This window comes from Xiphophorus hellerii, chromosome 18, assembly GCF_003331165.1.
Source record: "Xiphophorus hellerii strain 12219 chromosome 18, Xiphophorus_hellerii-4.1, whole genome shotgun sequence".
Taxonomy (NCBI): domain Eukaryota; kingdom Metazoa; phylum Chordata; class Actinopteri; order Cyprinodontiformes; family Poeciliidae; genus Xiphophorus; species Xiphophorus hellerii.
In genome coordinates this window covers 9924968-10069146 of record NC_045689.1, presented here as the reverse complement: position 1 = coordinate 10069146, position 144179 = coordinate 9924968, and the positions used below count along the sequence as shown (strand labels likewise).

At 39.1% G+C, this 144179-nt stretch overlaps 3 protein-coding genes across 3 annotated transcripts; all 3 read left to right on the top strand.

The window, feature by feature from the left end:
• The first annotated feature begins 49674 nt into the window (after positions 1-49674).
• Positions 49675-51545, top strand: foxl2a (forkhead box L2a). The gene has a single exon (XM_032590332.1). It carries the CDS (start codon positions 49841-49843, stop codon positions 50750-50752), a length of 912 nt encoding a protein of 303 aa, XP_032446223.1. The 5' UTR covers positions 49675-49840; the 3' UTR covers positions 50753-51545.
• A 10869-nt stretch (positions 51546-62414) lies between these two features.
• pik3cb (phosphatidylinositol-4,5-bisphosphate 3-kinase, catalytic subunit beta) lies at positions 62415-118464 on the top strand. The gene is made up of 24 exons (XM_032545146.1): positions 62415-62674; positions 75812-75891; positions 90430-90625; positions 92690-92918; positions 94554-94783; positions 97878-98057; positions 99132-99299; positions 101305-101394; positions 102498-102752; positions 102853-102949; positions 103051-103181; positions 104044-104094; positions 104987-105175; positions 106563-106684; positions 106919-107062; positions 107985-108084; positions 108505-108701; positions 108798-108907; positions 109391-109469; positions 111325-111492; positions 111573-111696; positions 111783-111928; positions 113887-114019; positions 115928-118464. The coding sequence occupies exons 3-24, from the start codon at positions 90467-90469 to the stop codon at positions 116063-116065; spliced, it is 3240 nt and encodes a 1079-aa protein (XP_032401037.1). The 5' UTR covers positions 62415-62674; positions 75812-75891; positions 90430-90466; the 3' UTR covers positions 116066-118464.
• A 3866-nt stretch (positions 118465-122330) lies between these two features.
• Positions 122331-139923, top strand: LOC116737600 (period circadian protein homolog 2-like). The gene is made up of 22 exons (XM_032590846.1): positions 122331-122487; positions 126614-127149; positions 127405-127497; positions 127719-127873; positions 127952-128073; positions 129145-129346; positions 129719-129770; positions 130077-130219; positions 131004-131082; positions 131195-131301; positions 132310-132463; positions 132556-132664; positions 132749-133016; positions 133535-133694; positions 133785-133921; positions 134013-134219; positions 134301-134546; positions 134868-135955; positions 136045-136258; positions 136473-136689; positions 136771-136921; positions 137653-139923. The coding sequence occupies exons 2-22, from the start codon at positions 126722-126724 to the stop codon at positions 137806-137808; spliced, it is 4488 nt and encodes a 1495-aa protein (XP_032446737.1). The 5' UTR covers positions 122331-122487; positions 126614-126721; the 3' UTR covers positions 137809-139923.
• Positions 139924-144179: the final 4256 nt, after the last annotated feature.

The following is a 144179-nucleotide window of genomic DNA, read 5'->3' as shown; positions in this document are numbered from 1 at the left end:
CTTTTGCGAGTTAGTCCAATTAGGCTTAACACAATTCGAGGAATGTTACTGAGAATGTAGTGTGGGCCAACAAAGCATTTGGTGTAAATATCTGTCTTCAAACTTAATGATTGTCTAATGATATGCTTTGGCCTTGTACATTAAAGAAAAAAATATGTATTTAGTCAAAATGAAGACATTGGGTGAGGTAACTATCCAACCAAAAGGCTGTGAGGCCATTTCTATGGTACAAAAATTAAATAATTCTGCTATATTTACTTTCTTTAGTAAAAATTGAAACACAGTTGATAACAAGTATAATAAGACTGGAAAAACATTTTGTTTCAAAAGAACAGGAATGAAAAGTATTGCGATACCAATCTTATGAAACTTAAAGGAAAAGACCTTAACTGACAAACATAATGTTTGTCAATTGTTTATTTTTTTTTTGTATTTTACCAATCTTGTTGTTATTATTTCAACATTTATGTTTTTTTTTTCTTATTTTTAACACCTTTTAAAATAACTGGTGGTGTAAGACGCTTGTCAAAAAAAAACAAAAAAACCCACAATGGATATTTTTAATTGATCAAATCCCAACTGATTTTGTTTGGTCACCAGATTTTAGGTTGTGATGTCCACATTTTTTATAAACCTGATCTCAGCTGGAATCCAGCAATACCTCCAGGCATTTCTGCATGACACCCCGAGTGTGTTTTAAAGAAGGCGACAGATGCACAACTATCAAAGTGATGCACTGTGGTTTGCTATGCTATGACATTTTAATATCTGAAGACAGCTTTAGCTATATCTCTGCATCCTTTAAAGATGAAAAGTTTCCTAAATAGTAGTATTAAAATCTTTTCAAATATTTTGAAGAAAACTGGAGCTATGTGGTGAAATCAAATTAAATTTAAATTCTTCCTGTGGATTTTCTGCTTGGAGCAAGCAGGACATTTGTAGGTTCTCGTCAGTAAAGTGGGCTTCGTCCCATATTCCAAAGACTCTGTCTGGTTTAATTAGACTTACCATACTAAAGCCATGAGTGTATGTGTGTGCATGGTTGGTCCCCAGGGTCTCTGTGACGAACAGGGAGCCTGTCCAGTGTGTATCCCACCTCTCATCCCGACTGAACCAGTCCTTCACAACTCTAAAATTATTAAATGAAATGGATAGTATTAATAGTAGAGAAATAAATGTTTAGCATCCACATTGCCATTTGTACTATACAGATTGCCAATTGCTGACCAGTTTCTCAGCATTATTCTGTGTGCAGTATTATTTAATTTTAATGTTTTTATCTATGACCTCTCACCTAATTTAAGTAACCTAGGCTTGTAGCTTTTTCCTTGAACTCTGAGCACAAGCCTTTAGCCTCTGGATAAGCTTGGATGAAAGCTCTGTGATATAGGAAAAGGAAACAGCACATGTTTAGTTTGTTTTACATGAAGCTTAATGGATTCCCGCCTTTACATGCATGTGTGAACGTCCGCTTCCCTTAGCCGCTGCATTGGCAGCTCTGACACGCGTGACCACACACAGGCACCCTGCCTGGGGACAGGATGGGCACCTACACAGATGCCCCCCAGTGTTGAGGCCGAGGCGGTCCAAAGTGTGGGATGATGTGGGCACTCCAGGCACAATGGAAGGATGTGGTGTATTGTTCAAGTTCATGGGGAAACTGAAAAAAGCCTGCTTGGGTGTGAAAGTCAGGATTTGACACATGTGACATGTCTGTTGATAGACAGTAGTAAAACTAGAGAACATGGAACCTAAACTGTGAAAGTATAGCTTATTTAGCAGCATTTTAGAATAACATAAATAAAATATGGTAATTTTAAAAAAGATTATTGTGGATATTTTTAAGAAGAAAACATCAGCTTCTGTGCTAAAATCACTGGATTCTTTGAGAACCCGTACTTGCGACCGGTTGAGCATATTTGAACTCTTTTTTTTTTTCTTTTTTTTTTTTTTAGCAACCATGCATAATTGGCCAGGGGAATAGCAATAAGAATGTAAGCTGGAGTAGATCACAATGCAGAATATGTCACAGCCAATCAGGCGCCTCAGTCTCAGGAAGACAGCCAATCAGGTCATGGCACTTCAGGTTCCCAAGAGACCACTGAACTCCTTCCAGAGGACGTTTCTGAGGAGCTCATGAACTTTTCACTCCAGCAGTTGTCTTTGCATATAGAGTATTTTCTCTCTTAGGCGAGTATGTCTCTCTGCCAATTTTATTTTGCATCATGTCAAAGAAATGTTTCCTCTGATATAGACTCTCATTTCTTTCCTTGTCTCTCTGTTTCTCACTCATTATGTTTCTATTAGTCTTCACTCATCCCCTGCTCTCTCCCCTCCCCCCCCCCCACTGCAGTGATGGGAAAAGAGCAGGAGCAGGAATTTCTGTCTATGAGTGCTGTTTAGTTAGACAGGTCATATAACACGACAACGGTGCATTCACATGTGTCTAAGAGCTGAGCCAGTTACAGCTATTTACATTAAAGACACCGAAATGAGCAGCGCTGGGGCTTTGAGTCTCCATGGTTGCATTAAGTGAAATAGAATCACCCTTTTCCTTGCCACTCAGCGCTCTTTGTTTCTGCCCATTCACTCTATTCTCACTCTTTTCACCATTTGCCCTTGACATGCACTAAAATCCAATGTAACTTGGTCATTTAAACACACTTTTTCCTATTTCCTTCTTTCATCGTCCATTTGCCGTTTTTGAACTTTTACTTGGATGAAACTACTTTTTTTTTGTCACCTGGAACGTCAAAGCAGACGGTAGCATCTACTCCAAGACAAACTTGTGCGCTCAAGAGCTGCCAGTTGTCAACAGGGCCAGGTGTTTTAACATCACTATGAACACCTGTGACAGCAAATATGCGTTGCCTCGTTCTTGCCTCATCTTGCAGAAGTGGAGAGAACATCTTTCCATCCCTGTTCAGCCAACATCTGCTCATTCATTTTACTTATAATTACATAAAATTATAATTTACCAGTTAAATGAACCATTACATTAATGAAAAATGGACAAGTGAACAAACAGTTCGACTTCATTTGATGCAGTTGTGTTTTTATCCCTTCACAAATGGGGGGGGGATACCCTCCAGCCGTCATCTGACTGCATTAGATGAACGTTAAAACCAGAGGTGGGGACTCGAGTCACATGACTTGGACTCGAGTCAGACTCGAGTCGTTAAAATCACGACTTGAGACTTGACTTGAAAAAATGCTCAAAGACTCGGACTTGACTTTGACTTTCATGCCATTGACTTGGGACTTGACTCGACTTGAAGCTGTTTACTTGAAAAGACTTGATATTTTTTACTCAAAGTCTTAAAATTTAAAACACATTATTTATAAAGTGGCGTCATTAATTAATTTCACTCATTCCGTATCAATATGCGCAGACCGTCACTATGTTTTTCCTCTCTCCTTATGTATGTATGTGTACGTAGCTGCAGCACAACCAATCAAATTAACAGGATCTGGACGTTTAAAAAAACGCGGCGAAGCTACAGAGCTCAGGAACGAAATACGAAATAACCGCTCGAATATGCTTCCGCGAGTAATTTCTTTTGGCTACGTAGGTTATGAACTTTCGACTAAAAAACGAACTGCAACTTGTAAAACATGCAAGAAGAGAATATCGGATGGAGATGCCACGACGTCCAACTTTGTCCGGCATTTGAAGCTTCACAAAGATCGGTAGGTGGCACTTTTCTTTTGCTGTAAGATAGTTGACTTTAGCTAACTTCGTGTTAGCATGTGTACTCCGGGTTAAATTGGTGATGATTTACCATAAATCCGGTCCTTCAAATGCCTCCACAAATAATGTGCACCGTGTTAGCTCAGGAAGCCGGTGGATAGTGAGCGGGGCTCCGGAACAGAAAGCAGATTCTGGACCTGAACACAGGGAACAGAGTCTCTCTGTCCCATCATGATGATGAGCCGGGTCTAGTATCATCTAAGGATGGTTGGTGTATTTGAAGACATCTACGTTGGGAAATTATTTTGACAATATATTGTTTACTGCAGTCAGTGCATTAAGTCAACTGTTTTTGACTTAATGCACTGACCGGCGTGACTGTCACATGTCGCACAGAACCCATTTCCAAGTAGTATAGCTTTGCTGGGAAAAAAAAAAGACCAAATACAGTGACTGTCCCAAATAAATTTTGTGTTTAGAATATCTGTCCCATATTTACGGAGGACTGAAACTAACATACTTAGAAATAAAAGCAGAAAAATAAATGCACCAGACCTTCCTGAGTTTACTTGTGATAACTTCATTTATACTTATTTCATTTTTTGAAAACTATGATTGTTGTAGTGTTGATGTTTATTTATGAATAGAAGGAGTAAACTGAAGTCAAATGTAATTTATGAAAGGCTGTAATTTATTTTCTGACATCTGTTTACTTCTGACAGATTTGAAGAATACCAGACGAATAAGAGGATCACAAATGAACCTCAAATACATATTTTAAAAAGAACAAATGGCCTATTATTTGAATTTTATGTATAATTGCAAATTATAAAAAATAAATAAAATAAAAACGACTCGAAATGACTTGAAATTAAAGGTTCCTGACTTGAGACTTGACTCGACTTTTGCCTGTCTTTACTTGAGACTTGACTCGGACTTGAGGACAGAGACTTGAGACTTACTTGAGACTTGCAACACAGTGACTTGGTCACACCTCTGGTTAAAACCGAGTATCCATAGAAACTTTCACCAATGCTTGTCAGATTGGTGAACAGAGTTTAGGTTCTGTTTTGGATTCCACCCCCAAAATGAAACAGCATTAACTTATAGCAATGGATTTGACATAAAGCTGTATCAAATAAAATCACTTATGGTCAACTTTTTCTAATGGAGCGCAATGTTCATTCAAATTTAGCCCGTCCTGGTCACTAAAATCCAGAGAACACACTATTGGCAATACAGACCTGCATTAAAAGTTTTTTTAAGATCACACCCACAACAACTGAGTAACTACTGGCTAGCTTATAAATCAGAACTGTATAAGTATTTCCCTCCAACAAAAGCAATATTCACAGTCTCTTTCATCTTAAAGAGATGGCTCATTGAAAGTTTGAGAAGAAAGAGCAGGCATACAAAAATCTGACACACTGGTCCTTCAGTACTGAAGTAAGCAGAATTTGTGACAGCTATTTCATTGGGTTTGCTGAAATTGTGCCAGTGGCTAAACATATAAAATCTGAGCCACTGGCACAATCTATTGGATTGCAGTCAGCAGACATACTTTACTTTCTGGCAGCAGAAGCTTCTTCAGTGTTTTTGTTCAGTTGAGAGAGAGTTATACGTTAAAAAGAAACGCATAAGAAACATATTTACGACTAAGTTGTTATGATATGCGGTCCCAAGTGAATCCTAATGTCTCATTCTATCCCAGTATCCAAGTTGCAACAAGCCTTACACTCATCCCTGCATGACAACATTTTCTCACATTTCTTCATCTGTCTCTGAACTGTACGCCTTAAAATGCTCCCTCACCTCCGTACCCTGTGCGGAGCTCGGTGCGTGCAACTTTTGGTCCGAAAGCCTCATCACAGTGTCAGTCTTGTGCTAATTCATTTTGTCTGTGTTTATACCTGCTCCACTTTAGGTCATTTGGAGAATAACTGCAGTTGCTTAGTTCATGTCAGATGCTTTTTTTTTTTTATCTCACACCAACATTGACAAACTGACACAGACACACATGCACACAATCACAAACGTACCTTATATTCCTTTCACACACAGATACTGAGTTACCGTGACTAATACCGTACCTCTTGGCAGGCACAGGCCAAGTTCAGAGGTCACCTCTGTGTCAATAAACAAGGGAGCATGTGAGTTGCTCTGCTGTGCCTGAAAGCATCAATGCAGCCATCTTTGATTGGTTTAAACTCCACCTAGCATATCTGTCCTATCTCTTACAGGATGAACTTTGCAAGAAAAAAAGGCAAACTTTCATAATAATGGTAATCTTTTGTAATTTAGAGCAATGGTGTTGAAATATATTTTGCCTGAGTATGAGCCATTAAATCAGCCTTTATTTGAAAATGAAAAGAAAAACGTAAAACTCTTTTTCTTAATCCAGCATTACTTGGATTTGTCCCCTGATGCGAGCCAAGTCCCCACTCTGACCCTGCTGAGATCAAATCCTTTCCCTTTTAACCTGATGATGACTCTACCTCCAGCCTGCTCCAAAAAGACAGGTATAGTGTTTCTCCCTGAGCCTCACACTGCGCTTGACCCTGCCACATAGAAAACATGTTAGATAATGAGCCTCGGCCGGTCGGTGGGGCCAAGTCGCAGCATTTGATCGGGAAATCCCGCATGAGGCCAAGCAAGATGGAAATCTGATTAGTATCCTTGGTGACAAAGCAATAAGATCCACGAGGCTTTACTTCAATCAGATGTGACAGGCTAAGATTTTGTCCACGGCTCGAGTGCAGCAGGATCAGCCCAGTCTTTAGGGCTGAGTTAGAGCATTAGATAAAGTGCCGTAGAGTAATTGAATGTATCAGCCAAGGGTGGTGGATAGACCTCTGATTCTGGACCGATAACCTGAACCACTTACCTAATTCAAATGTTCCTTATGCTTAGATGCCTTATTGACTGCATTTTTTGAAGCACACTAAATGATCTGCAATAGAGCTTGTAAATTTTACAGTGGTTTTGAGATGTTTGTTTACATTTTAAAGTTTAGGGCAAGGTCAGGCGGTGGCCAGGAACATCAGCAGTTTGAAAGGGTGAAAGTAGATTCCAGTAGTCAGGAATTTCTAAGCATAACAAACATGTCAGACCTATTTAGCAGGCAACGGCAGGTCACAAGCCAGAGCTGTGAGGTGTATATTGTTTCTGATTAAGCTTTTCTTCGCTCATGGAGCCGCACTTTATAACAATTTACTTTACATCATTAGAGCTAAAAAACATTTGGCTTTGCTATCGCCTTAAAAAATAAATCAGGCACTTGGAAGCAAAGAAAGAGAGAGTGCTTCCAGTCTGCTGTACTGTATCTGATGTATCACTCTAAAACCTGCACAGAATGACCAATGGTAGGTGGATAGTTATTGTTTCTTTTTTTTCTAGTTTACTGTTTTAAACGAATCATGTCAAATGGGAACATTTTACACCAAAACACCTCATCTGCTCTCCTGACTTGAGCGTCCACAAAAAAGAAAAAAGGAGTCATTCCATTGATAATTTTCCAGCCATCTGCAAAAAATGTAACCTTTCTGTCGCTCTCATGATGTCAGCAGGCTGTTGTGTTCAGCGGGGGATTGGGCTAAAACGCTTGTGGCGGAGCCAAGGTAAACCGTTCCAAATGGAGGAGCGGCGCGGGAAAAGGGACACCATCGCAACAAAAGGAGTTAGATATGGATCATTGGGCCTGTGCACTGGCCACAGCTTGAGCCAATTATCAGTGTCATCTTGATCCAATTTAATCAATCTGAGGGGGAGACTGCGAGAGGTGCGGGAGGGTGATGGACAGGGTGCAAACGTTGGTCAGATAGCCTGAGCTGACTAAGGACATTTCTTGCCCTGCACCAACCAGTCATCCTCCTATCAGCAACTCAAGGGAGGTATTGATTAGGATATTCTTGTCCCCAATACCAGTTCTTCTCACTTTAGGATTATTTCACACCAGAGCTCTTTGATCTACAGTATATCAAATGAACTGTAGTTTTTTTTTTTTTGTAAAGTCTACTTTGTTTAGGTATGTGTTAAAGTTTACCAGAACTCTAGTGTAGGACCAAACAAGCAAACTCTGGTTCACCTGAAAACGTGGGTGGGTTTCTGTTCGCAAGTGAACTCTAGTATAGTTCGCTTACAGTTGGAAATCAAATACTCCATTTGGAACCAAACAAAGTGGCACAAAGAGAGGAAGTGTTGTCTCTGTTTCATACGTTTTAATAAACATGTACAGTACAGACCAAAAGTTTGGACACACCTTTCTAATTCAATGGGTTTTCTGTATTTTCATGACTATTTATAAGGCAAGAAATCCCACTTATTAACCGGACAGGGCACACCTATGAAGGGAAAACCATTTCAGGTGACTACCTCTTGAAGCTCATCAAGAAAATGCAGAGTGTGTGCAAAGTAGTAATCACAGCAAAAGGTTGCTGCTTTGAAGAAACTAGAATATAAGGGGTATTTTCAGGTGTTTTACACTTTTTTGTTTAGTGCATATTTCCACATGTGTTATTCATAGTTTTGATGCCTTCAGTGTGAATCTACAATGTCAACAGTCATGAAAATAAAGGAAACTCATTGAATTAAAAGGTGTGTCCAAACTTTTGGTCTGTACTGTATGTGATCTGAAAACTTAACTGTGACCAAACTGTGTTTTATCCTTTCTTTCTAATCATATCACTGATTCAGCACAAAGCATCTGCTTGAGTTGCTAGGCTACATAATGTTTACCTCTGTATTTTGATAGGACTTGTTGAACATTTCACTTGTAAAATATTCCAATGTTGAGAGGTCTAGTTAGTATTGAGTGGACAGAATAACTTTCCAACTAACTCTGGACTATGTCACAGGAAGAACGAGATAAATGTTTTATTTAGTTTCTTAGCTGTAAGTCGTTGCTGTTTGCGCATGCGGTATTCAGCTAGATGTGCCTTCAATTTGCCACTTTGCTTTGTGCAGGAGACTAGTTTTGTAGAAAGAGATGACTTCAGGAATATGTGTTAGTCATTGTCACTATGTTTGAACATGAAGTCTAGCATGTGCAGTAAGTCAAGAAAGGAGAGAAGTGGAGCCAGTTTTGAGAGTGTATATGTTTTATCAGGGTTCACTGCTCAGTACACAACCACAATGACCGCATGCTTTAGGTCATGTTTACACAGAGTGCTTTGTGACAGTATTCATACTCTTTGTCACATATTGTTGTCTAACAGCCACAGATATCACAGTATATTACCAGAAAAATTTGGCGGTAGTCCAACACAAACTATCTTCGGCCATATATTTTCAATGGGAATTAGGTCTGAACTTTGACTGGACCATTTTCTACATGCCATTCTAATGTTTCTCTGGCTCTTTTTTACCTTCATTGACCTGCAGGAAGCTGCACCTTTGCCACCCTCTACATATTTGCCTACCATCAACTCTAGCCAGCCTTACTGTCCCTGCGGAAGAAGTCATCCCAACAGCATGATGCAGCGTCACCATGGGGAGAGTATGTTCAGGGTGATGTGCAGTGTTTACCCCATATGCAACATTTTGCATGTAGGCCAAAATATCCCAAAGGTTTGGTTTTATCTGACCAAATGTATGACGAGAGCGTCTTCTTGGAAGTGTTTTGCTCCAACGTGGCTTGTTGAGAACGTCTATTCAAGTAACCTGATAATATGTTATCTGATAATTTGTTGTTATACATTTTAACTCAAGACCAGGAAGCAAGAGATCAACACATATCAACAGATTAGAATATATGTGCAGCACAACAATGTGTTAGACAGTTAAAGGACCCAAAAATGGACAGGAAGCAAAAGGTTGGCATATTTACCCATAGATTGTCCAGCAGATTGTCAGCATGTGTGTTTGCCTAAGTTGGAGACTTTTGCATCTAACCTAGACATCTGTTTGGGGCATCCGCATTTGCACAAAGACCAGCTTTATAACTATGCCCCCATGATAACTTATGTGCACAGAAATGTCTGTAAGAACATAACGACTTCCATTTTACATGTGATCTACTTAATTTGCCTTATCTACACAATTTTCCATAAGTAGCTTTTATGCAAACGCAAACAAAATGCACTTTTACTTCCTTGTATATTAAGCTCTCTAAGTCTCAGCCTATTTGGTTAAAAGACGGCAACAATCCAGGCACTGTCATCTAACAGCTCACCTTCCGTATGCCACAACATTGCTCTTCATCAATAGACAAACAAATAAATAAACTGCACAGCCACAGAAACACAGACACACTCGCTGACTTGTAGAATGTGTCAAGTCGCATCTAATCACGGTTTCAATCTCCAGGAGTCGGCTGGAATAATTAGGGCTTGGAAAAAACAATACACAGAACTGGATGTTACTTTTCATCTAAAGCAGGGTCATGTTCCCAATTACACTAAAATGTTGTCATGATATGCTCTCTGTTTTTAATAATAATATTTATATTATTTCAGGTAATAGTTCTAAGCAGAAGAGAAGTCGATGGTCGCTCTGAACAGCAGTTGACATTAAAGTACTGAAATAATTCAAGCAAAACATACACAGAAAATACCTTTTTAGAACTCAGTTGCAAGCTACATACCATTGCTAAAAATCTTTATCCTTTGCAACCTACAGTGCATTATTTATTCATAAGCCTGTAGTTTGTTTACACATCCCTATCACCATCTGTTGTCGGCTCTTTTAACAGTTGTTGCAGTAATTTAGTTCATCCCCTCCCCTGTGATGTCGTGGCAACCCTGGAAGCTGATGTGTGCGTTCACAGGATGGTAGCCAATTATCTGGAACCCTCTCCAGTTTTCTAAATTAAAAATGGCCTCCCTCCACTGTTGACCTTGGATCGGCTTTCCCTTTTTTATTATTATTAGGTTATTAACACAAACCCCTGAAAGTATCTTTTAAAAGTCTAAAACAAATTTGATTAGGGCTCTTTACTCGCACTGGTGCAGACTTACCTATTGCTGTCTAACTCCTGTCTGCTCCCTATTACATTCGACACTGAAGTCAGTGAGAGACCCTGGACCTGAAAGCCTATATCCCTCTGTACACTGGACAAAGCAGGGGGGTACCAGGTTTGCAGCACATTACCGCTTTATTGAATTAATTACGATAAGGATCATAACTTTAAACGCAGGGTGAGGCACGGGGCGTTCTTCAGCATGGATTGCTCGGAGCAATTTTTCTCCCGAACGGCGGTGGAGGGGTTATTGGATCTGTCAGGTCTGAACTCTGTGGCATGGTAACGAGGTCCATAAGGTAAGCCAAGGCCGGGCACAGTTCGCTGCACTGATCTCTACATGCCTGCAACACAGGGAAATTTGTAGTACATACTGAACAAATAGCATGCGAGGCGAGGCAGACTGAGGCGGCTGGTGAGGCCTTGTTTTCATGGCGCCTTAGTCCGAAAGCCCAGAGGGTCATTTGGGGTTACACCCTGGTCTCGCACCATATACAGCTCCGGTAGATGCAATGAAGCGTATCATTATATTATGATGCTCTTTGAATGTTGCAAAGATTTTCTTTTTTCTGTTCACTATGCTCTTAATAGCTTTAAAGGATTGTGGTTAAAATAAGAATTATATTATCCCTCCTGGGTCAGGGGGTTCTAAATTTATCAGTTAGCTGCCAAGACCAGTTCAGTCAAGGAGCTATTTTGGAGTATGGCAGCTGTACTCAGGCTCAAGTAAGGTAAAAGACAGGCTGTTATTTGAAGTGAAGATGCTAAAGAGATGGTATATTTCAACAGAATCACCAACAATAAGACCTGTTAATGCATGTGTGGTTTTGTATTTGCTGCATTGTAAGATCCATTTTTCCAGCAAATACTACATTGTGAGGATCCTCTGTGCCTTATGGAGTCCAAAACCCAGACCCCATAAGAAAAAGTGCTGTTTTTGGGTTACGAGTTAAGTTTAGCATTAAGGTGTGAATTGAATTAAGGCTAGGTTCAGGGTATGTAATGGTTAGGATTAGGCTGTAGAAATGAATAAAACATGAACGGAAGTCAATGCAAAGTCACTGTAAAGAGAGAAAGACCAAGTCTGTGTTTGTGGATGTGTGTATGAGAGAGAGACCCTGATCTCATACCAATAACTTCACCTCATTCCAGATCCATTGAGATTCTTCTTTTTTAACTGTAAGTAAAGATGATCAGGTCTAAAAATGGATATAAGTGACAGAGAGAAACATTTCTGTTTAGATTTATTTGTGACAAAAAAGGCTAAAAATGGATAGTTCAAGATATTGGTTTATAAATATTTAATTTCTAACCTGCCATAGATAAACTAAGTCTGCAACATGTGCTAGTGGAATATGTAACTACTTTAATTATGAATAATTAAAGTAGTCTAACATTTTTACAAAAACATTATAGTGGTTCATGTAAGAGTAATTTCCTGATGTTTACATTGTCTCACTATTCCATTAGATTTACATGTCCTATTTCTATTATGTTTCTCAGAGATAGATCATTGGTGGTGCACCGCCTCCTACTTCTTAACTGAACATCAGCTAAAAAATCCTGTGCTATTTCTTTATATTCATTACATTATTTTAATGAAGAAAGAACTGAGTTTGGGGCTGGTTACTATGCCGATCAAAAAGGCAGGTGTGATTGTGTTTTCTTGTTTTCAACGACCACCAACACTACCTTTCAGTCATGCACCGGTCATTGGCTGCAGGCTTGTGTGTGCAAGTAGGGTTGGGAGTTAAATATGTGCAGATGTATCATAATATTTTCACTGCAAAAAAAGCGTCTTTGAGGCCCAATAACCTGCAGCTGAATCAGCGTGCTGCCCCACCACGCTAGGACCTTTCTGAGCAACACAAGTATCCAGAGAATGTGTGGAACTGTTCAGAGTAAAGGCTGGAGTGCTCTTTCCTTCTATGCTTTTTCATAGTTTGAGTTATGAGTATTAATCCTCCCAATCATCTTACACGTTTTTTTTTTTTTGTTTCATTCTACTGTTGTGACGGATCCATTCCGTCACAACAGTAGAATGCATGTTTCCTATTATTTCCAACAGACACATCGGCGGACTACTGATTTGAGAAAACAATGCTGCCAGCAGCTCCATTCATACTTACAGACAAAGTGAGAATCAAGACTGCCAATAGAACAAACAGAGAGTAGATGAGTTGCAGCCACAGGTTTATACAGCTGGCCTTTGTTTAGATGGTTGACACTGCCGGGGGGGGGACTAATTCCTAATCAAAATACACTGACATGAAAGGACCACTAATAAAACTTCACAATGAATGAATCTGTTTTAGACGCGTTGGGATATAGTCCGCAGGGTTTGATTATTAATTTGCATGATCATATTGTCAAAGCTCCGATGTTGCCAATGAAAGCAGTATGAGTGCAAATGAATATGAATCAAAATAAAGTGGAAATTTGTTTAGCTGTGTTTTTACAGGGTGAACGATAACTGTATACCTGTGGAGGGGAACAGGAAAAGACATCAGTTCACATCCTATCATGTCGTGGCAGTGAATACAGAGTTATATGAGCTTAGTCATGACAGCAGAGACAGAGCAGATCTGCAAGGTTTTCCTTTTCTGCTGGCGTATAAGAACCACAGAGATGTATCCTAAATTAGCAACAGCCAGTAGTAAGTAGGCCTATTCCTGCTTTTATGATGTCAGAGAAAAAATTGATGCTTTTCTCTTTTCTTGCAATTGTTTTAGATGAATATTTAACTGCCATAACACACTAGTTATCCAGACAACTCAGTATACTCGTGGATCATGACTTAAATTTATTTCACTTTACATTAGTTACAGGCTGTGAGTATGCAGGAGCTGTGGTTGACACTTCGATTATGTCATTTTGCACGTCCTTTGGTGGCTAGTTTCTCCACAATCTACGCGGCCATAGTGAGGTAAGGCAATGACATTGAATTCAGATGAGCCTGATCAGGGGAAGGCGGAACAGCTGTAAGATGAGAGTCCTAAACTGGGAAACTAATGGGAGGAGACTAATTAACTAAGAAAACACAAAGGGATCATAACTAAACACAAAGGAAAACAAACTGAACACAGCATGAAGAAGTATCTAAAATCACAATAATAGGATTGCATGTTGGATGTAAGAGCTCAAGTACAGAAGACAAACATACCCAAGCCAAAACACAAATACAGATCAGCCAAAGTCTAAACCTAAACTGAGTTGAGAATGCAGAGCTAGACTAGATATGTGACGTTCAAAGATGATCCAATTCTTTTGAACGGCTCTTACCAACAACGATTGGACTCGTGTCTCAGTTTTGCTTGCTAACAATGCTCTGTACACACTGCAGTAGCTACTATATTTCTCTTTCATTTAAGAATATATTTATTTAATCTGCGAATAAATAATATGAGTACACAGAGTGTATTCTCCTTGCTCACTCTTTGTTTTTGTCACGTTATGGTTACAGCTACGACCTCGGCCAAAGTAAGTTGCTCACATTTGTTGATGATAATGCTGTCGAAAACAAACATGCTTTAGATATACAAAAAAAAAATTCTTTTCTGAGACACTGAGGACTACTATTTTGGCATTTTCTAATAAAATAATAAGCTGTAGGGTAGACTCTCAGATTAAACTCCTTAGAAAAGCCTCTGTCTTTCTGAGTCTGTACCTCGGTATCTAAGTAATCTCTCTATCTTTAGTCCAGCTGATTGCTTTTCCTCTCATTTGCATATTTCTGCATCTATACCTTCTGATCTCTATATAAATATATATATTTTTTTATTTTAAGACCGTCTTCTCCTCTTGGTCTTTTCTGAAAATAAATATTGTTGTGCTGCCAGTTGTCCTGATTTCATAAGCTGGTCTTTTTATCACTGGGTTCTTCTGCCCTCTTGTCACTGTTTTGTTTTCAGTGCCTTGATCTTCCACGTGGCTTCTCGGTGATATTTATATTTTCGCTCACTTGTCACCTCATTATTTGTTGTGCCACGGTACAGTTAATGTTTCTGATAGAGATAGGATCTGCAAGAGAAGCACTCCTTCAAATGTTTTGTGTTTATTTTGTTATCCTTCCCTCACCGTCTTTCTCTTCATCTGCAAGAGGCAAGCGGAGCTTAGTCTTTATCTGCTGGCCAAGTTTACACATTGTGAGGAGAGAGAGGTTTCAGACAAACAGCTTTGCTGTCCTTAACGTAAACACCAGCACTTAAACTAGACCAAATATTTACCTTCTGCCCCTGTTCATCCCTCTGTTCAGATCCACCAAGCCACACGCCAGCTGATGTATATCGCAGCTAGTTGTATCAATAAGTTACTGTAAATACAAGAACTTTTACATGTGTTTTATCGTGGCAGCACAAAATCCTGAAAGCATCCATTAATTTTAAAAATATCAGGGACTGAGTGAATTATGAATACTATCTATATACTACTTAATTTTTATTTTCAAAATAATGACTTAACTCTCTTACACATACTCCCTCACACACTTGTTTTTAAAATGGTCATAGATACACATACACGCACACGCCCACACAAATCTCAGTGGGAGCTTGGCTGTTTGTTTTCATACTCTTTTCAAAAATAATAAAACTATCTCTGTTGCACTCGGTCTGAGCACGCACACACACCCCTCCACGCCCACACACACACTCTGAACAGACTGCCTTAAAAAGCTTCTTACGTGAAAGGATATGGTTGGGTTTAAATAGCCAATGGACTGATTTACACTTCAACACTTTTGCAGATAAGATGACTTTTTTGCATGAGCTACTTATAGTTCTTCCACATGACGGGTGTGTTGAGCTCTCAATGCTCTTTGTGTTTGTGTGTTTGTACAGGGGCACAGCTTTTGTTTGTCGCTATCAGTCACCACATCATTTTCTTCCGGTGCCTTGTGCGTAATATGGGTCTATGTCCAGACGATTTGAGTTAGTCACTTTGTCGGTGTCCGCCTAAGTGAATCTGATGTGTCTGCCTGGGCTCCATCATCGAGGTTATCACACACTAGCTGTACTGGGGTCTGATCGACTAATCTTCATGAGTCAGACCATAAAGCCTAAGCCAGGCTGATGATGAAACATGTTAGGAAAATACATAAAATATGTAGTGTAGACACAAAGCTGCCTCTTACGCTGCATCATCAGCTTTTATTTTTATACTTGCAGTTCAAAAGTTTATCTGCAGTCATCTGCATGGATATCATGATAACTTTGTGCTTTGAGTGATCTAACCAGTCTTTTCTAGTTGGAATGATTATGCAACATAAACTGGAACGTTTGAGCACATAATTTGGGTGCACAAGTTTGAACTGATTGTCTCATACAAGCAGAGAGTCTTTCCTGTCGGTTGTCATGATTAACTGTGGCTGATAATCTCTACAGTGAACTAAATAAAAAATATTTAGTTCCCTGGATTCTTTGGATTGACCAAAACTCAAAACAATGAGAAGCCTAAGGGACTCTAAGTTCCAAAAAAGAGAACTTAGATTTACACAAGTCCTTTGGATCCATTTCCACATAACTTCTAATTCCATCTTTTTTTTTTTTTTTATTGTTTTTTTTCTGGCTCTAGTGGCCTTTATTTGACAATGGTCACACAGGAAAGCAGGTTGTGAACGAGGGGGAAGACAACATTTTCATTTTTGTATGAATATAATCACACATTGCTTAATTGTTCTATGGATTTTCTTGCTGTTATTTTTGTGGCACTGGTTTTATATTCTCGAAAGACAATTCACTGAACACAAATAAATGGTAGCTTTAGAAATGCATTAAAAGAAGTTATTTTTATATTTGAAATACAATTTATTTTTTTGTTAAATTTTTTCCTCATTAGGTTATGTGTTTCTTGTCTGAATTTTTTTTACTATTATTTATTTATGTTAATTAGGTTTATTTTTTTTATTTTTTTTTTAATGGCTGAGTCAGCAAACAACAACATTGAGAAAATGAACATTTTCCAACAGCAGAAAGCATGAAAATGACATCATAGGAAAAATGCATTATAATCAGGAGGTACACGTCTAATGACCTGATCTTCAGGCAGTAAAACACAGCATGGGAACAGATTCTGACAGGTTTTCTTTGATAACTGTCACTTCTTCTGACAAATGCTGAGCACACTGGAATCATTCCATGTTCAAATAAAGAGCCAATTCATATCTCTGACATCAGCTCTTATTTATTTATTTTGCGTGGATAAAAGGATGCGATCAAAAGGTGCTATCCCAGTGAGCAATATGAAACTAGGAAACTTAGTGTGCTGTTTGTAGATGATATTGTGTTTTTCTGCAATGACACTTTTGTACTTCTGGCGGATTTAAAGAAGCAGAATTTGGGCATTTCTCTGCCGCGTTAAACTGCCACATCCCATGAACTCCCTCATCCCATCCTGCCTCAGCGCCTCTCACGAATACCAGCATGGATGAGCTTGTCCTACCACTGAACCCCGTCACACCTCCCTGGTGACACACATACACACAATCACATGCACCCACCCTTATCGCCACCATCTTGTGCAGAAGTCTTCGCTTCCTGCTTTGTTCAGAAACAGATACCTACATGCACTTGCAGACCGCAGACACACAAGGCACAGTCTTCCCACAAACTACAGCATCACAGGACCGGTCTTATCTCATTTTTTTCAGATTAAATCACACATAACTTCATGTGTATTCTTGTGCACAAACTTCTGACAGAGGTGTACACTCACTTGTTCTGTGGTATTTGATGGTGGTGGGGGTGCTGTGTGTGGGTTCTGTCTCAGATTTGGGGGGAGAGATGCCTATCTGGACCCTACGGGAAGAGTGAAGCACAAAACTGATTGAGAAAAGGAATGAGATAGATGGACAGTAGAGGGACGTGGGGGGTTCACAGATGGGCACAGAGGTGTTTTATCTTCTGCTTCCAAATTTACATGCTTATCATGTTGGTATGGTGGCAATAGCTCACCAAAGACATCAAAAACAGCAGGAAAATCCACATGCTGCTTCTTGTCTTGCCGCTGTTTACACCTGTGTTGCTGCATTACCCGCACAAACACAGTCTGGCTTCAGACAGAATTGAATGTTCTTCTTATTTTCCCTTTTCTCCGTTTGCAAATACAGTACCTATAAAAAGCATTCACCCCTTCTGATGTTTTTCACTTTTATTGATTTTAGAAATCAGTCTTGCTTACTTTTTGGATTCTTGCTATGATGACATCACCCACCATTGAAGTGCGCCTGACATTGTCACAAATACATTTTTGGGATCCACAAATAATTGTTGAAAGTGTAAACAGTTCTAAGCAGAAAACCAACTTTATAATTAGAGAAAATTCAAACAGTCTTTGCTTTAGATTGAGAGGTATATAAGCATAAATTATGGTGATTTTACACTTAGCAGTTAAGTAGACCAAAATCACAATATTTGTTAAATTTTCAGCTGGTGCGGTTTGCTTGTGACACATTGCATTGTGTCCAAACAACCAAACCCTTTCAAAAACCTGTTCATCCCCTCACCTGTGGTGGCGCTGGACCAAGAACCACTGAAGGGAAACAAGATGAAAACCTCTGAAGAAGACATGAGAGCAACTTCCTTCTTCACAAAATGTAAACAAAAATGGAGTGGTGTGAGTTTTTAACGGTTGCAGAGCCATTTCTCTTGTTAGCGCTAGATACGCACATTTGTTTTTGTTAGATTTAACCAGACTGGGGTGGGGTGAAATTGTTGAATTACAATCATTAAACAATTTAACACTTTGCATTTATCCTATATGCAAATAGAATAACCTAGTATAGTTTTATGTGCAGTTTTTTCTTTCGAGTGATTTAAAAAAAATCTAAAGCTGTGAAAAAAAAAACTGTGTATCTGCTCATCCTTTTTTTCTCAGAAACATGCATAAACTGCAATTAGCACTGACTCTGCCCGGAGGCTATGAGTGTTGCTAATAAGTGATTGTTGATGTTTTCCTTAATCTGCTTAATGGAAAGAATAAACATGGCCTAACCTTTTAATTGAGTGATGACATGACAGCGATGGAAAGACTGTTATGCATTTGGGGTTGAGCCAAAAGGGAATGTTCTGTTTTCCCTCCTTTAATTGCACTCCTTGGTTCCTCCATTCATCTGTCTAATTCCTGTTTATGCTGATTAGTGCTGATCACAACGTCAGGATGACCCAGGAGACTCTGCTGTATGAGTCGTCTGAGTAGTATATCCCTGCTGTTTTCCCTCTCACGATCTTTCAAGTAGGAGTGTTACATACTGGGAATCCTCGTCATTTCCTCTTTCTTTCTGGTATGATGTCCAGCAGTGTACTGATGTCCTTTTCCTTTGTCTGATTTCTTCTTGGACATTTTCTTTATTCATATCACAAAGTTTGACGTACATAAAAAAAGATTTCTTATTTTCTAAAGGTTTCAGAGTATCCCACCTATTTTTTAGCTTTAAGCTTCCATTGCTGTGGAAAGTATTTGTAGACTAAAGGGCCATAATGCTCCTATCAAACAACCCACACCAACTGTTTCTGGGTGGCAGCCAATGCTCCGGCGAGAGGTGGCAGTAACCTTTTTGACCATTTTCTTTTCAGAAGCGTAAATGCTTTTGATAAAATTATCCAAGCCTGGAGTTAAAAAAATGTGGCCCATCTTTAATGTTCTCTAAAAACATTTAAACAGATATGAGTATTTTACCAAGGCATGGTATTCACGTAAAGGTTGCTGTGGGATTGCAGAACACTGAGATGCTCTTAAAGTCTTTAATGACAATGCTGTCATTATGTGCTGTTAATTTTTCAACTTTCCATCACCTCTTTTGCACTTTGCATTCCTCTTTGCCTAAATGACTTAAAATGAACAAGTTTTCTCACTTTGAATTATGTGTTTTTCTTGCTACTGTACTCACCAAAGGGAATTTCAGGCTCTGATTTCTTGTAAGCATCTTGAGAAAGCTTTATAAGTTAATGTTGCCATGGTGATTGAAAATCTGTGTATGGGTTTTAACACAAAAAAGTACTCCACACTGGCTCCTCTCCAGGATTCCTCCCATACAGACAGTCTTAAGTGCAGTGTCTGCATCTGCCTGAGCATGGGGGGGGGGAGTCCTGCACCCCAAAGCCCCCTCCACCCCCCTATGCTCCCTCGGGAACCAATTGCAGGACCGCTCTGTGAGGGCCGTCACTCTATTAGAGAGCCACAGAGGAATTCTGTGTGAAACAGAGCCTGTTCAACTAGCAGAGACGCCACACAGCTGCACTGACGCTGACAGGTTGCATTCACTGCCCTTGTTAGACTCGTTTTCTGCACATCCATTTGTCCCGTTGTCAGTCCTGTGCACTTCCTCAAACTTAACGTTCTTACTTGCTCAGGTGGTGAGAGAGGACAGCGAAAAACCTGATTCAGTGCTTTAGAGCGTGCAAGGTTAAACAAGCAGTATTTCAGAATAGTTAATCAATTGGACACATTTAAAAGTGAAAATGGTCTTCAGATTTTCTGCTCGTTACATGCAACAGCTATATTGAAGGATCTGTGTTTCCTGGATATGATACAAATTGCAGCACATTCAGTGCACACCATTTAGTCCGAGTAACAACATCTGGGGATTTGGAATGGTGGGAGGTGTGTGTGTTGATATATGAGTGTATCACACACACACAGTGTTTGCCTTGGCCTCAGAGACAGAGTCTGCGAGAGAAGAAGGTGGGAATGAAGAATCGTGGCCCTCGGTGTTTAGATAACGAACAGTGTGTGTGTGTGTGCGTCAGGATTGAAGGAGCTTGCGAGTTCTCTTCCCAGCAGATAAATGATTTTCATTCTTTCAGCGTGTGAATTGAGACTGGGCATTATCACACATGCCAGTCAGCGTTGCCTGCAACAAGGCAAAATGCCCCAGAAGAACTACGAGCAACAGATTTCTGCAATTAGCATGCACTTTAATCTCATTATCTGCAAGGGTTTCACGTAAAGTTCAGAGTGCTTGCTAAGAATATTCACAGCCATTGAACCTTTTCACATTTTGTCACAATATGAATTTCATATAAAAGCCCAAAGCTTTTATACGATGTTGTTTTTCTATTTTCTTTTTTACGCATAAAAAATGTCTTGACAAAAATTTTTGTCTTTTACAAAATATATCAAGCTAGGTCATACTGGATAGAGAGCATCTGTGAACACCAGGTTTCAAACCTTCTAACAGGTTCTCAGTTAGACTTAGGTCTGGACTATGACTAGGCCATTCTAACACATGCATAAGCTTTGATCTAAACAGTTCCATTGTATCTCTGGCTGTATGTTTAGAGTCGTCATTCTTCTGGAAGATGAACCTGTTGAACTCCGTTTACTTGCTGACTTCTACAGGAGCAGACTTTACTGGGTATCAGCGTAGAGAGGGGAGCAGATTACAAATGAACACCAACCTGATGCTCATGCATAGTTTGATTATAACAAAATATAGAAAACCTCAAGAGGAAGTAAATCTTACACTGCAGTGTCACTTCAACTCAGTCGTTATTTGGATGTGATGAAAAGAGAGAGATTTTCTTTTTCGCCTGACTGAAAAAAATCTTCACTTGCATGAGCAATCACACACATGCCACAGGTGCGGGTTTTGCAGCGCGGCAGGTTGATTGGCAGGTGGTAGAAAGAAGAGGAAGTGAGCCTGACAGGACACTCAGGTGGTGTTAACTCCTGACTGACAGCCATACAGAGAGGGAGCGTTAACTCTTTCCTTCCCAGATTCTCTGCAATCTTCGGGAGTTGCTTGTACATGTCAACTTTTGACAGTTTTCGTCTACTAATAAGCATAAGTGAGATCTGTTTTGTTGGTTTTTTAATGTTATTTTATTTGCCAAGTTTTACAATGCATTACACAGTTTGACATCTTTCAATCTTTGCCCCATGTCTTTCCTTCAGTCTCACTTTGTTTCACCCCCCTTTCACCCTCCACCTCTTTCTTTTGTTGACTACCATCTTGCATCTGGTCCCTTCTGTCTTCTCCTGTTTCTCCAGAGTGTTTCTGCTGATCCCTGACTTTCCCCGAGCATCCCCAGGGTGTGTGCATGTGTATGTGCGCAAAGCCAGGTGTCTGCTCTTTGGGCTGTGTCTGTCAGTGGTGTTGGGGTTAGGGCGGGAGGGGAGCATTTGGGAGAGGCAAAGGAACTCTGTGTGTGCGTGTTTTAGCATTTATCACCTTATAAGGCCCATTTTCCCAGCAAATACTGTATTGTGAGGACTTATTGCCATATTTGCTGTTAGTGTGTTAGGAGTTATTTTTAGAACTAAAGTATGAATTGAGTTTAGATCCGATGTAGTTTAAGGGTCCCGGTTAAGTTATGGAAATGAATGAAAGTCAGTGAACGTCCTTGTGAAAATAGAACTAAATACTGTGTGTTTTTGAATCTGTGGGCGTGCGGGGGTGTGGGCGTGGGCGTGTGTGTGTGAGAGCGAGTAGGAGCTGCTGGGGCACTGTGACCAGGAGCGTCTGGGAGGCATTCTCTGCATTCCCAGGGATCGGCTTGGGATAAAAGCTCTGTAAAACTGCCATGCACCTGGTTGACAGTGAGGGAGGCAGAGATATGACCCAAAACCGACACACACACACACACACACACGCACGGAAGCACACAAGGAGAGACATCATCATCATCTCTTGCACCAATTAACCTGAAATGTAAAACTACACCAATAGGTACAGAGGTCAAATAAAATGAACCAGAGGAACCCTCCAATCTCCCGTTTCCATCTCCTGAACACACAAAAACTGATACTCCTCTCTGTCATTGCGGGTCTTTACCTCTAAATGCCTTAAAAAAAAAACAGCACACTAAAACATAACATGTGAACAGATTTTGACACAAAAACAAACTATGTCAATTATTTTGGGATGTTGTTTTCTCTTTGTCTGGTTTATAGAAGTGCCAGTGATGCTGTGTGTTTTAGTCAATGAAATTGTTCTTAGAACATGTTTGTGTGATCAGAGGCTCTTGACAGTCTGTCATCTGTCAGCACCTGTCACTGAGAGGGTTGAGCAAATAAGCAAAGGCAGGGAAAAACTTGATGTAGAGGAAGACCGGCTGTTGGAGAGAACAAAACTCCTGTAAAACGTAGTGTTTGTTCAACAAGATAATCAATTAGCCTGCAGAGCCTTTCTCTGGGAGCTACTGCAGGCACCAGGTAGATAGCTGCAGCAAAATGTCCAGTAACTAAAGGGTTGTAAAAAGGCAAATCCTGACAAGATGATAGCAAATGATCAGCTTGCAAAAAAGTGTTATAAACAATGTACATTGAGTTGATCTAGTTAACCTACTTCCACATGCTTTTCACATATTAGAAAGAGATATTGAGAGAGAGACTGTACTACCTGCTGCAGTTACGTGTCTATGTATGTCACGTGACTTGCTCCACATCTTAGATAAGCTCAGTTCCCCAGGAAAGCTGAAACCCTTCTCATTAAATTCTGTTGAGGGTTTCAAAGTAAAACCCAAAGATTATTTCATATCAAAACAAGAAGTAAATAAATATTTTTGAATGCAGTCGTATTCAAAAACTTAGAAGGTGTTCTGATAAGGCTTGTTTTTTAGATTAAAAGTACATTTTTAAACAACTTTTAAGCAAGTATTAGTCATACCTTTAATTAAGTCCACATTTCTGTATTAAAATGTTTTTTATTGGCTTAATGTAACAGTCTAATCTTAAATGCCATGTTTTTATTAGCTGTAAGCAAAAAGTCATTATTAACAGAAATACAAGCTTGAAAACATCAATCTCTGAAAATTATCAATATGATGGGTTTAGCATAGTGAATCGAGTTATTGAAATCTATAAACTGCTGAAGATTATTGTGTTTTATTGACTATGAACATATAGTGAGTGACAGAGATTATTTGGAAGAAATTAGAATTTTTTTTTTTTCATCTACTACTCTGGACTTTTTTCACATGATAAAGTAGAAATTTTATAAAAGAAAAAATAAGTTGTGCACCACATTCTTCTAAATACTCCATTAAAGCATGCTAACAATGCTAACACCCAGATATTTAAACTGTTAAAACTCCAACCACAACAATGACATTAATCAGCTTGAGAAATTAATAGAATCTGTTTATGCTTGCATTGATCTGCTGTTTGGCTCCCTACAGGTTACCCTCCTTCGACTTAGCTTTAAGTTGATCCCTTTGATGCAGAGCAAGTGTTTACTTGTACTTCACTTCCCTCTTGTTCTTTTGTTATTCCTCCCTTCCCCTCTCCCTTTTACTCCTCATCCTCTCCTCTCTTCTGTGTTTTTCTCTGTGTGCCTATGCACAGGTGTGTTTTCATATGTGCATGCGTAAAGAGTGTGTGCGGCTGGAATGTTGACCCGCTCACAAAAAGGGCGAGAGTCTTCGCAGACATCAAAGAGCAGGTAGCTGACAGGGAGGAGAGGGGCCAATAAGTCCAGTTGCATGACAATAGACCCCCGATGAACACCTGGACTGCATGGAGAGGCAGCAACGTGAAGACAACACACACATGTGACTTTCCTTGCAGCTCAACACATGCTCCCTCATTTTCCTCTACAGCTCTCCACCAAAAACACACACATACACACACACCCTCTTGAGGGCCTTCAAGCACTTACCTCATCATGCATGTCTCCGTAATCTTCATACCCTCCTCTCAGCCTCCCTGCTCTCCACACACAGAGGACCCTCTTTTATCCCCCCGCCGACCTCTCACTTCCGACCTGCTCCCACAGGTGTTAGGGTCTTTGTCCTTGGACATGTGCGAGCAGCCCGGTGTTGTGACGCGCCCTCAGACCCTCAACCACTTCTTCTCTCATGTGCAGCAGGGTCTCAGGTAATCTCGTGGGGGTTGGGGAGGAAGATCAAGAGAACTTCACACCTCACAAGGCAAATTGTTCAAGATTTATAACACAGTGGCATCTATGTTTATTTGCGGAAAAGGATGAGGGAAACGTCCTTTAAATAAATTCCTCTTTGCAGTGACTTTATCGCACAACGGAAAATATTATTTGCTGCAGCTCTCTGCCATAATTTGACCTTCCTGAGCAAAACCCCTCTGTGTGTGTTGTTAAATGTCCTCATCCTGACTTGTAACACTCACAGTCACAGTGCGGTTTATTGCTCTGCCTGCACTGCAAAAACACAAAATCTTCCCAAGTATTTTTGGTGTAGTTTCTAGTGCAAATATCTAAGTACACCTGAAATAAAACAAAACTAACTTACTAGTAATTTTTAGCAAGATATAGGAGCTTGTTTTCAGTCAATAATTCCTTAATATTGATGGAAAGAAAATGCTTGGTTCATTGGTAGATTCTTTTACTCATAACATGAGAAAAATGTCTTGTTTTAAGTGAAATAATTTGCCAGTGGAACTACTACTTTTTCATCGATATTAAGGAATCATTAGATTATTAGACATCATTAGAATGCGCACAAGGTCTATAAAACTAACGCTAAATTAAACCTAAGATTCAACTGAGAATTAACAGTTGGAAATCCAGCCCACCAACATAAACAAACACTGTTACCAAAGCAACCCTTGCTCATATTAGAGTGGAATGTTAGATTAAACTTAGCTTCAACTGTTCGATTCCCGGCCTGGGGTCTTTCTGCATGGAGTTTGCATGTTCTCCCTGTGCATGCGTGGGTTCTCTCCGGGTACTCCGGCTTCCTCCCACAGTCCAAAAACATGACTGTTAGGTTAATTGGTCTATCTAAATTCTCCCTAGGGGTGAGTGTGTGTGTGTGAATGGTTGTTTGTCCTGTATGTCTTTGTGTTGCCCTGCGACAGACTGGCGACCTGTCCAGGGTGTACCCCGCCTCTCGCCCGGAACGTAGCTGGAGATAGGCACCAGCAACCCTCCCGACCCCATTAGGGACAAGGGTGAACAGAAAATGGATGGATGGATGGATGAAAAACAACAGTAGGCAGGCTAGCCCATCAATATCACACGAACACTGTCACAAATGTATCTGCTTGTCTTAAGAGCAATAGTAAGCAAACAAGTCACAAAGTAACATCAGCTAAAACTACTGCTGAAATATAGTGCCTCATTTGCATCTCAAAGCAATAATTTGCAATCACTCACTAGTGGTTATAACCCACCTTCATCACAAACACAGACAGTTATAAATGTAACAGAAGTATTACTGCTGCCTACTGCTCAATATATATTCATTAAAAACCCCTTAGCTGCCTAACAAGACGCCTCATGTAAAAACACCAAATTCAGCATTGAACAAAACAAACAGTCAGACTAGGAAATTCATAACATAGCCTTTGCAATGACCACTAAAGCTGAGCTCAGATGCTACCTGTTTCCACAGGTCATTCTCTGCATGTTCCTTTACAACTTGATTTGGAGTCCACCAAGAAAGAAAATTCATTATTAAATAACTATTCTTATTTTAAAGTGCAATGTTGCATTATATAATTTAGCGTCTTTGCATGCGTCACACTGCAGTGTTTGGATTCCACAGACCTGGTTAAGCAGACGTGCAGGTGTTTTTTTCTGATACCATCCCAAGGACTTGATAGGGAGGACTAGACCATGATAAAGTGAAGAACAGAGGTGGTTTGTTAACAGTGACCTTCTCTGGCATTGCAGACTATCATTTAATGGTTCAGTGGTGTGGCTGGAGATAGAGGATGTTGAGTTGTTTCATGCTAGCATGAAAAGACCTAGAATGTTGGAAGTATTTTTACATTTTAAGTCATTTTAAGAAACTTGAAATGTGGGTTGTCATATAGATACCATTTATTTACACAAGTGATGGTCCTATTTATGTTATACCATTATAGAAAGAGGGGGAAAAGGCTGGCCATTTTTCTTATCTCACTGCACGCGAACAAGGAGGGGTCTAATCAGCTCACCCCTTACCCTCACTTCCTGTTTTTCCTGCCAGGATGTCCCGTTACCTTGGCAACCCAGTGCCACACGCAGCCTCTTACTATTCCCATTCTTCAAAGGAGTATGAGGGCCTCAGGAAATTGGTTTAAGGTTTCTGAGAAGAAATCAGTTAATTTCCTAAAGGGCGCTCATTAGAACAGTGGCCATCCGCCAGGTCCACCCAGTGACATGTTTTCTTTAATACCATTAATTGTATTTCTTAGTTTCCTTAAAAACGTATCTGTTCATTTTTTATACCAACATCCTAATTAAGATTAAGATAAGTCCACCACACAAGTATTCAGTCTGTGAAGCGTGAAATAAACAATGTTTGACAAAAAGGTCAGATATTAGATCTGTTGTAGGTCAGGTTTTCACAGCATTGGTGCAAATTCTTTTCTGCAACAGCAAACAATCAGTTACAAGGCAGGAACAGAACTTAATAGTGAACTTAAACCTTGAGTAGAGTAAAGAATCTAAGAGTATATTTCAATAGGCACCTTAGGAAGTGTTGTATACATTTTATGTAAATTTGAACTTAATGATATTCTTTAATCAAGAAATGTGAACTGAGTGCAGTTTACCCTGTTGACAATAAGCATAAATTTAATTAGGGATGAATGGCTGCTGTGAACTAGAAGACATTTTAGTACAAATCTTAACTCCCTGAGCAGCTCAATTTATTTCAATTTCAATTTATTATATATTTATAAAGCGCCAATTCACAATAAATGTCATCTCAAGACACTTAACAAAAAATTTATTTAATGCAATCATGCATAAATTACAGCTGATCAAATAATTAATTTGAATTAATTATTCAAAAGTAATTTTAAAAAGTTTCTAAGAAAATCCTCAGCTTTATTTCTGAACTGTCGACTGTGTTTCTTGTTCTTCATGATACTGTTTTGCTTTTTCACATAACGTCTGGATTTATAATGAGACCAGTCAATTAAATTGGTGGCATGAACACAACTATAGACCAGCAAAATACTGATCTGCCTGGTCTGTCATCACATATTGCAGCCACATGCTCTTTGCCCTGTTAGTAGAAGCATGATTGGCTTTTCGTTACATGTCTGTCACTAACTTGGTCAGAGTAGGATTACTGTTGATGTAGCTAGTGAACTCACATGTGTCGATCACAAGGTTTATTCAGGTTTTCTCAGGTTCAGTCTAAGACATTACTAAGGAAGAATACGTGTATCCCGGCTGGTCTATTCTCTGCGTGCGTCTTGTTTCAGGTTGTTAAAAGGTCAAGCTAAACCTCGGGGACACGTCTTGGCACACGTTCACCTTTCACACTCTGGTACTGATTTCCGTCTTTCGTTCAGAATAGAGTTAATGAGATCTGTCACCACCTCACCCAATGCTTGTTATGAGTGGGTTCTTTCCTGTGTCAGATAAAAATAATCCAACTGGCCCGCAGACCTGTTCAGCCACTGGGGTCATCCAGGGTCTGAGATGGCTGATTTGTTTTTATTGGCTTCTCCAGCGGGATGCGTAGGATGAACTGGACGAAAGAAAGGAAGTTACTTTAGACTTCAGCTTTAGTGTCAGAAATATGTGCTGAATATCTGTAGCATTCTTACATGAAGTGTTTCATATCCTCCATCACTAATGGAGACTTCAACCAAGGCATTGAAGCTTCTGCTCCCATTTTACCTCGTGTGAACTCAATTTATCGCCACAAACCCTCACACCAATATCTGTAATATCAAAAATGCCTGAGTCGATTATTTAGTGCACCTGTCAGCAAATACAGACACCCACAGGCATTTGCAAACACACACGCACACCCCTGCATGAACACACACACACACACACACACAGCACAGGAGCTGTTTTTCCTGAAGGGGGTAGAGATGTCATCCCATGTAGGCCAATGTCAGTGTTAGGAGAAGCAAAATATTTTGATTGCAAGGGTATCTGTTCATGTCAACAATCTGATAGTGCACCGGGTGGAGATAGGCGGTTCCCATGAGGCCGGCGTCCTCGGCAGCGGTGGGGAAGGGGAGGGCCCAGGGGGTGAGGAGGAGGTTGTGGGATTGGCTGTTCCCACATATCAGGAACATGGTGAGTGTCAACACATCCAGTCGGACAGATAGAGAGAGGTCAGGCTGTGACAGACGAGTGATAGTGGCTGATGATTCTGTGATCGAAGCATTTATTTTTTTGTTTTTCTCTTTGCCAATGCTGTGTTGTGTTGCTTCATTCATTTGTACAGAATCATTCTAGAACTCACTATGATCCTGAAACAAGCAGAAAAATATTTCCAGGAAAACACAAATTAGAAAGAACACTAGAAATAATGCATGTACATAATAATACTAATACATTTTAGCAGCAAAAGACTTTTATTGAAAACAGACGTTACAGCAGATAAAATTAAATTTATTGGTTAAAAAAGGCTTAAAATTAGGAATGACCCTATCAAATCCCAGGTCCCATTTATAGTTTTTAAAATTGGTTGATGAAATAACCAGATACCTCCAGACACTTTGCCAGCCAACACCTGGTAAGATATGCCCGTACATAGCCTTTTAAAAACTTTGCCTATTTTCTTGTGCTCAGCCTTGAAAACTGAATTTACAGGCTATTGTTTTTTTTAAATCTCTATTGCTCTTAAGTATCTAAGGGATCTATACAGTGATAATGACTGAGAAAGAGTCATTATCATTTCAACAGCATTGGCTGTTGCAGCTCCATTTCTGTTTGTGTCATGTGGCTGTGGTTTCAGATGTTGGTGTTGGAGAGAGCTAAACAGAGAGCAGCTAAAAAACTAGCAAAGTGCTAAGTTTATGAAGTAACAAAACATCTGTCTGTCTGTTTGTCTCCACTACTACACCTGAAGATTCTGTCCATGAACACCACAAACAGGATTGGGGGACATGGAGGAACCTTTCACTAGGAAAAAGCTCAACTTTGCACCATGAATGCGGTGACAACTCTTGATTTGGCTGTGCAAGGCACATAAAGCACTTACTCACACAGTAACATCCATAATGTGTTTTGATATGGTCATACATCGTCTGCGTACCCGGTACACATGAACAGGAGAAAATGAAAATCGCACAGCAAATTAAAGCTAAAACATGGTTGAAATATTAAATGTCAGAGACCTGATTTATCCGTTTATCTTCCTTTTGGACTCATTTTTTAAGGTTCATCTAGCAATCCAGAAAGTTTTTAAGCTTTTTAAATAAAATAAAAAAGTATAAATCAGCATGGAACATCCCTGCCATGATTCCTGTCCTCTTCTAAACATGTTTACCATTTTGTTAGTGTTTGCCAGACCTTTGATAAGTGTTCCTGCTGAAAGCCTCTTGTTTAATGTTAGCTAGCATTGCTATCTTATTCTGTCCTTCACTGCTGAAAGTTTTTTAGTTTTCTGTGCCCCCTTTCATTGCAAAATTTCTCTTTTCTCTACCATCTCTGAACTTGAGTCATGAACACATGAAAGACAACTGGGACATCCTCTTTTATTTGACTGCTTTCCATCCGTCTGGCAGCCATCTCTAGCTATGCGGTTTTCACTGCAGTAGTGTTAACTGTAACTGTGGCTGCGTATTGCTCTTGAGAATCTGTCAGAATCTGATAGATTTCTGCTGATGATATAAAAAACTCATCTCTGCTCATCAGCCCATGAAAGGCTGACACATTGTAACTGGTTGGACCTGCAGAAGTACTTTCCCTATCCTATTACTGTTAAATCATCTTTTAAACACTTAGTGTTGCTGTCATAATATTAGTGTTTCATCTGTCATAACATGCAGTGGCTCACTGTCTGTACAGTGGGGATTTTTTTTTGTAAACAGATTAACTTGGCAATAAGCCTGTCAACATTTCTGCATTAGGTTGTATTTCTTGCTAAATCAGGGATTGGAGTTGAAAATAAAAACAACAAAGAATTACTATGTGTTCACACACAGCAATTATTAGTTCCATAAACCTTGGCAGTTTTCAAACAAAGAAATAAATAAATAAAACATTGATTAAAATCTCATCCAAGTATGATTCCAGCAGACAGAAACAGCTGAGGCTTTGTCCTTGAGGAGTTTTTGGAGAACCTCTTGTTCCTCATCGATCTGAGCTGCAGCGCCTGGAAGAGGACACGCTGACACGGCGGAAGATGGCCTTCTAGGAATGTTTACTCCAATTCCAGAAGCGGCAACTTGGGAGCAATATTTATGCTTTTAAAAAAAAATAGTGCTACTGTAGTCAAGGGTGAAATATGTGAGTGGCTAAAATACAAAGTTTGACACACCAGTTGTAGTCAAGTCAAGTTTGTTTGTATAACATATTAACTTTCAGCAACAAGGCAGTTCAAAGTGATTTACAGCATAAAAACATCATAATGTCACCAATTGTGGAACAAGCAATAAATATTACATTTTGTCCAATTCTAGCATCAAAATCAGCAATACATATCAAATATGACATATATATATAAAAGGCAACTATAAATAAGCGAGGTTTTAGTCTTAATTTAAATGAACTGTGTTTTAGATGTTTTTCTGGAGGTTTGTTACAGATTTGTGGTGCAGGGAAACTGAATGCTGCTTCTCTATGTTATATTTTCTTTTTATTCAGTTTTTTTTTAGTTTGAAAAAAAATGTTGATGCTGAATAGCAGCACAAAAGCAGCTCAACAGGAAGAAAGGCAGAGAGAGAAGGGCGTAGACATGAAGCAAACGACTCAGATGGGGAACCAAACATTGGACAGTTGCATCATGGATCGTCGGTTCCGGACATGGCACACCCATTCTGACACAAAAGTGAGATTCAAACATAAAAATATATTAGATAAGAAAGCAGTGCATTGGGGGGAAGGTGGGTTGGTAAATTATTTTGTCAAAAAAAAACAATTTTGTTGATCATGATTGATTCGTAATAGCAATTAAAGGATAAATCATCGAAGTGATTGAATACTTTTTATAGACCCTGTGTAGGGTGCACAAAAAGCTGAAGTTTTCTTCTCTCAAAAGTTTTCAAAGACATGAAAAGGATTCAAACCAGACTTTCTGGGTCACAGAAGCTGTTGTACGCAAACCTTAAAAAAAAAAAAACTAATTCTTTTACCATGGAAATTCAAGGATATGTTTCACTTCACACATTTCTTCTTAACAGAGCTTAAAAAACGAGCAGCTGAAACTATCCTAATTCATTACTCACTGGAGATGTATGATTACACATATGTGTATGCAACTGGAGGTCATTTCTTTCTTGTCGTTCCACTTTTCACAATAGCCTGAGCCAGAGTACAGCAAGACGAGCGTGTCAAGGGGGGAGAAAAGGGAAGACGCTGACAAAGAGGGAAAGAAAGGAGAGGTTAAGGAAGGGTTAGCTAAGAGGTAGACAGAGAAAGAAGGAAGTTCATCCACCTGTGTCTGATTTACAGCAGTCGGATGTAATCTCCCTGACCAGAAAGAGATACAACTCTTTTTTCAGATCGATGGACTCAAACAGCACCAAAGCATATGAGGTCTGTTCTTGATATCCGACCACAGATATGAAACAAAGGAGGTAATGGCATTGTATATACAGAGCGTATGGCACCGTCATTCTGGATCCATGAAGTTTGGAATTCAGTTTCTCCTGGGGTTTCTGTTTGCATCACACCCAGGTTAAATAGGTTCAATTCTGCAATGTTACACAAGTCACGGTTATTCACCGAATGGAAACACGGATCTAACGAAATGAAGTCAAATAGTTTAAGAAAAAAAATCTTATTATTTTGTGAGTCCAACTGAAACCAGAATTTTTACACAAACATGTAAATGACGGAACTGTTTCACTAAAGACCTCGCTGCCAGAAAAACCTTCTATTTGAATTTTATATAATAATCTTATCTTCATACAGTAATCTGTGCTTCTCAGTAGTGCATCTCTGTACTTATTTGATATTTATTTGAATAATCTTATTTTTTCATCTTTCATTAGTCTTTCCCAGTAGTTCCGAATGCTTCACAAGAGTCTGCATTTTACCATTCTTTAATTTCATTTTACTATGTTGTATTCAAAAAGCATTAAGTTATTTTTTTAGTATTAGATGGAAAATATGCAAAGATACTTTGCACCAGATTTAGCTTAAGCTAGCTTTCATCTGTAGTCGTCTCAATTTAGGAATGGTAAAAAAATTTGGTTTTCCACCACAGGCATTTGATGCAGATGTATTCTCTTTGTAATTTTTAGGGTGAAATTTTAACTGATATTTTGACTCCAGTGCCTTAAAACGTGGAGACTTTTTGCGACCCCAGTGTGGCCTCCAGTATGCCACTTTTTGCTGCAGATCTCTATCAGATAAAGGGAAATTAAATAAATCTGGATTTTCATTCAGCCTTTTTGTTTCCTTTCCACTCTTTTAAAGTTTTACAATTTTCATCCAGCTGCAAACATAGGCAGGTTTTTGATGAGAGGAAATACAAATGAGTCAACATAAAAAATTGAAGTAGAAATGATTAAAGTGTCAGTTTGTGGTTGTTGTTAAAAATTCTTGATGTCTTACTTCAAAGTTTTGTTAATCTAAAAATGAACTGTAATAAAACATTGGATTTTTTTTTCTTACATTTTTCAGTGTTATGCTGTTGTCATAAATAATGAATGTACTTCATCTGTTTCTTATACATCTTTACCACAGGAACTTTGTTGTTCCATAAAGCTCAAAGAAATTATCAAAAGTTTCTCATGTATTTCCCAATGAGCTTTGGTTAGGACTCTAAAGTGGTATAATTTGCTTTTCTGACCTTTATTTGCATTAGATATGACAGGAAACAGACAGGAGGATTAATGCCCTCCATGTACAAAGGAGTGACTGCCTTCTTTCTACACCACACACTGCATCAACAGTATGATTTGTGACAAATTTTTATATTGCATCATTAATTGTTCAGACTGTTTCTGAGCTCAAACCGCATCCCACCACAGAACATGTAATTGGCCTTTAGTGATTAGTTGTGTCGTGCCACCGTCGTAACCCCGCCACACTGACATTTCCTGGTGGCCGGGCCTCTGCTGACTGACCCCCTCCGGTTCTTTCACCGTCACAGAAAGCATCTGACGATTCTTATGTCGCCCACACGGCCACAGCCTTCTCTTCCTCCACTGTGTTCTCTAATCATGGATGAAATGGACCCAGGCCCGCAGAACAAAGGGCAGTGTTTGTTTTTATGCAGGCCCTTTCACGTTTCAGCCGTACTCCCTCGGTGAGCGCGTGCAGGCCTTTGATGTGTAACACTCCGGCGTTCGCCCGATGAACAATCGGGGGCCTCGACAAAAGCAAGTCTAGAGGGGGAAGATGGGAGGAACATATAACAGAGAAATGTTCCCCTTCCTTCTCAATCACTAATTGACTTTTCATAGTGTAATGGTTCATCCACAGGCCTTTCATTTAGCTCAACTCAGATTTGAACTCTTCATAATTACTGTGAACTTTTCACCTTTATAAAGTTGCACGTAAAATTACTCAATCTTCACTTACTTTTGGTTCACTGACCATGTTTAAAAACTAGCATCTTTTGTGCAACAAACAAATCATATAAGACCACTTTTGTTAGCAAAAAGCTTCTAAAAATTAACTGGTTTCTTAAATAATAAAAAAGACACTTTTGTTTTATTGTATTAATATTTTTCAACCCCTTCATGATGAGCCTTTTTCAACACTTCCTAGAGCATCCTTGTCAATCCCTCCAAGAAGTTGTGATTTTGCAACCATAACTATTAATGTAAATTCACTCATCATTTGCAAATGTTGTGTGTACTTGTAACTATAATAGTTACAAGTACACACCTAAAAATGTAATTTGCACTTTAAATATTACCTTTCAAAATCCTTTTTGGAAAGGTGATGTTCAGCAATTTCAACTTTTTGTAAGACCATGTTATGGCAAAAGTAAAGCTTAAAAAAATCCCAACCTTAACTGCAACTTCCTGAAAAAGTTGCCACAAACTCATTGACTTTAGGCTGCAACAATCACAAAAAAACTTTGTAAACGTCTCCTTTTTAAAATTCCACCAAGATTTATTAATAGCGTCCAAGTCAGATGAGTCTAATGATCAAATTAGTATTTTCCAGAATTTGTCTTGGCGGTCATTTGAGATATTTTTGGGATTAATGACTCCAAAAATTAATTCCTAAGCCTCAGCTTCTTCACAGATTGCATGACATTTTTACCAAATATAACTAGATACTTCATGAATGTAGTTTCCCACATGCTGCAGGTTTCCAGGAGAAAGCAACACAGTCCTAAAGCATTGTTGAGCCATGCCTCATTCTTCCTCTTCTACAACTGATCCATAAATCTGAATAGTTCTTGTTGACTTCTCAGAATATAATCCCAAATCCTCTTATTATACTTATATAGCTGTGAGAAGGTCGGAGTCAACTTTTGTTGTACTTTTGGGTCAGCAGTAGTGTGGTTCTTATAATTCAGGTGTGGATAAAGTCAAACATTATGTGCCACTGCTGTGTTTTTTCCAATGTTTTTTTTTTGTTGTTGTTGTTGTTTCTTCTCTACTCTAAGCTTTTTTTACTAGTTTATTGACTTAGCTGATATTTTTACTGGATTTCACACCAGATGAAACTGATGAAGTCCATTAAACAACACTTGATTTGCTAAAGTTTAGAAAGAACTTTATTCAGGGGGTTTAACTTTTTTAGAATTAGAATTTAATGTTCAATTCAGATTAAATTATTGTAAAATATATATAATTTATAAAGATGTGCAAACTGTTGTCATGTTTTTATTGCTGCTCCTAATGAACCTCATTTAAAGAGACAATTAAATCATTTTAGCTACAGATCAGATTGTGATCCAGACTGTACAAAACTCTAAATTTGAGCTGGATGCTTCATGTCTGTCATATTTGTCTAGACGATTTCTGAATCATAGAAAAATCTCTGACCACATAAACTGAGCCGGTTTCTAAAAGTCTGATCATTTGATAGGAGGAAGTCCCGTCTCTGCAAGAAGGAGCCTGTTAGACAGCTGACGATGAAGAGACACAAGACCATAAGTTGGTGTTGCATGATGAATCCCCCCGGCCCCCAAAAGTGAACACACACATTCACACACTTCTCCATCGTCTACTGAAAAGTACGCTTGAGCTCACAGGAAGAATGCCATAGCTTATGTTGTGTGTGTGTGTGTGTGTGTGTGTGTGTGTAAAACAGAGAAGGTGTGAAAAGTCTGACTTGCAATTCACCTCTTTTTGCATACGGGTTTATTATTCCTCTCCATCCGGCTTACTGAGGATTTAAGAAAGAGGGTGAGGAGATTGAGGGGGGGGGGGGGGTCTGAAGTGGCAACAGATGCACAAATGAACCTGTGTGCTCTCTATTAGAAGGGAGAACCATTCTCAGATCCCAATGTCTCAATAAAGACCTGGCCAAGATCCATGGACAGCCTAATGATTTTAACTCCCACAATCTCAGAGAATCTTTTTCTCCTCCCAGCTCCCGTGTTTTTACAGTGTCTCTGAAGAGGCCCGGAGCTGTTTGGGATAACACATCAGTAAAACAAACAAAACACACTCTTATCAGTCCTAGATCAGTGGGTCCGGCAGACACACGGCCAGGCAAAGGGTTCCTGTGTGTGTTTATTCCCAGCAGAGGTCCACAAGGGGGCAACGTTTGTAGAAGATACTTCCAGAGAGCTTCACTTTTGTTGGCACCCATTGTAAAGATGTGCAAGAAGTCTCTGACATAAATTATTTCTTTTTAAGTTGATCAGAATATATAGGAAATTATAATTAACAATCTACAATCTTCTGCTTACCTGGGATATAAATATGACAGGGCTCTGCTCATCCTTTGCAATTATTCTTATTTATTTGTGTATTCTGCCACTCTTCAGAAAGAGTTTAAATGACATTCATGTAAGCTGACCTTAGTGTATCTGAAAATGACTCAAAGAACATATTTACTCACCTAAAACATTTCCCGCAATAAGAGCAGTAACAAAAAGTTTAAAACAGAGTGAACTGTGATGTGTATGATGGAGGGACTGCATATAGATCCGAAATACCCAAGCAAACACAAAACACATGATCATCACAGATACAAATTCATCATACTACTAATGTATTCTTTTATTTCATAAAAGGATAAAGTTTCCAAACATGTTGGAGAATTTCCAGGATAAAAAAAAAACTCAGCAGATTGTTTAAGAAGAACCAGAAACTGTGACCTAATAAAAAGGAGATGTAGGAAAATGCCTGCATGGATAAAGTTGTTCTTTGCAGGATGAAGCCTCACGTGTTTTGTTTTCTTCTCCACTTCATATTCTTCAAGAAATAAGAAGGATGGTTTATTTAGTCACTTTAATTATCTTTAGGCTTCCTCACACCTCTTCATGTCATTAGAAGTGTGCTTAGTTTTTCTTTGTAAGCTGTGGAACAATAAACTGTGGCTCGGATTAAAGTCGATCAGCTGAATTTTGCTCCCAGTCTCTGCTTTTTACCATCACCTTGAGGTTTCTCATATATTGATGCAAGGATGAATAATGCAGTGAAGGGTGAAAATGCAAATTATTATTATTATTTTATTTATTTTTTACTTCTATATATTATAATAGTTGCAACATTTGTCATCACGTCATTTATATCTTTGCCTCAAACAAGTTGACTAAGTGTTCAAACTGTTCTAATTTAAAAACACATTACATGAAAAACAAAGAAAATGAATGAATAATCTGAAAGACCAATTTAAAGGCTTTTTTTTGTTTGAGACTGTTTTTTTAGCACTATCATAGTTTAATTTGCATGTCAGACAAGACATTAATGTATTCCTCCTTAAATAAGATACAAAAAATGACAAAGATGAAAACATATTTATGCAAATTCCCATTCCACTTTATTCCCAGCCTTCCTTGTGTCAGATTCATTCTACAATCACTGGTAGCAGGCCTGATGATACTATATGGCCTGGAAAGGCTCATAATTGCCAAGTCCTATTTAATTGCCAAATGGGATTATTGCTTCAAAAGAAACATTAGCTGCCTTTAGGAAGGAGTGTGAGGGATTGAGACACCCCTTTCTCCTCCTCCCTAATCTGGCAGGAGACCCCTACAGTCACACTCCTCCACCTGGCTCCCATTACCCCTCCACAAATCCCTAATCCCTCCGTTTGTTTTCCCGGATAGAGACCAAGAATGGAGGAGGAAGAGGAAGGCGGAATTTGGAGTTGTGTATGAGGGTGATAATAGGAATCTGAAAACTATTTGCCAGAAGTTATTTAAAGTAACTTTGTGTTAATAAACCTGGAACGTTCTCAATTTTAGCTTTACCTTGAGGAAAAAGGTGTTTCTCTTTTACTTTTGTTCGTGTGGCCGCCTTCAGCGGCCTCCTTTCTTTAATAAAAGTATTGTTTGTGTTTCTCCTGATTGGGAACACATTGGGCCTGGGTCGGGCCCTGATGGGGCCGGGGTTTAGGGTCTGGGGGCAGACCGGGGGTCCTGTTCTCCGGGGGTCTCTCCTCTGGTCCTTCCTCTTCTCTCCTCAGAAGTCCCGTCTGCTCAGGAGGCCACGAGGGGTGGCAGGGTCGCCCCTGAGAAGTGTCCCGCCGCGGCGTGACCCCTCGCTGCCTCCATAGAGGGTAACCTTAGTCCCCCCTCTTAATGCTCCCCCACCTGCCCTCCCCGCAGGGATGAAATATACACACACAGACACAAGACAGTCACCAAACAGCCACACAGGATGATGAAATACACGTGCACATATGCACAAAAAATGAAATACTCATGCTTTGTTCTCTTAGGCTACTTTCACACTGCAGATTTTTATTTTATGTTTTTTGCTTTTATGCGACTCTATCTGATATCCTGACAGTCTGAATTACACAGACCCAATTTTTTACAAAGGTGACCTGGGACACTTGGATATGTGGTTCTAATCCAATGTTTGGTTGGATTAGAACCATGGCAGACCATAATGAGAATTAAGGCGTTAATGTGCTGGCTCCGGTTCGGCAATAACTTTCAAATCGCAACATATGCGCCACCATTACTGCCATGTTTACTTTTGCAAACATTGAGCACACTCGTAACGTTACTGCATCCTTTACTGTACATGCGGGACACAATTTTTGTTGAAATCTGATTTTTTCATTTTTTATTTTTTTGAATGGTCATTCATACTACTAATTAAACCTGACCTCAATCAGACTTCTGTGAGAACTGTTTATATGCCCAAAGCTACCCTCAAGTGCAGAAGAAGAACTCTGATGACACACAGCAGCACACAGTTTATGGAAGTAATAATGGATGCCTCTATGGATTGCTTTCAGCCTTTATTCAGCAATGGGAGCCAACAGTACCGTCACAAGATGATAACCCAAAGGAAGCTAATGAAAAGAAAGCAACACTAGAGCAATGGTCTTTTGTGGAGCATTGACTGTAACTTCTGGAGAGAAGTTTGTTAGTGGGGATTGTGATGTGTTGTGCTTCAGTGACACATACTTCTTCCATAAGTTCATAATGATGATTTTTAGTAATTGTTTACCTCGTTTGGCTTTTGCAGAATTATGACACGTCTCACATCGATGACATAAAAGCCAGATAAAATGCAACATCACCATTCAGACAGGAAACGCTTTGAAAACAATCGGATACATATCCAAATTAATTCCACATATGGAAGTGGCACTGATCTGATTTTTGGGGGGTGAAAAGATTGGAATTGGGAAATTCAGACTGAAAAACCTGTACATGTGTTGCATATAGGCAAAAAAAACAAAACAGATTTGGATGGCATTTGTCTGCTGTGTGAACTAACATCATGCAGGTCGAGCCCGGCTCCTCCTGTGTGGCTTTAGCTTTGTTGTCCTGATGAAGACTCTTGTTTAAGTTCCCCATATCTGATGGTGTTAACATGATCATTTTGAAGCTGGACATAAAGGAAGGAGGAAGAGAAGATTACACAACTATCCAAATTAAGAGCTGCAACGGCAAAAAAGGAAATCACAGAATGAGAAAATGATTGGAATTTGAGATGGAGTGAAAAACAGCCCACCACATCTCCAAACAGAGCGAACCATGAACACATGGGCCCTATATTAGATCATGGAGTTAACAAGCAGCAGCAGCGCTCTGACATGAGCTCATGTGTTTGGACAGATCTGCTGAAGGTTTAAGACCAGTACCGAAGTTCCTTATCTGATCCAGAGATAAAGCCTCGCGCTAAGAATGAGAGGAAAACACGTGCACAGAGGCAGGCGGTGTGAACGAGTGGTCAGAGTAGAAGGAGAGAGGAGGGAAAGCAGAAGAGATGAAGCAAGAAGTCAGTCCTGGGAGTCCCTCAGGCCGCAGAGAGAGAGAGGATGTGTAGGGGTGCATGTGTGTGTGTGTGTTTGCTATTGGTGATGTCACTGTGAATTACCAAAGTGTGGACAGACATGAGAACACAATGCTCCTCAGTAGGTGTGTGTGAAATAGAGTGTAAGAGTTTGACTTTTCTATCTTCAGTCATTCTTGCTGAAATTCATGAATGGTTATGTTTTTCTCACTGTGTGTGTTGAAGGTACTGAAATAAAAGAAGCTCTGTTTGAGAGTGTTTCACTCTCAAATTGTTGTTTTTTTGAAGAACCCATACATTTTCATCTCATTATTGAACATTGGATTTTGTTTGTATTTAAACGATAGAAAGTATTTTCTTCCACTTCTTTGAACTGACAACTTGCGTTTAAATCATTTCATTTCAATTATTCATACACTCTGACTAATCCTAGTTATCAAGCAGTTTGGTAAGCTCACTTAATTATTTAAAGTAGTTTAAGAAAACCTTGTATAGAGTCATTGACGTCCAGCATTCACTCCTCCTGGAGCAGGGATATGGATGCCGATCGGAGTTAATGGCAACTTGAATGAAGATGATTTTCAGGGGAATCTTTTAAGAAAACCTGCTAGGGGCTGCAAACATCTTGTGACTGGGGAGAGGGTCACAACAACAACCCTAAACATAAAGCAGGAGCCACAACATTTCATGTACCAATTGACAAGATGTGGCAGGACTTAAAACTTGATGTTCTCCATCCAGTCTGACTGAGGCTGGGCTATTTTGTCAAGAAGAATGTGGAGAAATTTAGATGTACAAAGCTGACAGAGAAATCCCCCAAAAGACATGATCTGAAACTGCAATAAAATGTGGTTCTACCAAGACTTTGGGGGACTAAATTCATGCTCATTCCACATTTTTTGTTTCTGGTTTTGTGTGTTTGAGTTGTAACACGCTTCCCAGACGCAGCATTGTGATCTTTCCGCGTAAACACTTTCAGCTACTTGCAGGCCTTCCTCAACTTCTCACGCCAATCACTTCTGACTTGTTGCACATCTGTCTGTCGACCTATTAGCAGCACATTACCCCTGTAGACGGCGCACATCAGTATCAGACCTCGACGGCCAGAGCTTGCCAAGACTTTGGTGCCCAGCATGATGTTGCTTCCTGCAGGAAGAGGGAGAGCTGAGCGAAAGCAAAACAGGACATCTTCAGATCTGTCAGGGGAGCAGCCCCTCTCCTCCTCTCTTGCCCTCGGGGGGAAACCCACCAAAGGAAGCGCTCGCTCTCCCTCCTTTTATCCCCCCTGCTTTGCCCTGGCCCTGCTCTGCTCTCTCTGGGGCATGTTCTCCTCTTCTGATCCTCCTCTTTTCCTCCGTCACTCTGAATCAAACAGTGATGGATATCACCTTGTCAGACTGGAAACTCTGACAACCACCCATTTCACACTGGCAGAGAGTAATTCTTTATTATAATCGGTGTATTATGTTGGTTTACTTTGCTTTTGCAACAGATCCCGGGCAATTATAAGAAAAATAAATATTATTATTCAGACAAACTTTCCAAAGGAATTTGTGCTGGAAACATGAACCTTAAAATTCTTGCGTTTCCTCTTATTCAACTGTCACGTAGGGCTAAAACAATTAATCGCATTAATTGGGATAACTCGACTACTGAAAAATTGCTAACCAATGCAATAATTGATTAACTGTTAACTGGTGTATGCAGCCAAATTTTTAAAAAGGCCATTCGCTGAAGGAACAACACACTCAGAGTAACAACTAAGCCAAAATTGTACACAAAATATAGGAAAACTTGCAAACTTTTGACTGTAACTCACATTTTGCTATCCAATTAATTAGTTAACCCCAAAAATATTCAACAGATCATCCCTACTATGTATTGATTCTAAATCAAGCTGAAACAGCAGAGTTGTAAACATGTTAATGTGGAAATTTTTTAGGGGGCTACAAACGATCAAGTGCTCATGAGAGGAATGCTGTTATTGTATTTTAGGCAACAAAATGTTTATTTTCTTATTTAAAAGAGGAATTTAATTATTTATTTGCATCTTTTAATGTATTTCTAATATATTAGAAAAATCTGAAGAATGTGAAAATGTTTTCAATCTGATTAATTGATTAACCATCAGAATAATCAATAAATTGACAACTAAAATAATCATTAGCTGCAAATGTACTGTCAAGCTTTCTGGCAGCCACATTTTCTGTTGTCTGTGCGGTTCATAAGTATTTCTTTTCGATTTGATTGATTTTGTCTCCGTGTGCGTGTGCCTCCCATTGAATGGATTTCCTGTTTGTTATTGTGGTCAAAGCAGAAGCAGGGGAGCTGTAATCGGAGAGGTTCTTGCGGTGCGCTCTCTCTAAGCAGATCCTGCAGGGTGACACTGCTGGCTGAGCACACTGTGTTTTTGGTGGCGTGTGTGGTTTCCAGATACCATCTTCAAAGGCTGTTTATTGCATCTGTATGGGGTTAACAGCAGTGGCTTCAAATATCGTCTATGAGAATCTGACCATGGATACACAAAAAAATGATGACTGTAAACAACATGTGGCAGTGGAGTTGTTTTTTTTGTTTGCTTGTTTGTTTGTTTTTATGATAGTAGCTTTACTCACCAGACAAAGTGGAAAATACAAGTTTGCAATTATATTGAAACATTGGATTATGTAGACATTTTCATGTTTATTATTCCAGTTTATGTCTTATAATTTTGGAGGTGGGGGTTTATCCAATTATGAGCTATAAACAGCAGTTACTGCATGTGGAATGAGTCCCGTATTGGCATTTCTGACTTACATCCAAAGCAGTGTGTGTAGTGCAAAATTAGCAGTTGTAGCAGTTTTTTCTTGCAGTACAAGAGGATTACAATAAAACTATCAGTATTTCTTGTAATTAGTTTATAATATGTGTTTTTTAATCATTTTTGATCCCACAGAAAAAAAATATCCATCTTCTTTCTGCAAAATTGTATGTTTATCTTAAAGATAAACATTGAATGGATATTCTCCAAAAGAGTTGCATTAGCAATAGTAGTAGGAGGCACCAAATACATATGTTAATGTTTATCCACTTTACAATTATACATTACTTTGAGGTAGTTTATTAAACTCCCAATAAAGTTCATCAATGTTTGTGGCTGAACCAGTTCAAGGGGTCTGAACACTTTTTCAGACATTCTTTTAATTATTATTTGCATTTAACCTTTATTTATACAGGATGTTATATTTAAAATGTAGACCTGGTTTGATCCCACAAAATAATTACAAAAACAGCAAAAATACAAGTAATTTGTATTTGACTCATTTAATTAGCTAATAAAATATGACCTAAAATTGAAAGCAATTTTTATGAGTTCTATTTTTTTATCTTAAAACAGAAAAGAAATTGTCCAAGAGGAATCTACTTGTGTCTTAGATCCTGAAGTCTATTGATTCTATGTTTTGTGCCAGCTCTTCCAGTTTAAGGCCAACATGCACATTTGTACATGTGTAACTACCTTCTCATGCAACAGTGCCTCTCTCACAGGCAAGAACAATGTCCATTTAGCAGAGTGGCATTGTGTGAACCCTTAGCTATATCTGCTTTTTATGAATAATAAGAAGATGAAGAGATAACGAAGACACACAAGAGCAACACAAAGCAGAGATGAGAGTGATGGGGAAAACAGGTAGTAAGGTCACAATGAACAGCTGGCGCTCAGAGAGCTCTATCTGGCTTCCCATTTCTCACTGTCCATGTGGTCATGAGATAACATCTCTTACCTTTATTCTGCAGCCCACATAGGCTCCGCTTTATAGTGCATGGGTAGGGTGGCGCTTTGTGGAAAGCTGGAATAACCTTGCCTGGTTGCCCTGGCAACATTAGGGTTCAAATGAAGGTTGTGAAGCGGAAAAAAGAGAAACTGAAAGAGCAGAAGTGTTTCTGCTATACCAACGGTTAGCTTGAGAAATTGGCCTGCATGTGTTTTGTGAGATGTTAATCATAGCCATGGAGCATTTTAATCTAGAAATATTTTTTTAAATGACTTTTACAAGGAATCCTAAGCTTTAACAGGCTATGATGGTATATGACACATGAAATATGAGGAACAAAGCATTAAACGGCCCATTAACGCAGACTTGTCATTACAAGAGTCAGGATGACAGGTACCACATCTACCTCATCCAGGCGGGTTCACATACGGACCACCAGACCACAGCAGCCCCCTTACAACAGCATGTACAGCAAGTCTCTGTTTTTCTGCACCATTAACGCAACACCGTTCTCACACGCAGCTCAACTGTAAAGGTCACTTTGCTTACCTCTGATTCCTTCACATCTTTCACCTGCAGAATCTCATCTCTGTGTCAAGGAACAGGGTGAGGACCAATCGCATGAGCGGAGGAGGACATAAAGAGTCTGTGAGCGCTCTGAATGCTCTCGTCCCATTGGCTTGTCAGACCCTCACTTTGATCTGTCTTCGGGGTGTCAGCTGGCAGCCATGTTTGTTTGCCCAATGAGGTAGGCTACCTGTGTAATTACCTCTAACGAAGTGACTTGTTTTGATTTGGGATGAAATCTAATCCCCAGCTGGGATCAGTATGACAGGAAGAGGTCTGGGGTTACGTTGGGATTGTGATGCAGGAGTTTGGCAGTGCCAAGCTGTTTCAGGGGTTAAATGTGTTTGGCCTTTGTGCTTTTAGGAAGTTTATTCTCCGAGAAGGGAAATGGAGGCTTGGTGTGTAATTTTTGTTCTTTTATTCAAATCAGCCAGGAGCTTTTAATTTATCTGTCAAACCCTGGCTCACCTTATTGTAACTCTTTCTCTCATACTCTATTCAGATGTATTTTGAGATCCATACAGGTTCTCTCTTGGCTTGAATATGCACACTTCAGCTCCTGTTAATCATTTCAGCTCTGGCAGCGGTTCAGAAAAAACCTCAAAGAAAAGCTTGTTGGCAGGAGACGTCAGTGCTTCAGCTCCACAGAACACAACGAGGCTCTCCTCCACTTCGTCCTCTGCTTTTACCTTTCTAACCTCCTCCTACTCCACTTCCCTACAATAACTTTGCATTTGTAATAACTTATTTCAGTTTTTATCGCTCATGTTCTGACTTATACTATTTTTTCAATTTACAGCATGGAGTCTTTACATTGTGATTTACGTTTTGATTTATTATGAGCATGTCACAGGACCTGATCTGCAAACTTCTTATTGGCTTCCTGGAGCCGATAAGAAATGTAAACATAGCAGGCTACTGAGTGACTAATCTAAAGGAGCTAATGGAAGCAACAGGAGGATATAGGTGAAGATAGAACAGCATGAATTGGAATACAACGAGTTGTATAGTTGAAGGAGAAGGGGATGCACTGTACAACGTGAGGAAGTGTCACACAACCAACACCAACTGATGCAAACTCCATGATGAACCTTATTTTTACCTGACAACAGAACATACAAATACTAAGTACAAAGTTGCATGAAGTTGTCTCCGGTCTCTGAGAAAACAAGACCCATATTAGGGACGCTGCATGAGAGCGAAGGGTTCATCCTTATCCTTTCTCTTTGTCTCCTCCCATCAACTCCCCCTTTCCCTATCTTGTGCAGGGCCTCATAAAGATTCCAGTGAAGAGCAACGATGTGTTGTTGATGTTTATGATCATGTAGGCGCTCCAGATGCAAATGATCCAGAGACTAACTCAGTCTAAAAAACGATGACAAACCAAGAGGTGTCTTTCCTGTACAGTTATCACTACAATACTCCAACTTAAAAAAAAGAATCATATTTATTCATACGATTTTGACCTTTTATATCTATATTATTATTATCTATATGTGATGAACACCAGTGAAATGAATCTAACGTGAAATTTTCACTTACTTTACAAACATTTACAAAGACACATAATAAGGACTGCTCCCTTTTATAGAGCTCTTAATTTTATTCATGTGCAATTTACGTTGCTTAAACATAATGCAAATATATAAATTGAGTTAAACTAATTACTGTTTATCTGCCAGCTTTGATGGAAACATATAGACGAAATAACATTATTATTAACAATACAGAGTTACTATCAAAAGTAGTTTTGTGTTTTATATTTATTTATTAGGCTTATTTACGCAAACAATACTTACTAATATATGGATAATTAAAAAATACTAAATATAAAAAAAATATAATCATAATAATCAACGCAGTTTTTGAAATACATTATTCTAACAACCCATAAGACATATTTCAATTAGTAGTATGCCTATAACGAAATATAATATTTAAATATAATAATAATAATAATAATAATAATAATTATTATTATTATTATTATTATTATTATTATTATTATTATTATTATTATTATTATTATTATTAGTGATCTTTCTCATTGGCTCATTGGCGGACTGGAGCCTCTGCAGTCTCAGTGGGTGTTCTCCGGTCCCGACCTGACCCAGTGGTTCCGTCTGCAGCATTCCACCCGCGCGCGCAATCATAAACATCCTTCTCATGGATCCACTCGGGCAGGAAGTGCGCGGCAACAGGAATTCCACTCTTTCAAACGCCATTATTCCACGGTTACAGTGATGGTTCAGGTCCCTCACCTCGGTGTCGCCTTTTAGGCCTGCACCACATGTATGCGCTCTCTCGCTCCAACATGTTTTGTCACCCTATCAAGGGGTTGAGAAAAGCTTTGAAATGTAGCTCCAGGCCTTCCAGCTCAGCTCCGGCTTTGCTTCGATGTTGGTCTGACGTCAATAAATCGCTCTTTAGCACATAAAGTTGACAGCGGAGAAGCTAAACATCCTCTTACACTGCAAGCGGTGCGGTCATGTTGTTAGAAAATAGCTTAACATAGGTGTCGCTGCTCTGCTTTAAGTAATGTAAAAAATAGACTGGAATTGATAGAAACAAGAAGAAACTTGGGTGACCAAGCAGAAAGAGTCCTGGAAAAACTACTAAAACGGGCGAATTTAAGTTTTTGTTAACTTCCGCTCTATTGTCTTAAAATAATAGGTTACTTTACTCATCGGTTTTATTATTCGTGCAACAAAAACAAACTCAATATTGAAGACGACTGGATTTCTTTTTGTTGGAGCGGTTATTCGAGAGGATATCACTTGAGACGACTTTTAAAGGATGTATATTTATTCAGACTGAAAACACAGTCTACTCTGACTAATACAGGGTTCACTGTGGAGAATGTGTAGACCTGCTGTCTCATTCATGTGCGGGCCAAAAAAAAATCACTGTACAGCAAACGTATTTTAATCCTGTCGCTCAACAACAAAGAAAAGATATCTGATAGAAAACGAGAGACATAAATTAAAATTCAAAAACAAAGGATAAAAATTTAATTTTCTTTTATTTCCCTATATGTAGCTTTTTTGGGGGCAGAACATTTTTGAACATGAATTGTTCAAAAATGTGTCATATGTGATCGAAAATAAAAGAAAATGTAATTGTTGGCTGTTTGTTGCTTATTTTTGATAGTCTAGTTTATCAAAAGAGACATACTGTGAGGCGCGTGCATGCAGTTGCAAGTTATAACCAGGGCCCAAATACTGAAATCCCGCGAGAAAAGCATCTTGAGAGAGAAGTTCAGGAGGCTGGTTAGCAAGAGCAACACGAAAGAAGAGGCTGCAAACCTTTAGGTAAAATTAGTATAAAGTACGTCCAGGAACTTTTCTCTAACAGGCAAAATATCTGATAGACCCCAAAGATACGTTTAGGCAGCATCAAACAAATTTATCTGCTACTATCAAAAAACAAACTGCTGTCACGCTACATTAAACATTTCATTAAAACATGTTTTAAATAATAAACAGCGATAAATATCGCTGTTTATTTAACCAAACAAAAATCAATGACTATAATTTATTTATATCATTCGTATATTGTCCTGTATTAGTTATGTTTTATTTACTTATTAAATCTTATTTATTTTTTTACTTATATATATATACATATATATACACATACACACACACATATATATATATACATATATATAATTTGTGATGTCATTAACTGAATCAGTACTTTCCTGCACAGTGGAAGTCATTTTCACTTTTCACATCGACAGCAAAATATTTATATATCGAGACATTTATTACTAAGAAAACGAAAGTCTGGCAGAACAGGTGTGTTTTATGAAGTTATTTTCATTTCCTGAATTATTAGGTGTTATTCTTCTGCACATTTGTATCCCGTGTCATCTGGGAGATGGATTAATTAGCCGGACACACTGAATGATGTCTTATTTTAGGGCAAATGCTTACAAAACAGAGGCATTAATGGTGGTGTTAAGATGATCGGGAAATGCTCTCCATCTTAAACATGTGAGGGGGAAGGGGAGGCCTGGCTCGGAGCTGTGAGGTGGTGGTAATAGCACGTTGAGAGATGGTTGGCTCTCACCGCTGTTCAGCTGCCGCAGCCTGGCTGCAGCCTGGCTGCAGGGTGATGACACACATGCTAGTGCTGTTCCACCTGCACAGGCTTCCAGAGCACGGAAATCCTCTCACGAAGAAAGCCGAAGGGACCCTCATGGGTGGTCGGGGAAACGGATACCTCTGCACGCACTGCGACCTAATTAAGAAGCACCGACTATGTCGTGGTTTTCCAAGAAGCTGTGAACACGCCAAAGTTTGCTAATGTGCGTGGAATTGTTGCGGAGTACTGTCAATTTGGCATTTGGCCACAACTTGTGTTTGAAGTAGTTGTAAGACTTCTGAAACAAAATAGAAACAGGCAATTTCACAGAAGAAATACACTATAAAATGTCTTTTTTCTTGTTATTTGTTTTGTTTTATGTGTTTGTTTCTTCTTTTTTTTGTTCTAGCAACAAGAATTTTATCTTGGTAACAAATCCTACCTCACTATTTTTATAAGGATAATTAACTATTACTCCCATTGCAGTATGAAGGCGATAACAGTGAGGTGGCTATGTTTATGTGAGTTGCATTGTGAATTAATATGTAAAAGCAATCATAATATTTGGTTTACAAGCTTCCTGTGATGTAGCAATAATTTAAAGCTGTATCCAGCTTTAACAAGATTAGCCTTAGCTCTCATGCTAAAGCCGAACTTGGAAGCAGGCTGAGCTTTTTAACCCTGAGGCAATCCCAGCTGTGGCTCTGGGGAAAATGTCCACATGCCTTGTTAGAATAATGTAAAAACTTGATGAGTCACATGTTATCCCTTAATCCCAAAGCAACTCTCATTTTTATTTTTATTTTTATTTTATTATTATTTTTGTTTCGTTTTAGCCTAAAAGACGAAGAAAAAACGAAATGATCCTAAATTATTAGTTGGAATACTGGCAAATTTAGTTAAGTAGTTAAAAAAAATCGGATGAAATGCTATTTATTTAGACGTGTTTTAGCTGCTAATCTTGGATGACCTCTAATCAGATATACTGATTTAAAAAAAACTCAGCAGATAAAATCTAATTGTTAAACCTATGTTGTTGATTAAATGTAAAAAAAAATTGTTTTACCATTGTAAAAACATATCAAAACCTGATTTGCTTAATTTATGTAATAGTATAAATAAAAATAAACCAGGATCCTCATTTAAACCACCAGAGTTTAACACATTTTAGTATCAATATTTTTCTTTCAGATGCACAATACATTTGACTCATTGGCTGTTTGTTTTCTCTCTGTTTGGATGCACTTAGTTTTTTATCCATGTTATTCTGTTTTGACTAACACAGCCAGATTTTAACGTGTGCTCAGGGGCTTATTATATTTTCATTGACTGTGACTGGTGGAGGCGGGAAAAGAATCCAGGCGCAAATCACAGAGCGCTACGTCGCTCCGCAGACAGCATTGGAGCAAAATCAGCCGAGGAAGGGCTGGGCTTACGGGCTCGCAAACCTGAACCTGGGTTGCGCCTTTTGAAATCAGTCTACAATAATTTCCAGCGGAGGAAACAAGAAGGTGTCTTTGCGCTTTCAACTCGAAGTGCATCCTGCGCTTCTGCAAATAACACTTTCTGCGCAAAGAGGTCTGGCGTTTCTGCTCGTCGGGCTGGAGTTAATTTGCGTTGGTGTGCGCAATGATGGCCACTTACCAAAGTCCGGAGGAGGACCAGATAGCCTTATTGATCCATGACACGAACACGAGCAAGGAGAAGGAGCGACCCAAAGAGGAGCCGGACCAGGAAAAAGCCGCAGAAAAGCCCGATCCGTCCCAGAAACCGCCATACTCCTACGTCGCTCTCATCGCCATGGCCATCCGGGAGAGCTCAGAGAAGCGCCTCACTTTGTCCGGTATTTATCAATATATCATCAGCAAGTTCCCATTCTACGAGAAGAACAAGAAAGGCTGGCAAAACAGCATCAGGCACAACCTGAGTCTCAACGAATGCTTCATCAAGGTTCCGCGGGAGGGCGGCGGCGAGAGGAAGGGGAACTATTGGACCCTGGACCCGGCCTGTGAGGACATGTTCGAGAAGGGGAACTACAGGAGACGGCGCAGGATGAAGCGGCCTTTCAGACCCCCGCCAGCCCACTTCCAGCCGGGGAAGGCCTTGTTCGGAGGGGACGGCTACGGCTACCTGACCCCACCCAAGTACCTGCAGTCCAGTTTCATGAACAACTCCTGGTCGTTAGGCCAGCCGCCCACCCCGATGCCCTACACGTCCTGTCAGATGGCCGGTGGCAACGTGAGTCCGGTGAACGTGAAGGGACTGACGGCCCCCTCGTCCTACAACCCCTACTCCCGGGTCCAGAGCATGGCGCTGCCCAGCATGGTAAACTCTTACAACGGCATGAGCCACCACCATCACCCCCACCACGCGCAGCAGCTGAGCCCGGCCACCGCAGCACCTCCTCCGGTCTCCTCCAGCAACGGAGCCGGCCTGCAGTTCGCCTGCTCCCGCCAGCCCGCGGAGCTCTCCATGATGCACTGCTCTTACTGGGAACACGAGACCAAACACTCGGCGTTACACACGAGGATTGATATTTAAACTCCACCCGCTGGGACTGTTCTCTGTACAAATGAAGACTCTAAGAGTTGATTCCTGTGATTTCAAAAACAGAACCAGCAGTATTCTTTAAAGAGACCGTTCTGATGAGCTGTTTGGGTCCAGCTGATGGGGAAAGCCGATGGAGAAACGCTAGCTCTAACTGAGGGGGAGCGTTTCACAAAATGGAAGAGATCAGCGCACATCAGGTAGCATGATCTTCGGACTGATGGCCATAACTCTGTTCTGGTCACTGTGACATGAAAAACAAGGCTTTTGTTGCGGACATGCCGACACAACTCCAGCCGCAGCTGTTCGGTGTGCGTAAAAAGTTCTTAAACTTTTACGCACGGCTTCTCTCAGAGTTCCCTGACGAGAAGAGGGTATAAGATGCCCCTTTTAAACCGGTGCTTGAATCTGTAATTAGACCGGGATTGGTTCTGACTTAAATTAATCTGCACAGAGCGAGGCCTGCACGGACTTAGTCGGAAGCGATTATTTTCAGAAGGTCTTGGTAAAATATTCATCAGACATTAAAAAAATAAAAGAAGAAAAACAATTCAGGGCTTTTCAAATTACTTCATTATTATGTTTTTGTAAAGATGTAAATTCTAGTATGACGCCAGTCGGTGTCAGGTTTTTGTTAATCTTTTTAATTATTGTAGCTTTTTTTAAATAAATGTGATTAGCTATGTCTCATCCATGTCGGGGCCATGTTACATCTTAATTAGCACTTTGCCCTGTTTTTTTCTAGGTTTGTCAATTTCTTAATAAACTTGTATTTCTTAAAATAATACAGCGGTGGTGAAGAATTCTGTTCTGTGCTTTGTAAGCTGTGTGGACGGAATCCACGGAATATGTTTGGCAGCTCTTTTTTTTTTACGAAAGAAAATAGTAATCTTAGCGGCGCATGGATATGAAAATAAATAAGAGTAAATTAAGTGACTCATTTTTAAAATAAGAATGTGGTTTACATGCTTTATTGGTTATATAATGACCTCGTTAAATTTAAATACGTTTATTAGCCCAATAATAATAGCAATACAAATAATATATATTATTATGATGATTTTACAATTTCTGTCAAAAATTGTGATTTTCCTTCTACATGAACTTCCAAAATATAGTTTTTGTCTATCTTATTTATGGTGTAATAGCTGTACGGGAATATAACTTTTAAAAAATTCACTTTATGAAAGATAGCGTAAGTGATATGGACATCGCTATGCAATATATTTACCGTAATTTCCCTGGCGCAACATGAGACAAGAAACAAATGAAATATATGCCGGATAATTGGGATTATGGACATTTGAAAGGGAAAACATACTTTATCGACCCTTCTCATAAAAAAATATGAACAGTAACATTACTACTTATACTAACAACAACAATAATGATAAAAAAAAATAATGTCATTACTCGCCAGTCTAAGTTGCTAAATGAAAATGTCCCAGTCATTATACGAAAAGGTCAATTTAATAGGAAAAGTTCAGAAAAAGTATAATTACAATAATATCATGACTTCAAAATGTCACGGATGCAAACATAAAAAGCAGTCAATGTCATAGATAAACATTCAATTTCATAGATAAAGTAAATATATTTTTTAATGATAATATATTATTATAAAACATTTATTATAATATGTCTCTAAGGTTTCCCTGAACAGGTCTGGTTTTCGCGGGTTGCCTTTTGATGAGGCACAATCTGGTAAGAAAAAATCGTCATGGGCCGAAGTCCTCTCTCTTTCGTTTACCAATAATTATTGTGGCCTCACTGGGGAATCGTCACCCATTTTAATCATGTTTCCACATCAATTTACAGTTATTCTGGACGATAAAATGCGCGTCAGTGCATCCTCACACCTCAAATCCCCGCTAATTTAGCTCTGGGATAACCTTTGCGACAGGACTCGACGGGCGCCAGGAGATGTATCCGCGCTTTCACCTCCATCCAACCCTTCTTCTCCACAGCAGCTGTCAAACACAAGCTCTTCATCCTGCATCGAAACAAAACACATACACACCCACAAAACAGAACGGGCTTTGTTCTGCCGAGAGCATCAGCGGCTCGCGTTTACATGTCACAGATCATATAAAACCAGAGGTTGATTAACGCGGGGCGGATGGTTTGTTATTCTGTCTGTTATTCTGTCTCTCCTGCCTGTTAGTAAGAGAAAACAATACTGAGAGCTTTAATGCCTGTTTAAAATTGATCTGGAGGTTAATCTGAGCTAAAGCAGGCAGCAGAAAGAAGCAGTTCAGCCTCTGACTCAATGCATTGGTTTTGGAAAGTGAAACTTCTTTCTTAAATAATTCAAAAATAAATAAATAAGTAAACATGAGAGATTTGTGGTACATTGGTGAGTATTAACTTGTTAGGTGTAATAAAACTCAAATTATCTCTAACATTTTTACAGCGGCTTCGTGATCTCGGCACAAAAAAAAATCACCTTAAACGTCTGAACTTCTGTTGAGCTTTCCACTGATCATTAACTTTAACCAAGAGTCGCTCAGAAATCCACTAAACCCACTTCGGATATTAAATCACATAGATGATATGTAATGATCTTAATTATATAATAAGATGTGATTTCTTAATTTTATTTTATTTAAATTTTGGGGGGGCAGGATTAGGGTGAGCTCTGTCAGTTTCGAAAACATTTCACTGCAAAAGCACACGTGATCAGAGACGAGCTTTATTTCTATTTCTTATTTTAAAAAGAGAGAGAGAGATTGAAGCGTCATCACGCAGAGGTTTGACTGACAGCCTCCGCGCCAGGCGGAGGAACAGCGACGTTTTTTCATCCTTCTGCGCGCACAGAGAGGAGCGTGGAAGCGAGCCTGTGTACGTCCCCGGCTTCCTCACATTAATGTTTTGTAAACAACAAAGAGATAAGGGTGCGTTTGAAAGGCGAGAGGATTCCAAACAAGCTCCCAAAAAAAAACAAAAAAAACAAAAAATTTAAAAACTACTAAGAAAAGTTTCTTATGAGAAATAATATTTCGACGACTGTAACATTTGCTCAAAGGCAAAAGAGATGCAAAACGTTTCCTTTTCTTCATATTTCATTTATAGTCAGATGTCGGTCTGCTTTATTTATTATTATTATTATTATTATTATTATTATTATTATTATTATAGGTTTTTGCAGAAACGTCGAAAGGTGACGCACCACTATAGATGATAACACTACTCTTTCTGTGAAGCTTTCTGAGACGAAATATGTTTGCGCAAGCGCGCTGGAGAACGGATGGGCTTCATGCAGCAGGTGAGCGAATCCGCAGAGAGCCCCCCAGTTCATCCAGGCAACAGGGAACAATGGGCCTGCATGACTTACGGTGAGACAAACAAGGCCAGTAAAGGTTCATGGTGGAAGAAGCCAAGTTCCTCTTTTAGGGCTGATACTCTAGTGCTCCGATCCCATAAGTAATATTCACTTTCTGCTTTTCCAGAATATCTAAGAGAAGCTTCGTATCAAAAGTTGTTGAATTAAAATGTGATAACTCCGAAAGAATTATACTGACATATTGGGTTAACATTTAAAGTTTAGAAAAGTTCAAAAAGAAACATACATTCTCTGATTTTTTGTTGTTGTTTTGTTTTGTTTTTTTTTTCTTTGCAGGGCATTAAGAAATGTGTAGGTCGGATGGAATGCCTGTGAATAAATATATCAATACAGTAATAGAAAAAGAGTTGAGTTTGAGGGAGTTAAAGGAATAGTGTAAATGTTCTAAAGCTGGTTGATGCTATAGCAACATGTAGCCTGTCAATCAATCTGCTAAGATTCACATCATTGGTTCAGTAAGAGTGGAATAAATTGTTTGGCTTTTGTGTTGCTTTTGCAAATACACAGAAGATTTGTTAGATTTGCAGATCTTCCAGCTGTTTGAAAAGTGGAGCAGATTCCTCACATTCAGCTAATCAGGTGGATGGTTGCAGAACGTTCTTTTGAAATTACAGTTGTTTATCAATTTAAGTTTGCAGCTTTAAGAGCTTAGTTTAGCAACGTTGATACTAACAACATTTGTTACCAAAACATTTGTTACCAGTGAAGGGTCCATCTCTGCTGGTTGTCAGGGCTTCAGTATTTGGGTGGATCGATTTAAACAGTTTCAGTAAGGTTTATTTTTTATTTTTTAATAATCTCAAACTATTTTAACATGGAGGACCAACAAGATGACTTCATGAAAAAGAGACGACCCTCCACATTGTTTGAACTGGTTTTTGCACATTAAAACTGGCTCCTAATTATTCAGCTGTTTTGGTATTGATTGAATGAAGTGATTTTTTCTTAAGAAATAGTAACTATATGTTGTTATTATGAACTGATGATTGCACAGATATTTTGGAGGCTACGTCCACTAGATCAGGGGAGTCAAACAAATGTTCATTTTGACCAGGTGAAGATCATGAATGTTCTCTGAATGTAGCGATAAAACCATCAATAAACTGTTAGAATATTAGTAGAACCGACAGTAGTTTTTTCTGTATTGGAAAAGTATTTCTTAAAATTATTAATATTGAACATATTCTCACATATAATTGGCTGTAGACAGATAAAAACATATTTGAATTGAATCGATAAATTAAGTTTTAAGTATATAACAGTTATCTTGAAGTTTTTGGGAGTTTTTTTTCTTTAGGTGGAACCACCTATGTGTCCCCCGACCCAGGAGTTTGACGCATGAAATTTGGTATCAGTTAATTGAATTAACTTAATTCAAACTGAAACATTTTAAAGGAATATAAAGGAAGATTATTCTGGAGTAAGAATTTTTAAAGAGGTTACTTAATTTGGAGAAACAGAATATCCTATACATCGACCAATGTTGCGCAATGTGTCAAAAGTTTAACTCCATAAAAAGAACAAGGTGACATAATTAATAAGCAATTAAATGAATTAATGTAATGATCTCACGTATTGGTTTTTTAAGTATCTTAGATGAATACGGTTTTGTAAACTGTTGTAACGTTTATCCAACAAATGTATTTCAGCTGTTTTTACACAACTTATGCAAATCAAACGTGTGCAAGTTTTAATAATTGATACATTTTTTGCAGTTTTTTTTTATTTGTTTGTGTCTATATACATAATATGTCTTGTCTTTATAAATGTGCGTCATTTCTTAAAGGGCGATTAAGAAATATTCTGCACAGTTTCTGCGTCACGCCAGCGGACCTGTGCGGGCAGGTTCAGAGTAACAGTCAGTCGCTGCTGTTTTCCTGCATGTCCCTGCGCAGAGGGTCATGCTGATAAAAGCTCATTTGCCCAAGGTGATGAATATATTTCTCAGAGTCCACTGTTATTTCTCCGTGAGGTGAAAAGGTTTAGCGCAATGTGCGGTTTGTTTTCCGCGTCTTTTCCGCAGAGCGCTCTCTGAATAACCATGATTGTATCCTTTGTTGCGTTCTCGGAGATGACAGATTATAATCAACAAGACGGATGAGGTCAACTTATTGTAGAGGCAACGCATTTGACCCTCGCTTTGTGTTCCCTCTCTTTCCCTTTCTGTGTGTCACACAAGAGCAGAGACGCAGCAGCGTTTATACCTGGACTCGTTCCGCGTTTGACAGCCCTGCATGCTCCACAGGACACCGGCGATGCGACCCGGCCGGTCAAGTCACACGCAGGTTGCAGGTTTCCCAACGCCTGCGCACAATTGAATTCCTAACATTCTGGCTGATGTTTGAGATCGAGGAGCAACTGTTTCCACCTAGAAGCGGCGCACATCACCCAGAACCCATTGAAAAGGAGAGTAGGGGGTCACGACTGTTTGGTATACATCTGCTCCAAACAGGAAAATATGCAGAGATTTGATTCGGAGAAAATCCGGCAATTGTTCAACACAACATGAGTTTTTTTTTTTCCTCTGTCATTTTAAGGAGAAGGAACACTGAAGGTTCAATTTGCCTGCAGCAGATCTACGCAACTCCAGGCTTAATTTAGCCCTATTTATTTTGTGAACGCGTCCTCTGGTGAATCTCCAACTGTCCACGGTGATCTACGTGATGTTTTCACTGACTGCTGATCTCTATCTTAATGACAACCCCAAGAAACAATGGCTTACATGTAATAATTCTTTAATAATCCCAAATAATTGAAGTGCTGTGTGTTGATTCACTGCTAGAGTTTATAAATAGGAACATCACGTTTGTTAACTGGACTTGTGGTCCACAAAAGGTCCATCCGATGTCCAGAAACCCCGTGTCTAAAAATACACCACAGTGTCATCTATTCTAGGGGTCCAGAGAAAATCATCGCGCATTGACCTTTCATTGCCACTTAGACGCCACATGTGCCATGCTGACCAGTCTGACAGGTGGTCAGACCCTGGTAAAGGCTGCGAAAGATTATAGCGATAAAAGAAATTGATGGAAATTAAATCTCAACCATTTCTTAAAATGTATTCACTCAATAAAAGATGAATTTTCAAGTACAGTTACATATTTGTGAGCTTATCCATTCTGTTTTGTAATATACTGTCAGTATAAATTTATTATTCCAATGGAAGTAGAAAACTATTTTGTGTCGTTTCAACACAAAATAGTTTTGTACCCATAACTGTTATGGTTTTTCTTGGCTTTGGCAACCATATGAAACGGTGCACACGCTATAAGATTCTGAACGGATCTGCGCAGTTTGACCTCATGCAGTTGTTCATTCGTACCAGCAGGTGGCATACCCTACCATAACAAACATAAATTAAATACCAACTACACCAAAAAGGAATGTATTACAGTGGAACCCTGCACAACTCTGGCTTAATATTTGTAGATTTTTCTGTGGAATTAATTCAAAACTACTTGTGAAAATTCTCCTTTTTGCAAAGTTTTTTTTCTGTGTAGCGTCTTGATACTTCATATGTTATTGGCTGGCAATTTCATAATAGTGCTAAGATGTTTCCACTGTGTGTGACAATGCACATGAAAGTACAGTTGATGTTTGAACTACTAAAATATACAATTCTAATCCTTTTTTGGGGGAGTCTCAAGTATTCATGGATTTTTGCTTTAAACGGGGGGCTATGGTCCCTCACATCTGCAAACTCTGGGCGTCCACTGTATACCTTAAAATACCCACTATGTAAATATTTTAAACAACTTCAGAATATTAGCTTAGCATTGCTTCATTATGACTTTACATAAATTATAATTGCTATTCTGCAACAGAATAGCACACGATAAATGAATTGAATCAATATTTTCATCATGATGTTGATCAAAACACTGAGGTCAAATTTGCTTTAAAAGTAAACTAATTTATGTTATATTTTAATGTTACTTTTACAAACTAATATGCATAAAAAAACATTTTTAAATAATAAAAAAACACCCAAAATTCATTTTTATAGTGTGCTAACAATTTGTCTGTAGCGAATTAGGCAAAACATCTAAACATATTTTTCTTAAAAGCCGGTTGAATCACCATCTTCAACTAGATTCTTATAAAAATGTGTAATTGAGATTCAAAAAATTTTAATGTTAAGGGATTCTTTTGAAACTATTACATATTTAATGTGACGGTTGAAATTAAAATTACTTGTTAATATTTAATTCCCTTCTAGATTAATTTTAGAGTGTAAGAATTCACTCAAGATCTGGGAACTAACCCCCAAAATGACCAACTTTACTTTAAGTCCTCGTATAAAAGCTGAGTCACCTTTGAAGAATAACTTTGTGCCAACGAACCTGTATAAACAAACAAATGCAGCAGCAGCAGCAGCAGTCAGCCTGCATCAGCATCAGGCCCGTGGTCGTTCCTGCCGTGGATGTGGCGGAAAACTCATTAGTTTATACTGTAAAAGGGAAATACGATAAAATGCTTCCGTTCACTTGATTATGAGCAACAAACTGCTTTGTCGTGATCTAAATGACAGGAGTTTTTTTTCCCCCCATTGTGCCCTGATGGAGTCTATTTTTAAAGCCCCTTTCCTCTCTCGGGCCTCTAAACACTTCCGCAGGGCTGGCAACAAGAGGCTATTAGGATAACTCGTCTTTTGTTAACATTCCAATTAATCAAAGATGAAACCGAGTTCCCACTGGGATCATTAAGGGCCAGCACCTGTTCTTCTGATGCTGTTGGATATATAATAAACCAGCTCAGGCTAATGGTCATTATTCAGCCTCTGGGGAGGGTGTGAGAGATGTAATTACTGAAAGCCAATTATATATCAAGCCATTAAGAGTAATAGAAATACAACCTCATTCGGAAATAAATGTCAAGCACTGAGCTTATTTATACCAAAACGTCTCTCAGGAAGTATTTGAATTTCACAACACGGCAAGAGAATGAGACAATATCCCCAAACTCAATGACATATTTTTTAGTCAGTCTGAAGGAATTATTATATTGAGTGTTTAGCTGTTAAAATGTCACATTCTATTACCCAAATTTTCTTTAAATAATAAGATTTGTGAAGTAAGCATCCCAACTGGCCACAGCACAGACATGGAAAACAGGAAGCTGGCCCTTAGGCCTGTCCCTGGTCCCTGCCTTCACGTGCATGCCAAATCCAGTCCCTTGTCAGATCTCAGACACTGCAATCCAACTCCACTCATACATCTTTGAAGCAATTACATACCTCTTGGCAAGGCTTAACGATTAAACAAATGATTATATTATGATATCCACAATTATACGCATTCGCCTAAGGTATCCTTTCAAGTCGAATGTGCTTTTTATTACATGCTTATCACTGGTGATGAGATTACGCACAGTGTGGGTTTGGAGCGAGTTAGGGTACATTTAATTGAATAAGAGGGGCAGTAATGGAAGCATGCTGGACCTAACCTACGCTGCACAGCCTGTTCCCTTTGAGCCCAGTTCATGTTTAGCAAATTTCAGACAATGAGAACATTATGAGGAAAGAGGGGAGAGTCTTGTAACCCTGCCCTCCGTAGGTCAGGGAAAATGGCACATGACTACTTTTAGTGAGGTCCATTAAACATGTTTCTTAAGTAGATGAGACCAAATCCAGACAAAATGAGCAGTAATTCCCGTTATGGTCATGAATTTTCCATCAAGCAAGTTTTAACAGTATCAAATTCTACCATTTAATACTTGTTAAGTACGTGTTAATGACAGTCCTTGCACCGTGAAGTAATTCTTAAAAGTGTTGCAGGACGTGAAGGTGTGCTGTGTAGCTCTTTGCTGCCCTCTTCTGGCAAGAAATCTGATAAAATATTGTCACTACTACTTTCACTTTCAGTGGGATTTTCTATCGGCCGTTTTGCGTTCATAACGCACAGAACAAACAGCAGTACTTCTGTACTTTTGTAATAAAAACAATCTGTGTGAGATGTTCAAAGTGTATCTTTTTAGGTAAAATCTAAAGGAGGATGTTGACAAAAAGGGTGGTGTTACAGTTTAATTACAACTGACTGTACATTTCTGGATCAACACTGTTTGGCAACATCTCTAATTATTTGCTGTATGTCTGTATGAAATTGTGTAAAAATATAGGTTTACTATTTAAGTCGTCAAACATTACAAGTTCTGTGCTAATGTAACAGTTTGCATTTCCTGGAAAGCATTAAATATTTATCATATAATCTGATTAAAAGCTTGGAAGTACAATTTAATTGATTCTTTTAATAATTATGATGAAAAAATGATTTAGCTTAGGTCATTTAGCAGAATAAATGACCTAAGCTAAATCATTTTAGTTTAGGTTTTCTCTTTTTTTATGTGCGCGACTGTGAAGAATGATTAAATTTACTTATAATTTAACCACTAGATGGCAGCAAAACACATCTTTTGCTGTTTTTTTTTGTTATGCGATGTTTAATAAGGAGTAACGCTCTCCTGAAAACAATCCATTCATTCTAACCAAACGACTTGCAATCTAATGCACAAACAACATAATTGTGGTCAATTCTGGCCAAGCTTAAATATTCTAAAGAATGCAGTGAAAAGTTTTATATTAATAATATTATTTTATATTGAAGTTTTGAATTGCAGGAGTTTTCTCTTAAACTACTGCTGAACAATCAAGTATCCAGTAAGAGCTACATGTTGTTTTAAAGAGCTTTTGTATTTTATGGAAGTGAGCAAAACTTGAATCTTAAATAAATCTTGAATTTAAATAAACAAATAATTGAATACATACTGTATATGCGGGGTTTTTTTTTTCCAAATTTCAAATTTAAGAACAAAAATCTTCCCCTCTTCCATGTATGAGGAGGAAAACAGTCAGTATGTGAACCAAAAGGATCAATAAAGCCAAACATGATGCTTTAAAAACATAATTCACCTTAAACTACTGCAGAAGTTTAGTTGGTTTAGTTGGTTTCTAATTGACACAAACCAAGACTAAAGTATTTTGCAAAGGCACATTTAAGAAACAAATTGTATAAATATGTAGCATGAAGCTGTACGTTTTTGTTTAAACCATGTGAGACATACAGTATATGTGCTGTATAATGCAGTTTCCCCTTTTCTTTTGACTTTACTGCTGGTGGACAAACTAATTGCATTAGCACCAGCTGCTACACAGGAGAGTGACTCTGGAGAATAAACAGGAAAAAGACAGTTTTTACTAAATAATCTAATTGCATTTAGAAAATAAATAATGTTGTTGCTTATGATTTCACCTTCATGAGCCCAGATAATGTGAAGTCATCATGTTCCTCATTTGTTAGCAACTGAAAACGATTATTCATGTGAATGTTGTATTTATTGCAGTGAAGCAATACCTGGTTCACTGTCTGGTTACATGTGCATGTTCCTGTTGGATGCTTTGTAGCTCTGGACTTTCTCTTGACACGTTATGCCAGTGTCTGCTATTTAATTTCCTTCCACATTACTGTGGAGTGCAATACTTTAAGAAGCAATAACGTGGTTTTATCTCTATCCACTGCAGAGCCAACAATATTACCAACAGTTCTAACAAATTATCTGAACGGCAATCCAGTCTCCATGTTGCCTTAGAAGTTGCTTTAGCGGAAGATGTCGCTAGTTCACAAGAAAACGCGTGGCCTTCAAAATAAAAGTAAAATTGTCGCGTATTTTTTAAGGTATTTCTGTTTTGGATGTAACTGAATTTAAAAACAGGTCTATGTAAAGTATAGACTTCCCCTGACATGTCTCTGCTCTCTTATATCAACCTTGTCTCTGATTTCTACTGAATTCACGAAGGCCCAAAAAGGTTAATCGGATACATTTAGCTGGTTGTTGCGTTTATGGACCAGGACTGTAGACATTCTTCGTTTTCGTTCATTTAGGGACAACTTCTGATTTTTCAACATTTGATGTGCAATCCCCAATCGTGACAAATTCTGAATTGGGATCAGTTGATATAATTGCATCTCGGTTGTGCTGATGGCCAAGATAATTTTGAGACTCAGTGCTGTTTTTAATTGTAGTTTAGATTTCACTGTGATATGATTAGAAGAGACTGAGAAAGAACATCTGGAGAAGATAGTAGGTTTCTGTTACAATTGCTCAAATGCTATGGGAAACCAATAATTTTAGCCAATATAATCTATCTATCTGTCTGTCTGTCTGTCTGTCTGTCTGTCTATCTATCTATCTATCTATCTATCTATCTATCGCATGTCGTGGGGCTTTTATTCTTGGGGATTGTAGCGGATGTCCTGTCGTGCTCATCCTGCAGGGACTTGACAAAGAGAGGTTGTGGAGGTGGGGAGGAGTGGAGTTGGGGGCTGGCTGAGGGACACAGAGGCAGTGTGGAGGCCGCTCACCTTGCGAAACAAACAGGAAGCTGACGCGCACCGCGACGCTCTCCACATGCGAAGCTCCGCGTCCCGGTGGAGAGACACCTTCGAGCCGCCTAGAAGTCCGTCACCCGGGCGCCTTTTCTTTCGAACGACACATTTCTTCACGGAGAGGATACAGCAACGACATTTAACTTTGAGCCACCGGCACATTCTTCCACAAGCTGACCGCAGTGAATGAAGGTGGGACTGAAGTTTCTCTAACTGGCGGGTTTGCACCTGGTGCATTTCAGTAGACTCTCTACATTTGTAAATTAATGTACGGTTCACTTTTCTTTAATCTGGGGGGAATTTAAATTCCATTAAACTTCCATAAATTCCTTTACATAAAGATAGTTTATAACTTACATGTCCTGATTAGACATTGAAGGAGCTTCTAGGTTTTGTGGTAAATAAACTGCTGATAAACTAATATTTTCACAGAACTACTGGTGCATCCATAATATTTTTAATCTTGTTGTGTTAGGGCTGAGCAGCTTAGTTTAGTGGTTCGATTGACTTTAGTTTCAAAGAATGTCAACAACAAACTCATTAGGTGCCTGAGCCCAGTTTGTTCAGCGCTCCCTTCACATGAGAACGGAATGTGGCATTCCTCAGTGATTATAAACCAACCAAAGTGGACACAGAGACTAACGGGCTTTATTTCCTCACTTTTTCATAATCCATAGGATGTTTTATTTTTATGGAGAGGGATTCACGCACGTTTTATTGCGAGACTGAAACGAAAGAAGTTGTAGATTCAATAACGCTCCTCAGCTGTCATTGAAGACGCTGTGTCCACTTATTGTTGGGAAATGGACAGACAGCAGTGTCCCAAAAAGAGATGTGAAACCACAGACTAATCATGTAGTCAGCTTTTATGCAATAATAATTTGGACCTTTAGGTTTCCTTTCAGCCTCATTTGTCCAGGGTTCAGTACTGTGAAAACTCTATTAGAGTTTAAGAGCTCTGGATAGGTATTCATATTCATTGAACATGTTCACACATTGTAACCCCAAACTTATGTGTTTTGATTCATAGTTTTTAATGCAGTTTAAAAATAATCTTTATTCATCCCAGTTGAAAATTAAAAGTTGCCATAACTTGTGTCGTTCAAATATCTTCAAAGATATTGTGTAGCCTTGCAACAAATCTTAAAAAGCCTCTGACTGAAAACTTGTTGCATGACAGTCTCATTGCTGTCATGACATGCTAACACCGGGCAGCAGAGACGAAATGTCAACATGTCCTGAATGATCTAATCAGCTGTTGGAAGACACTGCTAATCCACCTCATTTGTTTTTGCGGCTCCACATTAAATCAAAAGTCAAAACGAAGTTGGGTATATTATCCGCATTATGATTGATGGAAGAGATGGGTTGAACTTCCCCCTCCTCTCTCTGTTCGTTGATCCTTCTCTGCATCCATGAAACCTCCTTTTAAACTTTTCTGGGATTTGGAGTCAGCATCCAATACCAGATTTGTCCAAACAAGTGATGTCTCTTCCAAAAAAAAAAAAGAAAATTAACAACAGTCCTGAAAACGAAAAAGTCAAATTTAATACCCCCCCAAATAAAATAGGGCAACCAATCTCATACTTAATAATTTAGTATATTGTGTGTAATTTAATTAAAAGATTGACTGACTTCTGGCTGATGACTATCAGAATTGGCACCAGCAGAGGTGCTAGGCAGCTCTGCCAGGAAAGACTAGGCAGGTACTAGTCTTACCTAGAGCACACCAGGCATTTCAGGGATAAAGTTACAGAAAAGTTTAAAGCAGGGCTTTGTTTCAAAACAATATCCTCAGTCTTATTCGTCCTCAGAGAGCTGATGAATTAATCAACCCAAAATAGAAAGTCTGGCACAAACACTAAACTATCAGGACAGGTCTAGACAGTGACATATCACCCTGAACAGTCTCTACTGTAAAACATGGTGCTGATGGCGTCGTTCTGTGGGTTTGCTTTTTTTTTTTCAGCAGAAACGGTGAAGCTGGGTAGTCACTGGAAAGGAAGACACAGTTAAAGACGGGCCAAAGTGCTGCAAACTGAGGTTTTAGACTGTATCCAGTGTATAGACTGTTAAATTTATGTATGGCCATAAAGCTAACAATTCAATAACAAATCCTATATTGAGTCTCTGTTAAACTGAAAGTAGTAAAAAAAAATAAACTGAACTTGTCAACCATATCATGTTCCATTGATGCTACATGGTTATCGGCATTATTGATTAGCTTGAAGCATCTGACTGAGTCTGATCAGGAAGAGTGCTTGATTCATCTTCAGCGCTCCTGCTCCTTATGTCAGCTGTCACTTTTTCACTGAACAATACTTCTCATATGCCACACAACCACATCCATCATGTTTGACAGACATTACAACTAGTTATAATTATTGTTTGTTTTCCCTTTTTGGTTAGAGAAGCTTTTTCTAGAGTTCTCTAGATTCATTTACAACTTGCGTAGCGGCTGCTTGTGATTACAAGTTGTTTGGATTTTCAGATCGACCGTAAGCAGAGACAGAAGGAGGAAGTTCAAACCATCTTTTCCATTGATCATTTTGGGCATGGATCATATCCCTGTCTCTTAACCATACAACCAGACAGATATTTAAAGAGGAGTGGAAAAAACAAATGATGTGGATTAACAGAGCATGCCAACCATAGACACTACTGTGGAAAATCATCTCTGCTACCTTGAAAATGAGCTGTTAGCATCTCATTACTGTCATGCAGCAACAGTCTTCAATCAGAGGGCTCTTCAGATTTGTTGCAATACTGACTGGTACTGGAAATTCTTCCTGCCACAGCATCACTGTCCACAACAACTCTTTAAAGATACTTGCATAGGACAAATATAAATATTACAATCCTCATGAAAAAGAAATGCTTTGTTGAGAGAAGAAGCCGATTTAGTGACCATGTACTTCAGTTATTGCTCATTTTCTTGCAGGAATTTTGTTTCACAGCACACCAGTCTAAACGGACCATGATTTATAGTTGACCAGCTCAAGCACTTTCAGATTCTCCCTATTATGTTGTCAGTCATATTTGTTATATGCCATATCAAATATGAAGCCATATCAAGCCATATTTCCTTGGTAAATGTGGGTTGAATTAATCTTTTTGCAGTAGAATAGTTCTCATAGGAAGAATTCTAGAGAAATCCAACTTTAATGTCTATTTATTGAGGAGCAGCATCCTCATTGGGAAAATCCCCACCATTACTGGTGCGTCTGACAGTCCTTCTTGTCACCACAAGAAGGACGAGGTAATGGACTACAGCAAATATTCACATTTTCTCTCCAGCAGACACCATCTAGATGCCGACTAGCTGGTTGAGAGCAACACTAGAAAAAAGGTTTTTCTGCTCTACCATAAAATATCTATCCAAGAACTTTAAGTTCTTCTTTGACTTAAACAGAATATGTTTGGGTTTTGTTTGGTAACAACACTTCACGGGTTTGACGTAAAATAATGAATTGGCACATGGAAAACCACTTCATGCCTACTGTTTAGTACAGTGGAGAATGTGGAATGCTGTAGGGTTATTTCTTGGTTCAAGTCCTCTGGGAAGCTTCGTTGCATGCATGAGGGAATGCACCCTTTGAAATATAAGATTTTAAACAAAATCTGGTGGATTGTGGCTGCAAAAAGAAAACTGGCTGTTTGTTGAGTCTTTTTTATCAGGATAATTATCCAAAACAAATGGTCAAAATGACATTCAGCTGAAGAGAAGAGAGGATAAAGACTCGCTGCCAGAAATCTTCTGTAACTTGTACAAACAATTTAACAGCACTTGTATCTTAAGATTGGTTTTTTTTGAAACACAAATTACTCAAATTAAAGACTGGCTTTTTTCTTTCTTTTTGTATGAGATGATGCTACTATAATAGAACTATGCTGGCTGTTTTTACTTCTATCAATGTTGTTGTTTTTCTTCTGAAAAGCTTACTGATCTTAGACTTAGACTTAGTCTGACTTTATTGTCATTTTGCATGCACAGGGTGTATACAGAACGAAATTTCGTTGCATACGGCTCAGGACAATGTTTTGAGGTTCCAATGTTGTGAGGTTACTCCAGAATCTTCCACCCTCAGGGGAGGCTGTCTCGTATAATAAAATAGCCAATCATCTGCTGCCTACATGACAAGTCATGCCTTCCTTTAGTCACAGCTTCTTTAAAACTGTTAGTCTGGATTTCAGGTTTGTAGGTCAGCTAATCAGAAATTATAGTTAGGAAACCTTCTTAGAAATTAAATGTTCACTGATTTTTTTTGTTGTTTTTCGTTTGTGTGCTTGCATGATTAGCTCAGGATACTACAGTTGTTTGCAGAACATTTTATTTTTGTCGGCCAACATGACGGGGGTTTGCTAGCTCATTCGCTTTATTCAATGGCTCCGGCCTGTCCTGTGTGAGGAGGGCCCTGCTCTCAGGTCCCCTCTGAGGTAAAGTTGGAGGACTCTGATAAGGCTAACTGACGTCACTCTGCAGTCATCAGCCAACAATGCAGCTATTTACCCCAAGCTAGATTTAGTCCCAAAGCAGGGCCCTCTGAGAAACTGGGCTCCAATAAAAGCAGAACTCTAACCGAAAGTATTTATATATAAAAACAAAACAAAAAAAAAGTCAGTAACTCTGTAACAAATACCCCACAATGTTTACTGATGAAGTATGGAGAGCTTGCTTTTAGCTTAACTTTAACTGTATGTGTTCTGTGGTTTTTCAGCTTAAAGAAAAGCATAAATGTGCAGTTTAATACATTGGCTCTATGGTGAAAGTGTTGTCTTTACACTGTAATGGTTGAACAGTATGAAAAGCTTTAGCTGAACGAATCTGTGAGATTTCCAAATATCTGAAATGCTACCTGACCTCTGATGACCTCCTTGTTGTGGGAAGGTCATCATCATGACAACAAAGCCTCTCCTGTCATCACTTAATAACATATCATTAGTGGTTAACATGACAAACATGCTTCACCGCTGTTTTCCATTGCAGTTTGTTTTTTACGGTTGCATCAGTGTTTTGTTGATGAATGCATGATTTCCTGTTGCATCTCTGGTGACTGATTTGTGTGTCTATTCTAGTCGTTTGCCTTGAATTTCTCACAGTTTGTCTTTAAGCAGAGTGTCTGAACATGATTTTAACATTAACTGTTTTCAAACCTGAATCTTAAAAGAATGTTGTTGTTTTTTTTACTTTAGAAGTATTTTTTCCACATATGTAATTCATAATCTTTTGCAAATATTGCTACCACTTGAACTTTTTCAAACTTCAACATATTTCATTAAGATTTAATGTTTACTACTTTACAACACAAAGTAGTTCAGAATTGTAAAGTGGAACAAGTTTGTGTTAATTGGCTCTTACTCTGATACCCCTCAGAGGTCGCCTATTTTGTAATGGGAGTCCCCTTGAAACTTTTTGGCCAACATGCAAAACTTAGTAGCTGTGAAACATATTATCTGCAGCATCCAGCTGTGGCAGATTTTTCTGTAGTATAAACTTGAAAGCTGGTGACAGACCTGAGAGTCTGGCAAAGGTAGAATAATTTGTCAAATTAGAGCCTGTGGCAATTTACTATAGAAACAAATGAAACCGGATAAAAATGTCAACCTGTGACTGTGCAATGCTGTTTTGAGACATACCTTTGAAAGACTCGCAACTGTAGAGGTGCTTCTGCAATTCAAATGTATTCTGCACGTTTTATTTAAACGGTTCTAAAAATGCATGCATCCTTTTCCTTCCTTGTTATAATAATATATCATTTGCTGTTATCAGAACTTGTACATTTTATTTCAAAAACATGAGGTTTGTGGTAAAATGCTAGCTGTTTCAAGAGGTATTAATGCTTTTGCAAGGTTCAATTCATGTTTTTTAGACTTTGTCATTTCAATTGCATGCTCTGCATAGCTTCGCAGTATAAAGACGAGCAGCTCTGAGTTGCTGCTGCTGCCATCTTGGTCTTCCTTCTTTTCTTATGTCCCTGTGTTTCTCTCCACCCTTTTGTTTTCTTAGTAACTCACACTTCCTGCTGTTACACTTTAAAAGTAATCCCCTTCTCGTATATTAGGAGACTTGCATAACATCCTTTCAAAGAACACAGTGCAAGGCAGGCGGTAAATGTCTTTGTGTTTCTGTAAGGCTAGTTGTAGCTTTTTCTTGATTTCTTTCATAATTGGATTCATTATGTAAGGCATTTAGTTTCACCTACTACAAGTGCAAATCAAGGACAGAGCATGATTAATGCAGGTGGATGGAAAGTACCCAAGCAAGGAATGCTACCGACCAAGAGAGAAGAGCAGTCCGCTGAAATTGCTACACAGCAGGCCGAGACCTGCCGAGGAATGCCAGAAAAACAGTAGGAAGTGTAATGTGCAGAGAAGGTACAGTGAAGTGTGCAACTCCACGAGTCCCTTTAAACGAATCTGAACTAACAGTGATTGCTGACGTTTGGGTAGAAAAGTGTTGAGTGTTAAATGAATGGCAAATTATAATAACTGAATTCACACCATGTGAACATTCTCCCTCTGTCTGGTGTGTTCTTAAAGGGAATTCAGATTTCAAGCAATAGAAAACCCTTATTGTTGAAATCTCTTCAGCCAGTTATTTTAATAGGAAGTACAGACTCATCCAGGATGAGATGCTTCAGGCTGCTCTGTGTGATGCAGCCTCGTGTTGATGTACAGTATGCCATGGCTCTGGTGCAAAGGTGTGAAAAACGCTGACTCGATTATTAGCAGATGGACTGCATGACGCTCTGTGGTTCATCTGTCTGAATGCTACACCCATAATAGAAATTTGGAAAAAGCCGTGATGAGAGTTGAGATTTAGTGGCTGAAAGATGACTAGTGGGAAGTTGAGCAAGGGCTTGTAAACCACAGCAGAACCACAGCAGTGGACAAGGCCCTAAGGAGAGCAAACGTCTGTAAGTTTGCATCAAGATCCTGGTGCAAGTTGGTGACAGTATGAACATCAGCTTATGTACCAGAATTCTTACGATAAATATCTACAACATCCCAGAAAATACTATAATACAGTAAAAATGCATGTCATCCAACACATCTCCCATTACAATTTACAGTGGACATTCCACAATGTATTATTGTGATTATGTGCGTCACTATGTGCGCTTTGCACATATAAAAAGGGGCAGTGGCATTTGGAGTGTGAAACTGTCTAAAGTACTTCATCTTTTTGATTAGTATATGTTATAAATGTGTGATAAAACCAATTCCCATACAGGAACCCCGCAGGTTTTACAGGCTCATGGCTCTGCTGAAGGTTTTTATTGGGTTACAAAATCTTAAATCATCTCCAATCCCTTGAAAAGCTGTTCTATTCTTTTAACGTTTTACATTTTATCATGTATTATATATCATGCTATTATGTGATAGCCTGTATATGCATGTGAAGTGAAACCAAAAAGGTGCATTGCCTTTTAATCATTTTTATTCCCTAATTAAAAGTTGACATGGTTGTGTATGAATTTGTGCCTTAACCTTATCAGTAATTACAGTTTGTACCCTGGTGAAACATAGTGGTGTCAGCATCATGCTGTGGGGGATCCGTGTTTCTTCATCTGGAACAGGGAAACTGATCAGAAATTATTAGAAGCAGGATGGAGCTGTTAGAAGCTACAAAAGATACTGGAAGTTTAAATTACCTAGTCAAAGTAAAGACCAAAATCTAATTGAAAATCTGTGATAATTATTAAAAATGGTGTTCACAGACTCCAACTTCATTGAGCTTGACAGCACTGGTTGAGACATTATTCCAGAGCACCTGCAACTTTACATGCACAGACAGAATGCTCTACAAAGTACTGACTCAATGAGAACGAATGCAAAGGAAAAATTTAAGGGTTAGAATTGCTTTTCAAGGCGGTGTATCTTTTGATAAATGTTTTTCTAGTATTCCTCATGGAAGATTGTTTATCTTCTCCTAGAAAGTCATCAGGCCCTGTGACAGTTCCTGAAAAAACAAGAATTTCCTCACACCACCCAAATGTACTCCTGATGTTGACAAAACTGCTGATGCACATAGCTGAGTTTTGGAATATTTCACCCTGTGGAAAACAAAGACATATCCTCTGCTGAAATGAGCGGTCTCATTATATCCAGTCTTTTGCTTATAAATCTTCTGTTTTATGCTTTCTAAGAACAAATTAAAAGGGTAGGACAGATTAAACAGAATAAGAATAAAACAGTTAGTGTTTACTGCTAAAGGTTTATTATTCCCACAACAGACAACTTGATCCCACCCTCCTTTGGATAAAAATGTTTTTCTTCCCTTTTTTCTTCTCTTTTTTCAAGGTTTATCTAAAACATTAACCGTTTATCTGAGAAGGAATGGCTTTTAATGTTGTAGAGGATGTCTCATTTTGGTAGCTTATACTTAAAACAAATTTGTAAAAATCATTCAAATGAATCCAGGATTTAATCTGACTTCTGTGAATACTTAAAAAACATTCCAGTTTCTACAGGTTTTCTCTGATTAGCATGTATGTAAATGTAGTGGAAAGTAAATAAGTCTTAATTCTCAATTGTTTAGTGACAAAATGCATAATTAAAATGCAATACAATGCATTGCTACACAGAAGAGTTCATGATAGACTTGGTGGCATTTAAAAAATCGCAGTGGTTGCAAAACAAAACCACATCTTAACGTGTCCGTCACTCTGCTTGACAGCTGAGATTAGATATTTGTACTGATGTATTGTTTATTTTAGTGCCAGATTATTGTTCAATATCTCCACTTTGTTCTCTTATCTTCAAAGGACTTTCATCCCAGAAGTGTTCTGGTTTATTTCAATGCAAGTTGTCCAGCATAAGCTAATTCCCCCAGTTTAAGTTGGTGGGAGATTGGAAATTGTCTGGAGTGTTTTAGATTTGAGAATATTCTCCTTAAATGATGGGATTTTGATGGCTTGAAAATGAATAAAGTGACAAAGCTTCTCCTTTTACAGAAGAAGGACCTTTAACTGCAAAACAATGCATTTGATCTGCAGTAGTTTGGAACTATTTACCCTTCTGACTTCTATGGAAGGCTTCCATGTGAATGCATCAGTGGTGAACTATTCAGCCTGTACTTATTTGTGTCTTATTTAATGTCAGATCACAAAACAGACTGGGGTTGTTACCTTTTTTTTTAAAATTCATTCAGCTGACTAAGTATGCCGTGAGTTTCCTGCTGTTCTGATGATGTATCAACGAGCAGTTTTTCTGCCTGTTCCTCATTTCTTTTGTTTCTTTTTTGCATAGTAAAGTGTATGACCCCTGACTGGTCTTGTAATGTATTGGAGAGTTTATGTGCAGTATGCTACAGGTGTCTGATCACCTGTAGCATATCCCGGGACCTTTGATCAATCATGCAGCTAGCTGAAAGGTGACTGATTTACAGCAGGGTAGAAAAACCTTGGAGTACACACACAGCCATGCTTGCACACCACCCACTGAAGGGCAGCTTTACAATGGAAGCTATAAATAGAGGCTGAAGCTAGTAGCTAAATAAAGAGAAAAGAAGGAAGAAGTAGGTAAAGACTTGGATTTCCACAGATCTAGAGCTTTCATGTGAAAACTTCAGATTTTCCAACAGCAAAACTCAGCTGTGTGTGACTTACTCGTGGTTTTCAGTGATGGAGGGTTATAAACACCACACTGGGCTAATGAGCGGGTGTGCATTGTTTTTAGAACTGGACAGACAGTCGTCTTTTGTTTGTGGCGAGCCAGCGGTGATGCACAGTGAAAATGCAATGTCCATGTTTGGTTTGGAGATGTAAGAAATGTGTGTATGAGCATGTTGCCTTCTGCAAGTTCAAACTCATCAGGCTAACTGTACATCTTATCTTGCATCTCATCCTATTTCAAGATGAGGAAACATGTTCAGGTTGATTCACTACAAGTAGATCTTGATTAACTTCTATGTCCATACAAACAACCATGTTGTAGATTATCTTTTTTTCTCTGAATAAATATGCTTAGTTTTTATTTTATTGTATTTTATTTGATTTTGAACAGTTTATTGACAAATGTACTGTATTTCTGAGTTGTCCCTGAGGTTCTCTTTGGAAGTTAAATGAAGGTGACAATAGTGTAGTTTCATGCAGGAAGATGCCCTAGGCCAAGTTATTGTGCAAGCCTCAGGGCTCGAATAAAGTCACCTGTTGCCAAAATCATCACTCCATGGCCTTTTATAGCTTAACATTTGCTAACTTAAACATCAGTTACCCACATGATCTATGCCATAAAAAGCAGGGCACGTTCTCTGATAAGAGCTTCTCAAGTAAGGAGCTGCCTGAGTCTTGGACCTTCAGTCATTTTAGGATTGTGCATTCTTTACATTCTTGAAGCAGAGGATGGGTGGAGGAAGGGAAGGGTGTTAGTCCTGAGTGTGAGGTTACATGGTGGAAGAGAAAAGACCATAGAAAAATAAGACTGTGGTCACTTTGGTATTTGCTACTAATGATGGTGACAGACATTTGAATGAAGGTGTCAAAATGTCATGAGGCATGATTCTTGGCATCCACATAAATAATTAATACTCTATTTGTTGTTTTCCTACTACTGTTACCTAACATGGAATTTTAATGGGTTTTTTTTTTGTTGTTGTTGTTGATTAAATGCTATTTTAAACAAACATCAGGTACATAATCTTATCTATGCTATGTGAAGAGATTTGATATCAAATCATGGTCATTCTCACTGCCATTAATGCTCACACTTGATGTAGAGTTTCACGATCAAGATGCTAAATATAGAAATTAGTTGATTGGAAGACATTTTGTCATAATAATAATAATAATAATAATAAACAACACACAGTAGAAGGCAATAAAATCCCGCAACCTGACACGCATAAGCAGGTGTGACGATGCTACAATGACATTATTGCATTTAACTATAAGCATGCAATAATTTTCTCAACTCACTGTACTGAAACAAAAGCCAACAACAGTATGTCAAAAAAATTGTCAATGTCTCAATAATGTGCCCTTGAGCATCAGTTCCAGCTTGACAATGTCTCATGTTCTTCACAAGTTGACTTATTGTCCGCTGAAGCATGACATTCCTCTCGTCTTGAAGGACGGCCCTCAGGTCAAAATAACTTTTTATGAGTGCTGTATCTATTGACATTACTGCAGTCAAACCTTTTAGTTGCTGGGCTGCGTTTTGCATTTTTCCACTGGTATTTTGGCAATTTATCTTTGAGTTTCAACTCTTTGACATTGGAAAGTTTCTTTGCCATCACCCAATATGTGCAGACATATTAGCCAGAGTATGCCTGCATATATTCTGGCTAAGCTGCTCCAAAATGTTATTACTTTCAGTCAGAAGAAAGTTGTAGGTCAAATTATAACATTACCTTAACCCTAAACATGCCAAAACATGTTTGGTCCAACTGCAGAAAACAACTTTGATGTAAGAAGTTGTCTGAAGGAGTCTCTTGCAGATGTTAGTTATAGTTTTAGTTATACATTTAGTTTAGTAAATGTAGTTTCTGCACCCTAGTCATCATTAGTCCATGATAAACATTTAACTACAAACCCCATTGTCTATCTAATTTTGTGTTCTTTTGTGGAACCAAACCCCAAATTGCTGTTTGAACAGATCTGTCTAAAACTAAAAAACATTGACGTTAGTGTGAAGTTGTTTCTTTCACACTTTAACTGAGCTAAGTTTGGGTCTAGCTTCCAGCACCAAACGTCATCTCTGAACGGCTGCGCAGTGAATCCCCCGTCTGTCCTCGCGCCAGAATGTTCCCTGAAAATCTCTGTAACTCTTTCACTTACTCATTCTCAGTAGATCATGTGGTGCTTTTTGTTGAATAAAGTCAGGGAGAGTTAAACATTGACCATCTCTGGCCGGAGGTTTTATCCTTGTTAAAACAACACACTTCCTGGAATTGCTCACCCTATGTGTTGCTCTGCAGTAGCTGTGTGTGAAGCAAACATAAATTCCTTCCCTTGATATTTTCTTGGTAAAACCTGCTGCCTTCTGTGAAATTTTCCTCTTTCTTCCTATCATACCCTTACACTTGTACATGAAACCTCTTTTACCACTAGACTCTTTCCAGTTATTCTCGTGAGTCTCTCTGTGTCACACCCTGATAAACAAAGATAGAGCATCCTAACCACTGGGGGAAAACAGGAAGTTTACTGACCTCAATCAGTCTGTGTGTTGCATGTCATCAGCTTGTATTTTTTGCTCATGGTATATTTGTTTTCCATATCTCTTGGGTCAAATCTTGATTTTGGTACCACTGGCTCTTTGAACTACCAGCAGAAACTTCTGCTGGGGCTTATGGACTGCCCTGGGCATTGTTTCATAAAGTACTTTCTGTAGGTCATGTCCTGTGTTGTCATGTGTAAAAGTTTACATTCATACTACCTTTTCCATTTCGTCTTTCAGAAATGAGATGTGAATATTAACTGACACAAACCTTTAATTTGAGTTTTCCAAGTTATTAATTGTCATATCCTGCGGAACTCTGGCTAAACTTTTACCATGCTCTTGTTATTAAGGACTTTGTTATTCTTACATTAACCAAAGTCAGCATTCTAGTGCACATAGGCCTCATTGTGTCTTAAGAAATGCACCAAACAGAGATTTGGATCCATTTCTGGTCTCTACATTGAAAATTGAAGTCTTTTAACAAAATGTTTGTTGCAAAATGAAATCACAATTTGTGTCTGTCCATCACTCATAAAGTACCGTTTTAAACGTTAAATAAACGTTCCTCTCAAAAAATTTGCTCCTCCCAGGTCTCACAATTGAGCACAGGGTTCGAGTCAGACTTTCATTTTGACTGCAAAAATAATTCAAAATTTTTAGTTATGACTCACACTTCCACCTCCATCTGTTTTATAAAGTCCTGTTTTCAGTGCTTCCAATGACTTTGCAGTGTGAATCAGTATTACAAGGCTAAAAGTATTGAAAATATTTCTCAAACAAATCTTCCATTGAAAGTCTCAAAATATTGCATCAAATTTTCACATACAGTTTTAAAAAAGTTTCTAGTTTGAGACTCAGCTGTTTAAATAATAAAACATAACAAAAGGATGTATACAGAGCTAATAATCCATCTTCCAATCTCTGAAGGTGTCTCCACTATGGTCTAGATAGCAAAGGATGATTAGGTGTCTGAAAGGAGTCAGGGGGGAGTATTCTGTTGCATTATCACTTCTGTTGGGGCAGCTGGGATCACAGACCTAATCAGGTATGCAATATTTGTGCTCAGCTCGTATTTTCCCACATGTCCTGCTCTGTTTGTGTCCCTTCAGTTTGTTTTCCCGTCCTCTTTCTCTAACAGTCCTTGTGTTTTGCCTCCTCATCCATCAGATGCAGTGTCCCAGAATCTATCCAGACGGCACCGGAGAGGAGCGGAGGCGCAGGAAATAAGTGACTCTAGGAAACGGCAGGTAAAACATCTGTCTGTGTGCGAGCAGGCTGGTTCTTGTAGTTATCTTGACCTATTTTGCATACAATGCTGCAGGGGAGGGTGTGTGTGCCTGTGTGGTACAGTGTAAAAGTTGAAAAAGTAGAACTGAGTGCTGGCTTAGCTGGAATCTGGGAGAGTAGGCGTTGTCCTGACAGATAGGGAATGTGTGGAAGTTTTCCAGCACATTATAGTTTTGAGTTAGTTTTGCAGGATTATAGCTAATGCTGATGCATCCTTGTCACAATAAAACTTAGCAAAGTTGATGATACTGGATTCATGGATGTATTATGGTGTTGAGCGGTAATGGAAAATCTTTCCATGGTGAAATTGGTGAATATTACTATGACAGCATCAGTTGCTATAAATGTAGAACTTATCTCTATTATCTTGTACACTATCTTTTGTGTCAGGTGTGGATATTTAAAGCTGTAAAGCAATGTCCAGATACCTAATATTATACTGGGAGGCAAAATACCTGACATTTGAATATGATTAGTCAGTGGTTATTACTCTCCACATAGTCCTTTGTTATGTCAATATTACAATGGACTACATAGTCATGATATATTGTTTAGTTCCAATTGGTTTACATCTTTGTGCAAAGAGGAGGTTGAGGAAGGGCTTGAGCATACAGAAATGTGGTGCTTAAATATGTAATGGGGGTAAATTTAACTGAGTGGCATTTATTAGCTGCAATGTAAGAATATTTGAAGTTGTTTAATGATTCAATGTTTTTTTAACTCTAATTTTATACTTATATAGGTAATTTAACATCTTACCAAATTCATCAAAATGAAAAATATTTCTGCTGAAAGAAGGCATACAAACAGAAACTTAGCTTAGCTTTGCAGGTTTATATTCTACATTTATGCTCTTCTCCTTTCACAATAAACAATTGGTAAAGTTTCAGACTTTCTATATGTGGTGCAGTGAGAGCAGCTTTGACAGCTGTCAGGATAATAACCACATTTGTTCTCTCAGTCAGCGCAGGTGGCCAATAACCACCAATAATCAGTACAGATGCCTCCCACCTGCGCTCTGTTTACCTCCCCTCTTCCTGCACTCCTACTCGCATGTGGGAAAATAGCTTGATCCAATTATTCATGCTGCTCTGTCTTCCGCCACTGAACGCTCCTCCAACATTGTTTTGTTGCTGCTTCAGAGAAACCGAAATGAATGCAGCCATGCAGGTTTAATTATTTAGCCTGTGAAGCTAAATGGAGGTCACATTTGCTTCCTGCTTTCAACTGAAATGACCTTTATAAGTGTTGTTTCATTTGCTTGCATGAAAACTGAGCAGTCATAACCCTTACACTAACACAATCCTAGGAAACCCTGCCCTTCAGCCCGTTTGTTGGTTTGCATTATCTTTATAGCATCAACTTCACTACCTGAAGTATTATAGCATAGAATAGACTTTGCTATGTTTGTAGCCAGAGAATAGAACAAGCTGTGCTGCCGTGAAACTAATTATAGATGTAAACTGAGGTCGTTTACCACATGTATGCCTTATTTTATGTAGACTGCCCAAAAAAACATGCACTATTCTGTTCATTGTAGGGAACATTGGTTTTTTTCTGCGTCGTGAGTTATACAGAAACCTGCAGAGTGGTGTGTTCAAAGTCTTTCATCTTGGATAGATAGGAGAGTATGCGACTTGGAAGCGACAGATGTCACAATGTAATTTACTGCAGGAGTGTATTTCCACTCACCTCTGCAGCAGAATGATTGCTGAAGCCAATAAATGCCTTGCGTCTCCAGACATGTGTCCTTCAGTGCCAATGTGTGGCCCATTTGTTTGTACAGAGGATAAACAACATCTTGCCAAGATGCCAGGACACCACTGCTGAGAAATCAGTGTGTGGGATCCATCTCTGCTGCATTCAGAACTACTTGCTGTTATTTTTGTCCATTTCTTTTCAGTCCTTCCGCTCCATCACGATTCAGTCAAAGGCTCTGCTCTTGTGAGGGTTCTGTGTGATATTTATTTTCAAACATACTACTTTTGAAGTATCCACATTACAATTCAGTTATTCAAAGCCTGCCTTACCCTTATCTATACAAACACAGCTTTTTGCGATACATTATTTCTTCACAGTTTCTGCAGGGTTTTGAATAAGAAGATGTATTCAAAACCCTGATCGTGTTGCATTTACTTGCTCTGGCTGTGATGGCGTGTTGTTTTGTAGGGTTTCTTGTAAATGTATACCATTTATTAAGTTTCAGCAGCAGAAATGTGCATTAAAACATGTTAATGCTGGAGGCAATCCTTTTACCTCCCTTTTATCGTGCAATTAACTGAAGTACATTGATGATCTGCTTCCCTATGTTTGACATTGGAAATGTAACCACAACTTTGTTTTATTAGCACCATGCAAATCAAGTAGAGGAAATGGCTTTTTACTTAAAATGAGTCTGTTTGGGCTTTTACTAGTTTGCATTAAGCAGCTACTATTTCCTGGAATGCTAGCACACATCAATAACCAGGAAGTTTATTTCTGATGCCATGTCAGGAACTGGGTTTGTATTTACTTCTTACCTTTACGGTTGATTTAGAAAGGAGCGAAATTCTAATGTTTTTTTTTGGTTTTTTTTCTTGACCCAACAAGGATGGATTTGTCACATTGGATTTAGTTTGGCTTTTAGAGGATTTCTATGCAGTGTTGAAAAGTCTAGAATTTGATTAAAACATTTTCAAGCTCCGAGTGGATTTTTAAAAAGAAGATGGTGTATGAAAAATTTATATTTCCAGAATTTATTCACTGCCTCATTGTCTAAATATTACATTTCTTCAACCACAACCATATTTTGCTCATTCATCAATATGCTTCAATGAATATTGAATGAATGAATGAATATTGAATTCATCAGTCGAAAAAATGTTATGAAGAGAGAAAAAATATATATGTTGCATCTGACTAAGTCGTCCGTAAAAGGATCCACTTTAAATTCATAGCAGTCTTTTGTTTTTAGAAATTGTCAAACTCAAGTAGATTTCATGTTAATTTTAGTGTGTGATCATAGCAAGCCATATGACAAATGTGGCAGGTGTTAGGACGTATTTATGTTCATTCTTTTGGCAGGTTTTGTCACAAGATGTTCATTTCCTCATGAGCAACTTAAGGAAAAATATTGTCAGAAACAAAGTGGCCATATGCCAATAATAATAATATTCAATGTTTCCTCTTTGTCAGGGTTTATAAAAGATGGAGAGGAAAAAAAGGTATTGTCTCTTATGGAATAAAGGCTTTTTGTCTTGTTGTTGCCCTCTGAACAGCTGTCAGTGTACAATGCAGTTGTTTCAAGTAGGAAGTGCTCTCTGCACCAAGTCCTGTGTGGTTTTTGTTTTCATCTAATGGATGCTGAAGATGGATGGAGCTTATGCCTAAGCACTCCAGCTATTCAAATAATACTGTTTTTAGAATGAAGCAACAAGGAAGTATCTACTTCTGTCACAAATAGACTGTTTTTGAAGTCAAAGGTACTTGGAGCCAACCTTTTAGAAAATGTTCGGATATACCTGTATTTGTATTTCCTCATCCCCACTTTCACAGAATCAGATTGGCTTGGTGAACTTTGCATATATGTGTGCCATAGCTGCAAAGCTTCCTCTTCCTTGTAAATAGGAGTACAAATATGGGCTTAATTTGAATAATCTTGTGATTGTGATAAGAGTTTGCATAGTGTCCAGTTCTTCATAGCAGCTATCACAAATATCAGTTATGTTTACCTGCTTTAAACTAGCATGTGCTGCCTTGTAAAACTATTCATACCTCCTGAGGTTTTACTTTATTTTTCATTTCTGATACACTATAACCACAACTTTTAATATATTTAGTTTGAATTTTGGACCAAAATAAAGTATGTATTATAGTAGCATACTTTATTCATATACCCCCAAATAAATACCACTTCAACCAACCTCCTTCAGAAGCTAGCTAATAATTGGGGTTGAAATAACGTACTGAAATAATAAAAAAAAAATCTTTATTGTGGATCTTACAAAAAATCAATCACTTGCCATATATGCAACCACTTGCCATATATGGAAGACATTTCAACTTGTTTTGAAGGCATTTGGTTCTATCTATTAAGGAGCATAGAGCTCTAAAACAATTAAGTAGCATCCAACTCTAATCTAAGGTCCCTTCATGTTGTTGGGCAGTTTCCATCTATCCATTTTCTGTACACCCTTGTCCCTAGTTTGGTTAGGAGGGGTGCTGGTGCCTATCTCCAGTGAACGTTTCGGGCGAGAGGCCAGTCTGTTGTAGGGAAGTTTGAAAAAGGTTAATGGGAAGTTATGTGGAAGTAAATAAAGGTCATTTTACTGAAGAAAACCTGTTAGAGAATGCAAATTTCTTGAGACTTTGGAGGTTCATCTTCCACCACACCAGGATATGTTCATGCGTTGCAGTGGGTGTAGTTAAAGTCCAAACCTGTTTCATTAAGACATATTTGCGACATGGCTTAAAAATTAGTATTCAGTCACACTCCATCCAGTCAGATAGAGCTTGAGTTATCTTGCAAAGCAGAATAGACAAAGCTGGCAGAGACACACCTGAGAAGAGCTGCAGCATAAACTGCAGTAAAAGGTGGTTCTCCAAGATGTAGACTTCATAGGCAAGCCACTCTTCACAAGAAGATACTGTATTGCTGAATTTAGTCTACTTCTAGTCTAATAAAGCAACATATTTTTAGACTTTGACCCATTTGACTGTGTTTTATATATGCGGGAGCTGTTGAAGGTGTGAGGGAGCCGCCTGAAGCTCCAGATCCCACAACAGAGAACATGAGCATGTGAGCCCAGCGCTCCCTCCCAGCCGCTGTTTGGTGTTTTTATTTTTCCCCCTTCTCTGTGTCTCTGTGTGTGTTTGTCTGTAAGGCCAAGCTGGCAGGACAAGGGCAGTACAAGGGCAGTGTTTGTGCAGGGCACGAGACTGGCCTTTATGGCACGCACATACACAGACCAACATGCACACACTCTTTCCAAAAAACAGAGGCTTATTGTGGACACATGGCCCACTCGGCTCCACACTTCACAGTCACACATTGTATCACAATTTTGGACATCTATTTCTTTTCTTTCTTTTATTTTTAGCTCTTCTCTGTGGTGGTCGCTACTTTATACCTTTCATCTGCCCTCCAAACATTCTTGATAAGAGACTTTCCGTTCTCCTGAGTCATCTTCCAGTCCCTTGTTTTCACCTTCCTCCCTGAAGGAGGTGTGAAAATCCTGAAAGTTGAAGTCGTGGAGAGATTCATGTTGATGCTGCATGTTGTTTCAGTGTTTCTCCTCACTGGTATCTGTGAAGTGAATCATGCTCTATGGAACATCACACTTGCAGATTAGATTTTTTTAAAAACTACATTCAGAGCTAGAATATAAAATTAATTATACATTATGCATTTGGTGTACACAATGTTAAAAAATTGTCATTTTTTTTCTTGAGCATGGCTTGTGAAGCTGTTGGATCAACGAAATATTGAACACTTCTAACAGATTGTGATTTTTCCTTATAATCTAATGTTTAAAATTATGTTCAAAATGAGGAAGAGACTGCTGTTGCAGTTTCCGGTCTGTTTGATCTGACCAGCTCAAAGAAAACTCTGTAACTGAAAGCAGGGAAGATCTCAGCTAAATTCTAGTAAGTACTATATTTACAACAGAGCACCATAGTTATAAAGCGGAAAATCAACCTTTTTTGCTTTCGTTTTACATGATCAACTAGAACAGCAATGATTCATGCTGGATTCTCAAGAAGTCATATCAAAACAGAGTAAAATGTGTTACTCTGTTTTACACTCCAGCAAACTTCTCCTCAGCTACTATACATGAGGACTGTAGCTGTATTGTCAGTCAGATGTACAGTACAGACCAAAAGTTTGGACATACCTTCTCATTGAATTCAATGAGAAAGTGTGTCCAAACTTTTGGTCTGTACTGTGTATATATAGAAATAACTGATAAAACTTAATCTGTATGGACATCATAGTTGTTTTCTCAACCTTCTGCACCTGTTTTATAGCAGAATGTCATTGCTGCTCTGCAGTGTTGTCCCACTGCAGGCTATTTGTTGTTTACCAGAGAAATGTGTGATCTGGGTGGTACTACCCAGAAACAGGTGAGGGATCGCAATCCCTCATCAAACTCTACTCACTGCAGAACTTTCTCTTGGATTTAAACCAGAGGAGTGAAATAATTGAAGTGTTATTACTTTCAAAACTAGCTTTTTAAACCTCGACTTTCTTCTGGCCCAAAAAGTGACTAGATTTTATACATATAAGATTCGACAATAAAATGTATTTGAAGTTTCTAATGGTACCCAAATCTGCCTGTAAATGACCTGGTGTCATGTTTGAATTATGGAAACGTGAGTTTAAATATTCTGTGGTATTTAAAGGGGTTGCACTGAGCAGAAACAGTTGCTTGGAAACTGATTTCACGTACTGAAAGCTGCCATGTTTTCTTTTTTCAGAAGTGCTAGACGAGTGTGCTTTTTATGGATTTCTTCGAGGTGACATAACACTGTCACAATGTGACATCTGTCATTAGTGTCTCACTGTAGGTGTTTCCATTATTGTAAGAATCCTGTGGAAATGGCTAAGGTTTTAAAACGGAGATTAAGGCAGTGTGAAGGAGGATGTAAAAAAAGACTACTATATTAGGGTCACATTTTTATTTCTGGGCTTAAAACTTTGGAACTGGCTACTAGCGCATGAAGCACTTTGAAGCTTTCTTGTCCTTTTACAGACTTTTACACAACCCTGAAATAAAAAGGAATGAAGTTGAAATGCTTGACTACCTTTGAACCTTTCACTACCACCAGTACCGCTTCCAATTTCCAGCACCACCTTCCCTTTGCTACACTTCAATACAAGTAATTTGCAACAATAACATCTTCTGGTTAGCTTTGTCAGAACGATCATTAATGCCTTTCCAGATCATCCTCTCCTTTCCTTATTGAATAGTCTAGTTATCCTGTTACATGATTTGAAGTCAAGCAGCACATAGTTCCTCTGTGACAGTAGCAAGCTTTTAAGACAGTACAATCTGCTGGGCGGAGCAGTTCAACATGATGTCACGGGTATATGCACTTTGAAGTCCATCGCTGTCAAATGAGGTTTCTCAGAGAGGATTATTAAAGAAGATGTAGCTTTGTTTAGATCTGGTCTTTCAGCTTCTTGCCTGAGCTGTAACAGTGCCTGTCTGGCTCAGATGAAATGAGTGTCACAGTGGATTAACGTTGGAGCAGGCACAGTCTCTTTTGAAGTACGCTTACAGTAACCGTCTTTACTGTAATGCAAGAGGAAGTTGCTTGAATACTTGAATAATCTCTTAAACAGAACTGCAGTGCTACAGCGTAAATGGGATGTTGCAAGTTGAATCAAGCAGTTTTCTCCTTTTCCCACCCTTATTGTTATGGTGTTATGAAGCAATATTAGCCTAACCGTGTCCAATCATGAAGAAAAAAAAATGTTTTTGCTTTCCATCTTTTTACTTATCTATGCTTGTGACTACTCACTTTATATTTGTCACTATGCAACAGTAGTCTCTTACAACCAATTGACTATCTCTAACAAGTAACAGCAATATAAGCTTAAATGTTATCCCAATGTTTTCTAGAACTTATATTGCAACAGGAATAAATATTAAAAATAAGTATTCAAACATCCATTTTCAGAATCAGAATTTCTTTTGTCATTGTGCACAAATAAAATACAATTAAATAAAAAAAGCCAACTCTCAAACATTGAAAAAGTGAGATGTTAAGAATAAATAAATAAATAAATCTGTGTATCAAAAGTTGTATCAAAATGGCTACTTCTCTACACCAGATACCTGTAAAGTTACAATCCAGACTACATTATTTCTAGAGAATATTGAAAGTATTTAACGTATATTTTTTGTTAATGTTAAATTCTTATTTAATTTTACCTAGATGATTTTATTTCTCATTTAATTTAATGCAGAAATAATGGTAGTCATAGTTTTTAAGTCCTGTTTTTGAAAGTATTCCTAAGAAATATTGCAGTCCAAAAAGCCAAAAGACCTTCCTTTTATCCATGACCTTTTATTTTTACCTTTACCTTTTAGATTTCATCGCTTTCATGTGTATTAGATTTGTAAAGGTATGTTTATCTGTCAGACATCCACATGACTTTGAGTATGGAGTAAATCATACTGAGAAAAAACTAAAACTAAAGAGTTGTGGCATTTATTTGGATCAAGCTTTTTTTATTTATGAATGACTAGTTGGGGAAATTTTCCCTGGTGACTGTTTGTCACCAACTTCCTGATTGGTGTCATTGTTTCCTGTCTGAGATTTGGGGGCAGGGGGTTTGTCATACAGCCTCTGCCTGGACGTTGTTTTTCTTTTTTTGTTTGTTCTGTTGGTGTTGTTTTTTACAAACACAAACATACACAAATTCTTAGACCCTTCTTTCACTCATTCATAATGTGTGACGTGCTACACTTAGTTTCCAAGCAGTTCTTCTTTTTTATTACCAACTGTGACAGAATATTTCTTAGCAATGATCATGGAAATTTCATCTTGTCTTTTTTGTTTTTTTAAGGAACAGGCTGACCTTAAAATTTTTTTTTTTTTTTTTTGCATGGAAAACCTAAGGAATGAAAGATAATGTAATATGGTAAGTAGGTTTTTTGTTAAAATTGTGCAAACACATGTATTCATATTTGAACTTGAGAAACATGTCAGTGACTGCGACTAGTTGCTGGTGTTAAACTGACCATTATGACGGCATGTTTACTCTTTTCAGCCACCACCTACATACACTCCTAAATACAGTGAGCAATAGTTTTCCAAGACAGATGACTCACATCTACACACACTCCCACCGCTGAACGCACAAACCTCAGCTGACCACTTATTCATCCACCAGCACAACAGACACAGGATTCAACTGATTATTATGCTTTCAGATACACCTGTGTTCTTACTTACACCTGTGTTCTCACTTACTTGATGTGGGCATGTATGGAGTTAGGGGGTTATCAGCATAAAAGTAATGTCTTTGTGTGGAATGAGCACCTGCTGCCTGTATGACTGTCTTTTCCTCTTGTGTGATGTTTTAGATTAAGCTGTTTATGTATGAAATGGATGTGTGAAGTTGAGAATAAACTGTTTAATTGTGGCGTGAGGAAGGTTTCGTTTCATACTACTGCGGTTAGTGGCTGGAAGCGAAACAAGACTAGTGGTGGGAGTGGCATAACCTGCCAAAGGTGTGAAAATATGGTTCTGATTCAGTTTATTCTTTTTTATGTTTTTTACTTGAAAGATTCTCAGTGTACCATTAAAATCAACAGATATTTTTCTATGTTGATCTACTCGGCTCGCATATTTAGGATTTGTTGAAGCCCTTATAAAAGATATGTGGAAAAAAATAATACTCTTGTTGTAGCATAATCTCCATTAAATCCAATTTTTAAGTTGAGTATATTTATTATTGTAACACTTATTATTGGATTATTGGAACAGTGGATCCCAGGTATTCCCAGAGGTAAGACCCCCACATAAACACTTAGAAATGTTTGTTTTTAATAGGTCAGACAGCAGAAATACCTTAATATGACCTTAGCAGAACTGCAAAACCAAATACCTACAGTCTTTCTTATTTCCACTATTGGGGGTTCAACCAATTGGTGCCAAGGAAAATAAATGCTTCTTCTGGATTGACAGCTTTGCAAATGCCAGCCAATGCCAGTTGGGTAGCATTGTGGTGTTTAGCTTCCCATTTTCTTTGAATATTTTAGATGCCCTCTCCAGAAGAACTTGTGAATGGACATTTTTGTGAATAATTTGGAGTTGTGTTTCCCGGCTGTTTTCTGAGCAGGAAATGCCACAAATAACCTTCACTGGCCTACCATCACAAATGTAAAAATGGGGAGTGTGCTAGACTAGTGAGACATTAACTAGAACAGTTTGCTTTGGTCAGGGCAGACTGTTTGTAATAATACCAGAAGATTGTTTCAAATAATAGCATTCTGAGGTCAATAATTGTATGTCTGATTTTGCTAAAAATCTGCCATTCTTAACTTTTTCCCCTGCTAAATACATGCGCTGTATTTATAGCAGGGTTTTTCCAAATGGATCTATAGTGTGAAACATTATTCTGCTGCAATAAAAGACTAAATTAGATTTATGTTCAGGCATCTTTATCCATCATTGTCTGATCAGCGTCCTCTTATGACTACATGGGTTTTGTCTTTGGAAACACACACTCTGGACGGGGTGTACTTGTGTGCACGCGCGCACACACACACACACACACGCACACACACACACGCACACCCACCCTCGCGCACACACAAACACCATCTTTCCCAGAAGTGGAAACGCTGACTCTGCCAGCCTCATTGTATATCTGAACTGTCATTTACGGTCGTACAGTGGCAGTTGAGAAGAGGTGAAGAGGTCTCAGATCCTCTTTTTTTTCCCCTTTTGTTTTTGTCAATCTTATTTTTAGCTGAAAGTGTCATAGGATCCTTAATCAGCAACCACAACCCATTACACACACCCACCATTTGTTTACCCGCCACCCCCTCCTTCTTGTCTCTTTTTTTTTCAATCACTTACACAGGAAGATGCGTGGACACACTCACTCCATTGTAGTGAATCTCACAGGACTTTTACTGTCACACACTCTGTAGGGAGAGAGTGCTGTGTAACACCACTGTTTACTGTTTAAATGCATCTGTGCATGAAAGCCTTCAAAACATGCCTCTGAGTTCAGAGGAAGCATAGACTCACTTTGTCTTTATGAGCTGCGTTATTAGTGAAGTGTGGCCTGTGTCAGAGGTTATGACTGGGTTGTAGATTACCTTTGTCAATGAAAGGCCATTTAAAGCAGTTCTTGTTTACTTGTTGTTGCATTTACTAGAGATGACAAGTCAAAGATGAAGCGGTTTTTCTTCAAAGAACCTCTGTCTCCTGTCTACTTAAAAACATCTTTGAACAGAAATGGCAACTGTCCTTTGAATTAGAGATAACTTGAAGTTGTTACCTATTCCTTGGAAGTTTGCAAAGAAAACAGAAGAAGCACATAAATGGAGTCATATTTCTGCATCCTCAAACGACGGATGTGCTTTGTAGTACGCCTGCAGGAGCCTGTATTTTCTGTCTATATTACCCACTGTCTGCTTACTGTATCCCTTCTCTCTCCTCTGTTGTCACATGAAACACCCTCTTCTTCGGGATCTTGCAGAAGCACTTGTTCTGCCCTCCTCCATGTGAAACCTGAACCCAACAGCAGACCTCTGGCTGTCTGCCACCACATCCTCAGTAACCCTGCTCACCTGTGCATGTACAGACAGTGAGAGAGAAGCTGTTTGAGTTGACTTCTTGCAGAGGTAGACATACCCATTTGTGACAATACCTATGTATTTTATTGGGGATTTTTCTGTGGTAGAACACCACAAAGTACATAGTGCATAATCGTGCCTAAGGACAAAATGATTGTTTTTCACATTTTTGACAAATCTTTAAACTACACTGCTCAAAAAAATAAAGGGAACACTTAAACAGGTGTTTAACACTTAAAGTGTTCCCTTTATTTTTTTGAGCAGTATATGTCATGCATTTGAATGCCGACACATCACTTCTTACTCATCAAAATTTAATTCAGGGTATCCAATTATCTTCAAAAGTCAGATAATCTGTAAATGGAGTCCATCTCTGTGTAATTTAATCTCAGTCTGAATCAAAATCTTCTACTTAGGCCTCACAGGTTTGTTGTAGGGAAGGACAGATATGAAAAATTTGTGCCAATATTTTTTTTCCGATATTTGTATTCTTTCTACACTGTGAGGAAAAATGACCACACCACTGAAATAAGTTCACTCTTATAGCTAAACACCCCACAATCCTGTGCTGCATCACTATAACTGTGACGTTGCCAAACAAATGCTATGTGGACAACTACATACCCCTCTCCTCCTGAAACACATACAGCAACAAGATAGAAATAAATATTTGTAATCAATATCAGCTCTGTTTTACCTTTCAGACCAGAACCAATATGAAAAATAAACTTCTAACAGGTCAGGTGAGGTGATCTAAGACCAGGACAAATTTTAGTTTTCCAAACCATCTCTCTGGCCTTGATAGAAGAAGCCATCGACAAAATGGAGTAATGGACATGTGGACGAAGGCAGTCTTGTCAGATGAGACCAATAATGTTCGGTTTATATTCCAAACTGCTCCATATGATGGATACCAACACTGGACATCACCTTTAAAATGCCCAATCTGACTGACAGCTGTAACTTCAGAGAAAGGGCTGGATATAAATTCACAGCAGACCTTTCAGCTGATAAATCATTTTATTTTTATTGTTAATGTCTTAAAAATCATGTTTTACTTTCCTCCCACTTTACAATAGTTCATGATTTTGCATTGTATTTAAATGTGATACAATTTAAGGTGTATTAATGCTTTTGCAAGACAGTTGATCTATGTTTAAATCATCATTGCAATTGCTAAGAGCAACTCAAAAGTGGAGATGCGTCAGCACATGTTTTGTCTCATCACAGCTGTTGAAGTTTCACACAGACATGGCGTCAAGTTACCTTTCAAGTTTGTAACTGGGCACCTTTGGTATAACTTTGTTGTTGTCTGGTTGTGGGTTTGAATGACTGACTGTGTTTATGTCCAGTTGAGTCTGTCTATATGAGCTTTGTAGTCGCAGAAGGATTCCTGTTTTTTTTCTTTGCATCTTTGTCCTCTTTTATGATATGCTTAAAGTGGAAAGCCCTTTTTAAGTGCGATGTTCTGACAACAATGCTGTTTGAACAGCACACAGACTCACTTGCGGCATTGTTTCCATTTGCATGGTTGATGATTTTAAGTGCTCCAGATTGTAGCTTCATATGCACCACAGACATCACAGCATTCTGCAGCTTCTCTGCTGCTTGCTTGAGCACTTAACTCAGATGGAGAGCAGCCCATTAGAAGCAATCAGTTTCCTAATGGAGCCAAAATGGAGATGGACATGAGGACTAGAGGAGGAGTTGATATGGAAGGCAGCTTGAGAATGAGGCCATGACTGCAGGTGGAAGTGGTGTGATCGTACACCTGAGGAGATTGAAACCAGGCTGTTTTTAAACCAGATGTTGGGAAGCAGCTTCCTGCATGCTATCCCCATTCTACACAGTGGACCTGCTGTGTGCATGTTTGCTTGTCCACAGGTGAGCACTAAGGTGTTTGATTTCCCATTTTCACTTATCTCACAACTGAGAAATAAAGAGAGAACTATTGTTCTATACAGAAGACTTTGACATTCTGTTACTGCACAGATTGGACTGTCTCTGTGACTCTTTCTAGACATAAAGAAGCTGTGTTTTCTGTGTCCTCACCCTGTCATGCTCTTGATAATTACCTTGGCAGCAGCCCGTATGTTGGAATGTGTTTTAAGAAATGGTCTACCTTACTGTATGTGTGCAGCTTTGAGTGTTTTCTGTTCAAGAGAGCTGGTTTACAGATGAGGGCAAAGGCAGGCTGAACGTTTTGTTCTGTTTGCTTAGCAGGCATTCCTCTGATCACTGGACCCGATCCAGATGAAACCCAACCGCTTCCCTCTGGACTCTGCACAGTGCTGCCCTCACAGGAACACAGCGACACAGATTGTTCTTGTACAGCTTTTTCTTAAAAATGAGTGCGGTCCAAAACATCTGACTGGTGGCTTGTTGTTTTTCTGTCCAATTGAAACCCATCATTTTGTCCGGATTTTTTACACGGTGCAGCACTGTGCCCTGTTATTTTTTGCATGTTCGGTAAAATTGACAGGAGGCCAGCTGTGAACTGCAATTTTTGAGTCCTGCCAAAGATGTGACTAGGCCTCTTTTGAGCTAAATCACTGTGTTGTAATTCTGGGTGTACATTTAAGGTTACTGTCCTCCTGGAAGACAAACCTTTGGGCATTGGGCATTCTGGGTAAATTCAACCAAAACAAACTCAGGGGTCTAGCACTAGTGGGAGACTCGGCTTGTGGTCTTATACCAACAACAAAAGAAAAATCTGGCACCTCTCCATTTTTGTTTACATGAAGAAGGTGCTCAGTGTCTTCTTCAGAGGTTTTCATGTTGCTTCCTTCAGTGGTTCTTGGTGCAGCACCACTACAGGCAAGAGGGTAGATGGCTCTTTCAAAGGGTTTGGGTCATTTGACAGTGTAGTGTGGAAGCAAACTGCACCAGCTGAAAATTTAATAAGTGTTGCAACTTTGGTCCCCAATTGAACAGAGTTTACTGGAGTATCAGGTGTGACAACACACTTGGTCTCAGGTCTTTCACTTACAGGATTTTCTTTATTCTTTTAAGCTGTGCATCTTTCCCCAAAACACACAATAACCTAAACTAGTTTCTCTGATTTTTCATGATCAAGATGATTGATTAAATAAAAAAACAGGGAAAACGTATGCAGCTGTCTATATTTTTTATTTCAGTCATTTCAAAAAAGAAAATGCTGTATCCCAGATGTTTGTTTCTCTTCTTCTGTTTGTTTAGGTCCTTATGGTTGAGGTGGTCTTAGGTGCCCCTTGCCATGCCTCCTGCCATGACAGACCTCCTGGACATATGGGCGGCCCACTCGCCCCTGGCCGGACACGCTCCGGATCAGATCACCGTGGACTTCCTGCTGCCCACCGGCATCTACATCCAGATGGATGTTCCCCGCGAGGCCACAATTCAACACATCAAACTGGTGAGGGGGATTTCTGAGAATGTAAAAACTCATAAAGCTGAAACTAGAGGCTCAGCTAAAGATTTTTTATTTTTTTTTATACATTCAGACCCCATCTAGGTCATACGGTGAAACAGGTGGTGGTGCAGCCCACAGAAAGTTAAAATCAGACACATTGTCAGTCAGGCTTGATCCAATACTTGTTTTCACTGTGATGATTGCTGTGGTCTGCTCAGTGTTTTTTGTTTCTTCTGTCAGCATTTTACTTTAAATAGTGCCACAGTGACTAATGCCTCAACTTCCTTGGAACATTTCTGGTTTTATTAAACATTTGTCACTTTGGCCTGATATTTTTCCCCTTACTACTTTGATCAACACAAAGCAACTTTCACAAAATGTCTGACAACGTAGCATCATGAGTCTGTGCCAAAGCATCAAAAAAGCTTTTCTTCTACATTTATAAAGGGCATCCAGAAGAAAAGCGGAGGGTACTCTGACTTTGCTAGAGGCTGAAATACTTCCTTGATCATTGATAAAATGCTAAAGTATTTCTGCCTGCAGAGGTCAAACAGCTAAAAAAACAAGATTAGGCTTGACTGAGCATGCATTCTTATGGTGAATGCATGCTCATTCATTTATGATAAAAGTAGATACTGTTTCCTGGAAGGCACACCGTTATGTAAAATCTGAAAAGTATTATATATCGTTGGAAGGTTGATGTGTGCTGTTCTGACAGCCCACCCTGGGAACATACATTCAGAGGACTGGCTCTTTAATCATGTCAATACTGTTCTGATTGAATCACCCAATGAGCTGATTCTTTAGTCACACGTGTTCCTGATTGGGAAACACATGAGTTACTGAAAAACTTCATGTGCTTCTCTTTATCTTTAATTTTAAAATAAAAAGCTCAGGATGCTTTCATGCACCATTCACAAGGCATTAATATAATTAATTTTAGGCTTTTATTGTTGGATACAATATATAATTTGAATGATGACATCACCATGGTGAAACTACTATTGGGTGAGACTTTATTGTGATTTTTCTCTAATCTTTATGGAGTGCTACAGTGGCTAATGTCTCAACATACAGGTTTGTATATATCCAAACATTGGAATTAATAGTTGGGCAAATGTGCAGATGTAACCAGAGACTTTTTTTGTTGTTGTTGGGCTTTAAAATGGGAATAAATGGTTCTCAATATTTCATTTGAATTGCTTGGTTTCCAGGCATGGGTCTGACTTTTTACCATGGTATTTCGATTTCTATCAGTATAGAGGCCAATCCAGAAGTTTAATGTTACATTGCTTTATTCACTCAAACCCAAAATTAATGTATTTTGTGGATCATTGTCCTGTAATTACACCTAAATATTTCCCAGGTTTTAACCATCCAGCTGTTGCTTTGAAAGTAGCAATTTGTTATAATACCATCACTGTACCATTCTGGACAGATAACTTAGTATTTGTCTGACCATAAACAGTTTCTACAAGTTTTTTGGATTTTGTTTTATCACAACAGGTGCATATTCCAGTCAAATGTTTGACAGACTTGAGTTTTGGCAGGTCATGGATTGTTCTTCTGAAGGAGGCGGTTCAATTCAGAGAGTTGAAACCCAGACTGTGTTGCATGGTCCAAACTGGAAATGGTCCCAAACCCACGTCTAAACTGGTTACCAGGTTAACGTTAATTTGTTAGAAAGGCCAACCCTTTTGAAAATGCTCTGTGATTTTTGGTCTGAGAAAATTCCCTATAAATTTAAAACTGTGCATATAGTTCTAGTTTTTAAATAGCGTAAGTTGTTTGTTCATTCATCCCACTTAAAAAAATGGTTCATATAAATCTTTAAAAGCCTAAACTTAATTACTTTCAAGCTCATGACCATATTTAAATCTAACCCCTATTTGGAAAAACACAATATTTTATGTATGTAGACACAAACACCCCAACAAACATGTTTATTCCACTTTTTCTTTTTTAACTTAGATCTCTTTAATTAGTTCTGTTGGGTTCATTAAAGTGTTTTATTGTGTCTCAAAGCTCCTGGTGTACCTCGCTAAATGTATTTCTCCTCCTTTTCAGCTCTTATGGAAGCAGGCTCAGAACTTCCCACTGTTTCCCTCCCTTGGCGAAATGGAGAGCCACATGTTCGAATGTGTCAACCAGGCAGCTGTGCACGAAGAACTGGAGGATGAAACCCGCCGACTGTGCGACGTTCGGCCCTTTCTGCCAGTCCTGAAGCTGGTGACGCGCAACTGTGGACGAGCTGAGCGCCTGCTGGACTCCAAAATAGGAGTACTCATTGGAAAAGGTATGGAAACGCTGCATGGAAGAGTTTCATTTAATGTGGCAGATAAGGGAACCTGGCACAGCTGCTGAGTGATTCACTGAAGTTAGACATCTTCAATGAAAGAAAACCTCTTTGTTTGGTATGTAGAGCAGCGAGTGATTTCCTGCACACAGTACGTCTGACCCAGCAAATCTGTTCTAAAGGTGGATAATGGGAAGACATGTTGGTTGACGAGATAAGTCTTGCATCACGTTGAGTGATTTCTCCTTAGAGGAGCGGAAGGAGTTAGTTCAGATTCTGCAGGCTGTTTTTCAGTAAATGGGAGACAAAAGAACTCTCCTTGGGCACTTAAAATTTAGATTTATTCATTTGGACCTATTTAAGTTCCATGTACATATGGTTTATGTAAGCTTTCCGATCATTAGAATACATTCTCATACTTAGGAAATTAAGTAACACTTTATCTATGCAACACCTTTCAAGACTTCCTGTACAGAAGAAAACTGTAAACATCAAACATCAGTACATTAAAAAATTTGAGGGGTGTACAAATTTGACAATTTGGATCAATATTGATATCCGATATATGATATTAATATTGTTGTTATAACCTATAACCAATATTTGCCGATATATACATTTGAAGAACTTTTGACTTCTTGAAAAAAATTACCACAATGCTGACTTCACCAAATTTCTATTGCAAGTGTTTTCTGAAATAAAAATCACCTCATCCCAAACTTTTTAGCTTTTTTTTTTTTAAATGGTTTGTTTCCATTAAGCAAATTTATTTTTGGAATTGCAATTTGCCCAGCTTTTAAGGTCAGCTATTGTCATATGACCAAGCAAATAAATGACCAAACTCCTCCACCCCCCAATCAAGATGGAAATGAATAAATATCAGCTGCTAATGCCCCAGTTTTATTTATTTTACCATTATGCTAAAATCAATTACCAATATCGTCCCATACCAATGTTGGTGCCAATATATCGTGCATTCCTAACATCGGAAATTAAAAGTAAAGTGAGTGCAGTTGCTTTTTAAGAAACTCAGCAAACTCTTCAAACTGTTCAATGTCCAAATGGTCAAGTGATGCCTTGTTTCGATAGACTCCAAAACATCAGACATTGGAACGCCTATGATCAAAACAAACATTTTCACAGAAATACACAGCGAGGAAGAGAAAGAGCTCTGAGTCGTATAGCTGGAGACTATTCGACTCCATCCATACAATGGAGTCGTATAGTCTCCATCATACTATCTTCCAATAGTTAGTTAGGAAGAACTAACTATTGATGGTTTTTCTTCCCTGGCTCCTCTGTGGTCTGACACAATCTTTTAAAGCCTTTTGTCGAAGTAAAGTGGAACGCTGCAGGCATGAGTGGATGGCCATTCATCCTGCTGAGCACACCAGCCCACACTCACATGACCCAGCGTGTTTTCAACATCATCAGTACAGTCGCACAGCTCCCCTATATTTTAACAGCTAATATTGACCATAGATCTTGCCTGAATGCTGATGGTCATAAAATACTGAAAAGCTGTAAAAGGCAGCATGTTGTTATCAAGAGAGCAATGTTCTGCAACGATTTTGAATACAAATAAGAAAAAAACTGGGTAACAAAATGAAATATCATCTTTGTCCTCTCCTTTAGGTCTCCATGAACTGGATGGCATTAATGACCAGGAGGTGAAGGACTTCCGCAGTAAGATGTTTCGTCTCAGTGAAGAGAAGATGCAACGAGTGCAAATGATGACCTGCGACGAGTGGCTGCAGGCCTGTTTCTCGCCGCAGCTGGAGCCTGCAGCATTGACAACTATCACAGATGGGCTCAATGACCGGCCAGCCGATCTTAAAGTCATCATCCACTTTGACCAGTCTCAGGTGAGAGTCGGACATCTTTTTTTTTCCCATATTGATATCATCAAGTCAGTCCCAACTCAAGTGATGGTCTAAACAGGCAATCCCCTGAATTAGGGATGGGAATTAATGATTAATTGTCGATTAATGGCTTATTACATTAAAATTTGTTCCAATAGATTAATAATGTTCACTTAGAGCTTCTTTTAATTTTATAGTTTTGCTGCCCTTGAGCACAGGGAGCTGCTTGTCATCCCTAAGCTGAGCCAGCTGATACAGAAACAAAGATGGTGGGGCAATACCAGAACGGGAAAGAAAAACGGTCCAAACAGTCCGGTGTGGAATGCAAAATCATCAATCTTTTTTTTTTTTTTTTATGCATAGCACATTTCAGCAACAAGGCATTTCAAAGTGCTTCACATCATAAAAACACAATATAAAGTCGTAGAACACACAGTCAACAATTGAAACGTGACATTTTGTCAAGTGCCATCTTTGCACATCAGATTGTTGATTAATGTTTCATTGATTGGCTCAAAAGCAACTCCAAAAAATCCACTTTATGTGGTTCTGCTTAGAAATGTAAACACTCAACAACCTTGTGAAGTTTCACCTAAATAGCGATCATTCAGCCGATGCATGGCAGACAGCAGCAACTTCTCATTTAAAAAATTACTGATGTGCTACAAAGGCAAAGGTGTGATGATAGAAAAGCAGATGGGATAAGACAGACAAATTGTAACATGATGGAAAAACAGAATTTGTGCCAATAAGGTAGGTTGACTTTGAAGCTGTTGGGAATAAACTTCATGAAGCGAAGTTTTAACATTCCTTCAAGAGAAACAGATGTATAAATGTTTCTTTTTTTTATTGTTCATTAATCTGAGGTGCCTGTTTGTTGTAGTTTATACATACAGTATTCAAAGTTTAATAATGTGAGAAAACTACCATTTTATGTTTATTCAGTCGGTACTCAGGTTTTTAAGAAAATGGCTGCTTATCATTAGTCAATCGATAAGATCAATCGACTTTAGATTAACTCATTAAACAATAACTTTCATTCCTACCCTGAACTATACATTCTCTGCTTTAAGAAATCTGTAAACACATTAAACACAAAAAATTATAAAGAAAATACTAGATATTTAACTATTTTTTAATATTATTTTACTGATAAGCTAATTTTACTTTGATAAGATAATGCTGAGTTATTTTTATGCTACATTGAGAATTTCACTAATATGGCATAAAACAGCAAGATCAAATAAATTGGTGTATTAATAGACCCTTCAGCCAAACCCACAGGATGCCTGGTATTGATTTATTCCATCTCTTGGATAACAGTGTGACTTTCTGCCCTGCTACACAACACAAACCCACCTTGTGTGAGTACAAAGGAGAAACCATGTGACCCCAGCAGCTCATGCTCATGTTACTGAAGCTCCAGCCTGTTTTCTGCCCACAGTTGGCAGCTTCACACACACACACGACTGATCCCAACTATCAAGACATGTGACGGCACTAAGTGGGTCAAAACCATCAGTGAAATTATGCCATTCTCTGGCACTCTCACTTACATTAGCATTTCAGCTCAAGGGAGCAGATCGCTGATTAAAATGAACTGTCTCCTCCTCGTAACTCTCATCTCTGTGTCCTTACCGGTGTCGTCTCACCACGCATACAGAAGCGATATCATCTTGAATTATAAACACAGGGTTGTGTTCCTCTAGACTCCATGCAGCGGCTTTGATTAGCATCGCACAAAAAAGACTGACCAGCTGTTCCTGTGCGCTCAGGTGGATGTAGGCAGGAAGTCTTATTTTGGAGGTCAGACACAATAAGCTGCATTACAGACAGGAAGTGTGGCAGTGTGATTTATTGTGTGTGACCTAGATTTACCCTGAACTTTGTTTCGATGAAATCATCAGGGTTGCTTTAGAGTTCCTTCACATGTTTTCGGAAGGTTTTTATTGTCGGGTATTGTTTGGAGAGAGCTACTATCCATAGTGGCTCTGGCCATGTTCTGTTAATTATTAATGGATGACATTTTTATTAAATCTCCAGGAAATTATAATTCTATTTTTGGCATCAGGTCAGCGGGCTATAAATAACAAAGTGACAAGCTTCAGCGGACACTGTAATAGGCAAAGTGTGGGTGATGTGTTTAAGCACATTTTAGGAGAGAGAGAGTCCGTTTTACTCAGGTCCATTCAACACTTATAAGTCCCTTGTTCTAAAGCAGAAATAAAATCTCTATACATGAGTAAGCTTGTCGCAATAAGCAATAGATTAGTCACTTGATAAATTAAAATTATCTCAATTTTTATTCTGATTAATATTGATGATTTAAAGGCCAATTTTGTTCACATCAACATAATTTCTTCCTCTTATTGTTTTTGGTTGTTCTGTTTTTTTTTTTGGTTTTTGTTTTTGGATACTTAAACAAAAACCAAATGTTGTGTTCCAGTGTTGTGTTCTTTACAAAATAAGTTTGTTGCTCTTTGACAGGGTGAACTTGCACTATTATGTCATTGTCATTATAATACTTGAAAATGGCCTCAAAACAACAATGTTACTGTTTATCGCAAAATTTGTCATCATGACAGGCATGAGCACTAATTTTGTGTGACAGACATTTCCTCTGTAATTCTCAAGGAACAGAGTTAAAGTATTTATTTAAGCAAAGGATCTTTTTATACAACAGTAGACTTTTTTTTAGATTAAATGGGTTTCTTCTGGATGTTGTTTAGTACCATTTTTCTCTTCAACTTCCTAGTGTTGGACTTAAAGTATGCAGCTCAGAATTAAACTAGCGAGCCGACCTCTAAACGATAATTTCCTTTGTTTTCAGGGATCCTGGATTGTCTAATGGCAATGAGCAATTAATCAAGATCTTCCATCACCAGCATCTCTTCTCTTGCATTACTGAGATCTAAAGTGAAACTATAATATGCTGATTAAGTTATTTTATTATATTCTGTTTATTTATTATTTGGAGAGGTTATTTAGATTTTTTTTTTTAAATGTTGTCCATATATAATTTATTTATCTTCTACCTGATGTCGTTTAGCTCTAATTGCTCCTTTAATTCCTCTCTTGCTGGCCTTTTCCTCTTTAGGACTCAACAAGTCTAAAGGTGTTGTCGTCTAGTACCCCCTCTGAGCTGATGGAGATGGCTGTGAAAAAGTGGCTTATCACTCACGCGCCTGAGGAGGAGGAGTGGAGTGGTCAGTACGTGCTCCGAGTCAGCCATTGCCTGGAGTTCCTCTGTGGAGACCATCCTCTGATTCAATACAAGGTCAGTGGAGACACACTGGACCTCATCAGGGGTCAAGAAACATTTAATTACTTTATTTATGTAACAAATTCAGCAGTCAGACCAGCATATAAGGGCTGACAGAATTGCAGAATGGTGACGGTTTAGATCCAGTTTATGAGTGTGGATCATGACTTAATGGAATACATACAACATTAAGGCAACATTAATTATGACTCATCAATAATATGGTCAGCATATATGCAGAGACTTTTTCATGTCTGTGTATTATGTTCTAGCTAGTAAAAACAAGCTTATATCTGTGTTCACATATTCTGTAGTTATTCAGCTATAGGGCTGCATGATAATAAGAAAAAAGTGACTGCAATTGTTCTTTTTCTGAATTTGTGATATGAAAAAATTTACAGCCATTTTTAACAGATGACTTGAATAGCATCTTAAATTATGCAGCACTCCTGGCATCTTGTACTAATTATTAATTGTTTTGTAAATGTTACAAGTATGGTTTTTCATTTATTTGGGAGTTATTCTTATTGGTAGGATTGCAAAACAGTAGAAAATCCAGTTTAATATCTATCCATTTCCTTCTTTTTTCTATTTCTCATGTGCTTCTATAATTCTGCGACCCTATTAGCTAATTATTTTGGGGTTCCAGTCAGTCCACTCTGATATGTGTGTTGCACTCACTGACATTTCAATGACAATATATTAGCCATATATTGTGTTTTTAAGTAGGTTTTAGCTGCAGATGAGGTCACAGGAAAGGAGTTGTCTTTGAGCAGTTAGGCTAAACAAAATATCCAACAAAGGCCATGTTTTTGCAGTTTCTGTTTTTCTTGACAGAGACAAATATTCAGATGAGATTTCATGCGTCACTCCAGGATATGACAAATTCTAATGTGTTTCCAGTTTGGACTTTGTATTCTTACAGGGGATTATTTTCTCTAAAAGTTTCTCTTGAAGCACCTGCTTGGTTTCTTGTGAAAGTTATTGAAGTTTGAAAGTTTGTTTTTTCTTTTGTCAGATTTTATTGAATCTTTTGTAGTTTTTGTTTAGAGTGAGTTTAAACATGCCCTCTTCCTGTCTTCTTCACAGTACATTCGCACATGCCTTCAAGCTAAGGAGCCTCCTCACCTCACCTTGGTCCACACCAGCATCATTAAGGAGCTGTTCGACAAGGAAATGTCTGCCATCAGTGCCGTAGTCAGCCGCAAGTCCTCCAATCCACCGTTACCACTACCTCCCAAACGAAGAATTCCCATGGTTAGTCCAGTACAGCTGTGGACAATCGTCCTGTCTTTTCAGCCTTTATAATTCCCAAATTACCAGAAATAGATACACGCCAATCGTTTTTATTTGTGTCAGTTCAAATAACTAATTTCCTTCCCTGAATTTTTTTTCATGTTTATAGCTGGTGCACAGCTTTGACTTGAATAAAGACAGGATTCTGATGCCACTATGAAAACATATTCTATGTACTCTAGATAGTATAAATGTTTTAATATCCTGCAGTGTTTACACACTGAAATAGCTAAAACACCATGGAGTAATTGATTCACCTGGGCAGAATGTTGCAGGTGTGGAGGTTTACTAAATAAACACTATTGCCAGCTGCCATCTGCCTTTTATGAGACAGCATTTAAAGTATGTCAGAGCATGCCTGCAGCACCCTGCCAGCATTCGCCACGTCGTCAGAGCGGATCAGCGGCTCCTGCTGCTGCTTCCAGGTGCACAGTGACATCGCAGCTCATCGCCAGCGTCCGCATTTCAAATGTCACGCTTGTTTTTAATTGGCCTTCATTAGAGAGACTCCTGGTGAGGTTCTGACGCCGGCTGGGCTGCAGATCTCCCTGTGATGTTCAGCTTGGAGAGAAGATAAATATTACGCTTTGTGCGTCGTTATGTAACTTTTTTTTTTCCAAGTTTCCCCATTGCAAAGAATGGAGAGAGCTGTAATTTTCAGCGTAGGTACACCTCAACTCTAAAAGAATGAATCTAAAAAGAAATCATTAGCATTTTATTGCATGATATACAGTATGTATCCGAATACATACAGTATATAGAATAGTAGAACTGCATGCTTGGTTCAGAAACCTTTGCTTACAATTCATGAGGTCAGATGCTTTCTATAGTTTCTGAGCAGGTTTAAGTGAGTTGCAGTAGAGATTCTGGTCCACTCCTCCATACCAATCTTTCAACTCTCTCCTAAGGGTTATACATGGTCCATGCTCTCTTCAAAATGGTGTAGTCACCCCGTCCCCTTTGCAGAAAATACACCCGAAGCACGATGGTAACTTTTTTTCTCTGCAGATCAATGACCAGGTGTAGATTCTCTTGATCACTAACGTTCCACCATTTTCTAATAATTGTGCTGGTCTGTAATTTTCTCCATGGTGTCCTTAGGCAGCTCTTTGGCTTTGTCCATGTTGGAAAAGTTGGAGTCTGATTTCATTGTGTGTGGACAGGTGTTTGTTAAAGAGGCAAAAAGTTCAAACAGGTGGAATTAATTCAGGTAATGAATGGAGGAGAGCAGGCTTTTTAAAGACTAATCCAGAGCCTGAACTTTTCCTGCTTGGGAGGTGACAAAATACTGTACATGCATTCAACTACAAATTAGTTATGTAAAACTCATACAATGTGATTTTTCTTGATATTTTTGCATCTTGTCTCACAGCTGAGATTTCCTGAAAAGCAGACCCCTTGAAAAATCAGTGGTGTGTTAAATACTTATTTTCCCTACTGTAGTGTACAGTGAGGGTCTAATAAATGTCCTGCTGTTTTACACTAAAACAAACCTCATAACAAAAATGATACGACGTAAGATCTCTGAACATGTAAAAAATCTTTGATGTTCTGCTTTGTAGATGGAAATGTGACAGATAATCAGAAAATTATGCAGGATTTAAATGATGTAAATGGATCTACAGTGTTTGAAAAAGAAGCATTCAGACAAATATAGTACATACATTTTCACCCTCACATAATAATTTCAACCACACAGATGGCAGGAAGTGAGCTAGTTAGTCATGTCCAAAGTTTGTAGTTGTCATGTGATGCTGTTTGCTCTGTTGACTGCTGACCCTCGCAAATCCTCTTGGCGTAACATCACGGTGACCTGCCGACGCCCCTCATTGCTACAGTACGCCTGTGCTGGGAAGCGGTGGGCATGAAGAAGAGGAGTTCTCCACATATTTTTACACTATATCATCATAATCCTGCTCCACACTCTCAGCAACTCTCCCTTTCTGCTCTCACTCTTCCTCCTCAGCAAGCCCAGACGTGTGTGTGGGATGTGACGAGCTCGTTCAGGATAGTCCTGGTGAAAGGCAGCAAGGTGAATGCCGAAGAGAGCGCAAAGGTAAACTCTCCATGAAACACTTAGTGTTTCACAGATGTTACTTCCATCAAGAACCTGCAAACACAGCTGCACTATCTCATTCACAGTTATTAATACGGCCATCCAAAATTATTCAAACCCCTTCAATACTTCCACATTTGGGCACATTACCACACATTTCTATGCAGTTTATTGGGTTTTTATTTAAGATGTATTATAGAAAATTGATTATTTTGAGCTTTATATAATGTTATATTGTTTTTCCCTTCATCAAAACATACCTGGTGTGTCATCTTGATTCTTTCATTAATGTTTGAGAAAGCTTTTAATTTCCTGTGGCAGCCATTTGGCAGTGCCTAAAAGCTTGCTTTCACTGAGTGCCACCTATTTCCACAAGCTCTGCCTTGGAGCAGTAGTCTCCAAGCCAAGCTTCCGCCTCAAAGACTAGAAAAAAGACTATTTGCTTATACCTCTATCTGTTAATATGTTTTACTCAAAACTTCTCAAGTGGCATAGTTTTAGCTTCACTTGGTTCAGATTCAGTAAATGAATCCCATGATATTGCATTTTAGGTAGTAAAATGTTTTCTTACTAAGAAAAATATTTGTTTATTTGCATTTGTTAAAGTATTTATAATATTGTATAAAAAAAGACTTAAGTATTTAAGTGAAAAATCTATGTTAATTTTTTCCCCCCCCAGACTAATCGTCAGAATAATCGACTGCTAATATGATCACTAGTCGCAGGTCTTCTTGATTGTGCTATAAAATCGCACTATGTACCTGCACTTTAAAAGCTTTCTGAATGAAATCCTGCACCATCCTTGACCGAAAATAACCAGAGTCTCTTTTTCTGGAGAATAGAAGTCTCTTTAAGTACAAGAGAAGTAGTGAGAAGCAGAACAACAATGATAAATGGTTGACATAATATTTTAAATAAAACTATAACAAGTTTGGGATGCATTTATGCTCGATTTTATTTTGGGGTATCAAAGTAAAGTGAACATCATTTTCTTTCCATTTTCCATTTCTGCACAACTTGAAAACTTTGCAAAGCACTGGGGAATTATGTAAAAACAGAATAATCAGCAGCACCGAATGATGGCATTCTGCACATATTCACAGGTCCAGGTGAGGGCGGGCCTCTTTCACGGCACAGAACTGCTGTGCAAGCCGGCCGTGAGCAGTGAGACCAGTGGGCGCTCGGAGCACACCTGGAGGGACAACGCTCTGGAGTTTGATATCTCCATCTCTGATTTACCACGCATGACCCGGCTATGCTTTGCTATTTACGCCGTCATGGATAAGGTCAAGAAGCAGAAGTCCACCAAGAATCCTCACATAAACAAATACCAGACCATCCGAAAGGCAGGGAAAGTGGTGAGTGCATCTGAAAGAGGATCCAGAACCCTTTCTTACTTCTCTAGTTTCTACCAGTTCTGTATTGTTTCTTCGATTAATGAATAACTGTTTGATCCAGCACTACCCCATAGCTTGGGTCAACACAATGGTGTTTGACTACAAAGGGCAGCTGAAGACTGGAGACATTATCCTGCACTGCTGGTCTTCTTTTCCTGGTACACTCATTTACATCAACTGTGTTTTTGATCATTAAGTTGAGATTTATTGAGCTTCAAGTGGAGCATCTGCATTCTAACCAGGAATTTGTTTGGCCCAGATGAACTTGAAGAGATGCTGAACCCAATAGGAACCATTCAGACCAACCCATACACTGAGAACGCCACAGCGCTGCACATCCACTTTCCAGAGTACTCTCCATATCCTATCGTCTTTCCCCCTTTCGACAAGGTTTGTCCTGTTATTTGGTTCAATCATGGTGCGTTCTGGAACATACATCCCTATAAGCTCAAAATGTAAGAATTTTAACAACACTGCAAAACCCAAAGTCTTACCAAGTATTGTTTCACTAGTTTTTAGAGCAAATATCTTGATGCACTTAAGACAAAACTAACTTACAAGTAACTTTTCAACAAGATATGTGAGCTTGTTTTAAGTAAATGATTTCTTAATATTCAGCATGTTATTGTGTACGTGAATGACTGAATGTACTGTAAAGCACTTTTGGGTCCTATGGATTTGATAAAGCACTATAAAAGTACAAGCAATTTCCCGTTTTACCATTTAATGTTGATGGAAAAGTACCAGTTCCACTGGCAGATTTTCACTTTTAACATGAGAAAAATGCATCATAAGTGGAACTAGTACTTTCTTTTATCAGTATTAAGAAATGGTTGACTTAAAACAAGCTCCAATATCTTGTTTTAAGTCAAAAGTTACTTGCGAGTTAGTTTTGTCTTATTTAAAGTGTACTGAAATATTTGCACTAGAACCTATACAAAAATACTTGATGAGATTTTTGTGTTTTTGCAGTGAAATTACTCAAGCTTTTATGGCTGCCATTGATTTTCCACTCAGACTGTTACATTGAACATCAATAACTCTGCAGGTCTGGGGTGGCCTTCTTCAAAGATGTGACTTCAGCAGTCATTGTGGTGGCTGAGTGCTTTTCAGAACGCTACCTAGTGATTATGATGAAGTGGTGGCTATTAGCATGAGAAGATCGGGACGTGCTCCACTTGCCTAATGCGCACTTGCTGGAAGTGCTGCATCAGAGGATGCTTTTTCATTCAGCAACTCGCTTTTCTTTCAGATCCTGGAAAAAGCTGCACAGATTGCCAGAGCCAGTGACTCCATGTCCATAGTGAGTAACTGCCTAATGAGAGATTATTGTGTGAGCTCACATTCATTAATTCAGAACACATACCAGTTTGAATTAAAGTGAAATTACATGCTGAGAAATTTCTCACACTCTCTCTCCTTCACACAGACACAGCTCAAGTTGAACCTTTCAAACAGGCACGCATACCCGGTTTCCTTGGAAACCCATTGTTATCACTTGGCAGGGTGTTTAGTAAAACATCTTCACCCCCCCAAACCATCCACCCTCCATTAAAACTAGGGAGACTAATCAGATTACTTGTTGGTCTTCCTGTTTTTTATGCCCCTCAACTAGAAACCCACTGCTGGGTGTGTCACCACAGGTTACGTAATCAGTGTTACACACAGAGGCATGTCTGCACAAAGCCATTCAGTTTTATGTGTGTGAAACTGTGGACTTTCATTTGTTTCAATTTGAATGCATCTCCTCATTATTTATGCAATATAACGGCCACATTCACATAAAATCTCCTTGAAGTAAATCTATTAGGTTTAGTTTTCTTTTGAGAAATTATAATTAGTCCTGTAATCATAATGGCACACATGCTTTGTTACACTGCTGCCCTCTTGTGGTTCTTTACAATTACTCTTTCTAATTTGCTTTTAATATCCAGACCTCGCTTTTAATTGTCAACCAGTAAGTCAGTCAGCCTTTTCCTTAGTTGTACTTTTTTAATAAAAAGAAAAATAATGCACAAATCCACACATATGTACCAGACAAGCATCAATTTTAACAATAGGAACACAATTTTTAACCCTAGCTGTCAATAGTTGGAAATAACTGATGACAAACCATCTTGTCGTACCTTTATTCTTTCTAATTTTAAACTTTCTCCAGCTTCTCAACTTGACTTCTTCTCTCATGGTGCCCTCAGGGTCGCGGTGGTAAGAAGTTCCACATAGAACTGAAGGAGATTATGGAGCGGGACCCGCTTTCTCAGCTGTGTGAAAACGAGAAGGATTTAATTTGGACACTACGCCACGACTGCCGTGAGAATTTCCCCCAGTCTCTACCAAAGCTGTTGCTCTCCGTTAAGTGGAGCAAACACGAGGACATGGCCCAGGTTAGCCACAGTGTCTGTTGTTAAAAACCTTAAAAGGGTCCAGTTAGGAGGCGTGTAACCAGATCTCGCTGTATTAAAAATCACAATATTTTTTGTTGAGGTTTCTTTTATCTTGCAAGCAAAAAGCATTTGCGGTCAGCATGACTTCACCCGATAAAGTTGTAGTATAAGATGCTTAAACTACTCTTAAATCATTTATTTGGCAGCATTTTAGGTCTCCAGTAGGAAGAATAAATGGGAACAGAGTAAAATAGAGGAGATGAACAATATGTGAAAGTTGTTCAGGTGCTAAAGATGGAGACCAATTAAAACCAATTAAACCAATTAAAAGCTGGACAGCAAGATGTAATTTGAGCTACATCACAATCACAGCCAAGGCTGTCAGTAGCAGCTAGGAAATGTTGAACTGTAGACTATGCATAGTTGACGCAATGTCGTACGGTTTGAAAAGATAAAAAGAAATCAGAAAATGAAAGATATCCGCTTGTTAAATTTGTGGTAAAATCAATAAAAATGTGGAAAGAAGACCTATGTGCAGCATAAATTTGAATCTTGAAGTTTTCTTGAACATGATGAAATCTTGTCCAATTCTGTGAGTTTTTGGTGTTAGGCAATGAACTAAAATGTGTTTATGAAGCCCCGTTCAAGCAACTAAAAATTGGAACATGCTTTTCTCACCCAACCTCATCCTCCAAATTAAATTATGTTAGCCTTTTTGGGTCTACACCCACTTCAGCTATGGTCTAAATGTTGTTGAGATCCTTACAGCTCTTTGTTGTAATGTGATGCAATGTGGAATGTGATTTCTTAGGTTTGGCATCATTTCACCAGTCTTAATCTACATAAAAGTACATTCTTGCATATTTTTTTATTAATCCAGGATGGACATGTTAGTCTAATTTTCAGTTTACAATTTGCTCAGACCAACAAAACAGTTTTGATGTAGAAATATGTTACTTCCCTCTTATATGATCTTCATATGTTAGCTGTTTTATTGTATTTTAAGATGTATTCTTATTATGTTATTTTAAGTAATAGTAACATTATTGCAGCTCATATTAGGAACAGAATAGCTATTAATGTTAATTACAGTTTTTTAATAATAATTGATTCATCAATACATCAAACAATATGATAGACATAAAACTTTATTTGTACTTTGTTGCTAATAAAAAGTTGTATTTATTTTTTATTTATTCTATGTTTTTTAATCTGCTAAAATTATTTAAATTTAAGTGTTTTTCCATTCTTATTGTAAACTGAAGCTGATTCTGCATTTTATGTTGTTCTCTGTGTAACCAAACTTTTCCAATAAGCATGTAATTCTATCAGCTAACAGAGTACTTGGATATCTTCCATTTTTAACATATTTGTGTGTGCTTCTCAGCTCCAGGCCCTGCTTCAGATTTGGCCTAAACTTTGTCCCAGAGATGCTCTGGAGCTTCTGGACTTCAACTATCCTGATCAGTACGTCAGAGAGTACGCTGTGGGCTGCCTGCGGGACATGAGGTAGAGACATTTATCAGTTTATATTAATACTTGGACAAATAAAAGTCAAATCCCAATATTTATAAAAGCACAAAACACTTTTTAGCTAATGGGTATTAGGTGATGTTCCTTTTGGCCTAAATTTGTGAGAGCCCTAAAGGTCAATTTAAGTATCTTCATCAAATTATTGCCAGGAAACAACCACTAACCACTATGCCGCTGTTTTTGTTCCTGTTTTCGCTCTCCTTCCACCAGTGATGAGGAACTGTCTCAGTACCTCCTGCAGTTGGTGCAGGTGTTGCGTTATGAGCCTTATTATGACTGCGCACTCACCCACTTCTTGCTGGAACGTGCAGAAAGGAACCGTAAAATTGGACACTTCCTCTTCTGGCACCTTCGGTGAGTGAGTCTCTGAGCAACAAATGATATGCAACAAAAATAATTTTAAAAGAGTTCAATTGAACATATAGAGGATATTGATTTAATTTAATGTTTTCTTTTGGCAATGTAACCCTCCAAAAGATGTACATGAACAGTTCCAAAGTAATTTTAATAATTATTACTGTTTCTCTGGGTGATTTGATCACCTAGATCAAATCACCCAGAGAGGTTGTTTGAAAGCTTTAGAATAAAAAATCTACCGACAGTAACAATGTGGATATGTCAGACGTAAGAGGTAATTGAGTGCATCATTGAACTAGTTACTGAGGTTGTCACAACTCCTTCCAAGCGTGTATTTTCCCTGACAAAATTAAAATTACTTATGTGATTCTAACTTATAAAAAACATTGACAAATATATTGCATTATACTTGAATATCTTGGTTACCCTAATTTTCTAAACGTTTCGAAAAATTGTTGAAAAATGTGTGAATGTAGTAATCAAATGTCTTCCTATTTGAATCCAAAATATATCAATTAAAGGGATGGTATTATAATTTAAGACGATTGCTTATTTTTGAAACATGTAAAGTAAGAACTCATACAAAAAGAAATGTGTTTCAGGTTTGACTGTTAAACTGTGGAATGGCCTTAAAGATGACTTGAAATTATCTAGATCTCTGTCATGTTTCAAAAAAATTTTAAATGTTGCTGTTTAAAATGTTTTTGATGTCTGATGATTAGGTTTAATTTAGGATTATAAATTAATTGTAGAAATATTTCCCTGCAATGATTTCTCCTCTTCCTTAGAGGTGTGTATTTGTATGTATCCAAAATAAAGACCGTTCATTCATTTAAAAAAAAAAAATAAATCAAGCATTAAAAACTAATGTCATAGGTCTCTCATTTGTTTCCTCCTTCTTCTCTGCTGCCCCCTACAGGTCAGAGATCCACATGCCAGCCGTGTCAGTCCAGTTCTCCCTCATCCTGGAGACCTATTGTAGAGGAAGCATCCCTCATATTGAGGTTTTAAAGAAACAGGCAAGATGCATTCAGTCTTTTTTATCCCTTTCAACCTATGAGTTGTAAATCTAATTAGTTATACCTGTTAAAAAGCATATTGTCCTGCCATGGGCAGAAATGTTGGTTTGTTTCTAGATTTATGTCTGTCAGACAAGTGGATATTTTCAGACTCTTGCTCTGCTATTGTTAACCCTGACAGGGCAAGATTTGTGGCTTTTATTGTCTGTGTCCTGCCCTCTAACCTTTGACCTCACATCTTACTATTTCCTCCTTGACTATCTCACCACTTTCCTGTTGCACAAAGCAAACACAGTCTGGTTTGTAGGAATGTGGGTTAGCTGTCGGGAGCAGAAATTGTTTAGTGCTTGTGTTTGGCTGCTTGCAAACAAGCTCTAAAATATCCTTCTAGTTGTTGAACTTGTTTATTTTCATTTCCAGGTAGAAGCCCTGACTAAGCTGAAGTCTGTCAATGAGTTAATCAAGCTGGGAACCCTTAAAAATGCTCGAAGCAAAACAAAGGAAGCCATGTTGACCAAGGAGGCCATGATAACATGTTTGAAACAGAGCGGCTACTCGGAGGCTCTGTCAGACCTGAGCTCCCCTCTCAACCCCAGTGTGCTGCTGTCTGACATCAGGTAAGTCAGCTGCTCACATTATGATCCCTCCTCAGGGTTGAAGCAAACAGTGCAGAGCTGCAGATAACCCTTTGTCCCCCATCCTTGTGCTTTTAGTGTGGAGAAGTGTCGCTATATGGACTCCAAGATGAAGCCTCTTTGGATTGTTTACAACAACAAGCTGCTTAATGGAGATACTTTGGGAATCATCTTCAAAAATGGAGACGGTAGGAATCTCACAATCATGAAGCCATGGTTGGGAATTTAAATGTGTAATGATTTCCTGTTTTGTCACATTACAGCCAAAAATGTTTTTTTAGTTATAGATCTATACAAAAAGTACCTCAGTGTGAAGAGGAGGGAGAGAAAAATCAAGGCTTTCAAAACTAATGCATAGAAATTTATTTGTATTAGCCCCGTGTTTACTTCGATACCACCGCATAAATCCAGTTGCCTCCAGTTTGGTGATTAATAAACCAATCACCAAACCATGCAGAGAGCCCATGAGTTTAATACTAATGTTTGTAAAACATGCACAGTATAATTTTTTTACTGCTGCTGCCCCTGTAAGTTGGCCCAGTGTATGAATACTTTTGCAAAGCACTACAGGGACGTAATAAAACCAAATAGTATATTTAACTTAGATAAATGGCTGATTCCATTTCAATCAGAACATTAGCTCATCTTTCATTGTCATTTTTATTTCCTAGACTTGAGGCAAGACATGTTGACCCTACAGATACTGAGGTTGATGGATCTTCTGTGGAAGGAAGCAAATCTGGACCTCAGGTGAGTTTCTTGGTGTTTGTGTTAGGGGTACACCCATTTATTGGCCAGCCTATTTCCTTAATTTTGGGAGTTCAGAGATCAGCTGATACTTGCATATGAAGCCGATCTTATTCCCCAATCTTATCTACCTCAGCAAAGGTTTAAAAAACACACACTGTCCTCTTCTGCGCTACTGTGAGAGAGCTTTCACTGAAAGACCGGCCCACCAGGCCATGTCTGCTCATTTGCAGTTAACAGTAGTCACCCTACTGTTGCCTACACAGCAGCTTTCTTGCTATATTTAGTGACATTTCTGAATTTCTGAATAATTGGTATCGGCTAAAATCAGAATCGGCAGGTCAGGCTTTTTAAAAGGTCTATAATCAGCGATCGGCCAGAAAACGTCTAGTTTGTGTTCATATATAATTCAGGAATGCAGACTTTCTCTCGTTTTGGTCCCTGCTCTGTGTGGTGAAGAACAAGCTCTTTTGAAAGTTTAGCTGGACCACAGTTATATTGTAGACTGTACCACAAACAAATGTCACTGTCTGCTCTGTTTTTACAAGGTATAGGAACGGGCAACCGCAGTCGGTTCCATAAAATAGAGCTTCTTTTGTTCCTTTTCATATAAAAAGACTATAATATATCCTCACTTGTGATTGTCACCAGGCTTGTTCCACCCATCCTTACTCCACTTTTACCAATGTTTACACTGTGGAGCAATAAAATGCGCCCACAATCTACAAATAAAATACTTCTATAAGACCACTGCCCTGGCCATATTTTCTGGGATTATTAATGTCGCTTACTACTTCAGAAAAAATGTAAAATAATAATTTTGGAAAACAAAGATACAAAGTCTGAATAACAAACATAAAAATTAAAAGCAGGTGTTTTCTAACCATCATGGTGACCACACAATGACTACATGACTACATTCGGGGACTGCAGATCAGGGATAGTTAAAGCTGTTTATTCTAAAGGGATTTTATTGCCATTTCACAAGTCTTAGGTCTTCAACAACCCACAGTCAGACTGTGTAAAAATGGAAACACTGTTCCATGTTTCTGCCACAAGAAAAAACAACAATCAGTTCTGGGTTGAGGAGCGTAATCGGTGTGTGAAACATGCTGATCTCATTACAATGATGTCAACATTTTCTAGTTTTCAGTGAGAAACAAATTTTGCATCATTCATCCAGAAGGTTGAAGCTTTGGTATTCTCCTATCTGATTTACACTTCAGCTCAAGAGTTTTTTTACGAGTGTAAGAAAAACAGACAATGCATGTACACTATTATTATAAACAGAGGTGGGTACTTGCTAGTTACATTTACTTGAGTAACTTTTTGAAACATATATACTAGTGTTTTTTCTGTGCTGAACTTTTTCCTTTTTCTCTTTAGTATTAATTTTTGAACTAACACTACTCTTAAGTACAATTTTTGCCTACTCTATCTCCTCTAGTTACTTCACCAAATGAAAAACAAACATATTTTCACCGGAAATGCACTAGACACCAATACTGTGACGCAGTTTGCGGCTTTCTTTTTCACATAAGCTCCATTTTTCTGTTTCCCATCTGTTGGACCATTTTTATGGAGATCCATTTAATTTAAAATTAATTAAATAAATATTGTTAATAAACAACTGATAAATGCTTAATGAAATAAATAAATATTTGTCAATTTTCTCCAATAATTTTATTTCCCAAAATCAACAGTATGAATCTAAATATGACTGAGGCTGACTTTTTATTTTTTATTTATTTTATTATGTTTTTCATTATAATTTAGAACTAAATATACACTTTAGAAAGGCCAAATATTGTTTATGTATATATATATCATATCAAATCTTTTTTTCTTCTTTCCTCAGGATTGTTCCATATGGTTGCTTAGCAACGGGTGACAGAGCAGGACTCATTGAAGTGGTCTCATCAGCAGACACGATCGCCAACATCCAGTTGACCAACAGCAACGTTGCAGCAACCGCAGCGTTCAACAAGGACGCTTTGCTAAACTGGCTGAAAGAAAGGAACTCTGGGTAGGATGGAGTTGAAATGTAACTGCTGGGAATTTAAAAGAATTTACATTTTATCATGGTTATGTGTCCTGTGTTCACAGTGATGCTCTCGACCGGGCCATCGAGGAGTTCACATTGTCCTGTGCGGGCTACTGTGTAGCTACTTACGTCCTGGGCATTGGAGACCGCCACAGCGACAACATCATGGTCCGCAGCACGGGGCAGGTAAGACAAGCAGGAGAAACATTCTCATCAGCTCGTTTCATTCCTCATGTCAGTGCCGCTCACCGTCTGCTATGTTTTCCTGTCAGCTGTTTCACATAGACTTCGGTCACATTCTTGGCAACTTCAAGTCCAAGTTCGGAATCAAGAGGGAACGCGTACCCTTTATCCTCACACATGACTTCATCCACGTCATTCAACAGGGCAAGACGGGGAACACGGAAAAATTTGGCAGGTTTGTTCCTGTCTTTTTTTTTCACTTTCCGTTGTTTCTAAATCTACATCACATTGAAACAATATTACTGAATCACTTCAAGTAAAAGGTGCAAGAAACTTTTTATAATCCATCTTTCAGTTTGACACACAGAGCTGTTCAATTTGACAAACTTATTGTGATCAGTAGATTTAGATTTGCTTAAAAAAGTATAAACTGTATAGTACAGTAAATGTTGTAATATCTGATTATTGCTGTTGTCATGTTTGAAGAAAACTAGTAAGTTAAAACTCAATCCTATAAAGAACTGGCTTTTGTGTCTGTGAATGGTTTTAAAAAGGCTGAGGTCATTGTTGCAGTACAGCCTTCCACCACCAGGCTACAGCAAAGATTCGCAGCTGGAGGACAGCGTGCTGTTTATGTAAATAAAGTAAGATGCAGTTTGAGGTAGAACATGACTGGCAGTAGAAGAGGTTGGTTAATTTGGTTAAGAAAAATATCTCCGTTATGCCTACAGATAAAGACTGTAAAAGCTATTTATCAAATGCATTTAAAAGATAATGAGAATTGATGACAGAAAAATACAAAAAAATTGGGGCTGGATTATGACTTTAGCATAGTACACTAAACTAAAGTTAGTGAAAATGCCTTTTTGTAATGCATAGTAAATTTTTTGCACATGAATTTTTGCACATGAATGTAAATTCAAGAGCAGATTTTTAATTGTGGTGAGAACAAGAGCAAAACCTCAGCTCTGTTTACCTCCCTGCTTCCATTCATGCAGTATGCAACTGTGTCATGCAAAGACTTCATAAAGCAACACTGCCAATGCATTCAGGGTACCAGTTCATACTGGTTATGGGTCAAGTCAGATTTGTCTCTAGAGGTGGAATAACCCTTCAACACATTTAGTCTTTGTTATTGTGGCCTAGATCCATACCTACATGTATATTTGTAATACAGCAGTTGATAACATAATGTGTTATTTTTCTGTAATAAAATAAAATTGTTTTTAAGATAATAAGAGTAGAGAAAAAAAAAACATTTATTAGCTGTAATTACTTATAAACCAGATTATTGAGCTGGCCTTGTTGTGAGCTGCAAGAAGTTGTCATATGTCATTTTGTTTGTCTAAAGCTGCTAAATACAGTAGTGGGTGGTTGTTGCATCAGCACTTGCGGTGTCTGTGGGTACAAGTAGTCGGAACATTGTGCACAATGGCAGTTGGCACGCAGAGGAAATGATCAGCATTGATGACTGTTATTGTTTTGATTTTTGCTGCTTTGATCTTTGTCTTTAAAGTTTTTTTTTTTAATTAAAATTCAGCGGACATTGGTACCAATATGACAAATGATAGGTATGTTCAAAAACTGTACAAGCTTTGAAGGCCGTAAGTTGCGCAAATCTATATAAGAACTTTTTACTGACTTAAGAGAAGAAATAGTGATTGTTTCTGCTTTCTTGGACCATTTTAGAATCACATCTTTCCTCTGCAGCAAGTTGGGGCCCCAGGAGCCAGCACTTGGTTGGTCTTAGACAAAACGGAAGTGTTTGTCTCTTATTATGAACAGTTTGTGGTATTATGTGTTTAGCTCAGTCATGTTTCCACTGATAACAAAACTCAAAACAAAACTTCCAGTAAGATCACTCGGCCACCAAACCACTTTGGTCTACTTTAGCTCATGCAGACAACATCGCTGAAAGGCCTTTTGCTTTCTGAGCTTAGTATGCATGAAATACAAACAAACACTGGAACCTTCTTTATTGTGTTTTTATAAAAGCAAAAACTGCACATCTATCAAATTTATCCAGCATCAACAACTTCAATCATGAAATTGTTTTCTAAAGCTTGAGTAACAAAGTATTATCAGAAGTCTCTTTGTTGATGTGTACTAAATTGTCTACCCCTTCATTGAAGTCGAGAAGCTGCATAACATGACAAACAACTGTGCTCATATCTCTTCCTTTTGTCTTTCTAGTTTTCGTCAATATTGCGAGGACGCTTATCTTATCTTGAGGAAGAACGGCAACCTCTTCATCACGCTGTTTGCCCTCATGCTGACTGCTGGACTACCTGAGTTAACCTCTGTCAAAGACATCCAATACCTAAAGGTACCAAAGGCTGAGATGCAGCAGTACATGTGGATTTAAAACTGATTTTATCCATCAGCAAAATGCAGTTTGCATGCGGTTACATACCAGACATCCTTCTGAAGAAATTTGTGTCAACAAGTGGTGGAAATGTTTACCAGTGGAAATTTCTACTCATTCTTGGTTAGATTTCACTTTTTCCATTTACAACACTGTATATAAGAATATTGTTGGAAAGCTGAGTGGAAGGAAAACACAAGCAACAATGATGAGCACAAACTGGAGAGGATTGCAATTTTTACGATCCTAATTTTTGCAATCCTAATTAATAAATGTAAATATTTTTATTTTCTTTGATACATCCACCATCACGGGGATTGGTTTGATACCAGTCATTTCATGGCACAATGCAAATCATTGTGGTACATGTGTGGTATCTTATAAAAGTATTAACTTTTCCACTTGTCTAACTTTTTGTACATACCCATAAATAAAATTCCCTACAATTGCCGACTGCCCTGGATCTGCAAAGCTGGTAGAAACATTCACATAAGACTTCCAGTAGTACTTGCTGGAATAAGTACTACTTTGTCAGATGTTTATTTGTTTAAAAAAAAAAAAAGAAAAAGTATTTCAATTTAACTTGTCCACTTCTATGTTGGTGTTGCATTTAAATCGGAATAAAATACACGTTAGAAAGTGTAGAGATTCAACAGGTTTGAAGACTTTGTTTTGAGTTGAGTCACTTTTTCCTGTGACCCATTAAGAAGCCCTGAGCTGAGCTTCAATATGATGATGCACTTTGAGTTATGCAATAGCCTGAGGCTGGTTGTGACCACAGGTAGTCAGTGCACCTTCAGTTGTGGCTACACTGACACAAGTTTGCAACACTCTAGAAAGAAAACCCCAAAGAATTCATTCACCATATCTGTCAATAACCACTGGCGGCACACATCAGAGCTCCATGTTTCCGGCTCCTTGATGATATCCACCCGAATGGCTGTTGGGGACACTTGTTGTTAATCAGTGTGCACATGCAATCTGGTTTGCGAGCTGAGCTCATGTTGATGTTGCTGTGCTTTAGAATTCATGCGGTCTACTGATGACGCATGTGTTGCACGAGCAGCGCAGATTCCCATGGTAACGGCTGTCAACAGCAGTATATCTTAATGAGGAAGAATGGCCAAACTCTGAGGCTGTGGCAGGACACAGTCATCAGTGTTGAGACGGCCAGAGAGACTGCAGCTGCGCTCACGTCCAACAGCTTGTCCTTTTTAACATGGAGAGGCAGGAGCTTTGCGAGGCATGTTTAACCAGTACGTCTGAGTGGTGGTTTATGTAAGAGATCCAGACCAAAACAGCAGCTGTTTGAAGGTCTGTATTTTACTACTGCTTTAAAATTTCTCAATACCTGTTTGTGATCACCAGTCTTCTCCATAACTATTTTCCATTTTCCAGTCAGCTCCATGATGATGGAAAATAGAGGATTTCATAGCTAATTTAATTCTATAAATTAGCTACATTTCATTTGCCGAAATGTAGCTAATTTATAGAATTAACTACAGGTACTTTTAGCCCTCTTTTTATGACAAAGTTTTGATTAGCTGATTCTAATTTTGACCTCAGTTCGTTAATATGACACAAACACCAAATTTAACATTTCTAATCATGTAGATGTGATGTTGAGGTGCATCTTAATAAAGCAATTTAGGCCATAAAGTGAACCTCATGTATTATGTAGATTCTCTCGCTGATTCTGACTACAAAGTTTGTTCACATAACTAATATACCCAATTGAATCGGCCAATTATGTTGACTTTGTGTGTGGATGGAAGAAACTGTGTGTTATTCATTATTATTATTATTATTATTCTGCATCATCTTCCTCACACACTATTCACTAATCTCTCTTCCTCTTTCCCCCATCAGGACTCTCTTGCTCTGGGGAAGACAGACGATGAGGCCCTGAAGCAGTTCCGCCAAAAGTTTGATGAAGCGCTGAGAGAAAGTTGGACGACCAAGGTCAACTGGATGGCCCACAACGTGGCCAAAGACAACCGCTCCTAGACCAGCTGGAACCTCCTTAAAAACGGAGGGTCTGGAGAAATGTTGAGGGAATGTGTGGAAGGGGCCAGATGTGCCAAAGAGACAGGGTGACATGAATATATATACCATTTACCCTGAATTGAAGAAGGGAATCTAGCTCAAATCTGAAACCCAAGCAGATTCAACCCTGCGTGCTGTAAACTTGGTAAATGTACTCTGAAATGGTTCAGTTACCCTGCAACCTCATCACCTTCTTTAACTTTGGCATGGTAACCCCAAACTTTAAAATTATGGTCTGGAATCATTTCTGTGGAATCGCCGTTATTGACGATATTTGCAAGCTTTGCACAGACTGAACAGCTGGTGGAGAATCCAGCCAGAGGAACGGAACTGATCCCTCTTTGCCCGCGCTGAAGCATCCGCCAGGACTTCCCCCTTCAGGTGGCTGCAGCATCATTTAACTACTGGAGTGTTGGGAGGAAGGCTATATTCAGCAGGTGGAGATTCGAATGAAAAGGACCGCCATATTTTTGACGACACCTCAGAAGAGCATCAAGTAAGATTGTAAAGACAAAGAAGATGGCAGAGGTTAAAACAGACATGCAGTTGTCTTGAAATACTGAACGCCACAACCAGTACAACCTTGGACCTGTTTGAAAGTCTGCTGCGAACTGCAAGAAGATTGTATTTGTTTGTTTTTACTGTGTAAGAGACATCTATGTGCCAGACTACTTTACTAGTCCACACAGGAAACATGCGAGGGAAACGGAAAAAGGTGACTTCTTGGAGGAAAAAGATTCCCTGAGCCTTCTGGTCCACAGTCTGACTCTTGCTTCATTTGGACCTTCGAACACTGGAATGTTTTTAGAGACATACGAGTCATTTGAGTAATTCAAAAAGACTTTTAATAAACTAAACACTTCATTTTATTTTTTATTTTAATTTTTTTTAACATTGTGGAGTCTGTTGACTGTCCTGTTTGACATCTTTTTAATCACCAACAAGCAATGATGTCAAAGCCGATGCTTTTACATGTAATGTTACAACCAAAACATGACAGCATATGTTTAATAATTTTATTGTGTTTTTAATAATCTGTTTCCAAATTGAATGTGCAAACATGTGCCGTTCTATAATGTATATTTGCTTTGATAGAAGCAGCTGTGGGCGGAGTCAGCAGCCGGGTGGGCGGGATTTGTCAGCAGAGAGGAAGACTGTGATGCAGCCCTACTTGTTTGGACAAATGGTGCTCTTGCAGCATCTGCATCTGTATTCGATGTTTGTGCAATATCCAAATAGATGTTCCATATCCTGTCATCTAAACCTCTGGGTCCAGGCCTCAGCCTATGCTATGCTCATGTTGTCTCCTGGTTTATATGCGAAACAGAAACCACTAGCCTTCAGAAGTCTCAAACACTGGATATCGCAAAATGTACAGGCTTTTATTGTTTTGCCTTTTTTGTTTTCATAAGAGTTTTATTAAAGTTATTTTCCACAGTGCAGCATTTCCGGCTGGGTGAATTTTTATTTTTTTCTGTTCTGGATGTGGGTTGCATGATTGTACGCCTTCTCAGGGCAGCATCGTGGACTTTGTTTCTGTTTAAGGAGTGATGCTAGCACTTTATTGATTTCAGAGCAGAAATATCCTCTCGCCACTTTCAGCCTGTTGGAACAACTCCAGGGTATTTTAGTACCAAGCCAAAGATATGGGTGTTTATATTAATAGTTTTGCACGTCGTGATGGCAGCTGCTCCCTGCAACTTGTTGCAGTTTAGCAACAAGTTAATAAAATTACACTAACCATGCAAGATTAAAAAAAAAGGGAACATTCACTTTGACAGTGCACTTGCTTTGGTGTTTATAGTAAGCGGTGCACAAACAATAGTTTTTAATGTCTTTTTAGTGTCACAGTTGATGGAGCCTTGCAAAAGTAAAAACTCTTTTAAAATTTTGTTATGGAAACCAAAAATGTCATTTTTTTATGTGGTAACTCAAGGAAGGGTCTGTAACCTGAGGCTCCAGAGCCTTAAGTGGCTCCTTGGACTTTCCACAATGGCTCTTAACAAATTTGTCTAAAATGACAACCAACAAACCTACAAAAAAAGAAGATGTTTAAGTTTAAAAGCTTAAGTAAAATGGTCAAAGTATGACAAATTAACAAATTTTTCGTTATCTTATTTTTCAAAGCTCATGTAAGTAAGTTTTATTTCTTTGAGCAAAAAGGAAATAAAACTTTTTGCTCCAAACATGTTTTATTAACTGAACCTAGGATAAAAATGGCTTGGGGATATAAATTGTGCAAACCCAAACCCCTATGATAGACCATAACGAAGTAGTTTTTCTCTCCAAAAAACATCTGAACATCTGTGTATTAAGCTGTCTTTACTATGATACTCCTAAATAAAATTCTGTGAAATCAATTGCCTTCCAATGGCACTTATATAGTAAGTCATCTGTGTGCAGTATATTTTTTGTAGTTCTGTGAAGATTTGTTAGAACATTAGTGAAGAAATGACAGGTCTTGTAGAAAGCTGTGGAGATGTTTAATTATAGCAGTTTGGTTATAAAACAATACCTTAAGGTTTAATCATCTCACTGAGCTCCGTTCAGTTCTTAAGTAATCTGATAATGTGAGAATGTTTCAGACTTTTTCATTTTTAGGAAGATTTGACACTATTCTTGTCCCTTTGGGGGGAGAAAATGACAGTTTCACCTCTTATCTGGATGAACTTAACAGATTTCTTATTTGCTTAGTGAATTTGAATATCTTAAATTCATAAATCCTTTAAAGTTTTTCATTAAGCTTCTCTAAATGCTAATTTCCTTTCTGGTTTCAACTAAAGCCTATTTTGCATGCATTACTGTCCGTTTGGCACCACTTGCACATTTAGGGTGAAATAACAGGAAGGCCTTTTACTACCTACTAGTCTAGGTTCCTCACAGAGTGGACACAGTAGAAGTTAACCCACTTACAGTGGAACTATGACTATTAAAGGATTGAGACATCCTCAGTGTAAGAGCCTCAAGGTTCACAAAAACAAGGTTTTCAGCAGCCTGAGTTACAAGGTTTTGGAAAAAAACTATTCTCATGTTCTACATATAGTATGTCGGACAGCCGAGAAAGAAGTCAAAAAGCTGTGATTATACTTTGGAGGTTTTAAACACTGGGTGTTCTGCATAGATTTAGTCAACTCATGTTTTCTCTCTTTGAACTGGTTGATGCAGGCCTGTGAACTCCTGTAAATGTAGGACATCCATCCATCCATTTTCTGTACACCCTTGTCCCTAGTGGGGTCAGGAGGGGTGCTGGTGCCTATCTCCAGCCAACGTTCTGGGCGAGAGGCGGGGTACACCCTGGACAGGTCCCCAGTCTGTCGCAGTAAGTGTAGGACATGAGATGTGAAAATAAAACTGGTGTTAAAATACTGAACAATTTGTTGGTCCAAGAGGACCCTATAACCTGTTTACAAAATATATTTTGTTTTTTACCTACATCTCTTGTTGGAGTTGGAATTTTGACAAAATATCTCAAATTAAATATCTCTGGTGATCCAAGTGTTGCATCTCTGTTCACATTCGCAAGATGAACAGTGTTAAGTATGTTTAACTTTTTTCTCTTTACGTCATTTTTCCCACCAAGGATTAAGTGTGTCTTTTGAAGTATTTAATACTTTGTGTGACTTTTTCTTAAACTAACCCCAGCGACATTCCACAAGATGTCAGAGGTTACGGTCTGGATTCTATTGACCAATACATGTGTAAAAATGTCTGTCATGGTCTCTTAGCCAGTCTTTCACAACTTCAGCCTAGCAGCTTATGGGCAATGTCATCTTGCAACATGTGGAAGAGTTTCAAATCTCAACTGGGACCTTTTTGACTGGAGATTGCACTGTTTACTCTGTTCCTCCAACTGTTAGAACACATGCATAATAGGTTAATGTGGTATCTCTAAATTGCCTTACTGTGGCAATTTTTGGGATTATTTATGTGTATGCTGGCTGGACTTTGATTCTTATTATTTAAAAATAGAAAGAGTGTGGCACAACAAAACAACCAAAGCATAGTTGTCCACCAGTATTTACCTCAGTGAGAAAAGTAGCCAAATGTCCTATAGTAGCTCTGCAGGAGCTGCAGAGAATCTCAGCTCAGGTGATTTCACTGATTCTGTCACCACGACAAATATTAGTTGTACTTTTCACAAATCTGGCCATCATAGAAGAGTGGCAAGAAGTAATCCATTGTTTAAAAAAAGTCATAAAAAGTGCGAGACACGTACGGACACAAACGTAGAAGTGACTCAAATGAGACTGATTTTAATTCTTCTGGATATACTAGTATACAAAAAATGTGTGGACAAAAAATCACATTGGACATTTTAAAATAATGAAATAAAAATCACATGAGACAAAGTTTTTGACCCACATGCAGGACTGTATGTCCAGAGAAAAACTACTGCTCGTTACCCTGAACACAAAGTCCCCACTACGAAGGAGAGAGAAACAGTGGTGGCAGCATCATGCTGTAAGGATGTTCTTCTTCGGCCGGAAGAGTGAAGCTGCTCTGAGCAAAAGGGTATCATCTTGTTTGACTGAGTTTCATTTTTTTGAAGACAAATAGGAAAACATTTCCATCTCTAGATGTGCAAAAGTAGAAACGCACACCAAAAGATTTGCAGATAAAATTTTTTGATACAACATTTCCCTTGATCCATTGTGGAAGTGTGGTCATAAGACTCCATACCCTTTCTTGATAAGTGCATTTGTCAAAACAGAAGCCACAAGATTGCAAAGTAATACAATTAATACTTTGTTACACGAATAATTGTTGAATATCAATTATGACATGGTTTTATTGTCTGTCTACAAATATATACTATTCAGATGTAGGCTAGAGGATTTCTGGTTATGTAATTGTGGCCATTATTAATAAAAAGCCACCCACACCATGACTAAGTCTCCTTCAGGGAACCCCAACTACCTATAATATCCCCCTGCCAGCAAGTGAAGCATGTAATTTTTAAGAAAAGAGGGGAAATGGAAAAGTGAGGCTGTGATTCATGAATCAATCCCAATTTACTGTTTTTTATATTATTCCACCCACACTAACAACAAATGAATGGATTTGTTGCTTTTTGGTTGGAGGGCTTTCATGTGTATGTACCCCACAAGGAAAGACCAAATATAGCAGCTAATGAAACTTCATCATCATAATACTATATTGTTGTTGAAGTGGTTGGCAGGGAGCTGAATGTGAATGTGACCGATTCTCACTGTTAAATTTAGTTGAGCATCATAAGGTGATGAGCTCGGTCTGTTGTGGCTGAAGCATCACCTCAGCGGGTGAGAGAAAAGCTGCCTCACTTAGTTGGCTCTTTACAGCACTCAAAAAGCTCCAAACCTTGGAACAGAGAGCCACTCTACTGAGGCGCTAGTATTGAGACTACCATGTGTGCTCCAGAGCCTTAGTCACTCAAAGCTAATTACGATGACTCAAGTCTGGCACAAAGCAAAGTGTCACTCATGATAATAAGTACAAACAAACTTTTTTTTCCCTAAATTACACGTCCAAGAAATTTTCAATGCATGACGTTTGTGCCGATTGTGACATTTCGCAAAGGTTCAACAATAGTTTTTATCTGTAATTTGTTGGCAGCAACAATGGTACCCCTACTCCACTGTGCCATTAATTTTGGCGTGTGTCCATTTTTTGGCATACCACATTTAACAGTGCCCCATCTGACCACCCTTTTGGAACCTCTGCAATGTCAGATGTGACGCAGCAAACGATTAGAAGCGGTCGGTAAGACAATACCCACCGGCATTAAAACTGATTAAAATAATCAGTTTTAATCAGTTTCTAGTTTAATTCAACTAAACTAGAATTAACATGCAGTTTAAAGGAGTCATTTTGTTTCATACACTATTAGCAGATTTTGTCTGGTTTGTTTTTCCCAGTTCTTTCCAACTGACACATTTTGCATTTATGCAATAGCAACATTTGATATGTTTTAAACCCAACAAGTCCTTGCAGTCGTAACTGCCTCGCTCCTACGCGCTGTGACACACTCAACATGAGATTCCACGTGCAAAAGCCGCCTTGTTTATATAAAACGACGGACAGAGGTCTGGACCAATGAGCAGCCGCTAACGCTGTTCCGTAATACTCTCCATGGAAACCCCAAGCCGATGACCAATCGAGTCAGCCTAAAGGAGGAGCCCTGAATTGAGGTCGCGAGTCTGGCTCTCTGATTGGCTGGTGGGCTGCTGCGTTAGAAAGCCGGGGAGGAACCGACCGCTACCGTGTCAGTCAGTCAGTCAGTCAGAAGCTACTTTCCCATTGAGGAATACTAGTTGCCTTAAACGTATGTTTTATTCAACTCCAGGTTTGGCTATTTTTTGTCCTTGGACACGAGAGGAAAGAAGATCTTCACATCAACAGCACAGGTTGGTTCTCCTTTGTCTCAACCTCTTAGTTTTATCTGGGTTTAAGACTTGAGCTCAAAAAATAAGTTGCATAACAAAACTCGTATGTGCGCATGCGCAAAATTCGCGACTGCTCTACTTTTTGTTCTTTTATTCACTAAAAATGACTAGTTTTCGTTTTCTGTCCGTTCACATAGCAAGAAGCAAGCACGTTTTAGTCGATTAACACGTCCGATGCTAAAAAGCCGTTTCTCTGTGGCTCGTTTTTAACGATATCACCACTTTTACATAACTGTGTCAGTGTACCGTGCGCTGGATTGCAGGTCAACGTGTGTGTGGATTGTGAATAGCAGGTCACTGAGAGCTAAGGAAGGGAGGGCTGCAAATATCTAATAAAAACGCATTTGAGCCTTATTTTCTTACATCGAACATCTATATATATGTATTGATCGTTATATTAAACCTATATTCGACGTGTCATTGGTGTTAATCAGTCACATTAGTACCTCTTTTTCACTTGTTGAGACAATGGGAGTGTCAGATTTGGCTTATAAAATACAAAGTGTATACGTGCAGTAATTATGATCGGATGTTTTTTCACTTTATTTGGTAAATGTATACTATCCTCAGATTGTCTATATTTAAAGAAGGTTAAATTTATCTTAATCCAGTTTAGAGTGATCACAAAGGCCTGCTGATAAAAAAAACATCAAAAATCCCCTGCTAAGCATTTCCTGAAGATTCAGTTCAAGTATTGATGATATTAAACATGATCTGGGTATTAATGCCATCTCACTCCTAGAGAGCCAACGATGAATCTTGAGCTAAATTTTAATCATGATATAAATGTGGTATTAACATTGCCACTGAGAGTTTTTCATTTAGGACAAATACTAATCATCTTAGTTGTGTTACAGAAGTCATCAAGCATCAACAAATGGTTTTTGATATAATATTGGGGGCTCAATATGAAAAAAAATCTAACCTAATTCTACACTTAATCCACTTTTATCAATATTCCAGTCAAGAAACAAGAAAATTAACAATAATAGGAATGTCTCTGTTTCCTTTTCCAGCTTCAGGTGGATATGTAATAAATTCCATTCAAAATTCTGTGTTGCTCAGATAATTAAATTCTTGTCATTTCTGTTTAAAATGATGCGCAAGAATGCACGCCTTAACAATGAGTTCTGAGAAAAAGAAAAGGAAGACATGTGATTTTATGAAACAGGGCTTCCAGCTTTGTGTTGAGCTATAGCACAATCCATGTGACTGGAGCCAAGTTGTATAATGCCGGAGATCTGTGCTAGTGTGCTTGGCTGGATCAGCGCTCACTCTGAAACTGGGCTCTGATGAAAGCAGAGGCGCGTCACTTTCATTGTGTCATTTATTTTACTTTACCTGCTGCTTGGAGAGTTATGTCTTTGTATTTCATGAAATGCATCTGAAATGACTTTAAAGGCATTTTTCTTTAAAGAGGCATTTTGCTTATTTTTGCCTGGTGGGTTTTCCTGTGATATTAATGGATTTCAGTCTTTCTGGTGAGGTCAGAGCTTACATCTAAAAGTTTTGAGGTTGATGAAAATGTAAAGTTATCCCATTTGCTTATGCTGTTAAGGTTTGTGGTTGACTACATTTATAGATTTTGAACTATAAGTGAGTGTGCTACTATGTCATTATGAAGGATTTAGATGTTTAGATATTTTTAATCAATTGAATCCACAATTGTAGAGATATTTAATTGGAGAAATATGTTACTTTCATTGCATATCTGCTGTTTATCCAGTAACATTACTTTTTATATGATGTTAACCTAGTTTTTTTTGAATAATTTCTGGACTTATTACTTTTTGGATCAATACTTTTCTGGATACAGCAAATCATCTGAGTGACTCTGAGATATATGTCTCCACAGCCATAATCCAGATCCTGTAAATCTGTTAAAACATTATATTTCCTTCTTACATTTACAATATAAAAAGTTGCTGATGTGCTTTTTAGCTACTACCTTATTGTGTCCTAATTTGCAGATGCCATAACTACTAATGTGGAGACTCCTTGCTCTCTGATTGGCCGTGTGCATCAGCCAATAGGAAATTCATCTGAACAACTAGGCTGTGTCCCTTCTGTAAAACTTATCAGCTGGTGATCTTTAAAGAATAAGAGTGAGTGTGACAGCTAGCTATAAAACCTGTTAGTTTCCTTTAATGCCTCCAACACATAAAAAAAAGGTATTCTAAAAGCAGAAGTTAGATAAAACTGGCTTATGTAAAGTGCGCAGAATAGACAAGGTGCTGAATGTGAGCGCTTACATAAATAGCTGCAACCTGATCCAGGCCAGCAGGAGAACAGTGAAATAGTTCGGATTTGGCTTAAGTACCTGCTGCCAGGGTTCCCGATCGGTCCTGAACGGACGTAAATAGCTCCTGGTCTTTTTCGCAGAGGAAGATGTGGGAAGAAAAGGAGGAGGCTGAAATTTATTGCTGTTGTTTTTATCCTTGTTATTTCAGAGAACAGATATTTGACTGAGACTTTTGTAGGAAGTGGCTTATTTAAATATTATGATTAAGAAAAAGTAGCTGTGAATGATGTGGAGCAATTATACAGTGAAAGTTTGTAACAGAAGGCTTATTTTCCCTGTTTGATTTTCAGCTAATTGAATGATGAATGTCAGGTTGTTCGTACTTGCCGGTTAGACTAATTAAAGCTCAGCTGGCAGGGTCTACACAACTTGATCAATAAGAAAAAATGAAAGCATTTCCCAGCATTCAAGCTGGTACACATGTTTTGTGACATATCAAATATTTGTGTTATTTGTTGCCAGAAAGAAATTATGATGCTACAATTTTAAGCAGCAGGACAAAAAAGCAACAAATAATGAAGCTGGCTCTGATATAATGTAAAATACTGATAACTACAGTTGTAATCATGTTTTCTGTAACATTTATTGTTTTAATTTTCAGGACAGAAATATGGACTAAGCAGTTATTTAATTTTAATTTGGTTTATTGGGTTATTTCTCTAAGAGGGGTAGTCCTGCGTTTATGTCAGTCAGATTAAACTACTGATTGGATGAAGATACCAGAAATTATTTTAGAAATCTTGGTTTCCCTTGAATGAGTGTGAGTGCTTGGTCGTGTTTTCAGAGTGTTATTTTCATCCCAGTGGACTAACCTTTAACGTTTTAAGCAGATCACAGTGGTGAGGGGCTTCATTCCTCTGCGAGAGGTTAAATATGAACCTGACGGCTTCCTTTCTGTGTGGGAAATGAAGTGAACTTTACACTATTGTTGTCCTTTTATCAGTCTCTCTCTGTGTCGTGACTATTTATCCAGATTCACTCAACAATCACAGATTTTGTGCAAACTTGCAATTTTCTCCAATCCTTGCAACTTTCCCATAAATCTGACAATCACATGAACTTTTTCTGCATTACTTTCTTTTTTGACCAATCACTGCAACTTGTCTGAATTTTGAAAAATCCTCTTTACCCAATTCTAATTTAGCTTCCTCTTTCACAATGCCTATTGAAAACTGAACCTGCCAGATAAAATGCATATGATGTTCCCCTCCTTTTTTTTGTAAATTTTTTCCAAAACCCATTTAGAGGTTTGAAGTATGTTCTTATATTATGTGTACAATTCATGTTGACTTGAATGACTTGAATGAATGAAGGTACTTGGAAAATGTTGTATGCACTTTAAATATTAACTGTTAAAATCCTGTCTCTTTTTGGGAAGATTATGTGAATAATTCCAACATTTTGTAAGACAATGTCATGACAAAAATAAAGCTTAACAAAAATTTTGCAACTTCGAATGCAACTTTATTGCATTCGAATAATGCAATAAAGTTGCATTACCTTTTTTGCAGCACCTTGAAAAAGGTCAATTGTAAATTTTAAGCCACAACAGTCAGAAAAAAACCATCACAACTTTCCAGTGGGTAGTGTTTTATTCACTGTTATCCCCTTTAGCGATGCTGGGAGTGAAGCCTATCTGCTCAGGTCAAAGGGAACCTGCTATTAATTGCTTCTCTTTACAGGACTGCTCCCCCTTACTACTGATCTGCTATTAATAGAAACATACTTCGTTGTTTAGGAATTGGATGAGTGATTTCATCTTTTTTTCCCCCTCTCCTCCCTCAGATTGCACCTCAGCTGCTGAGACATCAACTCTATTTCCAATCCCAATGCCAGGCACCTCATGGTATCGCCATGTGGAAAGTAATCTAGTCTTGCATTTCCTGCCACTTCATGTCTGAGGACAGCGACCCAAAGCTCTATCGGTTCTCCACTCTGGACGGCTGCGAACAGAACCGCGAAGCTCAAGGCCCCCGGCGTGGCTCTATGAGCGAACTCCACCGCATGGCCAGCAGCTACAGCGAGGGTTGCGGCCGGCAGGACCGGGTGGAACTACAACCCGAGCTGGGACTGGCGTCCGAGGGCAGCGACAGCAGCCATGAGCACCCGGCGTCTCTCGGCTCCCCGCGCAACGACAGGATGCGTCAGCGCACGCCTCTCCATGAGGACGTAGAGATGGGCGGCAGCGGCTCGAGTGTCAGCGGGACAGAATCCCACGGCAACGAATCGCACGGCAATGAGTCCCACGGCAACGAGTCAGTGGGCAGTTCGAATGGCAACGGGAAGGATTCTGCTCTGGAGTCGTCAGTGAGCAACAAGAGGTGAGGCCTCATTAGATGCATCGAATCACCGCTTGGGCCGAGACCGACCAGGTCCCGGAAGTGAGGTCCGTCGGAGATTCTGCAGGGTCTGCCCTTTAAAAATATAAATTGTCAGAATGAAAACGGTCAAACTCATTTTAATTTATCATGCGATTAACTAGTCAATTGCTTATCAACCACTGAGCTGTTGAAGTTGTTTTTAAGAGCATCTCAAGGTTTTCCCTGAATAACATGTGCTGTTGTCGTTGGTTACAGCTCCAACTCCCATAGTCCTTCACCCCCGAGCAGCTCCAACGCCTTCAGCCTGATGAGCTCTGAGCAGGACAACCCTTCAACCAGCGGCTGCAGGTCAGTGTGGGTCTCCGTCAGCTCGGTACTTCATGCAGGATCAGCTGCCTGTGTGGATTTTTCTCGATGAGCAGTTCTAGGAAGCCCAGCATGAGGCGTGTCCACGTGTTTTCAGCCATTCCCGGCAGCTCCCCCTATCATTCTGCCTCGTCTTAATGACATTTCTGGTGAGACCTTGTCATTTCTGACACCTGCGCATCTTTCTCTGTTACGTCATGCAGCAGCGAGCAGTCGGCCAAAGCCAAGACTCAGAAGGAGCTCTTCAAGACTCTCAAGGAGCTCAAGATGCACCTGCCTCCAGAAAAGAGGAGTAAGGGCAAATCCAACACTGTGAACACGCTCAAATATGCGCTGCGGTGTATCAAACAGGTGAAAGGTAAGGCTCAGTCACATCAGCCTTTTTTTTTCCATCAGCATTTCAACATTAATATTTAAATATGTTTTGATTTCACAGCTAATGAGGAATACTACCAGATGCTGATGATTAATGACAGTCAGCCTCCTGGCTTTGACGTGACTTCATACACCATTGAAGAAATTAACACAATCACTTCAGAATACACCCTGAAAAACACAGTAAGTGTGACACATCACATCAAGCCAGTGGGTCTCAAATGTTAGCTTGGGATTCTGAAACAAAAAGCAGCTCAAAGTAGATCATATCACTGATCAGAAGCATTTTTTATAAAGTTTTACTTTAAAGACATTTAAACTCCTTATTTATGAATGATTAAGAAGCATTTTGTAGTAAGCTTTAACGCAGAGACTGATTATGTCTTAAAACCCTGAGGAAAAATATGTGTTGCACCTTTAAACTATTTCATTTAAGAAACTGCATAACTATTTTCATGACACTAATTTTTAGAGCTGCAACTAGCTTTTATTTTAATATTCTTTTAATTATTCTGACAATTAATCGGATAAAAAAGTTGCCACATTCTGCTGTTTTTTTTTTCTTATTTAACTACGGTAATTAATCTTATTTTATGCAATATTCGAAAAACATAAAATATTTCAATTCCTTTTTGAAATGAGAAATAAATGTATAATTGCCTAAATTTCAGTAGCATAGTATTTCTTTAGTGTATGCTAATGTCAGCCCTTTCTGCTTTTCTAAAAGTTTTTTTGTTATGTTTTTGCAGTTTTGGGGTTAATTACTGTTTTGAGTGACGCTGTTGTTCTTTCAGCAAATTATCTAATTCATTGTTCCCTTCATAGAGAAGCACAAGTTTAACGGGTTCAACTTTTCAGCTACAGATTTGAAGCAAAGTTACTTAAGTTATTTCTACACTTCCCCGTGAAGTTATTGACCTCAGAGTCAGCAAACGTGGAAGAAGTTGTCTTGACTTGCTGTTTGAAGCAGCCAATCAGTCGTCAGGGTCTGCATCCACTGAGTTTGATGGATGAAGTTGACAGTTTAAATTAATCCATGACGTGCTTCAGCATGACATAATTTATTAAATCATTAAATATTCATATCTGGTTTTTAAAATAAAATCAAAACATTTAGTTGAGAGCCATGGAAATAGTTCTATATTTAATAAATTACTTCTGTATTTATTTCCTATTATTGACACAATGAACTAATCATTTCATAAGTTTCTTATTATACAGCTTGCTAACAAATGCTTCTGTTCCCCCCTCCAGGACATTTTTGCCGTAGCGGTGTCCCTCATCACCGGGAAGATAGTTTACATCTCCGACCAGGCCGCCTCCATACTGAACTGCAAGCGGGAAGTTTTCAACAACGCCAAGTTTGTGGAGTTCCTGACGCCTCAGGACGTCAGCGTGTTCTACAGCTTCACCACGCCGTACCGCCTGCCCTCGTGGAGCATGTGCACCGGCGCAGGTACCAAACCATAACGAAGGAAGGAGGCTTTAGTACTTACTTGCACTGTGTACTTAGATCATACATTTCCAATGCCATCAAAGTGTACGTTGCAGGTCCACATGAAGCACAACCCATCTAGCAAGGCTGTGAGAAATGAATTTAGCCCCAAACGCCCACACACACACATGCCGATGGAACACATTGCTTGTAATTAATTAGTCATATTTCCTAGCACATGCATCTGTCATATAATCATCTAGACTCCCAATACACACACCGGGGAAGTCAGAAGCTTCACCTTGAAGGAAAAATGTATCAGTTTGGAATATTAATGCTCAACAGACTGGAAGCAGTCAAATAAAATGTTTTCTTGACTCTTTGTCTCTTCAGAGTCGTCTCCCACGGAGTGTATGCAGGAGAAATCCTTCTTCTGCCGCATCAGGTGAGTGACAAAGATTACAGCAATAAAATGTGTATTTTCTTGTTTAAAAACAAAAATTGACAACTTGTTTATTTGCGTTTGTATGTATTTTTAATATTTTATTAGCAGGATTAAATGGCTGAATGAAAAATCTGCATGATTTGCCAATTTTTAAAATCTGATTAATCATCAGAATAAATGCTAAAATCATAGTTAGTTGCAGCCCTACTTTAGTGTTTTGTGCATTTTTAAATCTGTTCATTTAAGGTTTTGACTCAAAAAGTGGCCAATGAAAAGCTTGATTCCAACCATGTGTTGTTGTCACAGTGGTGGGAAGGAGCGTGAGGGGGATCTGCAGTACTATCCTTTCCGGATGACTCCATACCTCATGAAGGTTCAAGACGCTGAGCTGTCTGAAGAGCAGTTCTGCTGCCTCCTGCTGGCTGAGAGGGTGCACTCTGGATATGAAGGTGAGAACTGAGGTCCTATCAGTCCCTCTGAATAAATATCACATTATTTGCTCAGGAAAATGATTGCTCAGTTTTGCGTTTAATCATATTGAACAGATGGCGAGCCTTATGTCATGCCCTGAAAACTAGTTCATGTAAGATATTAAATGACTTAAACCCCAGATCTCTTGTGATGATTAGATCGAGTGACTTTAAGCCGTAGACTACACTGTCTTATGCTGCCTCGTCAAAAAAAAGTGGCCAGTGCTATGATCTGGTTGCTGCAGTTGGTCAGGTCTAGGTTCAGCAACAGTATGTGCTCAAAGAATGAGGTCAGTTGACTACTTGATATACTAAACGAGCAGGTTATTCCATCAATGGATTTTTTTTTCTTCCCTGATGGCACGGCCATATTCCAAGATGACAGTGCCAGGATTCATCAGGATAGAATTGTGAAAGAGTGGTTCAGGGAGCATGAGGCCTCATTTTCACATATGGATTGGCCACCGCAGAGTCCAGACCTTAATCCCATTGAGAATCTTTAGGATGTGCTGGAGAAGGCTTTGCACAGTGGCCCAACTCTGCCACCGTCAATGCTAGATCTTGGTTAAAAAAAGTAATGCAATATCTTGTGACATTGCATAAGCTTATTGAAACAACGCCAGAGCAAATGCGTTCCGTAATCAAAGATAAAGGCGATCCAATGGCATATTTCAATGTGTGACCTTTTTTTTTTGTTTGTTTTTGGTGGCAATATTTGTATTTTGATTCCCAACCAATTGTTGTTGTTTTCCTTTTCGTGTAGCTCCCAGGATTCCTCCAGACAAACGGATTTTTACCACCACACACACTCCTAACTGTGTGTTCCAGGATGTCGATGAGAGGTGGGTGAAAGAACAAGGTTATGAAGGGCCTTGCATGTCTTGTTTTTCTTATTTATTTTATGAAGTTTTTAGGGCTGTACTGTCAAACAGCTGTTTTTTGTTCCTTGAGCAGGGCGGTGCCTCTGCTGGGATACCTCCCCCAAGACCTGATCGGGACGCCCATTCTGCTCAACATGCACCCAAGTGACCGGCCTTTAATGCTGGCTGTGCATCGCAAAAGTAAGGACGCACTTTTTTGAATTTCTGAAAGTGAGATTATGCTGATTATGTTCTAATTAGTTTAGATTTCCATATTTCCATACACCTTCAAACTTTTTTTCACATTTTGACCTGGTGCAACCACAGAACTTTGGTGTGTTTACATGACAAACTCAGGCAAGATTGTGTCATAAAGATGACACAAAGTACTTAAATATTTGACAAATAAAAACCAAACCCGGGACTTTAATGCATTGATTTTGATTAACTGATTACACAGATATTTTTGTGTTAAAAGTTTTATCTCAATTAATCACTTTTAAATAAAATTATATAAAATTCCGAAGCTAGAACCCATGTTGCATTCTTCTGGTACGCCCATAAAACTGACCCACAAGCAACATCCTCAAACGATGTTTCTCTGTTTCTCTTGGCCATCCGGGGGTTAATTTTTTCTTTAAAAACAATCTTATTGGAAAGTGGACTAAAGACTATTGATACAAGTTGTGCAAAAAGGAGTTAGCATATCATTGAAGTTATTCAAGTCTAAAATACCACCGTCAGGTAAAACATGTTGCAGCAGCAGAGACATCCCCAAAAGTAGTTTTTAAAGGAAGTTACATGAATGATCAGGGGTTCCTGATACACTTGAATACTGAATGAGTGCAATAAGTCCTTGGGCCAAATTTGATGCATGAAATATATATGTAGGGAAAAAAAACAAAAAAGACTTTGGTTCAGTTTGTGATTCAGTTTCAATTTAAAAAATCCAGGACTGAGATGTTTTGCAAAGGAGAATGGATCAAAGTTAGTAGATAAATGAAAAGATATTCTTAATAATGTTTTAGATTGCTATATGTAAAAACAATATTCAAACATAAGTTATGCACCATTTTCGTCTATTACAAGAAATTATAAAAGATGAGTTGAAGATTGTGGTTCTATGTAGGTATTGCATGTAGCTACAAAGATTGAATCCAGTAAGTTAGAGAACTCATCATGTTCTTGAATTTAATCACTGTGTTGCAGTTCTGCAGTGCGCCGGTCAACCGTTCGATCATTCCTCGATCCGTTTCTGTGCGAGAAACGGCGAGTATATCACCATCGACACCAGCTGGTCCAGCTTTGTGAATCCCTGGAGCCGCAAGGTGTCTTTTGTCATCGGGAGGCACAAAGTGCGCATGTGAGTACCTCCCTCCTGTTGTTTTAAATGTGGAAATTATTTACTAATCCATATGCAAGAGGTAGATAACCTGACATGTCTGTGGTCTTCAGGGGGCCAGTAAATGAAGATGTTTTCGCAGCACCAACTTTCCATGGAGGGAAAATGATGGATTCAGACATCCAGGAAATTAGCGAGCAGATCCACAGACTGCTGCTCCAAGTACGTCGAACACACACTTTCACGTTAACTCTGTGCGCAAATGGGAAACCTTTTCCCTTCTTTTAACAGTCTGCTTCTTTGCAGCCGGTCCACAACATGGGCTCCAGCGGCTATGGCAGCTACGGCAGCAATGGTTCCCATGAGCAGCAGGTGAGCATCAGCTCATCCAGCGAAAGCAATGGGAACATCCCAGTAGGGAACACGGCGGAGGAGACGAGCAAGACCAAGCCGTCCAGGACCTTCCAGGAAATTTGTAAGGGAGTCCACATGCTGAAGAATCAGGACTCTCAGGTCTGCATGCGCTCCTCGTCGGTGTGGCAGCCCAAAACCCAGCAGAGGAAGACCGGTGATGGTAAGTTCAGTTTCAGGTCTAAATACGAAACCACTTTGCTGAAATGAGTAATGATTGTTAACCTCCTTAAATTTTAACGTAAATTGAAGTTTGGGTACAAATGTCTTATTACACTTGAAATAAGACAAAACTAACTTTTCTGCAAGATATTGTAGCTTGTTTTAAATCAATATTTTCTTAATATTGATAAAAAAGTATCAACTGGCAGATTATTTAACTTAGAACATAGAAAAAAAATTCATGTTATAAATGTAATAATCTGCCAGTGGGACTGTTTGTTTTATCAATATTGAGAAATTATTACCTGAAAATAAGCTACTATCTTGCTGATAATCTACTTGTAAGTTAGCCTTGTCTTATTTCAAGTGTATTAAAATATTTGAACTGGAAACTAGATGGAAAATATTGGGTAAGATTTTGTTTTTTTGCAATGTGTTAACATATTGGAGTAGTACAAGCAGCAAAAATCTATTTTGCTCTCCTTGTGTGTTCTCTGACATCCTGTTCTCTTTGTTCAGGGTCGTCTGCAGCCCAGAGGAGTTCAGGTGTGCGTGTACGGGACTCCGCCCCCCACTCACAGGTCAGAGACAACACTGGAGCCAACATGGACGACTTCACCTACAAAGACCAGACTGTGTGCTCCTATCAGCAGATCAGCTGCCTTGACAGCGTCATTAGGTATGTGGCCAGGAACCTCTGCTCTGACCCAGCTCTGTCTACCTAACCTTTGAACTCTGTGGATTAAACCATCGCTGATTCTTCCTGTAGGTATCTGGAGAGTTGTAACGTCCCCATCACAGTGAAAAGGAAGTACCAGTTCTCATCCAACACCACATCGTCCAACTCAGATGACGACAAGAAGGGGTCAGAAGATAGTATACAAGTGCCTCAGGGGACACACCCAGGTTTGAAGACTTTTAGTAAACACACACCACTCTGTTTTAGTTCACCTTTTACTCAGTCTCACTGTATTCATCCCTCCTGATCTCCCTGCAGATCCTTTGATGCTCGACACCCAGCCAGGCCTGTCAAACATGAAAGCACCTAAGAAGCCACCAACTGGGGCAGCTGCTGTGGTGGGGGGCACCCTAGCGCCCCTCACTCTGCCCAGTAAGGCTGAAAGTGTTGTCTCCATCACCTCACAGTGCAGCTACAGCAGCACCATTGTTCATGTGGGAGACAAGAAGCCTCAACCAGAGTCTGGTCAGTTTCAAACTTTTTAAAACTACTCCAAAGCCAAAATCAACTCGTCTGACAGTATTCTCCATCTGACGTTTGTTACAGAGATCATCGAAGATGTTACAGAGAGCCCAGCTCCCCCCGCTGTGCCGGTCAGTATGGTGTCTCCACCCAGCCAGGAGAAGGAGGCCTACAAGAGGCTGGGGCTCACGAAGGAGGTGCTAGCAGCCCACACCCAGAAGGAGGAGCAGGCCTTCCTGAACCGCTGCCGAGAGCTCCGCAACGCCAGGAGCTTCCAGAAGGAATGTTCCTCATGTCTGCACAACCAGAGAGGCCCAGCTAACGTCGAAGGTACTTCATGTTCAGTATCAGACTCAGACTTAATCTGCAGCCTTCATGCATACCCAGTTAGCATTATGTCCAGATTCAACCAGACGTTGTTGTGTCTTTTGTTGGGATTTTATGTGGTAGACCAAAATGATGTGAACAATGGCGTTGATTTAATGCACTGTTTTATAATTGTAGTTTTAATAATGGCAGGGTTTTGACAAGGTTTGCCACCTGTAATCCCAATAAAGTTTGTGGTTTCACCTTGACAAATGTGAAGAATCCTGCAGGTATAATTGCATGGCAACACATTGCCACCTTTCTCACTTCTGCATGTCTCCTCAGATTCAGCTGGTCAACAGGGAGTTGCCAAACAAGGCCCAACCCGGCCAGAGACGACCACCAAGAAAGGCAACCGCAACAGGAAGTCTAAGAAACCGCGGATGAAACATCCCGACTCGTCTGACAGCGCTGTGTCCAATCGCAAACCCCGGCCCCCTCTTCAGGGTCTCAACCAGACGTCTTGGTCCCCGTCTGAAGCGTCCCAGTCAGCTTTTAACGTCTCCTACCCCACCATGGTGCCTGCATATCCGCTGTACCCCCCAACGCCTGCCGCGCCAGCTCAGGGGTCCCGCCCCGATGCGTCTCAGTCCTCTGCCTTTGGTGAGGGGCAGAACGCCCAAGTCCCCCCCACCAGCACTCCGTTCCCCCCTCCGATTGTTACACCGGTGGTGGCTCTGGTGCTGCCCAACTACCTTATCCCCCATATGGGACAATTGAATCAGATGAATCAGATGAGCCAGCTCTGCGCCGCGCCCAGACCAACGTTTTTCACAGAGCAGACCCAGCCCCCACCGACTTACCCTACCCAGCAGGCCTTTCAGACGCCACCGGCAGCGTACCCGATGCAGACCCAGCTCTCCTTCACCCCCCAGCAGCCGTTCCCAGTGCAGACTGCCTTTTCCCCCCAGCACCCGTTTCAAGCTGCACAGGCCCCCTACACTACTCAGCAGCCGTTCCCGGCTCCCCAGACTGCCTACACTACCCAGCAGCCCTTCACCGCCCAGTCTTCTTTTCCAGTGCAGACACCCTTTGTGGCTCAAGCCCCCTACCCAGCTCAGCCTTTTCCCTACACCATAGCCTCCGAGCCCCCCAAAGCTCTTACAGCAGAGCCCAAAGAGGGGGCGGCTTCTCGCTCCTCCACCCCTGCCTCAGGGGCCCCGGAGCCCACCACCTCCCCGCCCCTGTTTGAGTCGCGCTGCAGCTCCCCACTGCAGCTCAACCTGCTGAGCATGGAGGAGGGGCAGCGCTCACTGGAGCGCCAGGACAGCACTGTAGCCCAGTTTGGGGGTCCAGGCAGTGGGGCAGCAGTTGGGTCGGGGGCAACAGGAGACAAGAGTGGAGCTGCAACCAAGACTGATAATCACCAACAGGTGAGAAGCTTAGAAAGCTCAGAGACCCCCTGAGAACTTCGTCCTGAGACTGAGAAGTGTCCTAACTGACCTATCTTCGTTTATTTTAGCTGGAACCCAGAGGCAGCGGGGCTCACAGCGATGGCAACTCCTCGTCCTGTGACCTTCTGGACATCCTGTTACAGGAGCAGGAGGACGCTCACTCTGGCACTGGGTCAGCCACCTCAGGCTCCATGGGCTCAGGTCTGGGTTCAGGTTCCGCATCAGGCTCCGGATCCAACGACTGTCGGACCTCAGCTAGCGGAGCATCTGGCAGCAGAACAGGTGAGCTGAGAAACATCCAGGTCCTTTAACCTCATGAGAAAAATATATGCAGTTCTTAGAAAAACTCTTCTGACCTGTTCCACATTTTTGTTTGCAGTTTTATATTATAGACCAACACTAAATACCTGGCAGGAATTTATATTAAGCCCTTTTTAATCCAATACCCCTAAATGAAACTTATTTTTTCTCCTTGTCAATTTCCCACGACTTGTAGGAAGCAGCAACACCAGCAAGTACTTTGGCAGCATCGACTCTCTGGAGCATGACCCGAAAGGAAAAGGCAAGACGAGGAACGAAGGCGGATCGGAGAGCAGCAAGTCCGCTCAGGGGGAAGGGGAACATTTAATCAAATATGTTCTGCAAGAGCCTCTTTGGTTGCTCATGGCCAACGCTGACGACAAGGTCATGATGACGTATCAAATGCCATCCAGGTAGGTTACTGTTGGAGATCAAAATGTTATGATCTTTGATGTCTGTGGTTGGTTTTATTTCAACAACTGCTTGCAAAACAGGGACATTCAGAGGGTGCTGAGGGAAGACAAGGAGAGGCTGCGGCAGATGCAGAAAAGTCAGCCTCACTTCACCTCAGAGCAGCGGCGGGAGCTGGTGGAGGAGCATCCCTGGATGAGGAGAGGAGGCCTCCCCGCTGCTATCAATGTGAAGGTCAGGATCACACACGGCAGTCTGCCTCTACTGACAGAGGGCTGGAATGATTAATAAGATTAATCAATTATCGAAATAATTGTCTACTAATTTAGTACTCGATTAATCGTTAACTATAGTATACACTCCCAATAAAAGACTCAAAAAACTCCAGAGGCCATTTGCTAAATAAGAGTTAACCTCCTTAAATGTTGTAAATTTTCTACCTTGTTGATCTTTAGGTTTTTTTTCAACACTGCAAAATAGGCCTGAAACAATTAACTATGATTAATTTATTATTGAAGTAATCATCAAGTCGTGTAGTAATCGATTAATTGTTTACAAAAATGAAACTTGCTGGAAAAAACCAACACATTCAAAGCAATAAAAAAGCCAAAACTGCACAAAAAAGACATTGATTTTGCCTTTTAGATAAAAACACATTTGTCTGTAGATATGTTTTAGCCAAAACTTCTCAAGTGGAGTCGTTTCATCTTCACTCAGCTCAGATTTACTAAAGGAATGCATTTTTTTCCTTATTAAAAACAGGAATTGAATTTTTTTTATTTGCATATTTGAATGTATTTCTAATATTGTGTAAAAAAGGCTCAAGTGGCTAAATAAAAAATATATAAAATGTGACATTTTTTTGTCTGATTAATCATCAAAATAATCAATTACTAAAATAATTGTTAGTTGCAGCCTTGTCTGACAGAAACCGTACAATTAACATTGTGTGTGTGTGTCTTTAGGAATGTGTGTACTGTGAGGACGCTGCTGCTGCACCCCTAGAGGAGGATCTACCCGACATGGACATGGGCGAATTGGGCGAGGATCTGGGCAGAGACACCCAGAAAGGCCAGAGCCAATCAGAGGAGACCAAACCTCAGCCGGACTCTGGCTTCTGAGGGGCCAACAAGGGGCGGGCCACAATGGTTCATGGACCTTTTTAGGCATATACACACATTCTGGACGTGCCTAAAACATACACACACAACAAGAAGAAGAGCTCAGTGTGGCCACTGTGATTCTCAAAGAGGTGTGCCAGTTGTGTGTGTGCGTGTGTGGGTGCGTGTGTGTGAATGTTGGACCGAGCACAACTGCAGTTCCTAATTCCCCCACATGGGGGGGGTAGTGGAGTTTTATAAGAGTTTTGTAGCTGGGACCTACCTATAGTATTTTTTTGTTTCACACACACACAAACTCACGCCCTCTAAAAAAAAATCTCCTGTCTCATTTTTTATGGAACCATTTTTCTGTCTTTTGTCAAACACGGGGCATTTATTCTGATACAGGTGAAACGGATGCTTAGTAATATATAAAATTTTTAAAGATGTTATTTTTACAAAACAAAAAAAAGTGACTAAAAAAAAAGAAATCCTGTGAAGCTCCACGGCATTCCTGTTACGATGCTGTGCTGCTCCACGTCCTGTTTGCGCTTTCTTTCAAACCCTCTCCCATCAGGATTTACGAGAAACAGTCGACCTTCGTTGGTTTTTGTGAGCTGCGAGTATCCCAGTTGTGTGTCATGAATAAATTAAGATTTTTTTACAACCTTTGGACCTGAGCATGTGAAGTATGAATGCATACAGCAGTATTAGCACTTGACTCAAGAGGACGATTGTGGGCTGAGTGACAATCTGATATAGAGATGATATTTATTAAAAGAATATTATTATTTTTGGTAGGTGGTAGATCCAAAATAAATGTTTAAGCTGCAGCCAAATTAATACTAGTATGAGATAATATATTAGCACTCTACGTATGATTGTAAGCACTACAGATCATTTAACTTTTACACTGAAGCTCACTCTGTCAGTGAAAGTTGTCACAATTTGAAAGCTGCCAAAAAATATGTTTGCAATTAGAAACAATCAGCATCTGAAAAAAGGTGCTTTTAAATAAAGGTTTTAAAGAAAGAGGCTCAATTTACAGGTGAATTTTATAAAGTTATATTTGTGCAAACTCAGCCTACAGCGAAAATTCTTGAGTAGTTTTTTCATCATGTTTAAGTGATGCATCACTACAACACTGTGTAAACAAAGCGATGGGAGGTTTGGCGTTATGCACAGCGATTTCAGTTCAAAACTCCTGACTGTCTTTCTCCAAAATATATTTTTAATTAATGCTATTATGGTTAGCTGTGTGTGTGTTGCAATTTAGCTCTAACTGAGCTCTTTGAAAGCTGCAGTTCAGATCAGTGTTTGACTCTGAGCTGGTGGGAACCAGTGTTTCCCTCATGGGAACTGCTCCTCTCCATTGTTTAACAGGAAGTCATAGGAAATTGTGAGCCACGCAGCTGGAGCAGTATAGGACCCGGGAACAACTTTGGTGCTACAATACAGAACAGCTGGGGACCTGTAAATGTTACACAGACTGGACCAATAGCTTTGTTCATGTTTCTTCAGTTAGTTTTCTTACTCTGTTCTTTCATTTTTATTCTACTTTTGTATTTTCCTTGTGCGTGTTTGTGTGTGTGGGTGTGTGGGGGTGTGTGTGTGTGTGTGTGGACGAAGGTAAAAGCTTTTGGAGCGTCACCGGGGACGTACCCTACCTCTAAGTAAATCCTAGGTTACTGTAAGCAGATCATAGGATGTATGTGAATGTGGGGAACAGAGCGATGAGCGATTCATTCCCACTGAGTCGGTGCACAGAAAATACTAGCAACCATGGCAACCACACTGTCTCTGTCTCTTTATTGTTAATTTATTTCTGTTCAGTTTATTTCTAAAGGGGGCCTCCAACATGTACCTGTTTGTAAAGAAATGCAGGAACATCAGAAGAAACGTGAGAAATGAAGCTTTTCCATATCTGGTTGATTGTCGGGGCCCCGCTCCCTTTGCTCTGTAAATGCACACGTGTGGTACCTGAACACAATGTTTATAGTTATGTAAACTCTCATTTCCATTGTATGAGTTTGCCGTATATTAAATTAGCACAGTTTTGTGCATTTTTGTAGCTGAAAAGTTCAAATTTTGAAAACTTGTAATAAAACTACAGTAATGGAACCTTTGTGACTTTTATTTTTAGTTTCATGTTGTCATTGCTCAGTTCATCTCTAAATATAAATAGGAGTGTCCCAAATCAATAGCAGTTTAGCTACCTAGTACCAATACTGTTTGTAGGTAGCTAAATTGCAGGGTTTCAGACACGTGACCCGGATGACGCACGATATTCTGATGGAAGTCCGGAAGTGGATTTCTCCGGTTCAAAACAAAGCAAAATTGAACAGAACGAGTACACTAATTCCCTAAGTAGGCTGAAACAGATGAGGCATCTCGGAAAAACATGCGTATATTTAGGATATGATCCATATTATCTTGGTATAAAAAACTTCTCTTATAATCTTGAGAAGTTTTTTATAGGACGAAGATTATTGTTGATCCACTTTTCTCCTCTTTTTTCGGTAAGTTTTTTAAAGTTAACTTCGCTGTGACCAACTACCTACGAAATAACGTTTATCTTTCTCTATTAGAACGGTTGGAACAACCGTACAGGACACCGACTTTAGGCATTTTGATGCTGGATCAACAGAAATAAATGAGCTGCATTTACTTCCTGCTCTATGGCAAGCCGTTTTAACATAAATTCGGTTTCGTCTTGCCGTACCTGCTCCCCATCCGCGTTGGTTGACGTCATTGCTACGTCACCTGAAACCCAGCAAGAAGTTGATGCTTATGTTGCACACAATAATTTGAAAACAAAATTATTTTATTTAGAACACGGCAATTCAGATTGTTTATTCTTCAAATTACTCGTTAAAAAGACAATTTTTTTGTTAGAATTTAGCTCTATAGCTCAAAATTCAGGCCGGATCAGGCCAAAATTATTTACTTAATGGTGGAGCCTGGCTTCTGTGGCACATTTAATGAGCCATCCGTAACATGTTATCAGACCTCATCCTGCAATGCATCTGGATTATTTTCATTTTGTCACACATACACACTACTCTCCTGCCAATCAACTAAGTATGTAATCAACTCACTTCGTGGAAAGATTTAGAACTGGACCCAACTGTATATTTGGTCTTTGCACACTTTGTGACACACAGCTTCTGGTGCTGTTGCTGATAGACAGACGGAACAAACCTGTACAAAATTTAAATCTTTTCTGCAGATATCAATGTTTCCTGCACATTTATCAAATGTTCAAAGACAGTAGGTGAACCCCGCGGAAACCATCGTGACTCGGAGACGGTTAAAAAGAACTGTGTCAGTACAAGAGTCTTCATGGACCCAGATAAGAAAAATATAGTTTTAATTTAGGGAAAAAGTCAGGTTTTAACATTCTGTTTGTATACCATCTCATGAAGCTGTTCCACTTGCGTGGGGTCGCTCATGTTCGTATCACAAACATAATGCCGTTGGTCACACATGTCCAGCACCCACTGCAGAGACTTTCCCTTCTTTTTTATGTAACGCTCAATTGTCCTTCCCTTCAGTGTGTCTCCATAGGTGAACAGCACCACACAGCTCCCCCACACGCCGTCCCCCAGCAATCTGACATGCGTCTCCACAGCCTTCCTGTCCTTCTCTGAGAATGAGTCCACAGGAACAGCCAGCAGGAAGATCACTTTGCTCCCAGCAGGACAGAACGATGGACTCCTCAGGATCTCTCTCCTCACCTGTGTAGGTTTAGCCTGACCAAACAGACTCCACCCAGGAGTGTCCACCACCGTCACAGACCACCCTGAGATCTCTGCGTGCCCCGCATCGCACTGAACTGTCTTTTTGTCTCTCTGAAACTCCTCTCTGCCCAGGATCATGTTGCCTGCGGAGCTCTTCCCTGATTTTCTCCTTCCCAGCAGGATGAAGCTGAGTGCAGGCCTCAAACCGTCTGTGCCTGCAGTTACACACACCACAGTCAGGCTCTTTCACACAAATCTCAGCAGTGCCTGAAAGACAACAGGTCTTACCTCTTTGCACTCCTGAGCCAATCTCTCGTCTTTGTCCTGGATGATTCTCATATATCTGCTGCCTCGTGTTCCACCGCTGCTCCACCCTCACATTCAGAACTCCAAGCTGGGTTCTCACTCTGCAGGATATCTCTCTGATCTGCTCTGAAACCTCTGCCATCTTCCGAATCTTCCAAATGAGCTGTCCAACGTGAAACTGTGAGATACTGGATTGGCTGGACATAACCTGGTACCGGTGCCCACATCGCTCCAGCAGCCACTGCAGAGTCCCACCCTGTCGCTGTATATGCTCCTGGATTGACAGGTGTCCTGTAGGATGCAGACCTTCACCAGATGAACTTAGCCTCAACTGATAACGCTAAGGTATGAACGTTACAAACTAGCGAAGATACTGTGCAAAGAAGGACATGGAAATATGGATGCTTACTTGTACTGTTATGAACTTTTCTATGTACAAGTACAAGTGCTTCTCAGAAAATTAGAATATCATCAAAAAGTGGTGCTTATGGCTCACAGCTAATGGAAAACTCAAAACTCAGTTGTGCATAAAAATAAAATACCATAAAACATTACAGTAAAGTTTTTCTTAACAGAGAAATGACTACTGACTTGACAGTTATCTGGCAGACAGTCACTGACACCATTTCCAAGGAGGCTGAGGCACATAAAGTTATTGCTAAAGCTGTCCGCTAACAGTGTGCCTTATTTGTGCAAAGCACAATCAAGAATCAATGTTTCAAGTGCCACCACACAAATCTGTATCTGGGACCTGGGCTACAGCTGTCACAGTCCTTGTGTAATGCCACCCCTGAGCCAGAGACAACCTCAGAAGTGTATTACCTGGGCTAAGGAGAAAATGGACTCCTCCAAAGTTCACCTCCAAACATTTATTCTGGTCTGTTTGAATTTTAGTGATTAGTGGAATCCAAAAAAATTTCACACTATGACTTTTAGCAAGTTTTACTCATTATTAGACTGTGTGCGCCAATGAATGTTGACTTCAAGTAGCGATCAGGTGTCAGCTCAATGTACCTGTTTAAGTACATCAACGTGCAGTTCCACTGTTGGCCTCTAGATGTCTCTAGTTGACGCTTTTACCTCAGAGGTTAGCGCTTATGCTGCGTTCCAGAATGTTTTGAGAACTGGGAAATTCTGACTTCTCAATCAGAAAAGTCAACTCGAACGCCCTCCGTAGTCGGATTTCCCACTGGGGAAGAAAAAGCAACTCTGACTACTCCCAGTCATGACTTGTAAGACAGACGTGTGTCAGTATGGCCAACAACTGGAATGCAGAATCAGATCTGGGATTCGGGAACAACATTGCCAGTAACTTATGTTTTTCTCTATGACGACCAAACTAACAAGTAGCAGAATCCCCATTGAGTACCATTAATTACATATAAACAGAGGTTGGGTACCCATAAGAAGCCCTGGTTTACAGTTAACCCACCATAATAGTCGCTTAAGACACTTTGAGCCAGGAAATTATTGCCTTCTCGTTGTTTAAAGAGAAAACACATCTAGATTGTCATGATGAGCTCACATGTTTGATGAGGCATACTGAAGTTAGCCAAGACAGGTCACTGGATAGGGAGGGTCAGTGGTGTGTTTGGTAGCTTATGAAAATCAGAAGTATGATTTTAAACATGCCACTGATTCTTCATAAAGCTACAGAAGAGGGCATCATTAAAATACAAATTTTATCGCAATGTTTTGTGGTGATATTGTGAACTATGTTAAACTATTTATTACTTCTTTTTTAGGATCTGTATGACCGTGACAGCATTGTACATTTATCGCACAACAAACACAAATTCTTGAAAAACATTCCCATTTTCAGGCTTCTGGAGGTCACCATTTTCTCATAAAGTGAGATTTAGATGACTTAGAATTTATAATTAATCACAGTACCTGTGTTTACTTTTGTTTTCGAATTTACTGTTATGTATTGGTGCTCTCATGGAATGAATGGAGGTGAAAATACTAAAAATAAAATTTCACATAACTGCCAGTTTAGATGTTTTCTTTAGATCATTAATATGAAATGATAATTTGTCATGACAACAATTCAAAATTCTGATCATAATAAAAAGAAATTCAATATAATAAATGATACGATAAATGTCCACTCCTGTACTGCAACACTGATCCCTATGAGCTGAATGTTTGCTGTACAACCTTTCCTGATTATGACAGTGACGTCACTTTCATCCAACAGGCTGCTTACCTAATTGGTCCCCGTGAGTGAATAGGATGATAGCTCGACTCCAGATGGGTGTTTCAAGCAGTCTGAGGTGAGCCTCCATGGCTCTCCACCCGTCCTGACCAAACACAGAGGAGGTGGACAGCACCAGCAGGATGGCT

Bases quoted from the DNA above. Each gene is read 5' to 3' on its own strand.
- foxl2a (XM_032590332.1), top strand. From the start codon at position 49,841: ATGATGGCCACTTACCAAAGTCCGGAGGAGGACCAGATAGCCTTATTG.
- pik3cb (XM_032545146.1), top strand. From the start codon at position 90,467: ATGCCTCCTGCCATGACAGACCTCCTGGACATATGGGCGGCCCACTCG. The intron at 106,685-106,918 runs GTAGAGACATTT...TCCTTCCACCAG, and splicing joins GGCTGCCTGCGGGACATGAG to TGATGAGGAACTGTCTCAGT. The intron at 111,697-111,782 runs GTAAGACAAGCA...TTTTCCTGTCAG, and splicing joins TGGTCCGCAGCACGGGGCAG to CTGTTTCACATAGACTTCGG.
- LOC116737600 (XM_032590846.1), top strand. From the start codon at position 126,722: ATGTCTGAGGACAGCGACCCAAAGCTCTATCGGTTCTCCACTCTGGAC. The intron at 127,498-127,718 runs GTCAGTGTGGGT...TACGTCATGCAG, and splicing joins CCTTCAACCAGCGGCTGCAG to CAGCGAGCAGTCGGCCAAAG. The intron at 136,259-136,472 runs GTGAGCTGAGAA...CACGACTTGTAG, and splicing joins AGCATCTGGCAGCAGAACAG to GAAGCAGCAACACCAGCAAG.